Source organism: Elgaria multicarinata, chromosome 22, assembly GCF_023053635.1.
Source record: "Elgaria multicarinata webbii isolate HBS135686 ecotype San Diego chromosome 22, rElgMul1.1.pri, whole genome shotgun sequence".
In the NCBI taxonomy this organism is placed as follows: Eukaryota; Metazoa; Chordata; class Lepidosauria; order Squamata; family Anguidae; genus Elgaria; species Elgaria multicarinata.
In genome coordinates this window covers 10,750,545-10,860,030 of record NC_086192.1, presented here as the reverse complement: position 1 = coordinate 10,860,030, position 109,486 = coordinate 10,750,545, and the positions used below count along the sequence as shown (strand labels likewise).

The window sequence follows — 109,486 nt, the reverse complement described above, 5'->3', positions numbered from 1 at the left end:
AATTTTAAGAATCATGTATAAACAAATAAACAAACAAACATCAGGGCAATTTATGTTTCGTCAGTGATTGAAAGTAGATCAAGGTCATTCATCTACAAGAATCTTTCCTGAAGGTACCACAGATATCTTCTGCTGGTGTCTTTCTTTGGCTTCATCTCTTTACATCGTAGGAAACAGGGGCAGCCATTTTGTGAGAGCAACTTTCCTCACTCATGTTCTTCACGCCAGGTTACCCGGGCCAGGAGTCGCGAACCCAATTTAACAGCCTTGTACGCTATTTGCATTTTCTCCGACTACTCTCGGGCGGCCGGAGAGATAAACCCCCAGTTCAGAACAGAAGCCACCCACTTAAAAAACGCTCGCCTTATCAGCGCAACAGACGAGAGAAAGCAAGAAATTAAAAGCCGGCAGGTTTACCACCCACTCAACCCCTACTCAATCACCAATCTTGTATCGGAGGGGGGCGGGGAGACGGACGACCACATTGCCCTATTATTTTCTTTTTAGACATTATTTTTTAAATTACATGAAGTGGGTTTTTTTTTCCCGCTGTTGTTGCCTGGGGCAGGAGAGATGCGGAGCGAATTGAATAAATACGAAAACCAAAATGAATCGCTTTGTTCTGACCTTGAGGGCGCCGTAAAGAACTTGCATGGGTTAAACACCTTTACTGTTTAATGGGGAAATGTGTGGACATCTTTGTTAGTGGCATACACCCGAGGCCTAAGCCTGGCAGGGCTCTGGATATTTTGGGGACCTCTTAACATCAAGAGTTCTCATATCAACACGCAGCTAGGGTTGCCCTGTAACTATCTCAATGAACTGATCTATCTACTTAACCCTCCTGCGATTAATTGGCCAAGATTTCTGGATTCAGGCGAGCACCCTGAAACTTGCACTGTGATTCCAACTTGGCAAATTGTCTTGCAAGGCTTATGAACAGGCAAACTGATCCGCCGTCAAACAAAGCCCTATGAAGAGAGACTGAAAGAACTGGGCGTGTTTAGCCTGGAGAAGAGAGGGTTGAGGGGAGACATGAGAGCACTCTTCAAATACTTGAAAGTTTGTCACAAAGCGGAGGGCCAGGATCTCTTCTCCATCTTCCCAGAGTGCAGGACACCACGGAATAACGGGCTCAAGTGACAGGAAGCCAGATTCCGGCTGGACATCAGGAAAAACTTCCTGACTGTTAGAGCAGTACGACAGTAGAACCAGTTACCTAGGGAGGTTGTGGGCTCTCCCACACTAGAGGCATTCAAGAGGCAGCTGGACAACCATCTGTCAGGAATGCTTTAGGGTGGATTCCTGCAATGAGCACGGGGTTGGACTTGATGGCCTTATAGGCCCCTTACAACTCTACTATTCTATGATTCTCTTAACCTCCTCCCCAGCGTCACCTTTCTCTCTTTTGAATGTGCTTTTCATTCACATGCGTTTTCATTCACCTACAAAGTCATCCTTCAGCTTATTAAATAAAATCCAAGAGAATTAAAAAAAAAATGGCGAGGGAACTGTGCTGGCGACATCACGGGCACTAGCCAATTGGTCCCTTTGGCAGCTGGAATTTACTTGTTCACGTCGATCCGCTATGGAACGGCGCAGAAACAAGTTTCTTCAGAGGAAAACAACACGCAGCTGGGCTGAATACAGTGACGGCACTTCCGAATCACCAGTTAATCTATAGATGTTACGGTACCTGCGTCTCCCTCCATTCTCACTTCAAGGGGTGGGAAAATAGGAAGTTGGTGCGAAGGTTCACAAAGCGAATCTGCTCTTTAACTAATAAGTTGGGTTGTGGGAGGAACCTCACATCCAAGGGCCAATTCTGTCCTTCCAAGTTCCTCCCGGATGGCCACGCCTCCTTTTCCTGGCCACGCCTCCTCTTCCCTAACCACCAATTTCTGGATGCTTTATTATCTTTCGGGCGTTTCCCTCCATTCTAAAAAGTTGAAATGGTTTTCCTAAGGCGCACTTTCCAGCAGTTAGAGCTATAAACTAAAATACGGCTCGGGTCCAGGTTATCTGAAAGACCATATTCTCCTATATGAGACTGCCCATGCTCTGAGATCTTCTGAGGAGGCCTTTCTCTCAATCCCACTTACATCCCAGGCACACCTGATGGGTACACGGGAGAGGGCCTTCTTGGTGGCTGCTCCAAGGCTCTGGAACTCCCTTCCCAGGGCGGCTAAGCTGGCTCCCTCTGTGCTACACTTTCGGAGGCAGGCAAAAACTTTTTTTTTTCCCCGGCAGGCTTTCGGAACTACTCTAAACCAGTGTTAATGTATAGCATTATTTTTTAAAATCTGTTTTTTAACATTTTAACATGTTTTTAATTTTGCTGCAGGTAAAATGCTACTTTAACTTTTGTAAAAATTATATTTATATGTTTTAATTGTACATATTTTTAATAATAATAATAATAATAATAATAATAATAATAATAATAAATTTATTTCTTACCTGCCTCTCCATTCTGATCGAGGCGAGGAACAACAATAAATGATAAAATACATAATACTCAAATAAAGCATAATATACATGGTTAAAAACATTTTAAAAACATCTTAAAATCCCACTGGATAGGCCTGCCGGAAGAGATAAGTCTTTATAGCTTTCTTGAATGCTAGTAGACTGTTTTAATCTTGTAGACTGCCGTGAGTCCCAGTAGTGGGGAAAAGGCAGGATATAAATAATTGCTGAACTTTGCAACTAAGATTGTAGTGCCTGAATTTGCTTTCCTTTCCCCCCCCCTCCTCCTCCCTCCCAATCCCTTTTCCTTTTGTGTCATGTCTTTTAGATTGTAAGCCTGTGGCCAGGGACTGTCAAGAAATACTTTTGTAAGCCGCCGTGAGAGCCTTTTTTGGCTGAATGGCGGCATAAAAATCCTTAAATAAATAAATAAATAAACAATAATAATAATAATAATACGCCAGTATTGTTTTGTACTTTGGGCCACGTCCATTTTTAATCTGGCCCCGCCTTCTGCATTTATCTCCGCCTACCACTGGAACGTGGCCTGTGAGAACTTCTCCGGAATGGAGTACAACTTGTTGGGCTGAAAAAAGGCTAAACGCTGCTTTGATAAACGCTCAAGATCTAAGATGCCTCTGTCTGGTTTATGTGAACACCTGAACCCAAGTAGTTTGATATTAAGTGACAAGTGCGAGCTAATTGCACTGACAGGCCACGCTGCGCATAATTATTCAAAGAGGAGCTTGTTGCGAATCAATTAATTAAGAGCGGAGTTCCGCTTTTCACGCCACGGCGCCCGCGCGCCTTGTACCGCCCATCGTTTCGTTTTTCTCCCCATTAATACAATTCATCTGCTTTTTTTGCTTACAAGCATCAGGACTTAATCCAATTAATTAAATGTTAAGTGTTGCTCCGTTGACTATTGCTAGAGAGTAAAAAATAATAATAACGGGGGTGAGTTGAATTTGCAAAGAGCAACAAGTGGAGAATTTGTTATGAATGATTGGCACGGCTGAGGAAGAGGCACTGCCCGCTGGTCTCTCGGAGTGGAGGCGCGCTGGGTGTAAGTTGCGGCGACGGCATGGCCGCCTTGCTAAACTTCCTGGGTGCTGCTTGAGAGGATCTGCCTTGCCTTGTCTGTGAAATGGGTCTAAGGTTTCCTTTTAGAAGCACCTGCATCAAATGAATTAAACAGCCAATAATAATAATAATGAGAATAATAATTTATTTCTTACCCGCCTCTCCAATTGAATTGAGGCGGGGAACGACAGCAAGCATAAAATACATAAAATACTGATTAAAAACATAGTATACAATGAATAATAATAATAATAATAATGATGATGTTTACAAGATGATGTTCACAATTCATGCATGGGGTGGAGAATGTGGATAGAGAGACATTTTTCTCCTTCTCCCATAATACTAGAACCCAACGCGGTCATCCCATGAAGCTGATGGGTGGGAGATTTAGGACAGATGAAAGAAGGACTTCTTTACACAGTGCAGAGAATTCACTACCACAAGGTGATGGCCACCCATTTCGATGGCTTTAAAAGGGGGTTGGATCAATTCCTGGAGGAGAAGGCTATCCATGGCTACTAGCCCTGATGGCTAAGTGCTACCTCCAGTATCAGAGGCAATAAGTCTATATGCACCAGTTGCTGGGGAACATGGGTGGGAGAGTGCTGTTGCACCATGTCCTGCTTTGTTGGTCAACAGCTGGTTGGCCACTGTGCGAACAAACTCCTGGACTAGATGGACCCTTGGGCTCATCCAGCAGGGCCCTTCTTAGGTTCTCATGTTAATTCCACATTTATTTAGGCAAGACTTGCAGAGTTAAACTACGGAACTCACTACCACAAGATGTAGTAATGGCCACCCATTTGGATGGCTTTAAAAAGGGGTTGGATAAATTCCTGGAGGTGAAGGCTATCAGATGCTACTTGTCCTGATGGCTAGGTGCGACCTCCAGGATCTGGGGAACATGGGCGGGAGAGTGCTGTTGCACCATGTCCTGCTTGTTCATCCCTGGCCGATGGCTGTTTGGCCACTGTGTCAACAGAGTGCTGGACTACTAGATGGACCCTTGGTCTGATCCAGCATCAGGGCTCTTCTTATGTTCTTAACATTCGAACGCAAGCCCTTCCCTTTCTTGGGAGCACCTTAAGACATACGTCAGCAATTCATTGCCTGGAGACAGTTTTCCGCACAAGCAGGTTGGAAAACTAATTGGGGAAAGGACTTGCATATTCACTACCCACTTCATCCCAACTTTCTGGCAATTGATCCAGCACGGCTCTTCTTATGTTAAAATGAGCATGCAAACGTAGACGCACACCCCGGTGGCGGAAATAAAGTGTGTTTAAGAAAAGCAGCAGCGTCCTCAACATAGGAGGCAAGATAATGACTGTCTCTCTCTCCTTCTGTCGGCTGGGATTCCATATGCTCCCTGGCAAAAGGAGCAGCTGACATCAGCTTCAGAGATTTCCGCTTCCGTTGGCAAAAATCAGGAGTCATTTGGGCTTCTCTTCCACCACTGCCCACATCCCCAGGAAAAGACACAATATCCAAAGGAGCTCAGAGTCACAACCCCAAATCAGAGTTTCACATCTGCTGCTCTAGCATCACAACCAGGATGGTGTGCACCAATGTGCAAAAGTGAGCCTGCTGTTATGTGTGTCATTGTTTCAAGTATTTTTACCCTCCTCCTCAGCAAAAAAAAGGCTCGCGGGGCGGCCGACATGCGATGAAGAAAGTCCCTACCTGCCCCGCAGACTTACAATCTAAAAAGACGCGACACACAAGGAAAAAGTGACGAGGAGGGACGAGGAAAAAGTTAAGCATTCTTATTGGAATGGCTGCTGGTGATGATGGTTGACTAAAATCTCTTCGAAACTCATTTCAGCCTGCTCTCATTTTTGTTTTTGATCTGTTTTAGGCTCGTTCAAATGGAGAAAGGGCACAATTCGAATGGGAGAGGTGTTCATTTTTGTGCATATTTCAAAAGTGCAGTTTCTTCCCATTGAATAAAGTGTAAAAATGCTTTTTTTTCTTTTTTAAAAAAGAGCATTTTAAAGTGTGCATTTTTATTTTTATTTTTAAAAAAAGCGTTTTTCAAATGGATTGCAAATTCAGGAATTTCAGAACATTTCTCCAAAAAAAGCATTTAGGCTCACACTCACGAATGGGACATGATTTGAGAACAGAAAACTAATTTCAGAATTTGCAATCGTTTCTCAAAAAAAGAAAAAAAGAGCATTCCTGTTTACAAATGGGACATGTTCCAAAGAACATAAACAAAATTCTAGTACATCCCTACCCATGGAGATCCTAGGGCCAACAACTGGCCATCAAATTCAACCTCATCAAACAACCTACACAATACTATACATACTCACTTGAAACAATCTTGGAAAATGAAGATAATAAAATAAATTCGGACAGAACAATTCAAATGGACAAGACAATTCCTTGCAATTGATCAGACATAGCAGTTATAGACAAAAAAGAAAAACATACTTACCTCATCGACATAGCAATACCTAATGACAAAATGTTGTAGAAAAGGGAGAGGAAAATATACACCATGGGGTATGGAAGTTAAAGAACTATGGCAACAGAAAAAGATTACAATTATTCCATTAGTCACATCAGTCATTGGCATCGCATCAAAAAACTATATGGACAACCTTCAGAAACTGGGCCTATCGAAATACATCCACACCAACATCCAGAAAGCAGTCATTCTTAAAACACTGAAATTCCTGAATCAATAAAAGCATGACTTGGCAAAGCCCTCACGTCCGTCTAGAAAAACCACAATGAGCAAGAATAGATGATGATGATGGTAATAATAATAATAGTAATAATAATCTCAACAGCGCCCCTTCTCTGCTGCACTAGTATTAGCCTCCTATTGTTTGAAAACACTGCAGGAGCCAGCTGCTACTAACATACAAGTGTGTGTGTATTTTTCACACATCCTTGTATGAAATTAACAGTGTTGACTAAGTTATCTTTCTAACATATGGTTTGATTTTAACCTACAGGCTGTTGTGATTTCCTTTGGGGGGAGGGTTGAGGAGTGGGCGGACTTAAAAGCACTGTTTTCCGTAGGTAGCATCAATCCCTGCATCGATGTTCAGCTGAAGAAGAAACGGCTCTGAAGAAGAAACGCAGAAAAATGAGGTGGACGTTGTTACGCTGTCAGGACTTGAATGATAAGGAAGTGTCTCCTGTTCTGGAAAGCCTAGAATGAGAGCGTTATGCTCCGGAGAGCTCAGATAATACACGAGAGCCAAGGACGAATTGGTACAAAGGAATGGTAGCCAAGCTGGAGCGTGTTCAGAGGAGGGCAACCGGGATGATCAGGGGTCTGGAAACAAAGCCCTATGAAGAGAGACTGAAAGAACTGGGCATGTTTAGCCTGGAGAAGAGAAGATTGAGGGAAGACATGAGAGCACTCTTCACACAGAGGAGGGCCAGGATGAAAGGTTGTCACACAGAGGAGGGCCAGGATCTCTTCTCGATCCTCCCAGAGTGCAGGACACAGAATAAGGGGCTCAAGTGACAGGAAGCCCAATTCCGGCTGGGCAGCAGGAAAAATGCCTTGTTAGGGCAGTATGACAATGGAAGCAATGACCTAGGGAGGTGGTGGGCTCTCCCACACGAGAGGCCTTCAAGAGGCAGCTGGACAGCCGTCTGTTAGGGATGCTTTAAGGTGGATTCCTGCATTGAGCAGGGGGTTGGACTCGATAGAGGCCTCTTCCAACTCTACTATTCTATGATTCTATGAACACTGAAGGCTCGGGAACACATCCTCCTATCCCATCTGCCAGATCCACCTGTCCTGTGTCCAAGTACTGGGCACCACTTTTGCATAAAGTCAATGTGATTAGGATGGAAGTCCATCATTATTAACTTACATAAAACCCAGGAAGTGAGTGTTGTTGCAGCCTACATGCACACTTTCTATGCCAGGCACGGCCAGATTAAGACATGCTGAGGCCATACACCTTATCAAGATCCTGAGGCCCTGTACCATAAAAATTAAGAGGGAAAGGGGTATTACATTATAATGGGAAGGGTAATGAAAGGGTACCAACAAGCATTAGAGGGTGACTGTAATTAAAGAGGGCCTTTTCGGAGGTGGCCTCCCGACTGTGGAATGATCTCCCCGATGAGGCTCGCCTGGTGTCAACACTATTATCTTTCAGGCGCCAGGTCAAGACTTTTCTCTTCTCCCAGGCATTTAATAGCATTTAAAAACGCGAAGTTTGTTTTTTAATGGACCCCAGAATGGATACTGATGTTTTTATTCTGTTGTTTTTTATGGTTTTAAATTTTGTATATTTTTAATTTTTACTGTTTTTAACTTCTGTAAACCGCTCAGAGAGCTTCGGCTATGGGGCGGTATATAAATGTAATAAATAAATAAATAAGGTGTTAGATAACCTTCTCTGAAGATGGGTGTAAAAAGGCTAATAAAGTAAGTTGGTTTAAACTTCTTTTAAACTGGCTCTAGTTTGCCCTTATTGCCTGCAATACTAAATGCTCCATTGCCACGCTTTTTCTATCTAAGGCAATTCTGCTATAATTCACACCTGACTTTCCAACATATTGACGCCAAAGCAATTTCATCTCAGTTGACTTACATCTTCACTATCTCCAACGTATTTAGAGCCCCCCTCACAGTATGAGACCCTTAGTCGTGGCTAACTTTGCTTGTTCCGAAATCCTGCACTGAAGTCAGGTGTAGAAAGTCAGGCCTGGGGCCAAATTCTGCCTTCCTGGGCTCCCCAAAAGGCCTCACCCCCTTTTTCTTCTACCCCCAAATCATTGGGTAGTTTCTTTTGTGCAGTTTTTGCCCACATTAAAGGGTTGAAAAGTCTCTCCTAAGGTTTCATCACTGGCTAAAATATGCTGGTATTTTTTGTTTTGGCTCCGCCCTTTTGGACCCGCCCACCACTGAAACGTGGCCCCCGAGGGTTTCTGCATGGAATTCCACCCTCGGGCTGAAGGGGTCCCGCACCCTTGCTATATGCAAACCTTTTAAGTCCCCGAATGGATGTCTATTAGGCCCAGAGTGCTGGGGGCCCTGTTGATTGGAATCTTTCACCATCTTCCACTACTCTGAGGCTCTAGCCAAACAGAAGTCAAGTTGAACCGGCCCTAAGAGGAGCACCTGGCGAGATTTTCTCAATCTCCTTCCTCCCCTATACCACCATCCTAGTATTATAGAACAGAAGAGAAGAGAAAGTATGTTATTTTACAGATGTTTAGATATGTACTGGATGGGAGAAGCCGTGGGCGGCGAGCAAGCTTTAGCTGAACAATTGCATTTTGAAAAGCCACCCCATTCCGCAAAATAAATTAGGCATCCAGCTTTTCGTTTCTAAGCAGCTACTATATCAAGCAAATGTACCAGGCGCGTTTGAGCGGACGTGAAAAATAGCCCCCTTAGAACCAATGTTTCAGTCTCATAGCAGGTCTAATCCCTGCCAGGCAATCTTTCTGCAGGCGGCTGTAAATCCCACCTAACAAGGAGAGGAGACCAGGCACTGCATCAAAGGTTTCATCGCCAGCTTCTCCGGTTACTGTCGGGATCCGGGACGATCAGCCTGGGGGTAAACAGGTTTTAATTTTATATCCATTCTACCGGGAGAGCCGTTTCCAATCTCCAGGGATTGCTTGGGTCGTTTGCAAGATTACCAGGGGGTCTTTGACGAGTTCAGGACCGGTGGACAAAAATCGCTTGCTTCCTAGCTATTCCTAGATCCTGCAAAAGCTTATTAGTTTCCGGGCAAAGTATAAAGTGTTGGTTATCACCTTTAAAGCCCTACATGGTTTGGGTCCAGGTGACTTGCGGGATCGCCTTCTCCCATACAATCCGCCCCACACACTTAGGTCCTCTGGGAAGAATTTCCTTCAGCCAGCCCAAATTAGGCTGACAACCAAAACCCAGAGAACCTTCTCTTCCGCTGCTCCCAGACTGCGGAACGGCCTGCCGGAGGAGACTCGTCAGCTTGACAGTCCTTTAGCGTTCAAAAAAGCTATCAAGACTGATCTCTTTTAGCAGGCCTATCCAGTGGAATTTTAGGATGTTTTTACAATGTTTTTTTAGGATGTTTTAACAATGTGTATTATGTTTTGATTCAGTTTTATGTATTTTACCGTTTACTGTTGTCCCCCGCCTCGATCAAAATGGCGAGGCGGGTAAGAAATAAATTGATGATGATGATGGGTTAGCGTGTGGTTTTAGGATACTTTTAATATGCTTTTAGAATGTTTTTAAACACTGTATGCTATGTTTTTAATCAGTATTTTGTGTATTTTCTGCTTGTTGATGTTCCCTGCCTCGATCCAATCAGAGGCGGGTAAGAAACAAATTATCATCATCATCATCGTATTATCCTTTGCACCAAATTGCAGATGTCAACTTTCTCAATTCACAGAGGCCTTTCGCAGGGAACCTTCTCCGCCTGAGTGCACGCCTGCGCGATCATCTGTACTTGCTCCGAAAAGGGCTGTACCCTTTTGCTCCGGTACAGTCATCACTGTGGTGTCGGTAGAGAGTGCCCAGAAGGCCACTGCTGTCTAACGCGTTTGCACTGGGGTTGCTCCAGATGCTGGTTCCCCAAAGGCTGCAACTCCCATCATCCCCAGCTATGCTAACTGGGGATGATGGTGGTTGTACCTTGCCTACTCCAAGGGAAGCTGAGAAATAAAGGCGGCATCCTTGATAAAGTTGGCGCGACCGCACCAGCTTCACCTCTGTTAAATCCGAATAGGTGGGACGGGTTCCGGATATTTTGCACAGGGAGGCTTAGGAAAACAGGAGCAGGGATAACCCTCCTCCACCAGCAGAGGAAAGCAAAAATGAAATGTTTATTTAGATGTATGTCCCCACCCTTCCTCTCAAGTTGCATGTAACGGCCCACAGAAAAACGACACAAAACACGAACGGCCTTAAAACCAGAACTTTTAACGTTACAAAGATACAGCAAAAATACAAGTGACCCGCCACAACGGCGGAAAACAGACGCTCAACTGGCAACGTTTTCCGGGGACAGAACTTGGGATTGCAAGGATGCTGCATCTAGATCGTGGCCTAACGCTCCGCGGACGGAGAAAAAAACTCGCCACAAACCAGATTACGGTTGCATAGGCGGGGATTTCCCCAATCGTTGCTTACTGCGTTTTTTTTAAAGCCACTTTCGAACTCGACGCTCAAAAGAACACGGAACAATGAGCAGGAACAATTCGGTGTGTCGTTTACAGATCAAGACCTTCCACGTTCCTGGCAGAACCTTCAGATTCGCTGAATCTCTCTTCTGCTCCTGCCTTCATCTCGAGATTTCCTCGGTGCGGACGACCCGGCTCCCTTCAAGGACAGAGAGTTCTGTGTCAAATGCTGCGGTTACTTGGGAATGAAGCTCCGCGCAGACGCAGAAGCCCACGTGTGTGATGCACGGAGACCGCAAAGAACAGGTCTCTTCCCTCTTGACGAAAGGGAGGATCGGGGCCGCAAAGGGTAGCATACCCTCGCATTCGAGACATACGCGGAACAGGAGCCCCAACACTGGCTGGACTCTGGCAACCCTTTAAGAAGGCGCAGATGGTGTGCCGGCTAAAGCACCGGGTGAAACAAGGCGTGTTAAAACCAGTCAAAAACACATACATGGAGGCAGTTCACCAGGGCCGGCCCTACCCTGAGGCGGGGTGAAGCAACAGCCTCAGGCGGCAGCAAGGTGTTCAAAGAGAGAAGTCTGCCATGCTGCCCACTCTACAGCCCCTAAATTAGCTCTGCTGCCTTCAGGTTCAGTGGAGGACATTGTCCCCTCACTAGTGTTGAAGACAGGTTCATTTACCAGTCCAGCTTTTGTACAAGGAATGGGAGAAGGCGCCATCTTGTCCTTTACCTCAGCCAGCAAAACGTCTTGGGACAGCCCTGCGGCTCACACAGACACACACAAGCCTCACTTTTTTATTTATCGCTTTTCTATACCGCCCAACAGCCGAAGCTCTCTCTTGGTTCACAAAGACCTTTGTCCCACCATTTCTTTTTTCTGGGCAGCGGGCCAGGCTTCAAAATAAACCACTAGGCCCCAGAACCATTTTTATCTTCTAATGCCTCTGGGGACCACGTGGCCTTCTTGGGAGTAACTATGGTGCTGGAGGACAGAGTTTCGTTCTGCAGCATTACCAGCTAAAAAAAAGAAAGCGTGTTTAAAAAAAATTAAAACATCTAAAAAAAAACATGACAGGCAGGGAGCCTGCCAGGTGCCGAGGGAGGTCTTCACGGGCACCGCATTGAGGAGGATCCCAGCAATAAAACAACGAACAAACAAACAATAAATGATAAATTTATTGAATAGTAGACGGGTGCGAGTTAAGATGAAAGAAAAAGAAGGAAAATATGCTGAATTAAAGCCACGAAAAGGGCAAGGAGAAAAAAGGAGAGGAAGAAATTGAAAAAAATTAAAAGGAATAAAAAATAAAACCCTATGACGCGCCCAGCAGAAGGTTCGAATTCGCCGAAGATCTCTTTCACTCCTCCCGTTGTCTCGATATTTCTGTGAGCTGTACAGCTTGGGTCCCTTCAAGGACAGAGGTCGGTGTCAAACGCAGCTTTTAGAAGTTCCCTGAAGAAGTTCCCCTTGAGACGCAAGAGCGGGCTCTTGCGGACGGAAAGGATCCGTGTACATCGTTTACTAAAAGGTAAGAACGCGGGCAAGCCTCCTTTCCTTGGCTCCGTGAAGGAAGAATAGTATTTTCCGGACGGCCGCAGGCAGGAATAAGCAAGGGCAAACGCGGCACGGCGGCATTTCGTATCGGCAGCTTTGGGGCACATATGAAATAGTTTTGCCTCCTCAACCAAATTTGGGTTATGTATGAAAAGGCCCTAGGAAACCCGGAAATGGAAGTAACAATGGGGCGAAAAGGCGGGGGAATGAGATGCAGTCCGTGCGCACGGCTTCTGGGGCTTTCCTGGGAGGAAGGCCTGGTGCAGGCAGAAACCCTGACCTGCGCCCCTAGCTTCCCTGCGTTGCAGCATTCTGTTTGCACGGCTCCTGCGATAACCATCTTCCGTGCTGACCTTGGTTAGTTTTTAAATGAGGGACTGAAACCATCCCAATCAATGGCCTTATAGGCACCTTCCAACTCTACTATTCTATGATTCAACCCGGTGTTTGACTTGCAATACTAATTAGGAGCGGGGCATTTTTTCAGTAGATAATTGATCGCCCAAGGGGGAATACTTCACCCTCCCTGACCCACACCCCTATTCGCCTTAGAAATCTTTCCATTGGCAACACAGTCAACCTCTGAAACCAGAAAAAAAAAGCACCCAGCTGGAGAGAAATACATGAGGAGTGGGATTGAGGAAGATAGGAAGCTGCCTTATACTATTAGGGTGACCCTATGAAAAGGAGGACAGGGCTCCTGTATCTTTAACAGTTGCATAGAAAAGGGAATTTCAGCAGGTGTCATTTGTACATATGGAGAACCTGGTGAAACTGCCTCTTCATCACAACAGTTAAAGCTGCAGGAGCTATACTGCAGCTATACTGTGACCAGATTTAAAAGAGGGCAGCTTTAACTGTGGTGATGAAGAGGGAATTTGGCCTTTTTTTCCTCCACGGAAAAGGCTCTTTCCCATCTCAATCTGCCACCAATATGCTGGTGCAGAAATTCTGCCCGCTATGCCCCAATGGATCCCAGCCACCTCACTCACCTCTTGCTGGGATCCTGCAGTTCTTCATGAAGCTCGTGGCTGTCAGGGATTGGCCAGAGAACTCCTTCCAAAACATCGTCAAGGCTTGAGTGAGCCCTACAAAGAACACATGATGAGAAAAGGAATCATAGAATTGTAGAGTTGGAAGGGGCCTCTAAGGTCATCGAGTCCAACCCCCTGCTCAATGAAGGAATCCACCTTGAACCATGCCTGACAGGTAGCTGTCCAGCTGCCTCCTGAAGGCCTCTAGCGTGGGAGAGCCCACGACCTCCCTAGGTTATGGGTTCCATTGTCGCACTGCTCTAACAGTCTAGAAATTTTTCCTGATGTCCAGCCGGAATCTGGCTTCCTGTCACTTGAGCCCCTTATTCCGTGACCTGCACTCTGGGAGGATCGAAAAGAGATCCTGGCCCTCCTCTGTGGGACAACCTTTCAAGTATTTGAAGAGGTAGGGCTAGAGAAAACTCCCTGTTTGAAACCCCGAAGACTGGCAGGGTAACTAGTGATAGAGAAGAGATGATCAAGAAGAGACCCTGGCTCTCCTCTGGGTGACTACCTCTCAAATATTTGAAGAGTGCTCTCATGTCTCCCCTCAATCTTCTCTTCTCCAGGCTAAACAGGCCCAGTTCTTTCAGTCTCTCCTCATAGGGCTTTGTTTCCAGACCCCTCATCCTGGTTGCCCTCCTCTGAACACGCTCCAGCTTGTCTGCGTCCTTCTTGAAGTGTAGTGCCCAGAACTGGACGCTATACTCAAGACGAGGCCTAACCAGTGCCGAACAGAGGGGAACCAGAACCTCGCACGATTTGGAAGCTATGCTTCCATGAATGCAGCCCAAAATAGCATTTGTTTTTTTGCAGCCACATCACACTGTTGGCTAAGGACCCTAGCAGGTCATGGTCCTGGGGGCTGGAAGAGGTGAGCATAACGTTTTCTATCTCATTGTCTTCCACCATGACATACGAGCTCTTTAGCCCCGAAAGGGAGTTCCCAAAGAGCAGCAAATGGAATTTTTTCATGCCATTTTCACTGGCTGACTCAGGCCAGTAAAAACGGGGCTTAGCATCCTTCATTCATCGTTGTTTCTGGGTCAGTACACTCGAGTTTATTAAATTTTGGCTATTATGATTTCATTGTCGCTGTTTTATTTGTATTTCAGTAGCATCTACGCTGCTTTCAGGGCCCAGCAGCTCTGCCTAACCAACCAAGTCCTGCAAAAATGCTTCAAATGTTGCTGCTTTAAAAGAGGGGCTCCTACCTAAACTGAATGCGACACGCAGGTGTTGGAAAACACAGAACTCTAGAGTTAATTAAATGACGCTGGAGTGCCATGAAGTGCCAGGGATGTTTAGCAGGGAGAGGTAAAGCTTTATAGCAGAAGTATTTAGATCCTGCAAATGATCAGGTAATTGGGAGGGAGGAGGAGAGAACCCAACTTCTAAGCCAAATTAGAGTGCAATCCTATGCATGTTTAGACAGAAAGAAGTCCTACAATTCCCAGTATTCCACAGCCAGTGTGCTGGGAATTGTAGGACTTTTCCTGTCTAAACGTACATAAGATCATAGGACTTTTTTTCTGTCTAAACATGCATGGGATTGTAGGACTTCCTTATAACATGCATGGGATTGTAGGACTTCCTTCTGTCTACACATGCATAGGATTGTGCCCTTAATCGCTTTTCTTTCCCCCATTTCAGCAGCAGGCCTCGTACCTTTCTGTCTCATCTACTAGACATAAAGTCTCGTTGGTACAGAGGCTGCAATCAGCCCTGCACTTGTTCAGCGTTATTTCTTCCAGCTCTTGGTCTTCTGAATCTGCTGGCTCAGGAACGGCTGGCATAAACAGAGCAATTGTAAATGTCAAGGAGAGAGCAAGATATTCCAGAGCGTTCTTGTCAACAATTCCTTTAGCCAGTTTCAAAATCTGGCAGTGATCTGCCCCGCCTTCGTATTCCAACCTGCATCTCCCATCAAAATGGAAATGTGGCTTAGCATTTCTTAAAAGCAGACTTCCATACCCACACGGGCAACTGCAGCCATAGCTCAGATATGAAGTCAGAGAAGCATCCAAGATATGGTATAACACACCGAATGGGTTCACACAACACGCTAATCCATGATGGTTTATTTTCTGAAACAACCCATGGTAACTTCGAGGCTTGACTTCTGCAATGTGCTTTATATAGGGCTACCTTTGTGCCTAGTCCAGAAACTTCAACTAGTTCAAGTTGAAGGTGTACTGGTCACCGGTACACCTAGGGGGGACCACATTACACCACTTTTAAAATCTCTTCACTGGCTGCCAATTAGTTTCTGGGCGAAGTATAAAGTGTTGGTTATTACCTTTAAAGCCCTACATGGTTTGGGTCCAGGCTACCTGCGGGATCGCCTTCTCCCATACAATCTGCCCTGCACATTCAGGTCCTCTAGGAAGAATCTACTTCAGTCAGCAAAGTCTAGGCTGACAACTGTTACCCAGAGGACCTTCTCTTCTGCTGCTCCCAGACTGTGGAATAACCTGCCGGAAGAGACTCATCAGCTTGACAATCTTTTAGCATTCAAGAAAGCTATCAAGACTGATCTCTTCCGGCAGGCCTATCCAGTGGAATTTTAAGATGTTTTTTAGGATGTTTTAACAATGTATATTATGTTTTAATTCAGTTTTATGTATTTTACTGTTTACTGTTGTTCCCCACCTCAATCAAAATGGCGAGGCGGGTAAGAAATAAATTGATGATGATGATGATGATGATGGGGGAGGGGTTAGTGTGTAGTTTGTGGGATGTTTCAAACCTCGGCATCTCCCAGTAGGGGTATGAAAGAGCCCTAACTGAAATCCTGGGAAGCCCCTGGCAGTCAGATCGGCAACTAGATGAACACTTGGTCTGATCTGGCCAATGGACGGCCTCCTACATTCCTACGAATACGAATGGGAGGATTAAAAATTAAAATCAATATACAACATTTAAATCCACAAAAATACAACTTGCACAGAAACATGTATCTAAAAACAGCTTTATGAACAACTATAAAAACAGATCCAGGATCAACGAAGTCCATCACATATTACTAAATGCCTGGGAACAGCTCTCATCCTGCTGTAGCTTCCTGGGCAAAGTCTCCCTGGGCAAAGTTTTTGTCGATGGATTTGCCCAAAGAAAAGCACGTGAAGCATTCGTGAATGTGAAGAAGTGATGTCTTACATGCATCTTGAATAAAAGTGCTCGCCATTACCTCTTTTATAAATCGTTCTGGTTCATATGTATTTAGAGCGGATTAAAAAATACTTAATGAGCAGTTTGAAATGGGGCCTACATTTCCTATCTGGCCCGGGCGTATTACCAGCTTTGCCCAGCCCTGTGCTAACGTGTAAGAACTTGGGTGAGGGGTAAGGTCCTCCTCCGGGCGCCTACTCTGAGGGAGGCCCAGAAGAGGGCAACAACGAAGAGGGCCTTTTCAGTGGTGGCCCCCCAATTATGGAATGATCTCCCCGACGAGGCCCGCCTGGCTCCAACATTCCTGTCTTTTCAACGCCAGTTGGAAATTTTTCTCTTTTCTCCTTCGAGAACAGTTCGTAGTAATGTCTTTGTGATCCCTTTTGAAACACCCGAATGGTTTTGATGCCGATTATAGGTTTGCATTTATTCTGTTCCTTTGAAAACGTTTGAAAACATTTATATATATATATATCCCTGTTGCTAAAATACAGCACAGAGGTTACATCTAGTGACGCAAGGCTGGGAAAAGCCACTTGACTCCAACGCGGCACTTAACACATAGGAACACATCCGAGTTGTGGGCCGTTCACTGTACCTTCCTGGATTTCGCTCTGTTGAACAGGAGGTGTTTCCCCCGAGTCTTCCTGACCTCTCCTAAGGGTCAATTGAGCCTCAGGATCCGAGAAGGCAGCCTGCAAAGCACAAAATGCTCAACGTTACAACTGGAAGACCTGCAAAACGGTCCCATTACCCTTTCCTCAATCACGATTGTGGTTGGGGCAAAAATACAGACACCTGAAGAAGTAGATATTTGCGACACATACTGAAAATGGACTAATTGATGCAGTTTGGTAAATAAGTCCTGGGTTGTTTTTTTAACTCAGTGTCATGTCTAACCCTACTGCCCCTGTTTCAGGAGAAGGTGTTTCAGGTAATCAATCAGAATCAGATTCGGACCTAGAGGAGGAGGCACCAGACACCAGCCAGCCTGTACCAGTGGGGGAGGAAGCTCTCACAGGCGATTCCCCAGCTGGGAGTCAGCCCTCTCCATAGCTTATCTCCTCAAGGCCAAATCCTACACACTCAGTGGGAAGTGAGGTTTCTTCCGGAGGTGAGCGTCCCGACAAGCTAGCTGATGCTAGGGTCCGCCAGAAGCTCAAACACACGGAGCGGAAGGAAGGCTTGAGAAAGTCACTCCGACTAGGATTGCGCCAGAACCTGCCTCCGCACCAGGCTCTCTGAAGTTACGGGTGTTTGGGAAGGGGGCTTCCTGTTCTCCTTGGTCAGACAATTGTCTCACTTAATTTGCATAGTTTTGCCTAGGGGGAAATTTCCAAGAGATTAGACTCTCTTCAGGTAGAAGAGACGTTTGTTGCTTAATAAAAGCTTTGTGGATTACCTAGCAGACCTCATCATTTGCCTCTAATCGAAAGCAGGCGTTTCCTGAGAAACACAACACTCGCTTCCTGAGGGTAGGGAACTCGGAGGAATCTATCCAAGGGGTGAAGTTCACCGACCACTTGGACTCCGGCTTGCTAACCCATGAGCTGGCCTGACTAAATCCGTACGAGTCAGGCCAGTTCACAGATTTTCAACCCCCACCCTCCCTCTAAAATAGCCATTTAAGCAAAGTGCAGTCATAACGTGCCCAAATTGCGGCCATACTGTGCTTAATTTGCACAAATTGCGGCTGTAACATGCTCAATTTGCATAAAATTAAGGATATTACAGCCCGGATTTCTGCAAATTAAGTGAATTACAGCTGCAATTTGCGTAAATGACCATTTGCAGAGTGTGTGGGGGGGGGGGACTTAGACATTTCCCAGATACTGTGCACAAATGCAAGCCAAGTCAGGGGCTCCAGAGAAACCCAGCGAGCCCCAAAAGAGCTAGATTTCACAGCGGCGGCCATCCCTAGCTAGAGGCTGGCAGAAGAGGTAAAAGCGACGTTTCTCCTGCAGTAGCCTGGCTAGCTATGGAAGAAGTGACGGACCACGCCGCCCCTCGCTTGTCCACATATAATCCTTTCTCGGCTGTCGGCTAGTGCTTAAATACAAGGCTGGATTCATCCATCCCTAGTTGGGAGGATCGGAGTACCGAAAGGGACCTCCCAGGGGAGATCCAGTCTAAATGACTGAGGTGGAGGCGTGCCACACACTGAGGAAGGCCAAGCAACAGAGGGCTACGGAAGGCCGCTAGGGGGGGAGGGGGGGCAAAACGCCACCGCCATGGTAAGCGCTCTGCTCAGCCCCACAAGGAAGCTTCTGCACCTGCAGAACCCGTCCCTCAGCTCACCCGGCTACGTATTTCGCAGCGCCTTTACCTTCAGCACCTTCGTGTCCAAAAAGGCGCAAAAGGGAAGCCTCTTTATTTGAACGCAACGGAAGTCAGAGAGACCACTGGCTCCGTATTTGTCTACTCTGCCCTGAAGGGTGGCGGCTCTCCGAGGATTGCAGCAGGAGGCTTCCCCGCACCTGCCTGGAGAAGCCCGGATTTGAACCCGGGTCCTTTTCCGTGCAAAGCAAGGGCTCTGTCTCTTGAGCTTCGGCCTCTCCCCAAATCGGCGGGAAGCATCTGTTCCCCCTTCCCCGACCCATCGCCGGAGAACGTGCATTTTGCATCATCGTGACCGATACCGCGATTCCGGCTTGAGGCAAGTTGGTCATCTTTTGTCCACACCGGTTATTTGCCTAACGTGAAGGTGTTTTACTCCTTCTCTGGGAGGGACGAGGCAATTAAAGGAGAAACTCTCCTTAGCCATTCATCCGTCACGTTTTAACAGTCCCCCCCCCCCGTCTCCTTCGGCTGGAGTGCACCGCAGGGCACCTCCAGCCGAGATGAAACTGCGGCCCTTAACGACTTTAATAAGCATCAACAGGCTTCCTTGCCAATCAGAGGCGGAGGCGGCGGCTTGCAGATAGTTCGGGCGCTCGCCGTTGATTTGGCTCAGTGACCTCTAATTTCCGTCAAGCCGCGGCGGCCCTGCCAATGAATGACAACAGCAGAGGTACAAAGGAGGTGACAGTTCCTTAGAATTCTCTTGAACGGTAGTAAAAAAGAAAAAAAAATGCAGAAGAAGAGCTGCATCTACAGGAGGCAGATCAAGGGGACCGGCTAAGGTTGCCTTGGAAATGCGCCGCGCGAACAAAACAAGGTCTGTTTGACACCGCAGAACTGATAACGTCACCTCGAGCCGACTGCTTGTTGCAAAAGGGGCAAATTAAATCCTTTTGTGTCGTGCTGGTTCTCTCGATGATTCAAAGCCCACCCTGGCGTCCTCTCCGATCCGGGTTGTTCTGCTGTCATAGAGCTGGGCTACAAACTCCCAATCCTAGGGCCAGCTCCAGAGACTGACACTTTCCGATGTTTGCCGAGACGAGCAAAGAACCCACCGCCAGGAATGAATGGTTTCCCCCTGATTTCACTCCATCACTGTCCCACGGAGGGGGGGGGGGTGCCTCTGCCAACCTGCCTCGTGGTATAGCTTGGAGAATTTCTAAAACGGGTTTCCGACACAGTGCATGGGCAGCCTGCTGGTTTTTCATCCGCACGGTCCCTCTGGTTTTTCCTTAGTTTTATTAGGGCACATGCTTGAGCTCCCCCCCCCCCCCCACATCAACGAAAGCGCAGTATGGAAAGGAATCAGAGGTCTGGAAACAAAGCCCTAGGAGGAGAGACTGAAAGAACTGGGCAGGTTTAGCTTGGAGAAGAGAAGGTTGAGGGGAGACATGAGAGCACTCTTCAAATACTTAAAAGGTTGTCACATAGAGGGCCAGGATTTCTTCTCGATCCTCCCAGAGTGCAGGACACGAAATAACGGGCTCAAGTTATAAGGAAGCCAGATTCCAGCTGGACATCAGGAAAAACTTCCTGACTGTTAGAGCAGTACGACAATGGAACCAGTTCCCTAGGGAGGTGGTGGGCTCTCCCACACTGGAGGCCTTCAAGAGGCAGGTGGACAACCATCTGTCAGGGATGCTTTAAGATGGATTCCTGCACTGAGCAGGAGGTTAGGCCTTATATTGAGTCCTGCGTCCAGTTCTGGGCACCACACTTCAAGAAGGACGCAGACAAGCTGGAGCGTGTTCAGAGGAGGGCAACCAGGATGATCAGGGGTCTGACTTGTCTGTTAAATATAATTTACCTGCTACGGCAATGACAATACTTTGCAATTGCAACACTTGCTGGAATCTAGGTTTGGCCCAGAATACTTTAGAGTCTCTAGTATTGTCAGAAACACTTTTAACAGCTGAACTGACACATCGATCCACGACCCACATATATAAGTATTTAATAGCAGCAAGTAAATATGACACCCATAGTTTAAGACTAGATTGGAATAAAGAATTGGAGTGTCCTATCAATGGGCAGTTGCTCTAGCATCTGTATCTGAAGCTTCTATGGATCTCAGATTACGTCTTATTCAGCAAAAAAAAAATTGTTTCGGGTCTAATGGACTCCACAACACCTTTTCAATAAGGGTTTGTCTAACTTGCTCAATTGCTGGAGATGTAATGCATCAAATGCTTCTTTAACTCTTATGTTTTGGCAATGCCCGGTAGTTTCCCCCTTTGAGGGAAAGGTTATAATAAGGATGAATTTTGTAATGAAACAATCTATAATATGGAATAATGTGCACATCCTCCTAAATTTCCTACTGGCTTCTTGGAAGTTAACACATGGTCAGCACAGATGGATCTTCAGAGCCCTTTATGACAGCCAAAAGACTTATACTATCACATTAAAAGACAAATTCGCACCTTCCATAATGCAATGGATCAAGGACCTAATAACATTATCAACTTTTGAATGAGTGTTATACAGACGCAACTTGCAAGTGAATAAATATCTGGTTTGCTTTTCTTGAAACCTTTGTATAACTCTCTCTTTTTGGGGGGGGGACGGTACATACATTGGTGCGCCTGGTGGGAACACAGGAGAGGGCCTTCTCGGTGGCTGCTCCGGTGCTCTGGAACTCTCTTCCCGGGGAAGCTAGACTGGCTCCCTCCTTGATGGGCTTTCGGAAGCAGGCAAAAACTTCTTTGTTCCTGCAGGCCTTTGCCGAATAATATGGGCCTCCATCTATGTTAAGGACTTGTAAAATTGTCGTGTATTTTAAATATTTAATGTTTTAATAATGTAATATATTTAATTTTTAAAAAAACTTTTGTATATTTCTTTTCATAGGTTTTTAAATATGTATGTTTTAAAAAATTTAAGGCCGCCTTGAGGCCCAGTACGGGGCAAAAAGGCGGGATACAAATAATAATAATAATAATAATAATAATAATAATAATAATAATAATAATAATAGCATTTTTTGCATTGAACTTTCCAACTAAGATTGTAGTGCCTGAATTTGCTTTCCTTTTCCCCCTCCTCCTCCTCCCTCCCAGTCCCCTTTCCTTTTGTGTCATGTCTTTTAGATTGTAAGCCTGTGGGCAGGGACTGTCAAGAAATACTTTTGTAAGCCGCCGTGAGAGCCTCTTTTGGCTGAATGGCGGCATAAAAATCCTTGAATAAATAAATAAATAAATAAATTTTTTACCGCCCAACAGCCGAAGCTCACTCAGCGGTTCTCAAAAACTAAAACCATTCAATAATATAATAATAAATGATTATTTTATATACACAACGTATGGTTTTTTTTTCTTGTTTTCATGATGTACTTTCTGTTTTGTTTGTTGATCATAGAATCATAGAGTTGGAAGGGGCCTACAAGGCCATCGAGTCCAACCGCCTGCTCAATGCAGGAATCAATGTATATGGGGTTCCCTGGTAGTCGCCCTTCCAGAAACTGACCAGGCCTAGACCCGTTTAGCTTTATCAAGGTTGCAGCATCCCATGCCATCACACCAGATATATTCACAATTAAAAAAAAGTTTTAATTTTTTTAAAAAAAAACATAATTAAAAAAGATGAGGCCCAACCAGTGTCAAATAGAGGGGAACCGGTACCTCATGCATTGTTTCTGTTCCACCAAACCCCCCTCACGGCCTGCCCCCCAAGCCCGAGTAAACTTACAGGTTCAGAATGTCCCGCTGCTATGGGGGCAAGGGGGGCCTCCGCGGTCTTCCCTCTCGCACAGGCCATCATGAAGGCACTGAGCCCAAACAAGGAAGTCTCCTGGCTGTCCCAACGTGTCATATCCAGGGTCATCTGGGAGCAATCCTTGTATTTCGTGGCGGTCGAGGGAAACGCTGGCGGCGCTGCTGCTGAAAAGGGGCGGCGGCAAGGTGGGGAAATTAGGACACCTCCTTTTTTTAATCAGGTGGGGCAAAGGGTCAGGAAAACCTACGCAGGGTTCACATTAAGGGGATACACTTATCTTGGTAGGCTTTTAAACAGCCCCTTTTCTATTCGCCTATGGCAGGCAGAGAGTGCCTCCAGGTGACCAGATAGGGAGCTGTTATCCACTAAAAAAAAAAAAAGAAGAAGAACTTGGGTCTTTTCCCCTCTCCGACCACATAAATTTGGACCGACACTGAGAAGCAACAAAATGGATTGCTCGTTGACTACCGAATTAATTTTGTTTCTGGTGGCCCACGGGCCATTCCCTCCCGTGGCACGTGGCCTGGGGACTACTGCTCAAGATGGACCACCTCTTTCCTCCCTCACCCATTACCTGGGCTGCGCGGGGTGCTGGCATCAGTGGGTGAGTGAGTGCTTCCGGGAGTTTTATAAGCTGTTCGCTTCCACGAGTCCTCGCAAGAGATGCTGGACAAGTCCTGAATATCTGAAAGGGATCTAAACAAAACAAAGGCAAGTTGCAAACGAGCGACTACGCTGGGTCATTCCTTTTGCCAAGCAGAACACCGTTAAGCTGGGAATATCAGGATCTTCTCCTGGTGGAGTCCAGTTCGGCCGTAGGTCCATGTGGAACCACCAGGGGCATGTCCTCTGACGACATCAGTGCCCGGGCAGCAAAAGTTGTATTTAATTATAGTGGTATCACTTGCCGCAATTGATCAATAGTCCTCTACTGCTTAGAATCATAGAATAGTAGAGTTGGAAGGGGCCTCTAAGGCCATCGAGTCCAACCCCCTGCTCAATGCAGGAATCCACCCTAAAGCATCCCAGACAGAGGGTTGTCCAGCTGCCTCTTGAAGGCCTCTAGGGTGGGAGAGCCCACCACGTCCCTCGGTCGTTGGTTCCATTATCATACTGCTCTAACAGGACGTTTTTCCTGCTGTCCAGCCGGAATCTGGCTTCCTGTCACTTGAGCCCGTTATTCCGTGTCCTGCACTCTGGGAGGATCGAGAACAGATCCTGGCCCTCCTCTGTGGGACAACCTTTCAAGTATTTGAAGAGTGCTCTCATGTCTCCCCTCAATCTTCTCTTCTCCAGGCTAAACATGCCCAGTTCTTTCGGTCTCTTAAACTTGGTACGAGAATATTACCCACACTACCTCATATGTTTGCTTTAAAAAATTACTCATCAGATCGCAATCACCAAGTTGGAGCCTGGGCTGGTTTCATCTTTTGATCTGCTCTGCTGATCACAAAAGAAAGGTACCTCTCCTCCATTCTGTTCTGCTCCTCTCTATTTCCACCGTCCCCGCCCCGCTGTTGTCCAGTTGTGTTGGACTACAAGTCCCATCATCCCTACCCAGCATGGCCACAACCATGTGAAGCCCCGCAACATTCCTCTTGCTTGATGGGAACAGTGAGTAAAAAGCGCCGAAGCTGCAAAAAAGGGGGTCCTTACACATCTTTCTCTCTGAAAGCTCCCTGAGCCTCAACAGGTCTGGCGCCATGCGCAGGTCCGGTGCTAGAGAGAAAGAATAAACAAATAAGCGGCTGGTGTGGACTGATTCGCTTTAAAAGGCGTAAAACGTGCTTTCGGATGTATACTGCAAAGGAAGCAGCAGGAACCCTGGAGTGGATCTCCAAAGTAAACGAAGAAGCTTGTTAAAGAGAGAGAGGAGCCCCAACGGGTTTTATTCTGTATGCCTTTGCTTCTCAACCCAAGAAACAAAGCAATATCTGAAAGTAGGAGCTGCAGGCCCATTAACTCACTATCTGTAGAAGGAAAGCAGTTTCTATGTTCAGAGGCCCAGGATGAGCAAACCTGTTGCGCTCGTCTCCCAGGTTCAGGACACGGTGAGTTTTGTCCAACTTAGGCGCTGTGAACGAGCAGGCCAGGGACTTTAATATGACGTAAGGCACCAGGATGCGCTGAGTGGGTCTAGAACCAGGCTCCAGCACCTTCCTCTGGTGCCACCAAGGGCATCGGTCTAACAGGCAGGCAGACCTCTTTGGCTCAGGGTCGCCACCTAGGCTGCAGTACCAGCTTGCCCGAACATTCTGTCAGCTGACCCCCCCAAGGGCCAATCCTGGCGCACCAGGCCCTATAAAGCCCAGGTCTCGAACCTGGCTCCAGTCTAAACAGCCGCTCTGCGCCATGGCTCCTCCTGCCAAACCTTCTCATTCACCTGTCTCTGTCCCTTATCTTTGGTTTACCTGCCCTGGAAACCACCCCTGCGCCTTTGGACTCGGAGTGACGGCCATCTCCTCGCACCTGGGGCTCCCGGGCTTTTGTAAAACCTGTTCCGTTTGCATTTCATGGATTGTCAGGTGCATTTCGTTCCATCGTCCACTAGTTGACAGAATTGGACTTTTCCCCTTCCAATTCCCCAAATTTATGCAAATTCCCGTTTGCGCAAATTCGCAAATGTGCAGCTCCCGCCCCGAATGCGCATTTCCGGGCCTTCGCCTATGGTTTCTGTGACATCTTAAGAGGTGAGCTCAGGGAATATAATAATGCGTAAAGCAATATGAAGGCGAACGGTTAAAAGGAAAGAAAGGATACGATGTTTGGGATCAGGAGAGTGGGGTGAAAGTATTCATGGCAGATTTAGTAAACTGACTTTTTTTAAAAAAACAAAAAATGCTTCTAGACCTCATGGTGGCAGGAAACGTTTCTGTGGAGGGCTTGGATGTGGAGTTGTGCAGCTCATAAAAGCTTCCAAACTTACACACAACTGAGGCGGGTAAGAACCAGCCCTTGATAAAGTGGAACTCAACTGAGAAATGACTTTGTGGGGTGGGGTGGGGGCATAACCTCAATCCAGGGAGATGTGTGTGCAATTACGACGCTCAGCATTTTCTTCCCCCTGATTGAATTGCCACTCCTTCATTAAAGCAAAACCCAGAAGTGGTGACAAGAGCGTAAAACTAAGATCACTTAGGCTTATCGAGCGGATTGCAATGTGTATCTATGTGTGTGTGTTTTTTTCCTTTCCTAGGGAGTGCATAGAACTCCGTTTACATAAAACACACACATACACACACACACGCACGTCTCACAGCTTATTGGGCATTAATTACTTCGGTGGGATTATTAACAGGGGGAAAAACACACATACACGCACACAGCCAAATTTACATCTGAAGTAGCAGCCTGACCGGAGGATACTTTCTACCTGGCTGCAGGTGTAGACAGGTCGCCTCCTGGTGAATACTTGGGGTGTTTTGCCTCCATGCCGCAAGTTAATTGCTTTCCTCCTGAACACAAATAGCAAAACGTTTATTGAGGCTTTTTGTAAAGAAAAAAACAAAAATCAAATCACTCAGCTTCTCCCAGTCTGGTTTCCCTTCAGATGTATGGGACTATAAGTCCCATTATCCCTGTCCAGCATACCCACTGAACACTGGATATGAAGGAGATTATAACCTAACACAACTTCGCAGCAGGCTGCGAAAGGCTAGTAACAGGCAACTCTGAATTTTTTAAGTCTTTTAGAACCGACAACTGTTGCTTTCAGCCGTTTGCAAAGATAAATGTGGTTGTTTTTTTTAAAAAAGACCTTTTTTCCCTTTTCTTTTTAATAAACATATTCAGGAGTTCCCAGCGGCGGCTGAAGTATTTACAAATCTTCAGCGAATGCGAACCCAGCATCAGAGCAGATGTATGAGGCCACCTTTTCCCACTCCGAGGCGGAAGATGGAAATGGGGAGATTATGTGTGAAAATCTAATTCAGTCTCCAGCCGGCTCTGTAGTCAAATGCGCAGGGTTGCTGAATCAGCAACAGCTTGTCACGGATGCTGATAGCGATAATAAGATTTTCGAGCCATACGCTACAGGGGCAAGAAGCCGCGCCCGCCCAAATGCGAGAGAGATGCTTTTCCCTGCTCCGCCTCTGCTTCTCAGAGCGTGCACGATCAAAGTGCCTCTAACAGACTTGTTCTGATAAGCACCCGTGAGGGGAGGATTGCTAAATGGGCATCTTGCCTTCAGAGACACCCAGAGGGAGCATCTGTACTACGAACTTATGTATCGGTTTTATATCAGTTTAACAGCCATAGCTTCCTTCAAAGAATTCTGGGAACTGTAAGGGTTGAATCTAGCTGATTTTGCGGTGAATGCGGCAAAAATCAGGAAAGCCTTTTTGAATAAGGATGTATTCGAAGAACTATAATTCAAATGGCATCCTATCGGAAGCCATATGTGGAATAATACTATGTAATATATGTATTGATGTATTTGATTTTATATATGACTTGTAACTGGCTAAAACCCATTCAAGGTTGCCATAATAATAAATGGGAACTGTAAGAGCGTACGAACGTGAATAGAACCATGCTGGATCAGACCAAGGGTCCATCCAGTCCAGCGTTCTGTTCACACAGAGGCCAAACAGGGGCCCACAGGAAAACCCCAAGCAGGACAGGAGTGCAACGCTACCCTAAATCTTCAAGAATGAGACAAAAAAGACGGGGGACTAGGTACTTCCTCCTGTCTTCAAGAGGCTTGACTCCCAAGTAATACCTGGTTGCATAACTAATATTAGTTATATACTAATATACCCGACTTTTTTGTCACATTCTTGAAGATTTATGGGAGCCAACTTTGGGTCCTATAGGAACTCCCTATATCTGGGGCACAAGAAGTTGTTTTAAACATTTGTATAATAAGTTTTTTTTAAAATCCACGTATCATTTTCTTCCCACTTATGAAGACCTTTTATGGTTGAAACACGTCTGGGATTTTTCTTTGATGTTTGTCGTCTGTGGACCATTCTGTTTAAACTTTAAACGTACGTATTAAGATTAAAAATATTTCCTACTAACAATATGGTTTTATTGTAATACGCATAGTTATACCAAAATTTGATATGTTGCTTTTAATCAGTTTCCTTAAACTTATTTTGCTTTCAGGTTTGGTTTTGGTTTAAGAGAAGACTTTTTCACACTTCTGTGCAACACTACTCTCCTGCCCATGTTCCCCACATAAGCATCCTGCCTCTGATACTGGAGGTAGCCATCAGGACTAGTAGCCACAGTCAGCCTTCTCAGCCGTGACTCACAAGGAGGCTGTAGAAGGGCGTACGCTTCTAATGTTGCAGCAATTGCTTTTGTGACTGCCGTTTTGTACAAGATAAATATACCCAAAAGTCAGAGCATGGATCTTCTGAGAAAATGCTAGCTGACAGAGAGGAGCAGGCGGCAGGGCACTCCTGGACCCCGTGGGGCTGGACGACCGAGAGTGCCCAGTGGTTTGATGAGCAGGGTCTGGGTGCAGGGGAGTCCAAAGGACCCAGCTGGGCACCCGGCACTATCCCAAGTCAGGATGAGCCAATGTTAAAAGGACTTTAAAAAAAGAAGGACTTTTGCTGACCTGCCTCTATGGGGTGTTCTTTCTTTCCCAGGACATCCTGGGATATTCCCAAGCCTCGTTCTCCTCCTCCTTCTTCAGCAGTTGAGATCTGAAGAGATGGAAAAACTCAGGTTCTCAAGGACATACTGAAAACAGAAGCCTGCGTCCCTACCAAGGGCATATTAAAGAGAAAAGCCCACAGAAATCATTCGGGGAGGTCCAGATTGGAATGGAAGGAGGCACATTATCGTTTCATTTAGCCCGGTATCATTTTCTCAAGGGGGAGGGGACTACCCAAAATCTCCAGGACAGAGAGGGGTGTTGCGACGCCACCCCCTCACACACCAGGCTTTGACGCACACACCTCCCTCAGGCTAAGCACCACCACTTAAATACCTGAGGAAGGGGTAAAAAGAAAAGTATAACCTTTCCCTTATAGCAGAGGGAAAAGGTAAGGAGATTTGGAAAAGGCTTTCCTGTGAATACAGCAGGCTGAAGGTTTAATGGAAACTGTTTATTTATGAACCATTAGAGCAGGAGACACAGCCAAACTGACACGCGGTTTTAGGGTAGCAAAATAAAGAAATTTTTTTTTGTGGGTTACTGTTCTTAGTTCCTTCAAATTCTATTCAAATCCTGCCTATTCTTAAGAATACTGGTAGTAATAAATCTAATAATAACAATCCTTAGTCCTTATGATCTTATTTTCACTCACTCCTCACACAACTCCTGACAAGAAATCACTCAGCTAAAGACATCTACCCTCCAAACCCAGTCACCAACTGAACCCCTCAAACCACTCAGCTCCCCCATATATAGACTCCTCCCCCTTTCCACAGCATCACCAGCCACACCCACTCAGTCCAACATTCCGCACTCTCTAGACACACTCAACCAGACATACCTAAAGGAATAGAAATGTGGGCAACGCCACAGGCGTCTTCCTAGATTTGCTACCTGAGATCCTGGGGACTCAAGCGCAGACCTTCTGCCTGCCAAGCATGCGTTCTACCACCAGCTCACTTCGCAATTCCCTTCCAAATGGCCTTTTCCTAGTCTACGTCACACATTCGAAACACCAAAACTAGATTTCCATATCTGGCGTATACTAAGCAAGGGAGCACCACGAAAGCCAGGACAAGCAAGACCCACATTTTCTCATACGATGTCTCTCCTCCTCTCACCTCGGCTTCTGAGTGCTCATGAAGGCCTGGAGAGCAAGAAAAGAACGTGTCAGGAGTTAAAAACTCCTCCGAGGCGTCTGGAGAGGAAGATGGGGAGTGGGCCGGTTCCTCCAGCTGCCCCTGCAAAGGTGGCACATGGGAATTAAAATGGTGCTTCGTCCACAGGAATTATTGCTTGATTTAAAACATATTTATATTGCCCATCATCACACACACAAATCTGTATTTCCTCAATACTCATCTGAATTCCGCCCCCTTCTCTCTCAATTTCTCTCTCTCTCTCTCTCTCTCTCTCTCTCTCTATATATATATATATATATGGGGAAGAAGCATAGAGAGAAACACAGAAAGTTCCACCATCAATCCTCAAACCAGGGTGGACAAAAATCAATGATTTATTTTTTTAAAAAATGTTTTTTTTAATTTAAATTGGATTTTTTAAAATAAAATGCTTTTTGAGGAAAAATCTATCTAAGGATAGTTTTCTATTTAAGATACATTATAGTCCAAAGGTTATTCATCATGAAATAAGGATTCGTTTTTAATTATGTAGCATGAGGCTGTTTAAATTTTGGGGTAAATGAATTCCATTAATCCATTCACAATGTCAGGCTCTTCCAGAGGTTTCTGTAAGATTATTTTTCTCCTTCTAATAAAGTACAGCAGAAAAGTTGTCCAAATATGAATGATTAACCTATTAAACTGGAGATAGTTCACCTCGCAATAATTTCATAATTATCTATCTATGATGTTTTTCTAATAGTATAACCAAATCACTATTTTTTTGATATCACTGTAAAACTAATCTGAAAAGTTGCGATTCTAAAAATGAAACCTTCATCTGGTTGTAAATATTAAGATTATACCAGCAAGAATGAGTCTTTGGTAACCCTGAGCTGTGTAAAATATAGTGGGGAGAGTACACTTTTGGGGGGGGGAGTCACATGATTAAATCGAGTCTTTCTGAGTAGTGATTTAAATCGCGATTTAAATCCAATTGATTTAAATCAGTGGTTCTTAACCTTTTTTGAGTCACGGACCCCTTTGAAAATCTCGTGAAAGCTATGGATCCCCTCCCGAGAAAAATGCACATAAGCACATAAACACAACTTTGCATGCAATGAATATACTTTATTTTATTGAAAATTGATTGCCTCGTACAGTGTACGACATACACAAAGTATGAATACATTTATTTGACTTTCATGGACCCCCTGAAGCCCATCCATGGACCCCTTGGGGGTCCATAGACCCCAGGTTAAGAACCCCTGATTTAAATCAAATCCACCCTGCCTCAAACTGTTTCTGCTTCCTGCTTTCCAGCCTAAGAAAATTCCCAGCCTCCCAAGATGGCAGCATCAGAGGCAGGTCCGCCATTCTATTTGTTTCCCCATGGAAACAAGTTCACAAACACATTTAGTTCCCAGATGATGGACCAGAAAAAGGCAGATTATTGTAGCAGTTCTGAATCTCCAGACGCCAGAACTAGAAAGTGAAAGAGGTAGATTCATCCATCTCTAAATTTTAAGGGTGCTATCTGGTGTGTGTTTTTAAAGTTTTGCAGTAGGTGAAACCTCCTTTTAACTTTTCATTATAATGGTTTTATTACGCATAATAAACCATATCAGAAGCTGAATACATCCATATAACTAAATAAATAATTCAGCTAGCGAGCCGGCGAATAAAACGAACATAAATCTAAGCGCGTACCCTGCAAAGGTTCTCAGCGGTGACAGAAAGGGCCGCATTCTTGCGTGAAGTTACGCCCCACTCCACGAGTGCCTTCTTTCCTGGAAATTGGCTACTTCTGCCTAATAATCAATTACGCCACATGAAACGCAACAACGAAACAAAAAGACAAAAAATTAGCATGCAAAGGAAAGCACTGTGTCTGAACGGCTTGGCCAACTGACAGGATATAAAAACGAATAAGTCAGCGATTGGCGTCAAGAAGCTACATGGGGATAATAGCTAATAAATGTCCAATCCACAAAGCCAGGGACACTGGTCTTTTCGAGGGGGGATCCCCCAAAAATGATTTCGCTATAGAAGTGCCTAATGATTCACTTTTTTGAAGTTCGGATTTGCCACGTACCCACGCCAGTGCCTGAGAGGTACAAAGACGGGGATGTAATGACTGCAGCATCAAAGCCATTTGCAAGATGAACCGCGGCACACATTCTGAGTTGCTGCAAATCACCCCCTCCCCTGTTTCTCTGCCATTTTATGGGATCCCAATAGGGTTGTAGTTCTTTTACAATTCTGTTAAGCAGAACATTTCGTGTAGCAGGAGTAAGTAATGCAAAAGCTCCACCTCCTGGCAGCTGGGAAATCAGAGCTGTGTAATTAAATGCAGCAGTGCCCAGAGACTGGTTTGAAGGTGCATGAGACAGAGCTACCGTTGACACTAAACAGGGCTGATGCTAAAAGCTGCCTGGTTGGGAGGCCGCAGGTAAGCTGCTCCAAGCACTGTGCAAGAAGTGGGGGGCAAAGTGAAATATATAAAGGACCGAGCCTGCACTGCATCATAAACAAAGCAATCCGCTGACAACCAGCGTTGGGGCTTTGACACACACATCCTGTGAACACTACCCCAGAATGTTACTGCAAGATGGAGAACCAAGACAGTGGCTCAGTTCAGACCACACGTTTCTCAACAGTGGTTTTAGAACTCCACGATGGAGTTTTTACACCACCATTGAGAAATGTGTTGTCTGGTATCATGTCTAACTACTGCCCCTGTTTTGGGAGATGTTTCAGGTAATCAATCAGAAGCAGATTCAGAACTAGAGGAGGCGGCGCCGGACACCAGCCAGCCTGTACCAGTGGGGGAGGAAGCTCTCGCAGGCGATTCATCAGCAGGGAGTCAGCCCTCTCCAGAGCTTATCTCCTCAAGGTCAAATCCTACACACTCACTGGGAAGTGAGCTAGCTGATGTTAAGGTCCACCGGAAGCTGAAAGGCACGGCACAGAAGGAAGGCGTGAGAAAGTCGGTTAGATTACACCAGAACCTGCCTCCGCACCAGGCTCTCTGAAGTTACGGGCGTTTAGGAAGGGGCTTCCTATTCTTCTTGAATGGACAATTGTCTTGTTTAGTTTGCATAGTTTTGCCTAGGGGGGCGTTTCCAAGAGGTTAGACTTCAGGAAGAAGAAATGTTTGTTGCTTAATAAAAGCTTTGTAGATTACTTAGCAAGCCTTGTCATTTGCCTCCCATTGAAAGCAGGAGTGTTCTGAGAAACACGACATCTGGTGGGAAAACTCCACCCCCACGGTGGATTTTTGGGGGGGAAACACTCCATGCAGAATATCCATGCTGTGCAGAGGAGAGTTCCTGCACAACTGTTGTGTTGCGTGGCGGGCTCCGTGGAGTTTTCCGCTGCGTTGCATTGACTTTCCCCACTGGCTACAGAGTTCCCTGGCTAGAGTGGCGAAAGGAGCCAGTGCCATTCTAGGAGAGCTGCCGGGGTTGGTTTTTTTCCGCAGCCATGGCTGATGGGATACCATCGGGAGGACCAGGGGAGGAGAGAGGGTGCAAGAACTGTCAATCAAACTCCACGGTAGCCCACAGACACACAACAGTGGAGGTTGAACATGTTTTGTTGGGAGAACCCCCTAGGAACTCAACCGTTGAGTGGAGTTTTCACACTGCGTTGACTAGCGTGTTGTCTGGACTGAGGCACAGTTAAATCAAGAAAAAGCGACCTCCCGTGGTACACCTGCCAAACATTCCGCCGCCCGCCCCCCCCCGTGGTACGCCTGCCAAACTTTCCCCATGTGGTACGCCTGCCAAACTCCCCGCTCCATGGTACACCTGCCAAACTTTCCCCCCGTGGTACCCCTGCCAAACTTCCCGCCCCGTGGTACGCCTGCCAAACTTTCCCCCCGTGGTACCCCTGCCAAACTCCCCGCCCCGTGGTACGCCTGCCAAACTTTCCCCCCGTGGTACGCCTGCCAAACTTTTCCCCCCGTGGTACGCCTGCCAAACTCCCCGCCCCGTGGTACGCCTGCCAAACTTTCCCCCCCGTGGTACACCTGCCAAGCTTTTCTCCCCCGTGGTACGCCTGCCAAACTTTTCCCCCGTGGTACGCCTGCCAAACCTTTCCCCCGTGGTACTCCTGCCAAACTTTTTCCCCCGTGGTACGCCTGCCAAACTTTTCCCCAATGAAACCACAAACTGGAGGTGGAATTTCCACTCAGGCCTAGCTCCGGTCCACCAGCTCTTACTTTGGTTCTCAGATCCCTCAGATCTTTTTGACACAGTCTCTGGGTCGCTGCCTTCTTTGTAGTCACTGCCCAGTTTCTGGTCCCCGAGCCCCCTGACAGCATGCAGCCTTCCTGCCTCGGCGTTGCGCCGGTAGAATCGGATTTGCTCGTCATTGGTGCTCTGGAACTCATCCTTGGTGCTCTCGCCTTCGCTCTCCGATGTCCACCCACTGGGAGGGTACTGTTCCAGGAGACCAAGTTGCCCCGAAGCTGCTTTCTTCGCCATCTGCTTCACCTCCGCTGGGCAAAATCAAGAAAAGAAAAGCAATCAGAATTGACCTTTCCTTTTCGAGAAGACTTTGCGTGCTGGGAGGGAGAGCACACGGCCCAGTGGTCAAGTGTGTGCTCGGCCCGAACAGGTCCTAGGCCCAAGCTGTAATAGCAGAGGGGCGGACGCGTGTTTCCAAAGTCAAATGAGTCGCGCCATTCTGATATAGTTTACACAAACCGCTCAATGTTGAGCTGTCATTCCTGCAACGTAGGGGCGTTATAGTTCTCATTATGTATTATGGTTTTGGGGCAACTATAGTACTGAAATTGTCTCTTTTCTGTCACTCGCTCTGTGTCAGTTCCAGTTTTTTGGCTGGTCTTTAGCCAAGGTAGCTTAACTCCCACCCACTTGGTGATCTTACCCCCCTCGTTACCATTATCACCAGCGGTATGTTGGCTGAGGAATGCTGGGAGCTGGAGGACTTTTTACATGCATAAAATTGCATTAGGAATCTCCATGGCTGGGAAATCCGCCCCTTTTGGGGCATTTGCAAGCCAAGCAACAGGTTTCTTCCTAAAATCTGAGAATTCCTTTGGGCTTGTTTTTTTAAAAAATTGCATAAAAAGCAATTTGCAGATGCAAATTTCGCAAATTACAGCCACAATCTGTGCAAAACGCAGCTGGGAATTTCGCAAATTACAGCCGCAATCTGTGCAAAACACAGCTGCGAATTTCGCAAATTACAACTGCAATCTGTGCAAAACGCAGCTGCGAATTTCGCAAATTACAGTCACAATCTGTGCAAAACGCAGCTGCGAATTTCGCAAATTACAGCCGCAAATGGCTTTTTATCCAAGTTAAAGAAAAAAAAGAAAATCCAACTCATGGGAAAGCGAATAAAAGCCCAGGGGGTTGAGCTGATGAAAGTTCGCTGAGCCTCACACACACACACCGGATGGATTCCTCCAACATGCCTAGACTGCCCCCTAACTTCCCATTCTTTGTGTTACACTGCCACCCAGTGGCCAGCTACACACCTAACCAAGAATATGTCATAACAACAATTCCATGAGATGCAATTGATGCAACAGGGTTACAGAAGCAACCATAATGTCAGATCATTAGTCCGTCTACTTCGGTTTTGTCGGTTCTAGCTTAGACGCCGTTTCTCCCAGGTTCCAGGTGCAGAGACAGTTTTCCTGTCACTTGCTACCGGATTCTTTTTCAAGATGGGCTTGGGAGCATTCCTAGACAATCCACAATGCTGTGATGGGGATAAGATACAGGATCACACCACTCCGATGAAATAAAATCGGCACACAGTAATAAGACTCACTCGTCCATTCGGACTGCGCCATCCTTCTCTGCTCGCTTCTCAAACTCGCTTCACAAATTTTAGGCGTTGATTTTGAAGAAAGCCTGCAAGCACCCAGTGTACAAAGAGGGTTGGGGGCAGAATTTGTAAGCTTCGACACTGCTATAATTCGCTATGTTTCCATCCCACTTTGCCTCTAAGGAGCTCAAGGCAGCATATGTGGTTCTCCACCCATCATCCTTTTATCCACGCAACAGCCTTGTAAAGTAGGGCTGTGCACAGCCCTCCCCCAGATTTGATTCGGGGTGCCTCGGTCTTGGGGCACCTCGCTTCGGATTCAGTTCCGAATCCAAGGCAGGGGCGGTTGCTGCAGTTTCACAGGCATCCACAAGCGCCTGGAAAAACCAGGCAGGAGGCCAACCAGGAGTGCATTGGGATTCACTGACCCGTGGGAGTTCCCTGAAGCCTCCAAGCATGCTGGTGAGCCACCCAGCCTCCTCTTTGGGCTGCTGTAGATTTCATGTAAACTACAGCAGCCAGAAATGGCCATTTCTGGCTGTAGGGCGTTTACAACACTAAATCTATGGCAGCCCAGAGCGAAAGACGGACAGGTCGCCAGCACGCGCAGAGGCCTCATGGAAGTCCCGCGGGCGAGAGGCAGCAGCTGGCCATTGGGCCCAATCTGGTCCTGAAACAGATTCAGGCCGAGTCAAGCCGAATCGGCCACTTTGGCTCAGATTTGGGCTTCAGGACTGAAGCGAAGCACAGCCTTCTTGTAAAGTAGGTTAGGCTGAGAGATCATGGGCAGACAAAGGGAAGGACTTTGTCACATAGGACACCTCTAAACTGTGGAATTTGCTATGACAAAGTGTGGTGATGGGGGGATAATGGCTATCAATGGATACTGGTCATGATTTATTTATTTATTACATTTTTATACCGTCCAATAGCCGAAGCTCTCTGGGCAGCATGACGGCTATATACTACTTTCAAGACATGGGATAGTATGCCTCTAAATACCAACATCTGCAGAACAGCAGAAAGGGGCTAAACCAGCCAGACTAAAGTACCCAACCTAAGCAAATATACGTAAATGTCCTTGATTAGCATCCTTCCAATAGCAAACTCAGCTACTGAATGCCACCAGGAATGTAGACAAAATGAGTCCACTGAGAAACACGAGGAAAGCATCAGCAGGTCCTGGGTCCAAGCCCTCCCGAGCTCAAATTAAGCTCCGGTCCTTTCCTCTCCCGACTACAATTAAGACTCTCTCCTGCTGCGGCTGGGAATCAGGGAAAAGCACTCACCCGTCTGCAGCTTTGATTCCCTCCACCGTGGCGCTCCTTCGAGGTGGCTGTGGGCTCGTGTTCTTCCTCCTCCTGATGGACACGCCCGGGTGCAAGAGCTGAGAAAACCACTCCAGCGAATTATTACTCCGCAGAGACCAGTGGCGTATAATTTTTATGCAACTGGGTGGGTGTGAGGGCTGGACAGGTTCAACAGCCCATTGCTTCATCTTCCCATTTCTCCTGGCTGCACATTTGGCCATGTTCTTTTTGTTTGTTTTAAATCTTTGTGCCTCCTAAATTACTATCCTTTCTACGCCTTGACAGGTCCTCCAGGTAGCCCTGCAAATCTGCCACCGAACCCGTGGAGTACGTCGCAGGGGATTCCGGGGCATGTCGTGTGCGCGTGCGTTTAGTTCATATGGGGTACCCGTGTTATAGAGGGTGCTTCAAACTGCACACCCAGCTTTTCACTCTCTAACGATTTCCAGAGGGAAGCCACGGCAGTCTGTTGCAGCAAAAGCAACAGAGTTGTGCGGCACAGCAAGAGTTGTGTGGCACCACACTCAAGAAGGGCGCAGCAAAGCTGGAGGGGGTTCAGAGGAGGGCAACGAGGATGATCAGGGGTCTGGAAACAAAGCCCTATGAAGAGAGACTGAAAGAACTGGGCCTGTTTAGCCTGGAGAAGAGAAGACTGAAGGGAGACATGATAGCACTCTTTAAGTACTTGAAAGGTTGTCACACAGAGGAGAGCCAGCATCTCTTCTCGATCATCCCAGAGTGCAGGACACGGAATAAGGGGCTCAAGTTGCAGGAAGTCAGATTCCGGCTGGACAGCAGGAAAAGCGTCCAAACTGTTAGAGCAGTACGGCAATGGAACCAGTGACCTAGGGAGGTTGTGGGCTCTCCCACGTGAGAGGCCTTCAAGAGGCAGCTGGACAACCATCTGTCTGGGATGCTTTGAGGTTCCCGCACTGAGCAGAGGGTTGGGCTCAATGGCCTTATAGGCCCCTTCCAACTCTTACTATACTATTCTATTAGGGCATCAGCTTTGCCGGACTAGAGACCATTTTTCATCCACAAAAGCCTATGCCCCGATGAATTTGCTAGGCTTCAAGATGCCACAGGACTCTGAATTGCTTTCCCAATTTTTTTTTTAAAACCAATAATTTTAATTTTTTTTTATCGTTTTATCTGAGGTTCACCGCTCTGAAATCTGTTTAGATACGGAGCAGTAAGCAAATAACTAATAAATAAATACACTTTCCCCTTCATCTGCACTTTGCAGAAGGTCAATGGCCGTGTGCAATTTGCGTTTCAGGGAAATTCATCTAACGGAATAAGCTTCCAAGGAATGTTCGCTTTCCTAGGAAGCCAATTTGAAAACCACTGTGCAAGCGGAGAAAAAGGAAGCTTTCGTCCGGAAAAGTTCTAAACCATGCTCAAAGGGAGCTTTGTCTTTCTTCTATACAGATTCCTTCCTGCATTCACTGGTGGCCCATCACTGCTATATCACTACATACAAGTGATGTGGGGTGGACCCTTTCTCCAGGGCTTCGTTTTTCCGCAGAAAATTTCCCGCTTTCTGAGTTGGTTAGTAAAAATAAATGCTCGCCAATTGCAAAAAGTTTCAAGATTGTAATTCCCCACGTCCTACGTCCTGTCCTCCCCGATGGTGTCACCGTGTGCGCCTTGCAATGGGTCACCACTGTGCGGTCCCACGCAGAATTAAGAAAACGTCCCTTTCTCTTACCTGATAATTTGGTTCCGTTCCTTCTCCCCCGTCCTCAAGGCTTTGAGCCGCTTCTGATCCAAAATCGCTCCAGCAGGTGGTGTCCTGGCTCCTGCTTCCGCTCTTGACTCCGCTTCCCGGGGTTTGGACAGACGGCATGATCAGAGGCCTGTAGGCGCCCGGGTCGCGCAGTGGCGGAGGGATATAGTTCTTTGACGGAGGGCCGACTGCCTTCCAAAGGAAAGCCCTGTCTCCGAAGTAGGGCACCTTGATATTACTCAAGATGGTATCCACTTTCACCGAGTAGTTCTTAAGGGGATCCGTGACGCCCCACTGTTCCCCTGGATGTGACAGCTGCCGCTTTCTGCGGGCTTCCACCTCATCCAATTTCTCCTCCGTCCGGCAGAGGGAGGCGGTCGCTTCCTGCACCATTGTCTGACAGATCTTCAGGTCCAGGACACACTTTGCAAACTTTTGCTCGAACGGGGACTGGTTGAGCCTGGCTCTGCTACTGGCGCACATTACCGCCTGGTGCACTGGGGAAGACGCGGACACGTCGCTCAGCTCCTCTGTACTGCCGTCTGCGTTGGAGTCAGAGGAGACGCCTTCCTCGCTGCAGCTCGTCCGGTGGCTCTGGATTTCCTCAGGCGGCGGCGATGGGACTTCGGCCCTGTCCCCCGGAGCGGTTTCCGACTCCCTCCGGGCTTCTGTGTCCAACTCTGCTCCTTCCTCCTCCTCCAAACTCTCCCCACCCAGCTCCGAGTAGCACGTGTAGATCTCGTTGATTTCGAAGCTGCTAAGGCTCTCGTCAATGGCGGCGCCCTGGACACCGGGAGCCAGGTCCAAAATCGGACTCGACTGAGCCAATCGGACAAATGGCTCCGTCTCGTGGGCGGCAGCGGCTTCGGTTTCGGGAGCGGAAACGGCACATCTTGACACCGTGAAACTCCTGGCTGAGAAAGCAGGCGTGAGTCAGAACGGAAGGCTATTCCCTGCGGCGTGATCATTTTTGTCTCCAGAGGCAAAGATGCAGTCTAGAGCAGTGCATGGGGAAATCTGTGGCCCTCCAGATGATGTTGGGACTACAATTCCCATTCTGCCTGGCTTAGGCTGACGGGAGATGGAGCCATGACACCTGGAAGGCCACAACTTTCCCATTCCTGTTCTACAGTGGTGACCAAAATTGTGGACACTTTTTGAAATGTTCATGTTTTGCAACTTGGCATGCGTATAGAAAGTGTTCTGTTTCACAAAATTCAAATGTTTATATACCAACTGAAAGAGAATTTAATGCTGAATTCAACACAAAAAACAGAATGCAAATATCTGCAGTACAAAAAGGTTATGCTTACTTTAGTCTAAAAACAAACACAGGTGTGATTGAGTGAAGAAGCGGATTAGAACTGCAAACCCGACTGGCCAATCACAGTCCTTGTTCTGGGGACCAATCCCATGGCAGTAGCGGCGATACATCCTGTTTCAAGTTGGGGAAAGTCAGTTTTGCTGTTTGTTCTGTAACTGAAGCGCAGTTGGAGATGATGTGACTATTTGCAAGTATTTCTCAAATTAAAAGTGTACGTACGTCCATCCTAAATAGAACAATGGCACCGAAGAAAAGAGTGGATTGGACCCCCAGGAAAAGAAGAAGGCTGGTTGTATTCCGTGAATCAGGTCTTTCAATTGATATATAAACATTTGAATTTCGTGAAACAGAACATTTTCTATAAGCAGGCAAAGTTGCAAAACATGAAAATTTCAAAAAGTGGCCACAATTTGGGCCGCCGCTGTCCACCTTCCTGATCCTTCCAACACTGCTAGCTTTGAGAAAGCGCCGGAGGCAAGGCCTCACTCTATGGCCCATGGCAAGGACCGGCACTTGGGCAACTTTGGGCAGGTGCCCAGGGAGCCATGTCCCAGGAAGGCCCCGCGACTGAAGTCTGGTGCTCTTGTTGCACCACAATACTAAATTAACACTTAATTTTAACTTACATTTAAATGTTACTGTTCCAACTCTGTATTTTAATCGTATATCAATTTTGCTGCGTGGTTTTATCCTGGTTGTGCTTTTTATACTGTATTTTTTGTGTTTGTGTTTTTAACCTGTTGGTTGTTTTATTATGTTTTTAATTTTTGTGAACCGCCCAGAGAGCTTCGGCTATTGGGCGGTATAAAAATGTAATAAATAAATAAATAAATACACAGGGCCCTGCTGTCAGGTGTGGGATAACACTCATGGTAGCCTTTGTAAAGTCAGTCTGCTTTGGAGCAAAGGGTGTAGGCCTACCCAACTTTTGTTGGATAATTAATAATAATAATGATGATGATGATGATGATGGAAGTGAGGCAGGTGGCTACTAGGAGGAGGGCCTTCTCTGCTGTGGCACCCCGGCTGTGGAACCCCAGAGAGGTTTGCCTGGTGCGTACACTATACTCCTTTCGTCGCCAGCTGAAGACCTTCTTTATTTTCTCAGTATTGCAACACCTAATTTAACTTAAAATTTAAACTTTGCTGTTTTAATTCCGTATTTTAACCTATATCAATTTCCGCTGTGTGGTTTTAGCCTGGTTGTGCTTTTTATATTGTATTTTGCATTTGTGTTTTTAAATTGTTGGCTGTTTTATTATGCTCTTCATGGTTTTAATTTTTGTGAACCGCCCAGAGAGCTTCGGCTATTGGGCGGTATAAAAATGTAACAAATAAACAAAATAAATAAATAAATAAAATATTTCTTACCCGCCTCTCCGATTGGATCGAGGCGGGGAACAACATCAAGCATAAAATACATAAAATACTGATTAAAAACATAGTATACACTGTTAAAAAAATCCTTAAAAGCATCCTAAAATTCTACTGGATAGGCCTGGTGGAAGAGTTCAGCCTTTATAGCTTTCTTGAATGCTAAAAGACTGTCAAGCTGACGCGTCTCCTCCAGCAAGCCATTCCACAGTCTGGGAGCAGCAGAAGAGAAGGTCCTCTGGGTAATACCTGTCAGCCTGACTTTGACTGACTGAAGTAGATTCTTCCCAGAGGACCTGAGTGTGCGGGGCGGATTGTTCCAGGAGAAGGCTATCAATGGCTACTAGTCCTGACGGCTATGTACTCCCGTAGCAGAGGCAGTAAGCCTGTGTGCACCAGTTGCTGGGGAACATGGGTAGGAGGGTGTTGTTGCACTGTGTCCTGCCTGTGGTCCCCTGATCGACAGCTGGTTGGCCACTGTGTGAACAGAACACTGGACTAAATGGAACCCTCGGTCTGATCCAGCAGGGCTCTTCTTATGTTCTTATTACTTGGCTCCCATCATTTTTACCGAGGGCCCTGCTAGACGATACGTCAAACGCCTTTTGCGTATCTGGGAGGGTTTTTAGATGGATTGAAGACCAAAGCAGGGAAGGAATGGCGGGGTCAACGCTTTTCTGCCCACTGTTTTTTCCTGGGGGAAATGGTTCACTGACCCGCCTGCCCGCCCACAGTCAAAAGCTGGCATTCGCCTCAGCAGTGAAGCTGCCGCTGGTCCCAGAGATCTCCCAGCCTTTGCCTGGGGGCTTCCTTTTCCACACAGCAAGGCCCGGCTTACAATGTAGACACAGACCCGCTCGGGCGGCCTCTTCTTCTTGCAGCTCCGGCATCCTGCCCGAGATAGCCGAGGCGGACGGCAAACAGATGTTGATGTCGGGCCGGGTTTCCATCTTCGGCGGCCCACAATTTTCACCGGGGCGGTTCCTGCGAGACTCCATCAAATCCTATCAACAGGAAGAATGCTGTTATGGCATGGTGAGAGGAGACGGGCTTTGGCCCTAGCCCTCTTCCCTGCAACAGGACTGGCTGCCTGCTTGCTACCGAGCCACATACGAGGTTATGCTATTATCCTATAAAGCCCTAAACAACCTAGCAGGCCGCCTTCCCTTATATACCCCCAGACGAGTTACGATCTTCGGAGGTGCACTTTCTCATCACGAAGAACCTCGATGGCGAATGTGGACCGGGAGACATTTTTCTCCCTCTCTCATAGGACTAGAACCCAATGGGGTCATATCCCACAAAGCTGATGGGTGGGAGATTCAGGACAGTTCAAAAGAAGGACTTCTTCACACAGCGCAGAGTTAGAACTATGGGATTCACTACCACAAGATATGGTGCTGGCCACCCATTTCGATGGCTTTAAAAGGGGGTTGGATCAATTCCTGGAGGAGAAGGCTATCAATGGCTACTAGCCCTGATGGCTCAGTGCTACCTCTAGTATCGGAGGCAATAAGTCTATATGCACCAGTTGCTGGGGAACATGGGTGGGAGGGTGCTGTTGCAACATGCCCGGCTTTGTTGGTCCCTGGTCGACAGCTGGTTGGCCACTGTGTGAACAAAATCCTGGACTAGATGGCCCCTTGGTCTCATCCAGCAGGGCTCTTCTTAGGTTCTCATGTTAATTCCACATTTATTTAGACAAGACTTGCAGAGTTAAACTATGGAACTCACTACCACAAGATGTAGTGATGGCCATCCATATGGATGGCTTTAAAAGGGGGTTAGACTCATTCCTGGAGGAGAAGGCTATCAAACGCTACTTGTCCTGATGGCTAGGTGCGACCTCCAGTATTCGAGGCAATAAGCCTGTGTGCACCAGTTGCTGGGGAACATGGGTGGGAGGGTGCTGTTGCTGGTTGTTGGTCCCTGGTCGACAGTTGTTGGTCCCTGGTCAACAGCTGGTTGGCCACTGTGTGAACAAAATCCTGGACTAGATGGACCCTTGATCTCATCCAGCAGGGCTCTTCTTAGGTTCTCATGTTAATTCCACATTTATTTAGACAAGACTTGCAGAGTTAAACTATGGAACTCACTACCACAAGATGTAGTGATGGCCACCCATTTGGATGGCTTTAAAAGGGGGTTAGACTCATTCCTAGAGGAGAAGGCTATCAAACGCTACTTGTCCTGATGGCTAGGTGCGACCTCCAGGCAGTAAGCCTATATATGGCAGTTGCTGGGGAACATGGGTGGGAGGGTGCTGTTGCACCATGTCCTGCTTGTTCATCCCTAGCCAATGGCTGGTTGGCCACTGCATGAATGGAATGCTGAACTAGGTGGACCCTTGGTCTGATCCAGCAGGGCACTTCTGATGTTCTTAACATTCGAACACAAGCCCTTCCCTTTCTTGGGAGCAGCTTAAGGATACGAGACATACGTCAGCGATTCATTGCCTGGAGACAGTTTCCCGCACAAGCGGGCTGAAAAACTAATTGCGGAAAGGACTTGCGTATTCACTGCCCACTTCATCCCAACTTTCTGGCAATTGATCCAGCATGGCTCATCTTATGTTAAAATAAATATGCAAACGTAGACACACACCCCGGTGGCGGAGAGCTAAACTATGGAGTTCTCTACCACAAGATGGAGTGATGGCCACCCATTTGGGCAGCTTCGGTATTAGGGCGGGCACATGGCCCTCCCGTCAAACAGGGCTCTGAAGCCACTCCAGTTCACCTTTAAGTCGTTCTTCAGGATGTAGCGGATGTCCTGCAGGTTCAGGGTGCGCTGCTTCTGTCTGGATTCTAGGCCGGTCTTCACGACGTCGTAGTAGGGCTTGGGCACCCGGGCGTCCGCTTCCAGCCACTGCCCAGAAATGATGAGATCTTTGACGGCTGAGCCCTCAAGACCAGCCCAGGGAACGGTCTCTGGAAAGCAAACACACACACACACCAATTGCACACTCCGAGGTGGGAAGGCTCCCAAGTTAGGCAGGAAGGAAAGGATCTCACTGCAAGGACAAGGGTGTGCAAAATGATGCCTGGGGCGGAGAACGTGGAGAGGGAGACATTTTTCTCCCTCTCCCATAACACTAGAAACCTACGGGGTCATATCCCATGAAGCTGACGGGTAGGAGATTCAGGACAGATCAAAGGAAGGGCTTCTTCACATGGCCCAGAGTTAAATTATGAAACTTGCTTCCACAATTAAAATGATCCAGGGGCTGGAGCATCTCCCCCTAGGAGGGAAGGTTACAACAGCTGGGATTGTTCAGCTTGGAAAAAAGGAGGCTTAGCGGGGATAGGACAGAGGTGTACAAAATGATGCCTGGTGTGGAGAATGTGGAGAGACATTTTTTCTCCCTCTCTCAAAATACTAGAACACAGTGGGGTCATCCCATGAAGCTGATGGGTGGGAGGTTCAGGACAGAGCAAAGGAAGGACCTTCTTCGCACAGCACGTAGTTAATTCACTACCACAGGATAGTGGTGATGGCCACCCATTTGGATGGCTTTAAAAGGGGGTTGGATACATTCCTGGAGGCAAAGGCAGCCAACGGTTGTGTGCTATCTCCAGTATCAGAGGCAGTAAGCCTACATGCACCAGTTGCTGGGGAACATGGGTGGGATGGTGCTGTTGCTCTCGTGTCCTGCATGTGGGTCTCTAGTTGACAGCTGTTTGGCCATGGTGGGAACAGAGTGCTGAACTAGATGGACCCTTGGTCTGATCCAGCTTCTTCTGTTCTTATGGACACGCTGCATCTGCAGTAGATCAGGAAAAGTTCAGACTCTCTATCATTTAACAATATCAAGAACTTTTTTGGGGAGGAAAAACTTATTGAAAACATTAATTAGGCTGCACCTCTCCACCGTGCCTGGGTCCAGCTCCAGCTGAGAGCCCCCTCCCTCCTGCTACCAACTGTCACTGCAGAGGCCACCAGTGAGGGAGGAAGCAGCAGCCAGGCACCTCTCCACCGTGCCTGGGTCCAGCTTCAGCTGAGAGCCCCCTCCCTCCTGCTACCAACTGTAACTGCTGAACTTTCCAACTAAGATTGTAGTGCCTGAATTTGCTTTCCTTTTCCCCCTCCTCCTCCTCCCTCCCAATCCCCTTTCCTTTTCTGTCATGTCTTTTAGATTGTAAGCCTGTGGGCAGGGACTGTCAAGAAATACTTTTGTAAGCCGCCGTGAGAGCCTTTTTTGGCTGAAGGGCGGCATAAAAATCCTTAAATAAATAAAATAAATAAATAAAAAGATAGCACGAAGGAAAGCTAAGTATGGAGTTATATTTGAAAGCACTGGAAACAGTGATATGTTTTGGAGCAGTGCTACAGCATTTAGGGTTGTGTGTTTTTCTAATGGGAGAACACTGGAGACTTGCAGTGTCTTTGTATTATTGGCTTAGTTTACAACCCCACAGGCAGAGCGCAGTGGAAGCAATATCGCTCCCTCTGATAATGAACTCAAGCGCTGAGTGGCAAGAGCTACGTGCCAAAACAGGGCCACTGAGCTTTGCAAAAAGAAAACACTTTTAAAAACCTAAGGGGGTGAAAAATTCTCTGAAACAGCCCAATGATGACTGAGTATACTCAAAGGCTAAAGAAAGCCAAGTGTCTGTTCAGGGAATGAGAAAGAGAAATGAAGGGGAAGGAGCGGAATAGAGTATCTTGAAGGAGGTTATGACTGGCTAGAATTCTGAACATGAGCACGGTGCACTGCAACATTTTGTTGCAGGTCCCATTTGTACCGTCCTATCAGCTGATAGTGCAAAGCCTCTGCTACGTTCTGGGCAATCGCCTTGTACATCCTGCCTCCTACCATTTCCAGCCAACTCCAGCAAGTACACTTCCAGCCCTCAACCTCTCTCTGGGAGATTAATTTAAATGCAGGTACGCCCTCAACAAGCATTGTGGATGAGTGGAGATTCGAAACCGGGGCCTGCCAGTACTCTCTCTTCTACACTACATGAGTAATGGGAGGAGAGACTGGAAAAACAAAGGTCAAGCAGCTTGGACGTTCACACAGCATGCCGTTGAGTGTGGGTTGTTGTTGAACTGTGCGTTGTTTGTTGGAGCCGTGGGTTAGCGCGTTGACTGAACCCAAACAGTGTGGCTTTTTATCCAGCCTGAAAAACCCAACAACAAACCATGGGTTCCCAAGGTGGTTTGTTCGAGAAAAGTAAGCCACACTGCATGGTTAACAAGCGGGAAATGTCCTGGGTTCGGACAACACACTAACCCACGGTTCAAAAAAAACCCACGGTTCAACCACTGAGTGTGGGCTGGCGTGTTGTGCGAACCCAGTCACGATTCCAAGCACAATGGGCAGCCCTCAAGAAGAGCAGGAGGAATTCATAGGTGACGTAGGGATGAGATAGTCCACAAGCAGAGCCTTCCCAGATCCGCATACCTGCCTCCCTGGCTGTACATACCTGTGAGTGCCTCCTGCATCACTGTGCAGAAACTGTAGATGTCAGATTTGTCCGTTGCAGCCCGTTCGAGGATCACCTCCGGAGCGCACCACTTATACATCTGTGAAGGGATGGGCACCCGCGTCAGGTCGCTGTGCTCTCCCCCATCCTTGCTGCCCAAAAAGAGAAGACCAGAGTTCTCAGTGCGGGGGGAAGGAGGCACTTTTCACAGCCATGGGCAATCATTGGCCCGCCCAATGTTCCTGGACTATAACACACATCAGCCCTAGCCAGCAGAGCGAATGGCGAAGGATGAGAGGAACCGGAGTCCCACAATATCTGGAGGTTCACCCCTGCCTTAGCTGTACTCCTTGTTCTAAATCTAACAAGCATTCGAAAGCTAAGGTGCGTCCAATTCAAGGCAAGACTTTGGGGAAACAGAACGCAGAGAAGTTTTTTGGGGGATGTTTTAAATATTAGCAGCCAAATGATCTATCTAGACAGAAGTGCAAGTATCTTAACAATGTGTCCACCGCTAGTGTGAACAAGAGACACATCTAAACTAAAGAAGGGCAAGAGCAATGCAGAAAGAACATAAGAGGAGCCCGGCTGGATCAGACCAAGGGTTCGTCCAGTCCAGCACTTTGTTCACACAGTGGCCAATCAGCAGCTCACAGTAAACCCACAAGCAGGACATGAGAGCAACAGCACCTTCCTGCCCCTGTTCCCCAGCGACTGGTGTATATAGGCATCTTGCCTCTGATACTGGAGAAGGCACATAGCCATCAGGGCTAATAGCCATTGATAGCCTTTGCCCCCAGGAATTGATCCAACCCCCTTTTAAAGCCATCCAAATAGGTGGCACTCACTACACCTTCCAGTAGTGAATTCCATAGTTTAACTTCTGTAGAAGTTAAACCTGTAGGGGTTAGGGGTTAGGGTTACTAAAAAACCTGTAGGGTTTTAATATTATGGGAACCACCTTCTCCACACCAGACATCATTTTGTCCACCTCTATCCTGCCTCCTTTTTTCCCAAGCTAAACAATCCCAGTTGATGTAACCTTTCCTCCTAGGGGAGATGCTCCAGCCCCTTCATCACCTTTAGTTGCCCTTTTCTGCTCTTCTTCCAGCTCTACAATATATTTTCTTAGGTGCGGTGACCAAAACGGTACACGGTATTCTCAGTGTGGTCGCACCATAGATTTGTATAGAGACAGTATGATACCGGCAGCTATATTCTCAATTCCTTTTCTAATCATGCCTAACATGGAGTTTGCCTTCTTCACAGCGGCTGCACACAGGGGCCGACGCTTTCGTCAAGCTGTCCACCGCAACCCCGAGATCTCTCTTGGTCAGTCACCATCAGCTCAGATCTGAGGCGGGGGGGAAAAACTTCCAAGGCAGAGACGAAACAAAACGGAGCAATCGTACCCTACGCATATTGCATCCGCTGGGAGCCTTGCAACCTACAACCAGGGTGGATTTGATTTAAATCACGATTTAAATCACTACTCAGAAAGACTCGATTTAATCATGTGACTTCCCTCACCCCAAAAGTGCACTCTACTCATTGAATTTTTTGAAACTTAGCACTTAAGAGGTAAAGGGGTTGATTCTGTGTACATAGATTTGCAAAGGAACAATGGAATTGTGATCTCTGCAGACACAAATTCACAGTTTTGCGAACTGTAAAACCAAGCATCTGTGATACCGTATTCCTTCAATTCTAAGACACACTTTTTTTCCCCATATAAACATCTCTAAAAACAGGGTGCGTCTTAGAATCGCGGGTGTATCTTACAGTGTTTTTTTTCTGTTAGCGGTACTGAAATTAGTGTGCGTCTTACAATCGATGGCATCTTACAATCGAAGAAATACGGTAATACCTTCTAGATAGAAAAACTGCCCAGTAATCTTACAGAAACCTCTGGAAGAGCATGACGTCGTGAATGGATGAATGGAATTCGTTTACCAAAAAAATGTAAACATTGCATGAATATACAGCTTCATGCGACATAATTAAAAACTAATCCTTATTTCATAATGAATAAACTTTGGACTATAACGTATCTTAAATAGAAAACTATCTTTAGATAGATTTTTCCTCAAAAAGCATTTTATTAAAAAAAAATCCGATTTAAATTTAAAAAATGGTTTTTGTTTTTAATTAAAAAATCAAGGACTTTTATCTACCCTGCTACAAACCCTTCTTCCCTATACACACAGCTCTGCGATTGTAAGGGGGGGCGTTCTGTGAGATTCCCAACCCAAAGGGGAGGCGGGAGCTGGCGGGCTTTTTACCTTTCAATCATATATTCCAGGTTCGTGAGCTTGGCCTCTCCCGCCATAACGATCATCACCGCGTAGGAGCTGAACGTGCGGTGGACGTAGCCGCGTGAGTGGAGGAATCTCAGGCCGTCATTCACCTGGAGCAGCAGGTGCACGATCGTCTCCATATGCACGATGGGAAACTCCGAACGCTGGAAGGTCACAGGAGAGAGAGGCCAGGAAGCGCAGAGAGGAGGAGACTCAGTTATTATTATTGTTGTTGTTGTTTGTTTATTTATTTGTATCCTGCCTTTTGCCCAATACCGGGCCTCAAGGCGGCTTTACAAAATTTAAAACATATACATTTCAAAACCTAGGAAAAGAAATGTACAAAAATAAAAATAAAATATTAAAACATTCAATGTTTAAAATACACGGCAATTTTACAAGTCCGTAACATAGATGGAGGACCAGATAATTTTCCAAAGGCCTGCTTCCAAAAGCCCATCAAGGAGGGAGCCTGTCTAGCTCCCGTGGGAAGAGAGTTCCAGAGCACCGGAGCAGCCACTGAGAAGGCCCTCTCCCATTTTCCCACCAAGCACGCCTGTGAAGGTGGTGGGACTGAAAGAAGGGCTTCTCCAGATCTCAAAGCACAGGCAGGCTCATCAGGGAGAATACGGTCTTTCAGATAACCTGGACCCGAGCCATATAGGTTTTTCGTACAAGCGTTCAGTCTTGGGGTACTCCAAGAGACAGGACGGGAACCGCGCCTGGATCCTGCCCCTGAAGGAGGGAATGGAGTTCGGCCTAGCTATCCCAGCCCTCTGGGAGCACGTGGGAAGAGCTGATCCATGCAGACGCGTCTGACTCCACCTCTGCTGAGAGAGGACGGTAGGAAAATTGAGAAACGAATGGAACTCTCAACTGCCTTGGGACAAGAGAGGTGGTGGAGAATAAACTTATTTATTTATTGCATTTGTATCCCACCCTTTTCCCTCTAAGGAACCCAAGGCAGAGTACATAATCATCATCTTCTCCATTTTTATCCTCACAACAACTCTGTGAGGTAGGTTGGGCTGAGAGTCCATGACTGGCCCAAAATCACCCAGTGGGCTTCCATGGCTGAGTGGGGCCTAGAACCTGGACCTCCGGACTCCCAGTCTGACACTCTAGCCTCTACACCACACTGGCTATCAAGAAGAAAGGAAAGGAAAATAAGAAAAAAGGAAGAAAAGGAAGAAGAAGTAAGAAAAGAAACTGGCAGCAGCTAGGAAAAGGGATTTGGGCCTCTGGAAGGTGGTGGCAGTAGAGACTAGGAAAGCAGACCAAAGGCACTCCTTGGGCTTTCCTTACAGGGAAGACCTCACAAGCTGCCCTGAGCCCCTTCGAGGACGGGGCAAATATAAATGTCATACGTAGATAGATACTGGAAAGAAACGAGACGCTCGTTTTACCCTCTCGTGAAGGATGCTGTACAAAGTCCCAAAGGTGACCCTCTCAAACACAAGGCGTGTTTTCTCCAAGTTGGAGGACACGCAGACAGCCATCAGCTGCAGCAGATGAGGGTGGCGGAGTTTGCTGCAAAGGACATAAAAGCCCATCAGTACGAGGGGAACTTGGATTAGGACGGAAGAACGTTTCCCTCATCGCGGGGGTCTCAACCTGACGGAAGTACCAGATTTGTGTTCCTAGCTGGCTTAGCACCAGAACAAAACAATAAAAAGCCTACAGACGAGGCCTGACGCGACGGTTGCTACAGGGAGGAGGGCCTCATGTTCAGAGCCTCTCCCCTGGGGTAGGCAAACGCCCAAGGGAGCCCATGAGAGACCTGGCTCCTAGCATGATAAAGAAATGATCCCAGAGCTGGAGCGAAAGGGGAGATGTAATAAAAAAAACCCACATGGCTAAGCAGACAGACACTCGTACCTGCTGTATTCCTGTTCCGCGAGGAGGAGGTCGCAGAGGCGCAGTTTGCTGCAATGCTGGTGGGGTTTCATGTTTAGCTCCTTCACGGTGACACGGCTCCCTCCCCACATCAAGCTGCAAGAAGGAAGACGACGATGAGCAGCCCTTTCAGCAACGCCCAGGCACGCCTCGCCCAGTCCTTTTTGTAAAAATCCGTTTTAACACCGAAGCAGACCTGTTCTGTACCCTCCTCTTCCATTCATTTTATTCTCAGCCTCAAGGATTTTGCTCCCAGCCTTCCTGAAGGCTATGAAACTGAAGGGCAGCTGTCACGACCCAGGCCTCACACACCAGGCCTTGTCGCACACAAACCCTCCTCAAGCCAAGCCCCACCACTTGAACAACCTGAGGGTAGGGTAAAACACAAGCTTTCCCTCATATGAGAGGGTAAAGGCTAGAATCTGAAAAGGTTTTACGGTGTTTGTAATAAGGTGAAGGTTATATATAAGGCGTTTGTGACAGTAACTGCAGAGCAAGTGATAAAGCCAAGCAGACACGTGGTTTGAGGTAATAAAACAAAATAAAATGTTTATTTTTGTTTAACAGGTCTTAGTTACTTCAAATTTATTTATTTATTTATTAAACTTATATACCGCTCCCATAGCCAGGGCTCTCTGGGCGGTTTACAGAAATTCTAAAATTGAGTTAAAAACAAGTATACAAAATTTAAAACTCTAAAACACAGAACATACACACATAAAGCATTAAAAACCGTTAAAAAACTAAACATGTGGGTAATTAGGATGTGCCGCCGTATGCCTGGGCAAAGAGGAAAGTCTTAACCTGGCACCAAAAGGATAGCAGCGTTGGCGTTGGTTAAATTCAAGTTAACCTGCTTAATCTACTAGTTTTAATAAAAACAGTAATCTTAAGTCTCTTAAAATCTTATCTCCTTTCACTCTCTACACCACTGACAATCCTAACTGACACTCCCCACTCCCAATCAACTAACCAACCATTATATTCCTCCCCGCCCCTTTCACAGCATCATCAGCCCCACCCACTCAGTCCAACATTCCGCACTCACAAGACATACAAAACCAGACATACCTAAGGGAACAGAACTGTGGGGTAATGCCACAGCAGCCTACACAGAGTACCTTTCTTTTAAGGACATCAGAAAAGCCCTGCTGGATCACACCAAGGGTCCATCTAGACCAGCATTCTGCCCACAGGAAACCCACAAGCAGGACATGAATGCATCAGCACTCTCCCACCCATGTTCCCCAGGAACTGGTATACTTAGGCCTATTGCCTGGGATTACTGGAGATAGCACAGAGGGGCAGGTTGCATTGGAGGAACGGGCCGAGCTCATGAAAGCTTCCGCTTTCTCTTACGAACTGATCACAGATTCCCCAGTGCAGCCAAACCCAAAGAACTGTGGTTTGTTCTAACTGTGGTTAGTTACAGTATAAGAAGCTGCCTTATAAAGACCCTCTTCGGACAACACGCTAAGCCACAGTGGCTAAGCATTTGGATCTACACATGATGGCTGAGCATGTTGTGCAAACCAGGACTTAAGTGTGTCATGTGAACCTTTCCTAACCATGGTGGCTACATAACCACTTACTAACCATTAGCTGCAAAAGAGTTAGCATCGTAACTGTGGCTTAGCGTGTCGTCTGAACAGGGTCTATACTGTCAGGTCATCAGGCCATTTAGCCTAGTACTGACAACACTGACTGGCAGCAATGGCCCCCAGCCCTATTTGGATAGGCCGGAGACCCAACCTGGGATCTTGAATATGTAACGCTGGTGTTCCGCCACTGAACTCTGATCCTTCCCCTAAAAAATAAAATAACATTCTAGTCCTCGTGGTTCTGAATAGTTGCTTGGTTTAAATTATTAGAATGTAAGCCTATGCGGCAGGGTCTTGCTATTTACTGTTTTACTCTGTACAGCACCATGTACATTGATGGTGCTATATAAATAAATAAATAAATAATAATAATAAATAGGAACCTAATATTGGTCCATCTAGCCCAGTATTGTCGACACGGACTGGCAGCAGTTCTCCAAGGTTTCAGGCAGGAATTTTTCCTAGCGCTACCTGGAGATGCTGAGGACTGAACCGGAGGCCTTCTGCCTGCAAAGCAGAGACTCTTCCTGTTGCTAGTTAACAAATCAGAATGATTAAATAACCATTTGATCCTAACAAAGTGCCCTATTTTGATCCTAGGAGACTTATTTCATCCTAGCGAACTTATTTGATTCTAGGAAACTTCCTTATTTTATGAAGTTGCAGGAATTTAGGGCCGGGACGTTCTGGGGCGGAGGGATTCTGGTGCTGAGGTGTCTCCAGTAAAAGATAAAATTAGTGGCGCGACGTAGATTCTCCCTGAGATCTTAGGCAGAGGGATCTTCCTTTCCTGCACCCGGACTAGGATTCAGATGAAATACAAATTCATGAGAGACAGCTATCTATGATGAACTGCCTGCTCCCATATCGATTGGTAATGACTTGGCAGTAGACGAGGAAAAGATGAGAGTTATAAGTAAGAGCCCAGAGAGTCTGGTTGAAGCCTGTGCTATGCTCACCGGCAGGGACGTTGGGCAGGTGGGACAAAGCTCTTCAACGTGTGTACCAGAGGGTGCGGCTTGCCGTCATGGCGACTGGGGATATATGGACCTCAAGGGGACCCCTACATACCTTAAGAGACCAACATGTCCCTTGCAAGGACTTACTTTGTCATCATCATGTAGGGCCCGGTTGGAAACGAGAAGGTCGGTTCATCGTCAGCCTGGACCACTTCTTTATCCGCAATTATTGGGAGTGATGCTAGATAACCCAGCTGCCTGCTGCTTGTCAGATAAAACTGAGACAAAAACACACACGCACAGAGAGAGAGAGAGAGAGAATTATGGGGGTGCAGAACCTCAGGACTGGGGGCCAAATCTGGGCCTCCCAATCCATGGCCCCTAAACCCTAGCTGTTCATTCACTTTCTAGCTGTTGTGAAGTCCCCCCCCCCATTCTAATGGTAGAAACACGTCTCCTAACACTTATTTATTTATTACACTTACATCCCACCGTTTTTCTTCCAAGGAACCCAAGGTGGTGTGCATAATCCTCTTCCTCCTCTCCATTTTATCCTCACAACAACCCTGTGAAGTAGGTTGGGCTGAGAGTCAGTCACTGGCCCAAAGTCACCCAGTGGGTTTCCATGGCTGAGTGGGGACTAGAACCAGGATCTCCCGAGTCCCAGTCCGACGCTCTAACTAGGCCACACTGACAACTTAGGTGTTGTCAGTAAGACGTTAAGCTAAAATAGGGGTTTCCTTGCAAGAGGAAAAAAGGCAGGAAATAAATGTAACAAACACAATACAATAAATACATTAACCAGTGGCGGTTTTCCAAGGGAGCAGTGTCCTGTCCTGATTGTGAGCAGGAGTTAATGGGCAAAGTACCAAGAGGGTCCGAGAGAGAGAGACACCACTGCAGTGAGCCAGGGTTGAAGGTTGAGCTGGAGTTTCAGGACCCTGGATAGCTCTAAGCAACGAGGATGATCAGGGGTCTGGAAACAAAGCCCTATGAAGAGAGACTGAAAGAACCAGGCTTGTTTAGCCTGGAGAAGAGAAGACTGAAGGGAGACATGATAGCACTCTTCAAGTCCTTGAAAGGTTGTCACACAGAGGAGGGCCAGGATCTCATCTTGATCCTCCCAGAGTGCAGGACACGGAATAACGGGCTCAAGTTACAGAAAGCCAGATTCCGGCTGGACAGCAGGAAAAATATTCTAACTGCTAGAGCAGTACAACAAAACATCAGGAAAAACGTTCTGACTGTTAGACCTGTACAACAATGGAACCAATGACCTAGGGAGCTTGTGGGCTCTCCCACACTAAAGGCCTTCAAGAGGCGGCTAGACAGCCATCTGTCAGGGATGCTTTTAGGCGGATTCTGGCATTGAGCCACAGGTTGGACTCAATGGCCTTAGAGGCTCCTTCCAACTCTACTATTCTATGATTCTATGAAGCAGGCAGCTTGCTCTGATGAGGCTTGGCACTCAATGAAGGCCTTTAATCCCTCTTGGGCCAGGCTACGACTGGATTCACACGTGCACAGGTGGTTAATAACACACACACACACACACACACACACGCATGATGCCTGATTTTCCCAATTACCTTTGCAGGTGCCTCTTTTTGTTACACGCGAACCCAGAAAGGGTGGGTGGCCGGGGTGGCTAACATGTAACAACAAGCCATGTCCTGCAAGGATATTTAGGCAAATCGGGTGGCACGTGCAACGGTGGCGAATAAGCTGTCTCACCTTGCCGAAGCCAAAGCTGAAAATGTTTTGGGACACGTTGCCTCTACGTTTCAGGAACCTTCCAAGTGGGCTGTCAGTCGTCCTGTAGGGCGAAATGGAGAACAAAGGAAAAGTGGGTCTGACTCACAGAGAGCCTGACGTGGGGCGGGGGGGGGGGGGGGAGGCAGGAATGCATAAATATTCCACTGCAACCGTCCGAAACTCTTCTCAGAAAGAAGAACCAAGGAACTAGTCATATGTTTCTATTAAAAATGAATATTCTGTTATTATGGAAGAGGAAGAAATATTTCTCTCTGTCGTCCTCCTCAACCAAAGCACTTATTATATTATTATTTTTATCAATATTTATATAGTGCTCAATTATCTAACACAGATTCTAGAGTGGTGAACATAGGTATAAACAGTAAAAGAAAGAAGATTAAATAAGCAAATTAAAATTGTTCAATTTAAAAACAAATGAGTCAGAAAAACAGTGGCGTCAGTTGAAAAAGGCTTCTCGAAACAGAGTTGTTTAAAGGAGGCATCGAAAGCAGCCTAGTGTTAGTGCCTGCCTGACCTCCAGGGGCAGGGAGTTCCACAGAGAAGGGGCCACCACACGAAAGGCTACGCTTACCCTTGCGTAATGCCTCCAAACGTGGAGGGATGACAGACCAGATCTTTGGCTGAGCCCACCTTCCTGAGTTGGTCTAAGGAGTAGCTCTGAAGAGCAGCTTGCATATGCATTGTACAGCGCTGGATAAATTCTAGCATCTGAAACGGGAAAAAGCAGCCAGGAATGGTGGACCAATGAACACTTTCGAGTTTGAAAGGAGGAGACCTCAAAGGCAAGAGAGGTGAAATGGGAAAACAACCTTATAAAAAGTAGTAAGAGGAGTAGTGACCGGACCGGGGTAAGGCGGGAGCCGCTTTGTCGTTAATCCCAATAATGGGCCCAATTACATCATAGCATTATTGGGCAGAAAAGCGTCTGTGAATGTGGCAAAATTAATTTCCCATGGAATCTCATCCACATACACCATCTTCCGGGAGGCAACCTTTTGGAGAAAGGCACACAGCACACACCTGAGTGCTGCTTTCCGTCCCGGCTGTCAGAGCCCAGCTTTGTGGGTTTTTCCCGTTCCTATCGTGGACTCGCAGGTCTCCACCTGCATCCAGCAATTTACTGAGAATCAACTGGTTGCCTGAGAAGGCTGCAGCATGGACCGGAGTGCTCCCATCATAACAGCGGCTGAGAAAATAAAGAAGACAAGAAGAGAAAATATACAGTGTAGCTCAGGAAGAGGCCCTTGTGTGTTTACTTACATCCTGCTTTGCAGCCAAGGCTGGCTGCTAAAACGGCTGACAACAATTAAGATCCATCACAGAGATACAAGAAAAGACAGCAGGAATAAATAACTGTGTATAGAATCATAGAATAGTAGAGTTGGAAGGGGCCTCTAAGGCCATCGAGTCCAACCCCCTGCTCAATGCAGGAATCCACCCTAAAGCATACCTAACAGATGGTTGTCCAGCTGCCTCATGAAGGCCTCTAGTGTGGGAGAGCCCACAACCTCCATAGGGAACTGGTTCCATTGTCATACTGCTCTAATGGTGAGGAAGTTTTTCCTGATGCCCAGTCAGAATGTGGCTTCCTGTAGCTTGAGCTCATTATTCCGTGTCCTGCACTCTAGGATGATCGAGAAGAGATCCTGGCCCTCCTCTGTGTGACCAGACACAAAAGAGGGCAGGGCTCCCGCAGCTTTATCTGTTGTGATGAAGAGGGAATTTCACCAGGTGCTACATGCATACAAATGACACCTGCTGAAATTCCCTTTTCTATACAACTGTTAAAGACACAAAAGCCCTGTCCTCCATTTTATATGGTCACCTCACTTTAGAAGAAACACCGCAACTTGATCTCGTAGGAAATCTTAGGCAAATAAAATCATAAGATAAGGAAGCCCCTGATAAAAAAGGGACAGTTTCCCACTACCTCTTTTTTCTTCATCTGAAAACTTCAGGATACTCTTCAGAGGTACCTCTATTTCTCAAAGACCGCTATTGTTATTGATCTAGAATGCATGCAATCCGGGCTAAAAATCATTCAAAAGACCAAGCCACGGTAATCCAAAATCTGTGCAAAAATATCCAGATTCTGTAACTTGTGTGAATTATGCAAACTAGGCAGAATCATTTTGCATATTTTATTTGGCTTCTTAACAAAGTACACAGTACCGTCTGCCTCTTCCTACCTCAAGCCTCAGGGAATTCAGGGATCTTTTGGCCTTGAGGCATTTCCTACAAACATTCGAGCTTAGCTTGAAAAACACTCGTTTTTAAAAAGAAAAGAAAAAATATGGACGTTGACATTCCCAGAAAACTTTGTTTAGTACCATACTCTGTAGTTTTTTTTACCACCTCTGCAGAATTGTGGAAAACACACACACACAGAGCTCTGGCTATCGCCCATAAATTTGGAAGCCTAGAACAAGCAATCAAAATTGTACTTACTGATTCGGATCCGAACCGTAATCCAGAAGAATATCAACAAGTTTGCCATTACCAAGCAAGGCAGCTGTGAATAAGGGAGTCTGTCCTAAAGAGTTGACAGTGTGAACAGAGGTCCCTGAAAAAGACAATAAAAATGTGAAAAAACACTGTCATACTCTGTCCAATTCTCTCAGTTGAAACTCCCTTTCAATGAGTGGGGTCCCTCAAGAATGTGGAGAAACTCCCTTTAAATCAGTAGAATCCCCCCTCAAAAGTGGGGCTCCCCAGTTTTTGTTCTGCTGCAATTAAGAAGAGGGGTCCTGTCAGTCACAGACACACCATGAGTGATAGGTCAGAGATTAAAGTCCACAGATATTAAGCAAAAAAGGCCGGCTAAACAGAAAAGAAAAAGAGAATTATAAACTTTTAAAGACCTCAGCTGTTCTCCCAATCTTAGAAAAAGGAACTGAGAACAGACATCATAAATGCAGCACTGCCTACAAGCTTCGTGCTCGGGAGAGAACACTTTGGCTTGGTACAAACATGATAGCCCAGAGCATGGGTTGTTGTTGAATCGTGGCTTGTTCTTGAATCATGGGTTGTCGTTACGTGTATTATGGTTTAACTATGGGTTGTTAACCGTGGACAACCATGGAAGAGAACCCATGGTTTGTTGTTGGGTTGTAGACTCTGGCCTGTTTGTGGTTTGTAGACTCTGGCCTGTTTGTGGTTTAAGGCTGACATTTCATGCATCTGATGAAGGGGGCAGTTTCCACGAAAGCTTATACCAGAATATATTTGTTAGTCTTTAAGGTGCCATAAGATTCTTTGCAAAAGACTAACACGCTTCAAAAGAACACACCCACCTTTCCCCACTATTGCATCCCTTTGCAGGAGCAAATGAGGGTCAATATTTTCCCTACAGCACCCAAAACATTTTCCAATTATTAAAAAGCTGGTTCTTCGTGCTTCCCTGGCAACGAAAGGTGGGAAGGAATCCACCATCCAATACAGTCCCCCTTACCCTTTTTAAGAAGTTTCTTCACTTTGATAAAGTTGCCTTCTTTGACCTGTTGATGGAGCTGAGCTTCTGGAGATTCGTTTCTCAAATTACCCAGCTTCACTGGGCAGGGAACCGGGGGCGCATGAGCCATTTTCCCTGGTTTAAAAGATAATTTTAGGACTCACCTCTCTTTCGAAGGGTGGGGAGTCAATATTTCACCCACCCCATCTCTCTCTCTCTCTCTCAGAGAAACACACACACACAGAGAGAGTCCTGGGAATAAGCCCTATCAACATCAATGTAATTGACTTCTGCATGAACCTGCACAGGATCAGGCCCCAGGTGTCCACCCCACGCAAACATAAACATGTTTAGACAGAAATAGTTCCTACAAAAGTCCTACAAGACTAGCTGAGGAATACTGGGAGTTGGACAGGATTTTTTTTTTTTTTTTGCCCAAACATGCATAGAAGTGCACTCTAAAAGCCTAACTTTGAATTCAAAAGACTGAATTCAACCAAACGCTTTCTGGTTTTCTCTTTACTGCGCATCAATCCCGCGTGGCATCCATCGCCTACTACGGATTAAATCCAAATTGGACCATGCTTTTGTGGTTTTAAAATTTTGTGTATTGTTTTTAAGTGTTTTTATCTTACCTGAACCGCCCAGAGAGCTTTGGCTGTGGGGCAGTATACAGATGCAATAAATAAATAAACAAGCAATGGAAAAAGGTGTGTTTGGGGGCAGGACGGGCAGAAATTCTTCTCTTCCAAAACACGCTTATACACGCACGCACACCACCCAACAACCCCAAGTATAATTACTTCGTAGTAAGTTCAGTGTAACTTACTCTCTAGGCCTAAGTGTATTTACTAGGGGAAGATGGAGAGGAGAGGAGAATCCCCTTTTCCAAAACCTTGCACACACAGCAAGCATGTTTATGGGATGAACGTTAATTCTCTCTCTCTCTCTCTCTCTCTCTCTCTCTCTCTCTCTCTCTCTCTCACACACACACACACACACACACACACACACACACACACACACACACTCCAGTACTACGTGGGTTGTTTTCCCTTAATCCATTTTGTCCCCAGGTATATATCCGCCTCTGTTCTTGACCCCAACGCTGCTAACCTCTCCCTAGATCCAGACTGCGCCCCAAACTACCCCCCCAAAAAAACTCCTCACCTGCTATAACCACGGCTGCTTCCCCTATATAACCCTCTCTCGCCCCTAAACACTCACCCCTTCCTTTGCCAAACTGTGGTACCAACGTGGCCACCGGTTTTTGTCGGAATAACGTTTCTTTGAAGGCTAGAACGCACGTGTGCGTGTGCGAGAAAGGCGTATCCAGTTGGGTTCTTGCAATAAAGATTGCACGAAGCTTTGTGCGTAATGCGGTGCACCCTAAATTGGGCTACAGCGAAGCTTGCACGGAGGTTTGGGGTGTGATGTTTTTACACCCTCAGTTGCAAGGCATGAGGGTTGTTTTGTGTGTGCGTTTACAGTAAAAGTTGCACGGAGGTTTGGGGGGCAATATTTCTGCACCCCGAACTGCAAGAGCGGTTGCATGAGGGTGTTTGCGTGCGTGTGTGTATTCACAATAAACTTTACGCGGAAGTTTGCGTGCATTATTTCTGCACTCTTGACCTGCAAAGCAGATTGCACGAGGCCGGTTTGTGGGGGGAGAGAGAGAGGTAGACCCCTCCTGCAATTTCTGCAACCCGATATTGGTTGCAACTTAAATTTTAAAAAGCCATTGTTTTGTGAAAGCAGAATTGTAAGGGACAGGACACGATGAGGTCTTCCCGACGTTGCTAAATATCCCCAACTCCCATCCCCCTGGCCAGCGTGGGCAACTCGGGGATGATGGGTATTGCAATCCAACACCTGGAGAGCCACAGATTAGGAGGATGTGCCCAGACATTTTGCAGCCTGAGGGTGGGATTAACATTTAATAAAGACACAATCCCATTCATACTTAAGGGGGGAGTTGTAGGACTCCCCCCCCCCAAATTTGAATGGGATTGCATCCTAATTTCCCATTCTTTGCTTTTTATACATTTAGGGGGTAATACAATGCATGTTTATAAATCCTGCAACTCCCAGCATGCCCCAGTCAGCCTTTTTCCTTGCTTCCCCCATTTTGACATCTTAAACTAGCCGTCTTAATTACTATCAGAATCATTCCCCTCATTAATAATACTTCACAATCATGAAAAAAAATCTTCCTGTGTTATCAGACAAGCAATTAAAATGATCCAAGGTTGGGAAGGTTACAACTGCTAGGATTGTTTAGGTTGGGGAAAACGGGGAGACGTGATAGAGTAAAAATTATGCCTGGTGTGGCGAATGTGGATAGGGAAACATTTTTCTCCCTTTCTCATAATACTAGAACCTGGTGCGTTTCTCCCATGAAGGAGATCAGTGGGCGATTCAGGACAGGCAAAAGGAAGGACTTCTTCACACAGCGCAACTGTGGAACTCACTTCCACAAGATGCAGAGACGGCCATCAAGATCCCCCCCTCCATCCTGAACTCCTGTTCCTTGTGTGTCATGTCTTTATTAGACTGTAAGCCTGAGGGCAGGGACTGTCTTTTTTGCTATGTGTAAGCCGCTCTGAGAGCCTTTTTTGGCTGAGGAACAGGGTATAAATATGATAAATAAATAAATAAAATAAATGGGGGGTTGACAAATTCCAGGGGAAGGGCATCGATGGCTACTAGTCCTCATGGCTGCATGCTACCTCCAGGATCAGTGGCACGATGCCTATGTATCATCAGGTGCTGGGGAACACCGGCAAGAGCACTCATGTTCCACTTGTGAGTTTCTCCTGAGCAGCTGGTTTTTAACATAATCCTGGCCTAGATGGGCTCTCGATCTGACCTGCATGGGTCTTCTTATGTTCTTAAGGATTTTATCTGTTGTAATATTCTGCCCTGTGAAGTCTTTTATATTCCCAGTTGTAAAATCCTTTCATGTACTGAGTTTTGGTGGAGATATTTCCAAAAACTTTGAAAAGGTGGCTACTGTTGGCTCTTTAACTTACCTGGGAGTAATCCCCATTGAAGGAAGTGGGATTTGTATCTAAGGATTTGTATCTAATGTATAGTAGTAGCTGCAGACAGGCTATTTTTAAAAAAAATATGAAGGAGCTAGTGGGCTGATATATAAATAGAAATACCTTCACACACTGTGTTTTTGGGGCATTGGGCAGCCAGCTTCTAGATGCTAAACTGAGAGAAAGCCCCATTGAACTCAATGGAGCTTGCTTCTGGTGTAGGGCACATTCCAGTGCATGTTTCAACAGGGCGGAAAGGTCCTACAATTCCCAGAAGGCTCAGAAATCAGGTGTTAATGTGTAAGAACCTGGATAGGGATGAACATTTTGAATCCATGTCAAAATGCTCATCCATTCATAGGAACAGCGGGTGTCTGACACGGCATTTGTGCAGTTGGAAAACTTGCTTTTTAAAAAACCCTGAGTTGGGGGTGGATCACAGCCAAATTCTGAAACCAGCTGCAGGAATTCTTGACAAGAACACTTTGGAATCTTTTTAGCTGCTTCGAGTCTCTTCCTTGACATTTACATTTTCACTATTTTTTTGCCAGCAGTTCCTACGCAAGAAAAATTAGTTTCTCTGGGACTAGTTTCTCCGGGAAGAGGGTTCCAAAGCACTGGAGCAGCCACCAAGAAGGCCCTCTCCCGCGTTCCCACCAAGTGCACCTGTGAAGATGGTGGGACTGAAAGAAGGGTTTCTCCAGAAGATCTTAAAGCACAGGCAGCCTCATAAGGGAGAATACGGTCTTTCAAACCATATGCCCAACCATGCCTACCCTTGTCACTGGTCGTGCCACTGAACTACCTTCCACCTGGTGTTTTCTGTTCCGTAACCACTGGGCCTAACATAAGAGGCCATGTTTTCCATAATTAAATGTAAGGAAAATCTTCCTGACTGTAAGATCTGTGCAACAGCGGAACTGTATCTACAGAGGTTCTGGGTTCTCCATCTCTGGAGGTTTTTAAGAAGAGGCTGGACAGCCACCTCTCATGGATGGTTTAACTGGCTTTCCTGCATGTTGCAGGGGGTTAGAATAAATGATCCTTGTGGTCCCTTCCAATGCCACAATTCTATGATAATGTTTATTCTATTTGAAAGAGGCAAAAATGGACAGGGACTAGATTACCATTTTCATTGGACATGCACACTGTGTGAGGCAGGAAAGAAGGCAACCAATATCCTTACATGAACGCGTCGTGACTTAAACAAGCTTAAGTTCTTCTCTGTCATCAGCAGCTGAAGATTTATTTATCTTATAAACAAAACCCAAGGTGCTGTTAGCGAAAGGAACGGATGTTCATATAAAGAGCCCCGGATTTGGGTGGACTCATGTTTTTAGTCTGAGATCGGCTTAAGGGGAGCGAGTTCAGGAACTCGCATGTGCCAAAATGCATCATCAGTCCCAGTCAAGTGGCTCACGTCTGTCTGTCTGTCTGTGTGTGTACTCTGAAATCCAGTCTCTTTATCTCAGGTGTGAGAGGAACAACTTTCTCCAAAGCTGACTCATATCTTTACCATCAGTGTATGCAGTGACGGGTATTCAGCAGCAGACCACACCTCCAAACCTAAACCAGAAAGAGGCTATTACCTTACAAAAATACATTACGAACAGTTCAAAGTACACTTTTGCAGCTGCAGGGCCTTAGATGTGGCATGCCCCCCCCCACCTTGTATCCTGACTCCCCTCCTACCACGAAATTCACACACACACACACGGTATCCTGAGGCCCCTGCTGACAATTTCCCATCTATTGTGATCACTTTCCCTGATCCTGCTAGTAGTGAGATAAAAGCAACCTGTCTCAGCATCATTGCAGGGATGGAAGGGATTGTGTAGCTCTCTCTTCCTCCAAGATCAGGACAACATATAAACCTAGTGGTTTATTCTTGCGTGTGGTTTTTGTTTTTACCTTTTGGGTTAATTCATGGCAAAACCTAGAGAGCTTCAATTATTGGGCGGCATAGAAATGAAATAAATAAAATAAAAATAATATATATGTCGTTACATGTTCTTTGTCAGTTCTGTAACTGCCCACTAGATAGCAGTGTAAGGCAAAGAATCCTAAAATAGGGTGCATAGGTGGTTGGCAAATGCTGAAAGTTGTATGACTTTTTTCTCTCTAAACATTCCTAGGATTGCACCTTAAATCTTGGTTTTGCTGCTGAAAAGCCTTCACTTTTATATTTATAATTATGCGAACTGGAAAAAAGTGACTAAATACGGGGAATATAAAGCATTAAAGAAATGCTGGTGCCCTCCATTTCTAAACATGCATAAGATTGCACCTTAAATCTTGGTTTTGCTGTTGAAAATACGTTTATATTTATAAATATGCCAACTAGAAAAAAGTGACTACATACTGGGAATGTAAAGCATTAAAGAAATGCTGATGCCCTCCATTTCTAAACAAGCACCTTAAATCTTGGTTTTGCTGGTAAATATACTTCATTTTTTATATTTATTAATATGCTAACTGGGAAAAAGTAATTAAATACTGGGCATAAAGCATTAAAGAAATACCAGTGGCCTCCAGGTATTTCAAAGAACAAGCCTGAAACCGCCCAGCATTCTTGGCTGGTTGCCAAGCTAGGTGGGGATGATGGGAATTGTACTGTTAATATTTGAGGGGAAAGTAGGTTAGGAGCCCTTTGCATTATCAAAGCTGGGCACATAAAAGAGCTAAAACAAGTTTTTTTTTCTATTTTTAAACCAGTATAAAAAAAGTGTGAACAAACCACTCAGTCTGTGTTCTCTCCCTCCAACCTCCTTGAAATAAGGAAGCCAGAACGGTCATCAATAGCAGGCAGCAGCCACAGAAATGCAGCACTGCCCACTCGCTTCGCGCTCAGAAGAGAACACTTTGACTCCTCCTCGTGGCTTGCTCAACCGACCACTTTCGAGTGCACTTCTCTAGTTTGATACTATAGAAATGATCCCTGAAAGTATAGTCTTAACGGTAAGGTGCTCGGCTCGCCAGCCTGGGTCTCCCGCCCTGCTCTGTAAGTCACAGCAACCGGCTTCCTAGCCCACGCGACCCCTTCGCGGGATTCATTCACACGGCCGAAAAACTATCGGCTTCAAGTCCGCCGTGGAGAATTTCTTTGGAGAAACGCTTTAAAACTTTGCATTTGCTTTGGAACCGGCAAATGACCATAAGCCCCTCTGTCTTTCGATTTGCATAGGAGACCCAAGCAGCCAATCACGTTCCCACCCGATCCTTCCTAGAACAGACTTCTCTTCTGCTCGTTTACTGGCTCTTTAAATCCACGTGGAGTCCTGACGTCGCTTCCGCCGGCTGATACAGGCAAAAGCTTCCCGGATCTTTGCAGCCCGAGGCTTACTCCTAAGTAAACACGGAAAGGCTCTTGCTACAATCCTGTACACTTAACAGGAAATCCTATGGACCTCAATAGATCTTTCTTCTAAGCGAACATACATAGAACTACCCTGTAAAACAGCCTTCCTCAACCTGGGGCGCTCCAGATGTGTTGGACTACAACTCCCAGAATGCCCCAGCCAGCTGTGTGCAATCCTATACATGTCTACTCAGAAGTAAGCCTCATGGCATTCTACAGGGCTTGCTCACGAGTAAAGATTGCAGCATCACAATATAAATACTTTAATATTCATAAGCCCAATTTCACGGACAGAAAGTAAAATAGAAATTAATCAAACATAATAAACACTAACAATATGAAACACTGAAAAATAAAAGAAATACGTGGAAAGTATTGAACAAGGGACACAAAATGGATCCAGAGGAGCAATTACTTTGCTGCAGCAGGAGCCACAAAGAGTCTTGTGTCGGCTTAAAAACTAATATGCACATGCTTTCATAAACACTGGCTACTTCATCAGAAGAAAAACATACAAAACAGGAAACATGGGACACAAAAGAAATTAGTTATATGGGGGGGAGGGGGAAATCTGGAAATTGGGAGATCCTGGTTCTAATCCCCCACTCAGCAGGTCACTTTGGGTCAGTCACTGACTCACAGCCTATCCTACTTCACAGGGTTGTTGTGAGAGAAAAAATGGAGAGAAGGAGCAGCATACAAGTCCCCGTGGGTCCTTTGCAAGAGAGAAAAAAGGATAGATATGTATGGAAGAAATAAAAAGTCCTATGACACTGCAGCAAGAGCCACAAAGCATGTTTAGACAAAGAAAGAAAATACACCCTTCATGAAGGTAGTAATTAGACACTGTTTTTTAAACCAGTATAAAAAATTGTGAACAAACCACTCAGTCTGTGTTCTCTCCCTCCAACCTCCTTAAAATAAGGAAGCCAGAACGGTCATCAATAGCAGGCAGGAGCCACAGAAATGCAGCACTGCCCACCCGCTTCGCGCTCAGAAGAGAACACTTTGACTCCTCCTCGTGGCTTGCTCAACCGACCACTTTCAAGTGCACTTCTCTAGTTTGATACTATAGAAATGATCCCTGAAAGTATAGTCTTAACCCCAGATGCCGCGCCTCAAACACCAGCCGGGAGCTCTTAGCTTTCCAAATTACAGTGGGCTGCAGGAATGACAGGAACTCTAGTCAGTTTCTTTCTCCTCGCCGCCCTCCCCAATATTTTCCGCACAGAGCCAGCGCACCACCTGTTATCACGGCTTCTGCCTGCCGCAGATTCTGCGTGCCAGGTGAAATTAATAAGAAACTAATAATCCACGGCAAAGCTACTCCCCAGCCAAGCTACAAGACCATGCCTTCTCATTAGCATAGTCAACGCCCCCTATGACGCCCACGACGCTGCTTTATTTATTTCTTCCATGCTCGTAAGGTTTATTCTAACATTTTTTTAAATGTTATTATTCAGAAGCAACGCAATTAATGAAATAACTCAATGCAATGGCAACACACAAGGAAAGAAAGTAAACTTCTTGATGTTATTGAAGCGGGCTCTCTACTGCATGGAAGTTTAGGCCAGGGATGAAGAACACGTGGCTGCAACTCCCATCCTTTCTCACTATTAATTATGCTGGCTGGGGCTGATGGGTGGTGTTGTCTGACACCACCTGGAAGACCAAATGTTTCCCAAACCTTAATAGTGAAATGAGTTGAGCTGCCATCCTATGCACCTCTTGATTGGTATGGGGCTCACTTCTGAGAACATTCAGGACTTGTACTGACAATTTTTAAGGTGTTAGACAACTCTGTTGGTTATGGTGCAGTAGGCTTAAGAGCGCAATCCTATACATGTCTACTCAGAAGTAAGCCTTGTGGCATTCTACAGGGCTTGCTCAAGAGTAAAGATTGCAGCCTCACAATAGAAATACTTTAATATTCATAAGCCCAATTTCACTCGCAGAAAGTAAAATAGAAATTAATCAAAGATAATAAACACTAAGAATATGAAACACTGAAAACTAAGAGAAATATATGGAAAATATTGAATAAGGGACACAAAATGGATCAGAGATATGGGGAAGAAATAACTTCCAGAAGATCAATTACTTTGCTGCAGCAGCAGCCACAAAGAGTCTTGTGTCTGCTTAATAACTAATATTCACACACTTTCATAAGCAGTGTCTACTTCATCAGAAGAAAAACACACAAAAGAGCTGGCATTAACATTCAAAGCCCTAAACAGTTTGGGGCCAGGTTATTTGAAGGAACACCTCCTCCCATATGTACCTGCCCGGACCTTAAGATCATCTACAGGGGCCCTTCTCCGTGAGCCCCTGCCAAAGGAAGTGAGGCAGATGGCTACTAGGAGGAGGGCCTTCTCCGCTGTGGCACCCCGGTTGTGGAATGAGCTCCCCAGAGAGGTCCGCCTGGCGCCTACACTGTACTCTTTTCGTCGCCAACTGAAGACCTTTTTATTCTCAGTATTTTAACACTTAATTTTAACTTAAATTTAAATTTTACTGTTCTAACTCTGTATTTTAATCTTATATCAATTTTTCTGCGTGGTTTTATCCTGATTGTGCTTTTTATACTGTATTTTTTATTCGTGCTTTTAACCTGTTGGTTGTTTTATTATGGTTTTAATTTTTATGAACCGCCCAGAGAGCTTCCGCTATTGGGCGGTATAAAAATGTAATAAATAAATAAATAAAAGAGGAAACACAGGACACAAAAGATATTAGTTATATGGAAAAAATAATTTCTGGAATTTGGTAGATCCTGGTTCTAATCCCCCACTCAGCCATGAATCTCAGCAGGTCACTTTGGGTCAGTCGCTGAGTCACAGCCTATCCTACTTCACAGGGTTGTTGTGAGAGAGAAAATGGAGAGAAGGAGCAGCATACAAGTCCCCATGGGTCCTTTACAAGAGGATAGCCTACCTCACAGAGTTGTTGTGAGAGGGGGGAAAAGGAGAGGAGGAGGAGCATACAAGTCCCCTTAGATCCTTTGCAAGAGAGAAAAAAGGAGGATAGATATGTAAGGAAGCAAGAAAAAATCCTATGACATTGCAGCAAAAGCAACAAAGCATGTTTAGACAGAAAAAGAAAATGTAGAACTCCTGTTTTTGGGTGGAGATAGAATTACACCCTTCATGATGGTAATACTTAGACTCTGTTTTTTTAAACCAGTATAAAAAATTGGGAACAAACCACTCAGTCTGTGTTCTCTCCCTCCAACCTCCTTAAAATAAGGAAGCCAGAACGGTCATCAATAGCAGGCAGCAGCCACAGAAATGCAGCACTGCCCACCCGCTTCGCGCTCAGAAGAGAACACTTTGACTCCTCCTCGTGGCTTGCTCAACCGACCACTTTCGAGTGCACTTCTCTAGTTTGATACTATAGAAATGATCCCTGAAAGTATAGTCTTAACCCCAAGTGCCGCGCCTCAAACACCAGCCGGGAGCTCTTAGCTTTCCAAATTACGGTGGGCTGCAAGAATGACAGGAACTCTAGTCAATTTCTTTCTCCTCCCCGCCCTCCCCAATATTGTTCGCGCAGAGCCAGCGCGCCACGTGTTATCACGGCTTCTGCCGCAGATTCTGCATTCCAGGTGCAATTAATAAGAACATTTAAATTCCTCCACGGCAAAGCTATTCTCCAGCAAAGCTACAAGCCACGCCTTCTTATTAGCATAGTCAACGCCCCCTATGACGCCCGTGACGCTGCTTTCTTTCTTCCATGCTCGTAAGGTTCATTCTAACATTTTTAAAAATATTATTCAGAAGCAACGCAATTAATGAAATAACTCAATGCAATGGCATCACACAAGAAAGTAAACTTCTTGCTGTTATTGCAGCGGGCTCTCTACTGCATGGAAGTTTAGGCCAGGGACAAGAACATGTGACTGCAACTCCCATCCTCCCTCACTATTAATTATGCTGGCTAGGGCTGATGGGTGGTGTAGTCTGACACTACCTGGAAGACCAAACGTTCCCCAAACCTTAATAGTAAAATGAGTTGAGCTGCCAACCTATGTTTTCATAAAGAATGCTTTCAAAAACACTGTCTACTTCATCAGAAGAAAAATACACAAAAGAGGAAACATGAGACACAAAAGAGATTAGATATATGGGAAAAGATAATTTCTAGAAATTGGGAGATCCTGGTTCTAATCCCCCACTCAGCCATGAATCTCAGCAGGTCACTTTGGGTCAGTCGCTGAGTCACAGCCTATCCTACTTCACAGGGTTGTTGTGAGAAAAAAAATGGAGGGAAGGAGCAGCATACAAGTCCCCGTGGGTCCTTTGCAAAAGAGAGAAAAAAAGGAGGATAGATATGTAAGGAAGGAAGAAAAATCCTATGACATTGCAGCAAGAGCAACAAAGCATGTTTAGACAAAGAAAGAAAATGTAGAACTCCTGTTTTTGGGTGCAGATAGAATTACACTCTTCATGATGGTAATAATTAGACTCTGTTTTTCAAACCAGCATAAAAAATTGTGAACAAACCACTCAGTCTGTGTTCTCTCCCTCCAACCTCCTTAACATAAGGAAGCCAGAACGGTCATCAATAGCAGGCAGCAGCCACAGAAATGCAGCACTGCCCACTCGCTTCGCGCTCAGAAGAGAACACTTTGACTCCTCCTCGTGGCTTGCTCAACCGACCACTTTCGAGTGCACTTCTCTAGTTTGATACTATAGAAATGATCCCTGAAAGTATAGTCTTAACCCCAAGTGCCGCGCCTCAAACACCAGCCGGGCGCTCTTAGCTTTCCAAATTACGGTGGGCTGCAAGAATGACAGGAACTCTAGTCAGTTTCTTTCTCCTCGCCGCCCTCCCCAATATTTTCCGCCGCAGAGCCAGCGTGCCACCTGTTATCACGGCTTCTGCCCGCCGCTGATTCTGCATGCCAGGTGAAATTAATAAGAACTTTTAATTTCCTCCACAGCCAAGCTACAAGACCACGCCTTCTCATTAGCATAGTCAACGCCCCCTATGACGCCCGCGATGCGGTTTTATTCCTTTCTTCCACGCTCGTAAAGTTTATTCTAACATTTTAAAAAATGTTATTATTCAGAAGCAACGCTATTAATGAAATAACTCAATACAATGGCATCACACAAGGAAAGAAAGTAAACTTCTGCATCCAACCTTTCTACAAGACAAAAACGCTCTCGAAAACAAATCTTTTTTAAATTAACATTATTTTTTTATCTTCTATAAAAGCATCCTTTTTTCTTTCTTTATGCCTTTGCAAATTGGGGAGAGGGCGGTCCTATTAATTCTACATAGGCACGCTTACTTGGGAGTAAGACCCATATCTAGCGCCTCCAGCAGCAAGTAAGGTAAGATCCTTGCCAAGCGCACGCTTATCGCCATGTAAAACTGCACCGCATCCCAGTTTTAATCCAGTACGCCAGTTTCGTACAGGGAGCTTGTCTTTTGTCAGAGGCCTACCGCCACCCTACACAGAGGCTGGATTTGGGGACCGTGACCGCCACCTCCTAAAAAGCGCACCAACGTTTACATTTGTCTAATCCTCCAGGTGCAAAACTTGTCTTCATTGCATGCCCGAGAGAGCAACGGGGTGGCAGATTTATCCTTCAGTTTGCAAAATTTGCTGTTGGGGATCAATGCAAAGGACAAACCGGATGCGCGTCCTGCATCTCTTTGCAGGAGCAAATGAAGAGGCAATTTCTTACGGCACCAAAAATGGTTTCCAATTATTATTATCATTAAAAGAAGTGCTTCTTTTTGCATTCCAAAACCCCAAGTTGCAAAGATCTCCGCACTCTAATGCGGCCCTTACCCTTTTTAAGAATGATCTTCGTGGGATCCTTTTCAGAGGACACAGCTTCACTGGACAAGGACACGGAGTGCGTAGACCATTCACCCTGGTTTAAAGATAATCCAGATTTAGGACTGGCCTCTCTACATTTATTCCGTGACCACCAGCACCACCACGTTTTAAATAGACCTACTTACTGCATATTGTCTGGGGGATAAGTTTCATTGACCGCAATAGGCCTTTATTTCCAGGGAACCGAATTCCTGGTTTCCTATTTACGATTATTCCCGCTTTGAGCCCTTCTCCATCAACGCTAAAACCGGTTTGGACCATAAACAAGCAACGGGAATTAAATCAGAAAAATTGGCGAGGTGGTGGGAGAAATGCTATCTTCCAAAACGTGTTTTACACCCACACACAACTGAACAATTCCAGATATATCATTTAGTAGCAAGTTCAGTGTAACTTAAGGGACGCCCAGGCAGGTTTCCTTAGTGGAATTTGGGCCTAGTAAGTGTGTTTACCCGTTTCTACTATAAGTATATAATTAGGGGTAGAAACTTTCGACCTTAATTATCCCTCCACTCCGCGTTGCACAGGTTCAGTTCTCCCCTACTCTGTTTTGTCCCCGAGTATATTCAAGACTGCGCCCCCAAATTACCCCTCACCTGCTAATACCAGGGCTGTTTCCCGTAAATAAACTTCTCTCGCCCCTAAACACCTACCCCTTCCTTTGCCAAACCGTCGTAGGAACGCGGTCACCCCGTTTCCTAACCGCGGAGGAATTCATCCTTTAGTGACCGAATGTCAGAATAATGGTCTTTTTCCAGCACAGAACACGTGTCCGTGCGCGCCTGCGTGCGAGAGAGAAAACGGATTCAGCTGGGTTATGACAGTACAGATTGCAGGAAGGACTATGTGTAATATTATTAGTTTATTAGAATGTAAGCCTATGCGGCAGGGTTTTGCGATGGTATTGTTTTACTCTGTACAGCACCGTTTACACTGATGGTGCTATATAAATAATAAATAAATAAATAAATAAAAAATTATGCACCTTTAATTGGGCCACAATCAAGGTTACACGAAGGTTTGTGGGTCTGTGTAAGAGAGCTTCGGCTATGGGCCGGTATATAAATGTAATAAATAAATAACATAAATGTACAGGATCACAGCCTTTACAGCGCAATGTCTGCTCTGAAGCCAGCCCCGTTGAAGTCAATGGGGCTTACTCTTAAGTAAAGAGTGTACAGAATCGCAGCCTTATAGCGCAGTGCCTACTCTGAAGCAAGCCCCATTGAAATCAATGGGGCTTACTCTTAAGTAAAGCGTGTACAGAATCGCAGCCTTATGCAATGCCTACTCAGAAGCAAACCCCGTTGAAATCAATGGGGCTTACTCTTAAGTAAAGCATATACAGAATCACAGCCTTATAGTGCCTCCTCAGAAGCAAGCCCCGTTGAAATCAATGGGGCTTACTCTTAAGTAAAGTGTGTACAGAATCGCAGCCTTATAGCGCAGTGCCTACTCTGAAGCAAGCCCCGTTGAAATCAATGGGACTTACTCTTAAGTAAAGCGTGTACAGAATCGCAGCCTTATGCAATGCCTACTCAGAAGCAAACCCTGTTGAAATCAATGGGGCTTACTCTTAAGTAAAGCATATACAGAATCACAGCCTTATAGTGCCTCCTCAGAAGCAAGCCCCGTTGAAATCAATGGGGCTTACTCTTAAGTAAAGTGTGTACAGAATCGCAGCTTTATAGCGCAGTGCCTACTCTGAAGCAAGCCCCGTTGAAATCAATGGGACTTACTCTTAAGTAAAGTATATACAGAATCGCAGCCTTATAGTGCCTCCTCAGAAGGAAGCCCCGCTGAAGTCAATGGGGCTTACTCTTAAGTAAAGAGTGTACAGAATCACAGCCTTATAGCGCAGTGCCTACTCTGAAGCAAGCCCCGTTGAAGTCAATAGGGCTTACTCTTAAGTAAACCGTGTACAGAATCGCAGCCTTATGCAATGCCTACTCAGAAGCAAACCCCGTTGAAATCAATGGGGCTTACTTTTAAGTAAAGCATATACAGAATCGCAGCCTTATAGTGCCTCCTCAGAAGCAAGCCCCGCTGAAGTCAATGGGGCTTACTCTGAAGTAAAGAGTGTACAGCGCCTACTCAGAAGCAAACCCCGCTGAAGTCAATGGGGCTTACTCCCAGGTAAATGCGGAGCGTGGCCCCCTTCACGAAAGAAGCGGGAGGGCAAAGAGCCGCCCGAAGGGGGCCGGGCCGGGGCGGAGCAGGACGGAGAGCCGCCTCCTTCCTTCCCCTTCTCGCCGCCTCCGCCTCCATCATGGAGCCGAGGGACGTGGGCAGCTTCCCCTTGGCGCCCGGTCTCCGGGCCAAGCTCGTCGCCGCCGGTTTCCAGACGGCCCAAGACGTGCTCGAGGTCGGACCCTGTCAGCTCAGCAAAGGTACCGGCGGCCAACGCTGAGGAGAAAAACCGCTTCCCGCCAAAACGCTTCCCGCCAAAAAAAAATTACCTCAGCCAAACTGACTTTTCCTTTCCCTCCCCACCATGACAGGGGCCTCAGGACTTCTATTATTTATTATTATTATTATTATTATTATTATTATTATTATTATTATTATTATTATTATTATTATTATTATTATTATTATTAATTATGTATAGCTTGCGGGCCTTGTACATAAACAGAAATTTCTGTGTATATTTTGTGCATAGGGTCTTGCCTGGAAGTCAGTCCCATTGAACTGAATGGGGTTTGCTGCTGACTAGAAACGGGTAGGCCTAATGAAATGGGCCTGGAGTCCACAGAAGTTCGTGTCAGAATAACATTCGGTTCGTTTTTTAAGGTGGCGCAAGATTCTTCGATGTTTTTATGGTTGGCCATTTGGCATTTGCAACCGCTAGATGTCACTCTCCTATCGCGCTTCCAAAGATGTCAATTTTCCAACATCCACCTACTATTAATTTTATCTTTTTAATGTATTATATTTATAGGGTGACCCTATGGAAAGGAGGACTGGGCTCCTGTATCTTTAACAGTTGTATTGAAAAGGAAATGTCAGCAGGTGTCATTTGTATATATGGAGCACCTGGTGAAATTCCCTCTTCATCACAACAGTTAAAGCTGCAGGTGCCCTGCCCTCTTGACCAGATACAAAAGAAGGTAGGGCTCCTTCAGCTTTAACTGTTGTGATGAAGAGGGAATTTCACCAGGTGCTGCATGCACACAAGTGACACCTCCTTAGGGTGACCATATGAAAAGGAGGACAGGGCTCCTGTATCTTTAACAGTTGTATTGAAAAGGGAATTTCAGCAGGTGTCATTTGTATATATGGAGAACCTGATGAAATTTCCTCTTCATCACAACAGTTAAAGCTGCAGGAGCCCTTCCCTCTTTAAAAATGGTCATTCCGGTACAGCTCCTGCAGCTCTCTTCTCCCAGGCATTTTAACAGCATTTAACAACGTTAAGTTTGTTTTTAATGGACCCCAGAATTGTTGTTTTAAATGGATACTGTTGTTTTTATACTGTTTTTATGTTTTTAAATTTTTTGTATACTTTTAATGTTTACTATTTTTAATTGTTGTAAACCGCCCAGAGAGCTTCGGCTGTGGGGCGGTACATAAATGTAAATAAATAAATAAAATAAAATATATACAAAATGACACCTGCTGAAATTTCCTTTTCAATACAACTGTTAAAGATACAGGAGCCCTGTCCTCCTTTTCATAGGGTCACCCTAATATTTATTTTAAATAGTGCAAATAAACAAGATTATAAACAGGTATTAAGACAAAGTAAATACACATATAATCCCAACCCTGACCAAAATGACCAAAGAGAAAGCCATATTGTTATGGTTTCATTTTTCCCCTCTTAGTAATAATTTACTAATATTCTGTGCTTCTACTATGTTGTGTCAAATATAATCCTAAAAAATTCAATACAGTCATAAAATACAGTTTGAAATGATATCATTAAACACTTGGGCTGCAGTCTTCTACGCACTTGAAAGTAGGTCCAATTGAACTCAAAAGGATGTACTTCCAAGTAGATATTATAGGATTGCATAGTAAGAACATCAATTACGAATAAAGCATTTTTAAAACTTCAGATGAAACTCTAGCAGCTGGGGGAAAACATTTTTAAAATAAAAGTCAGACGTTAAAACATTTCTCTGAGATGTTTCCAGATATGAAAAGAAAGAAAACCATTTTAGGCTGCAATTCTATGAAAACTTACCTAAGTCTCATTGAACTTAGCGGGATTTACTTCTGAATAGAAATGTGTAGGATAGTTTAACTTACCTAACATTTGCAGGAGATGTCAATCCTGCAAGTAAAGTTAATTAGGAGTCTGTTTCTTTTTTTCAAAATAATTTAACATGTACTTTATATTTTGATTTTTCAGAAACTGGAATTTCTAAGCAGGAGGCATTAGAAATTTTGCAAGTGGTCAGACGGGAACGACATGGGGACGGAGCAAAGCCTGCCGGGGAACCAGCCGCTGTCAGGAAATACACAGCTCTTGAACTCTTTGAAGAGGAGCAAGTTCAAGGCTTCATCATCACCTTCTGCTCTGCGTTGGATGGTATCCTAGGAGGGGGTATGCAGCTGACGAAACTAACGGAGATCTGTGGAGCACCAGGTGTCGGCAAAACACAGTTGTGGTAAAAGCAACACCTGCCAAAACTAAGATTTGAAGTTCTTTCTGCATCTCCTCTTGTTTACCATCACTCCTGGGGGTGTCTTCTGAGTCAGACAAGTTGAGCTCAGTACTTGGAAAACTTGCCCAGGAGTTCCATTCCGCTGTGGAGATTATCCCCCGTGTCCCTTTATCGTCTGGGGTGTATACAAGAGAGAGGAACTTAAGCTTTCAAAACATGTACCTAGTGAATTGTGGCCTGTTTCTATTGTGATCTCTGAATGCAGCCATTGACTATGGCTTCTTGTGACGGGAACAAGCCTAGCATCCCCCAGGGACTCACATGCTCATCCCTCCTTATCTGCATTTGGAAGCTTTCAGTTCAATTTTTTGATTAAATACAGCTTATCTTATTGTCCAAATATGTCAAACTACGGTTAACCTTAATCATGGTTTGTTTGAAACAGTCCAGCTTCAAACTATGGTTTATGAAGCTGGCTTATTTCAACAAGCCGTAATTAAGAGTAACCACTGTTTAAGGTTCAGATGGATTGCTGAAATGTGGTTAATTGAAATTGAGAACAAAAGCTTCTGATCTTCTTGCAGTTCTGTTGAAGAAGAGAATCTAGAAACCTGGGGGAAATCTACGTTTATCCTCATCGCAACAAACCAGTGTTTATTAAGAAATCCAAACACAGCCTATATATGGGCTACATAAAGTGTTAAGTTGCAATATTCTGAATGGCGAGGTTACTCTGGAGAGGAGTAAACAAAATCATGTGCCATATATCCTGTTGTAAGTCCATATAACAGATCAGGGGTAGGTAAGCAACCTTTGACAATTTGAGAAACTCTCCTGGGTTCCACTACAAAATAGGTGCACTGCAGATGGCAAAATTGGTCTGCAGCCAGCTGCCATCTTCATTTCCTAGGAATGTCTCTGAGCCCCACATGTGGCCCGGAGCATTCATGGGAAAAGAAAATGGGAGTAGCTTTGCTGAATGCATAGTGTTGATTACAAGTCTGTAGCCACTACAAGATTGAGCAGCTGTCCATTCAAGACCCAACAATGTAATCCAGTATCCACTTGCTCAGGAGGAGAAACATTCAGCTCAAGGGGCTTCTGAGTAAATATACACTGGATCAGGGTGTTAGTTCCAATTTCAATGGAACTTCTTCCCTATTAAGTAAGCAAGTGTGTTAGTACTTTCTGCCTGAATGTCTTGCTGTAGATGAGCTTTACAGTGGTGTTTTTCAAATCTCTGCAGACTTATAAATTGCCCTGTGACCATAACAATAAGATCAAGGTCATTTGCCCATTCCATACTGCAGGGATCTCTTTGCTGTGTGCTTTCCTGCCTGATTTGGCAGAAGAAGAACCAGTTTCTCCAGAGATAAGCCAGAAGTTGGCTTTTAATAACCTTTCTTTATTGGTGTTCAATGATTTCTTTGCCTGTGTCCCTCTCTCTGTCTCCTTTCCCAGCATGCAACTGGTGGTGGATGTGCAGATTCCAGAATGCTTTGGAGGTCTTGCTGGAGAAGCTGTTTTCATAGATACAGAGGGGAGTTTCATGGTAGACCGAGTAGTGGATATGGCAGCAGCCTGTGTCCAGCATTGCCAGCTAATTGCTGAAATGCACCCAGAAGAAGGTTTGTTACCAAGCTGTGTTCACTTCTGAGCAAAGGGCAACCTTCCCCATGTTATTTGTATAGAACATAGGAAACTGCTTTATTTAAAGTGGTGCAAAACCTCTTTCATCCCGAGGACTGAATTCCATTTTGGAGAAGCCCTGAGGGTCTGTGTTCTAGTGGTGGGCGCACCGAAAGCAAAAGAGGTGGAGCGAAAAAGAATTGAATCAGATATTTTCCCAGGTCGTGTTCTTATTTATTTATTTTTATTTATAGCATTTTGATCCCGCCCTTTAGCCAAAAAGATTCCCAAGGCAGCTTACGAAGATATTTCTTAAGACAGTCCCTACCCACAGGCTTACAGTTTAAAAAAAACATGACACGAAAGGAAAGGGGATTGGGAGGGAGGAGGAAAAAAGCAAATTCAGGCTCTAGATTCTTAGTTGCAAAGTTCAGCAGGTCATGGACACAGTGGAAGGCCTGCTGCTTCCTCTCCCTGTCATAGCCTACAGATCCAGGCACAATGGAGGGATGCCTGATGGCTGCATATTTTCCCTCTGATATCCACAGTAGTGAGAGTTGTTAGCGGGAGGGAGGGGGGCTCTGAGCTGGAGCTGGACCCAGGCATGATGGAGGGATACCTGGCTGAATTCACTTCACCACCCTACATTAGGTCTGGATTCTTTTTCAGTTTCTGTGAGAACTCTTTGCAGATAGTTGTATTTCAAGCCTTGAAGCAGCCTTTTAAGTGTCGTTTAGGGAGGTTGATGCTTTGTCCTCTGCCTAGAAATCTTGTACCACTGGGCTAGGCATTGCCAGTTCTGTTATCTTCACAGCCAGGAATTTAAATGGTTCCTCATTCCATGCTCTGCCTTGCTGACTGTGTGCATAAAAGACAAGTTGGGGAAGAGATGGGGCAGGATGGTAGTAAATGCTATGTTCAGCATAGATTCCCCCCTCCATTCTTCCTTCAGATCATCAAACAGCCCTGGAGACTTTCTCCCTTGAAAATATTCTTTCGCATATCTATTACTTCCGTTGCCATGACTATGTGGAGCTGCTGGCACAGGTGTACCTCCTCCCAGACTTCCTCTCTGGGCACTCAAAGGTAGGTGTTAGGGAGTGATGTTCTCTGCGTGTGAGACAGAAAAGGCAAGACTGGGTGTTTGCTCGTTATTTAAAGAATACTTGGCTCCTTTGATCCGAGTTGCATTGTTAGCTTGATTGGACTGAGGTCTGCTTGGATCGAGGCGGGGAGCAACATTAGTACAACAAATCAACACATCTTAAAAATTCTTGATTTAACATTCACCTGAGTAGGCCTGCTGGAAAAGGCTAGTCTTAAATTAATCATACTGCTGTCTTTTTGCTCCTTGTATTGCTTTTGTTGTAATTGTTTTCGATGTTATGTTTTTAATGTTGTATTTTAAATGTTGCTTCAGAAGTTTGGCATGGTCTGTTGTCCCTGATATCCTCACTGCTCCCCCTATTTGCCTCAGGAACTTTCATGCCTTGCTACCTTCTGGAATGGACTTTGGGGACAGCAGTTGTGCTAAGTTGGGATGGTCTACATTGTACAGCAGTGGAACACGCTCTTTCACTCAGCGAACAGCAGCTAGAAAAGGACATGTCCGTCCTTGTGTTATTGACTCTACTCATCAGTGGAAAATAGCTCAAGGGTTGAAACGTGTGAAGGCTGCAGCACATGCCGCTTTGGGTAACAGTGAAGCCATCCCAAGAGAAGTGGTGTTCGAATGTGCCCCAAGTGCCGGAGTTATAAACACTGCCATACTTTTCGCTTTCTCTTTTTTGCAAGGAACCCTTCTCCCTAAAAGGCCACGTGTGTGTGTCGGGCATATTTGTTTAACCTTTTGAAATCATTGGCCCTGTTCAGAAGACACCTTAAACCCTGCTGGTTAAGGCTTTTGGTTAAGCAGCAGGGTTTAAGGCGTCTTGTGCGATGCGTTTTGCTAAAGTCGACGCTTCCCAGGCGGCTGAAACGGTGCAGGCAGAGCGAGGTTTACTTGTGACAGGCTGCGGCGAAGGAATCTTAATAATAAATCATAACTAAGCACAGTGATGGGAATGAGCCTTGAGCAACCTAGTTGACTTCCTTCTGAATTATGAATGAAATAGTTAGGAAAAGCAAATACCCGGAGGAAGAATGATAAACAGTCTCTGTAGAATCGAGTACATATTTCTCTCTGTGTGTGTTTTATTGGCATGTCTATAGGCTCAAACTCCACAAGTGTGTGGGAGATTCTTATATCTAGAGAAATGCATATCATTCGGGAATCTCGCTTTCATTTGAAAGAGAGGGAGCTTCTAGCCTGCAAGATTGCAGAGAAGCTTTTGAACCCACAGGAACGGCCTGGAGAAGCCTTTAAAAACACGCGCAGGCACAAGAGAGAGGGGTTATAAAACTGCCAAGGCAGCTTCCGATTAATGTATCTGTACGATCAGCACGTGTGTTGCATTCATACGTTACATTTTTAAAACTCGACTTAACATGCCTTCAGCGTACACCTAAAAAATGTAATGTGTGAACTGACCCTTAAAACACCAAATGTGATTGCACTTGCAGGTGTCCTATATGCTTTTCTGACATTGATTTTTATTTATTTATTTATAAATGTTTACGTGCCACTTCCCATTTAAAAAATAAATAAATCCCAGAGCAGTTTACAACAAGTTATAAAATAATGTATTATTATAAAAGCACAGCAGCATGGAGAGAGTAAACCGGGGACAACAGAACAGCAAGGGAAACCCCTCCGAGGTCGGAGACCCCAGACCCTTCCCCCTCGCAGTGGGTGGAGAAAGAAAGTCATGGGCTACTCCGTGATCAAAAAAGTGACCTTGGAGGAGGAGGAAAGGGGTGTTCCGGTGGGCAGGGAGGGGAAGAAATTGGAGAGGCCAGCATACACGTTATCCTAAGCCTCCTCCAGCCTCTTTACCTCCCCCTCCGAAACAGCCTTGCTAGAGGGCCTGAAAACCCAATCTAGCTAAAATACTGGAGATCGGAGCTCAGGGAAGTGAAGATCACCTCCGCTGCTCCTCCCGCTCTGTCGGCTTCAGCCCGGCAAGCCATAGGAAACTTGGAAGCCTCTAGGCTTGGGGGCTTCTAAGCGGTGAGGGTGCAGTCCATAGCACTGCACCCTTAAACAAGTGAATGGTTGGGGAAAGCCGGGGTAAACAAGTTCGTTTTTAATAATTGTTGACAGCACATGATTGTCAGTTCCAAACGTTTCGCAGTGGGGAGGTCATTCCTGATGCAGAGGTGCCAGCACAGAGTGCTGCTGCCAGATGGGATTGTGTAGGTTGTGGCACAGACAACAAGGCCTCCCCTGAAGATCATAGTGGTCTGTATAGGGGAGACAATCTTTCAGGAATATTTTTTTCCATCATTGCAGCTCTGCGTTCTATATCCTGTCAATAGGTACGGTTGGTTGTGATCGATGGCGTCGCCTTTCCCTTCCGCCACGGCTTCGAGGATCTCTCCCTGCGGACACGGCTGTTGAACGGCCTGGCCCAGCAGCTGATCACAATCGCAAACGATCACACGTTAGCGGTGAGTTCTTTCGAGGGGGAACGGATGAGGTGGGCAGAGGTCAAAGGGGATGATGCAGCTCTGCCACACACCCCCACAAAATTACGGTGCACTAAACAAACTGGTTAAGTTGCCACTGCAGAACAAAACTGCAGAAACTTGCTGTTTTGAGATGAATTGTGAGAGTCTTATTTATTTATTTATTTATTTATTTATTTATTATTTAAAACATTTGTATCCCGCTCTATATCATTAAGATCTCAAGGCGGTGTACAGATTAAAGGATACAGTATAAAGCAATAAATATACACAGCTAAAAACAAATTAAACCATGAACTAAGTTAAAATTTAGTCTTGAAATGCTAAATTTTAAACCTAGTACTAGATTCTGTACTTGAAATTGAAATCACTCGTGATGAACAGAGCACGAAGTTTAGCTTTCTGAGAATATCTTTTCATTTCACATATCTAAACTTCCTCCTTTTCTTCTTCCCTCCACTCTGGGAAGAAGCTGCAGTTTGAAGGGGGCACTAGTTTTGCTGGTAGATGGGGGACTTGGCCTGCCTACTCTCCTCAAAGTAGCACGGCTCTTAGAATCATAGAGTCATAGAATAGCAGAGTTTGAAGAGGCCTGCAAGGCCATCGTGTCCAACCCCCTGCTCAATGCAGGAATCCACGCTAAAGCATTGTCCAGCTGCCTCCTGAAGGTCTCTAGTGTGGGAGAGCCCACAACAATGATTCTTGCGTTAGAATCATAGGATAGTAGACTTGGAAGGGCCTCTTAAGGCCATCAAGTCCAATTTCCCCTCTCAGTGCAGGAATCCACCCTAAAGCATTGTCCAGCTGCCTCTTGAAGGCCTCTAGTGTGGGAGAGCCCACAACAATGATTCTTGTGTTAGAATCATGGGATAGTAGACTTGGAAGGGGCATCTTAAGGTCATCAAATCCAATTTCCCCTCTCAGTGCTGGAATCCACACTAAAGTATTGTATAGCTGCCTCTTGAAGGCCTCTAGTGTGGGAGAGCCAACAACCTCCTTAGGTCATGGGTTCCATTGTGGCACTGCTCTAACAGTCAGGAAGTTTTTCCTGATGTCCAGCCGGAATCTGGCTTCCTTTAACTTGAGCCTGTTATTCTGTGTCCTGCACTCTGGGATGATCAAGATCTTATGCCCCACCACGAAGAAGGCTCTGGATCTCATAGCCACTCGCTGTGCCTCAGTCAGCCATCACTGATCTCAAAGCACAAGAAAGGAAGTGTGGGAGGTTTGTCTTCCTTCCCTTTCACAAACACCCACACAGTTTATTTTTTAATGGGTTAAGAGGTCCTGCCTTCAACTGGTCATTGTATTCCTAAAAAAAATAGCCCCTTGCCCTTCACAAAAGGAGCCAGCAGGTCATGGAAAGAAAAGCCACTTTGCAGGCGGAGGCATCCGTGGGAGAAAATCCGTAGCATCCTGCCTTCCTGATTCTCTGTGGCACCCTTTGACCTCGGCTTTGGAGGTGCTGCAGGCACAGCTAGCTTCACGCCAGCGGAGGGTGTGCTTGAGCTGCAGCTATTTATAGGTGGGCTTTTTTCAGCCCTTCCAAGTAGAAAAGGATTTGTTCAGGGATGAAGCTTACCCAAGTTCTGGAATGGTACTTGTCTGTCTGTCTGTCTCGTTCTCTCCTGTTTCCAGGTAACCTGGCTCCTCCTTAAGCCATAATTCTGTGAGCACGCTCGGGATTTCTTTTTTTATTGCTGTGCTGCTAAAAATAAAAGCCATCCGTGACTTTTTACTCAGGTAGTGTTGGGAAGGGAACATAAGAAGAGACTTCTGGATTGGGCTAAAGATCCATCTAGTTTCCTAGGGGTGTGCTTTTCCCCAGAGTGGCCAAATGGATGCTCCTGGGAAGCCCACAAGCAGAACACAAGCCTTTTCCGCCATCGTGTTCCAGCAACTAGTATTCAGAGGTAGTCTTCTTCCGATCCTGGAAGTAGTATATGGCCATCACGACTAGCTGCCATTGATAGCTTTATCCTCTGTCTGCCTGTCATCGCATCCTGTGGAAACAAATTCTGTCCTTTAAACTATGCACTGTGTGAACAGCTCCTGCCCCTGAATCTCCCACCATTCAACTTCATTGTATGAACGTAAGAGATGTGTTGGATCAGACCAAGGGTCCATCTAGTCCAGTACTCCGTTCCCACAGTGGCCAACCAGCTGTCGACCAGGAACCCACACAGGTGCAACAGCACCCTACTGCCCATGTTCCCCAGCAAATGGTGTACATAGGCTTACTGCCTCGGATACTGGAGGACTAGTAGCCATTGATCAGCTTCTCCTCCAGGAATTTATCCACCCCCCTTTTAAAACTGTCCAAATTGGTGGTCAGTACTAGAACCTTGATTCTAGTATTGTGAGAGAGGGATAAAAGCTTCTCACTGGCGTGGTTCAGACAACACGCTAAACCGTGCTGCTTAACCACAAAATGGTTAACAGAATGCATTGACCTTAATGCATTGCATTAACCATTTTAGTGTGTTGTCTGAACCAGTCCTCCTCTACCTGTTTTCTCCACATCATGCATAATTGTTTATAATTCTCTTCTCATGTCTCCCCTTACACCAACCTTCCCCAATCTGGTGCCCTCCAGATGTGTCAGGATTAGAACTCCCATTATTCATTCTGGCTGGGAATTATGGGTGTTGTAGTGCCGCCACATCTTGAAGACACCAGGTTGAGGAAGTCTGCCTGACATTCTTTTTCCTCAACTAAAAGGCTCCAAACCTTTCCTTTATTTATTTATTTATTTATTACATTTCTGTACCGCCCAATAGCCGGAGCTCTCTGGGCGGTTCACAAAAATTAAAAACGTTCAAAGTATAAAACAACAGTATAAAACCATAATATAAAATACAATATAAAAGCTCAACCAGATAAAAACAGCAGCAATGCAAAATTACAAATTTAAAACACCAAGTTAAAATTTATTTATAGACTGTTAAAATGCTGGGAGAATAAAAAGGTCTTCACCTGGCATCTAAAAGCATATAATGTAGGTGCCAAGCGAACCTCCTTTCCTTGCAGGGTTGTTCCTCCAACCTCCTGATATTTATTTATTTATTAAATTTATATACCGCCCCACAGCCGAAGCTCTCTGGGCGGTTTACAAAAGTTAAAAACAGTGGACATTAAAAAGGTATACAAAATTTGGATACTTTTTTGGATACTATTTGGATACTATTTTGTCCAGAGTGAAACTATGTTTTGTCTTGTAACACCATTGTGGCATTCACAAATTGCCTTTTGGCTGCTAAATCTGACAGACCGACGCCACTCATTGCAACAGGCTTTGCTTCAAAGATGGGCAGAGAGCTAGTCATAGAGCTATGAGCAATGGGTAGATTTTGCTTAAGGCTTTTTTGCCGTGGAACACCAACACCTCCGCTGCCATAACTCATTCCCAGGCATTTGACAGCATATGATGGAGCTTCTTAATTGAGTTATCATGACTTGGCATTTTTAACTGTTATAAATTGTTTTAAATTTTGCATGTTTTAATCCCTGCAGAAAAATGCCTTGTTTTTAAGGTGTCTATAAATAACAATGAATTAAACTTTTTAGTGAGTAAGCGATAGGGTTTGAACGGTATCCCAAAGAAATCTAGTCTGGGAACAAAGAGAGGGTGGATCAGGATCTACCAGTAGATCTCTGGGTGATTTGCAGTGGATTATCGAGGGTTTCAGATTCCCGGTTGATTGAACAATAGCCACAACAACAAAGGCTCCATTCTTATACACCTTTGCCTGATCCATGTTGTATATCTCGATGCTTCAGTGTTCCAAAGCTGTAAAATGAAGCTTTATGCTTAAGAATAATGGCACCACTTGCTCTTCCTTAAGACTGCAAGCAAAAGCACCTTCTCTGCCCCCCACTGGCTTTGCACTGTTCATTTTATCCTTTGCCCTCAATGTTCCTCACCTGCAAAATATCAGTATTCATTGTTTGCCTTTGACCAGGTCTTTGTGCTGCTCTGCTGTCTAGTCTTAGAGTTTTGTGTAAGAATCTCTGATCTTTAATCGCGTCAGATGTAGTTTTTCACAGATTAGCCCCAGTCTGTGACTTCCATTTTAGATCTAGTTCCATTCCTTGTCCATTTATTGGATCTCGAGTTTCTAGTAAAAATCAAAGTGAAGAAGTCTATCAGTGCCTGACCTAGGCTGACTGAATGCCCTAGAACTTCCCTCAAGGGTGCCTTGCTCAGCTTCTTCATGAAAACTTCCTCCTTGACCATTCAGACCTAGAGCTGCCAGGAACAATTCCACCCCTCTCTTCTTCTGAAGCAGAAATAGAAAAGAAACTCCCATCAATCCAAATTCTCTTCATATGCCAACACTGCTTTTTTTCTTTTCTTTTTTCCTGCCTCTCTTCTTCCCACACAACAGCAGTGTGAATTTGCGTAAATCCCACTCAGGTGATAATGTGATTTATTTCCCCCCTGCAAACAGTCCCTGGTCACTTTGGTATAGTTCATCTATCTGTGGCAGGATTGAGGAACCTTTAGCCTACCAGATGTTATTGGACATAACATACAGTGGGACCAACTCTCCTTTTTTCCACATGTGCTTCCTGTATTTGATGCAAATTCCTTCCCCTGTCTCTCCCCCCACTCCCCGGAGGAGAAGGCTATCAATGGCTACTAGCCCTGATGGCTATGTGCTGCCTCCAGTATCTGAGGCACTAAGCCTATATGCAGCAGTTGCTGGGGAACATGGGCAGGAGAGTGCTGCTGCACCGTGTCCTGCTTCGTTGGTCCCTGGCCAACAGCTGGTTGGCCACCGTGTGAACCGAGTGCTGGACTAGTTGGTCCCTCGTTCTGATCCAGCAGGGCTCTTCTTATGTTCTTGTGCTTCTTTCAGGTAGTGTTGACCAATCAAATGACAACAAGAATTGGACAAGGGCAATCCTCTTTGGTACCTGCTTTAGGTAAGTGTTTAGATTGCAAGATGAATGATATTGTTGTTTTTCTGGCTTGATGGCCCAGCTTTTTCTCTCAAGCACTATCAACCACCGTTACCACGACACTCTGTGCTGTTTCCCACCTGATTCCTTCTGAAGACACATGTGCGATGTCCTATAGGAACTGGGAGATCCATGGTTATTGCTGTTGGTTCACAGGACTGACACCTGTGATCGCACTAGCTGCCATGATTATAGAAATGGGTACCAAGAAGGGGTAGGATTACCTGTGGAGTTCCTAGTTCGTATAGCACATTCTTGGTGTGAAGGTATCCCTGAGGATACTGAGGCCAAATTCACTGGCTATGAGGCATGCCGAAGAAAGTGAAAGAGTGGTTGGAAGTGAGGACAAGTTACACCCGTTCTCAACTTTGATTCCACTCCATCAAATACAGCCAGCATGGCCAATGATTATAGTTTATGTGAGTTGAAGTCCAGCAACATCTTCGGGACTGAGATTGGGAAAAGTTGGGGTACTGTCAAGGGACAAACCTATAGCCCCTACTTTACATGCAGAAGATCCAACTTCAGTCACCAGGATCTCCAGTTAAAAACTATCCAGTAGCAAGTGATGGAGAGCTGTTGTCTGTCAGATATCAGGACAAACTTCCTGACTGTTAGAGCAGTACGACAATGGAACCAATGACCTAGGGAGGTGGTGGGCTCTCCCACCCTAGAGGCCTTCAGGAGGCAGCTGGACAGCCATCTGTCAGGGATGCTTTAGGGTGGATTCCTGCATTGAGCAGGGGGTTGGACTTGATGGCCTTTGAGGCCCATTACAACTCTACTATTCTATGAGAGTACATGATATTGAACTAGACAGATAAATCTGACTTGGTACAAAGCAGCTTCCTATGTTCCTATGCAGAGCTTCAGGGGAACAATCCACAGCCAACCAGTTCATCTCAGTGTGAACATCATAGCTCTCAAGTGTGCCTTAAGAAAATCACTGTAAAATGAAATAACGGCGTTCAAAACCCTCCCCAGATGAAAATTCTCTTTAATTGACACCATTTATAGAGATGGTAGGTAACGTTTTCATCAGAAGGAAATATAGTTAGCCTAGCCATCTCGCGTGTGCATTTTTAAAAAAAAAAATAAATCATGTTCAATGTTAAGAACCTTAAACCTGGCCTGGATGCATGCATGGGCATTTTTGAGATTGGGGCAGGATAATGGAATGCATTCTTTCATTATGTTCTGGTCCTCTGTACAAACATTGAGAATGCAGAAACCCTGAAGTTGCGAAGAATGAGATTCTTCATTGTAATATTTGGGATCTGTTATTATTTATTTACAATATTTCTATACCGCTCCGTATCCAAGGATTTTGGAGCAGTGAACAAATGAGGGGAAAGAATAAAAACATCATTAGAAATTACATCAAAAACCAACAACCAGGCACAGATTTAACCATGGCCGGTTATTCTGGGAAAGCTTCTTGAAACAATGTTTTCAGGAGGCACCAGAAGCAATGCAGTGTTTGTGCCTCCACAGACCTTCACCACCTAGGAATAGGGTGGGCAGAAAGTAAATCTCCAGATGTGTTGGTCTTCCAACTTCCCACATGCCTGACCATTGGCCATGCTGGATGGGGCTGCTGGAAGTGGGTCACAAACATTTGAAGAGCTACTTTCTGCCCATCCTATCCAACAAGAAGCCAGAGGCTGCAGGAAAGGGCCCTGGCCCTTTATAAAAACAGTGAGGGTTGGGGGTGCTGGCTATAAACCCTTGTCAGTTGCTCTAAGCCGGTGCTGGGGTAACTTGTGTACTGGAGCTGCGGGACTGCTCTCCATGGTACTGAAGTCACTTATAAGCCCTTGGTGGGTAGGTGCTGGCCATGGTACCAAAACAGCCTGTTCTAGTTGACTATCTCATGTCGTACCTCCTTACCTGAGCTCCCTAGGGGTCCTTCTCCGTGAGCCCCTGCCAAAGGAAGTGAGGCAGGTGGCTACTAGGAGGAGGGCTTTCTCTGCTGTGGCACCCCAGCTGTGGAACTAGCTCCCCAGAGAGGTTCACTTGGCACCTACAGTGTACTCCTTCCATCGCCAGCTGAAGACCTTTTTATTTTCTCAGTATTTTAACACCTAATTTAACTTAAATTTAAACTTTGCTGTTTTAGTTCCTTATTTTAACCTATATCAATTTTTGCTGCGTGGTTTTACCCTGGTTGTGCTTTTTATATCGTATTTTGTATTTATGTTTTTAGATTGTTGGTTGTTTTTATGCTCTTCATGGTTTTGATTTTTGTGAACCGCTCAGAGAGCTTCGGCTATTGGGCGGTATAAAAATGTAATAAATAAATGGGCAATGGGATCTCTCATTGAGCAGGACAGGTAAAACAGGTTGCAGTGCCCGTTTTTCCTCATGAGGGGAATTGCAAACAGGTTGAAATCTCAAGCTGCTAGATCCTAATGAGTAGGATTTCCCCTCTTTTTCCCTAACCCATTTCCCTTACTGCTGATACAAAGTATTTACTCAGGCTGCCGCTACCAACAAGGCTGAAAATGTTCCTGGACATCTAGCCTTTTTATATGAGATTGTAGGTTACTCTCCTGGGATATGTCCCCTAAATCAACTGGACCAAAGATCCAACACTTAGTTGTCATTCTGGTCTAAAATGATTACAACACAGAAGAGTTTTCTAGAGATGCACGCATACCCTTATTCTCCATAGGAGTGTAGTTTTTAGGCATCTGTACGTAACAGGAACCAAAAATGTGAACCACAGATGCTGAATTTGTCTTTTAAAAACAATAACAATTCCCTGAGTACGTGCTTCTATCAAAAGCCAGAAAGCCAGTAAATAAAAGAATACTATTCCATAATCGCATAACCAAAGATGCAAAATAAAAGATGGATGAATGCTCCTTGGTCCCTACAACTCACCGTTCCAAAGAGTTGCAGTAACTTCTTTTCCTTAATTCGTATTAGGCTTCCGGATGCTTTTTAAGTGCGTCGTGTGGATCCTCTGAACTGTCACCGTCTTTCTCACTCACTACTTCTTATTGAAGTGTCTTTCCCCTGCTATATATCTTTTATCTCAACCCCACCTATTTTGCATTGAAAATCTCTAGCAAATTCTCTTGCGGAAAGTTTTGGCCTAGAGACCGCCGTCGCTTACATCAGGGGTGGGCAAATTCTGGCGTTCCAGATGTTTTGATATAAATTCCCACCATTGACTCTCTGTTGGCTACGATTGATCGGACTTGTAGGCTAAACCATTTGGAGGGTCACAATTTGCCCGTGTTCTCGGTCAGATCCACACCTAGGAAAGATATTTACGTAAGAAATGTCTTCCTATCTGAGCTTTTGAAGTTCCCAGAATCAAAGCAGTTAGACGTTGTGTTAGCTAGCGCTAGAGCACAGGCAGAGTTCCACCCCCGCATTTACAAAGAACAATAAGGAAAAAATAATCCCCGAATTACTGTAGGTTGAAATACATCTTACCACAGACAGAGCCATATTTTTTATTTGCACGGCTTGGGACCATCATACCTGATGGAACACCTCTCCCGACATGAACCTACCCGTACACTGCGCTCAACATCTAAGGTCCTCCTTCGAGTGCCTACTCCGAGGGAAGCTCAGAGGATGGCAACAAGGGAGAGGGCCTTTTCAGTGGTGGCCCCCCAACGAGGCTCGCCTGGCGCCAACATTGTTATCTTTTCGGCACCAGGTCAAGACTTTTCTCTTCTCCCAGGTATTTAACAGCATTTAACAACATATGCTAAGTTTGTTTGTTTGTTAGTTAATGGACCCCAGAACTGTCATTCTTTAAATGGATACTGTTGTTTTTATATTTTTGATGGTTTTAAATTTTGTATACTTTTTTTTTTAATGTTCACTGTTTTTAACTTTTGTAAAAGTTAAAACCTTCCTCCTCACCTCCCACCCCTCAACGGTATGCTTGTTCATTGCGGAAGATCACCCCCATTACAGATTCTGTGCTGGTCTCAGCCAGGAAAACATGTTGTATTTACTGTGGGATGAGTTTTCGGTGACAGCAGCCATCTTCCTCAGATGTCAGATTTCCTTGGTGATGTTAAAATGAATCCCCTTCTTTGGTTAGAGTGGATCTAAATCCATTTTCCAAAGGGGGAAAGATCTGACTTAAAAGTGATTTATGCTGACAACTGAATTGCAGTGTGTGTGTGTGTTTTTAAAAAAATGCTTCTTGTAATGGGAAGCAGAGGCATTCCTTCAGTTTCCATGAATCACGTAATGATTCCCTTGATTATTGGGGCGCAGGGAGCCGTATAAAGGCAACGGTGTCCTTAATGTGTGTGTTCAGCAGTTCAGCCGCTTGGCAGAGATGTAAGATAAATTGAACAAAATAGGAAGCATGTCCTTGGAGGATGTCGGATTTGAAATGTGCATGCAGATAAAAGCCTTTGCTTTCAAATGCTGACCTTTTGTCTTCTGTGCCGCCTTCCCTCCGCTGTGTACATGATTTTTGGCAGACAATCAGGCTACGCAGCAAATTAAAGCTAATAGATTTAAGGGTGGCGGACAGTGGGCTGGCTCTGGCTCCCTGAGGGATGCCATCTGGTCCCTGAGCTGCTAGTCGTCTTTTTCCTCCATGTACTTGGAACAACCAGAGGGACGGAGAACAGACTTGAATGAGAAAGGGAAGGTTTTTCTCTGGTTGCTGTGTTCCTGGCTCTTTCTCCATTCTGGGGAATCCGGGTGGGTGGGAGATTAAGACCAGGCTGCAAGAGAGAGAGAGGAAACCGTGTTCTCCCTTATCTTCCTCCCCAGTCTTCCCAGAACCACAGGGAGGGGGAGTGATGGTTAGGGCGGGAAGGGATTATCCCAGTGATAGAGCACATGCAAAAGGTCCCATGTTCGATCTCCAGATAGGGCAGGGGGGGAAATCCTGTCTCAAAGCCAAGAAGCTCAGGATGGGTGCTGGAGTTTCCTTAGTTTGTTGTGCAGGGGGGGAATTCAATATATATGCTGAAACCATGTTGGGAGTAGCTCAGGACTTCTTGGCCTCCATAGCAACCATGGCTCTGTCCCAATTAGTATCTGGTTGCACTCATTCAGCAGGGTGCACTTTGGATCTGGCTTTTTGCATAGGGTGAGGTGGTGGTGATCTGGGAGTGGAGGAACTTTCTATAGTTCCATTGTCACAAACAGATCGCCGCCTGGTGGGGTTTAGACTTCCTGGGACTCAGATTCTCTGGTTTTCTGATGGCTCTTGGGGATTTTCCTGTCACCTCCGTAGGCGATACTGTTAAAGCCCTGGTTTACCTCTGGAATGGTAGTTGACACAATCACTCCTGAGTGTCCTCTCCCATGGAGTGGAGCCAAATGAGCCCCCTGGTTTTCCGAGGCTCTGCGAACAATGAAATGAGTGGGTGTCAGCCAGAGCAAAAGCTGAAAACTCAGAACACTGGATTGAACACTGGAGCTCATTTTAAAGCCTACTCTTGGCAGTGAGGGCGGTAAAGAAGTTGTAGTTCCCCGCCACTGTTGCTTCTGCACAGAGTCGCCCCGCAGAGTTTTTTCAGGCGGCCAGAGGCCTGTGGCAAAGTGCTAGAGCATGAAGTAGCATCTCAGCTCCAGGGATTTCTGGATGAGATGGATTATCTAGATCCATTTCAGTCTGGCTTCTAGCTTAGTTATGGGACGGAGATTGCTTTGGTCACCTTGGTGGACAAACTGGATGGGTGGTGGTGGATTGAGTTCCTGTTGATTCTGTTGGACCTCTCGGTGGTTTTTTTATATCATCAACCACAGTATCCTTCTGGGTCATTTCTCTGAGAGGGGACTGGGAGGCGCTGTCATACGGTAGCTTCAGTCCTTGTTGGAGGGGCGATTTCAGAAGCTGGTGTTGGAGGATTCTTGTTCAAAGCTGTGGCCATAGGCCTGTGATGTCCTTCAAGGTTCCATCTTATCCCACAAGCTACTTAACATGCACAGGATACCGCTGGGGGAGATTGTCCAGAGTTTGGAGGTTTGCTGATGAACAGTATGCTGATGACACCCAACTCTCTCCTTTCTGTCCAAATCCCAGGAAGCTGTTCTAGTTCTAAATTGGTGCCTGATGTTGATAATGGACAGGATGAGGGCAAACAAATTGAAGCTTAATCCAGGCCAGGCAGAGGTGCTCCCAGTCAGATGAAAGACAGGTCAGGAAATAGGGACTCCTGGGGTTACACTCCCCCTGAATACTCAATCTTGCTGTTCGGATGCGCTTTGGGACTCTGCCCTGAATCTAGATGCCCAGGTCTTAGCAGTACATTTGTGCAGCTGAGTCTGGTCCTAGAGATGTCTCATCTGGCCCCAGTCACAGATGCATCAGTTACACCTTATTTGGACTACTGTAACATGCTCTATGTGAGGCTACCTCTGAAAGCTATTCAGAAACTTCAGCTGGTCCAGACCAGGGCTGGTTACAAGAGGCACGTGACTCCCTTGTGACAACAGCTGCTTACCCATCTGTTTACAGGCAGAATTTACAGGGCTGGTTATGACCTATAAAGCCCTAAATGGCTTGGGAATAGGCTACGTGAAACATCAGCTTCTCCCATATGGGCCTGCCCTGGTCTTCAGATCCTCAAGGCCTTTCTTTGAAGACCACCGCCTTCAGGGGCATGTTTGGTGGCAATGCGAGCAGGGCCTTCTCGGTGACCGCTCCCAGGCTGTGGAACTCCCTGCCAAGTGAGGCTCGGTTCACTTCCTCTCTGCTATCCTTCCTCCGGTTTATTCCAGAAGGCTTTTGGCATGTAAGCAGGTCTATTGGGTTGAGTGCAGTTTTTATTCTGTTGTTACTGAATAAATGCATTGCTTCATTTAGCATTTTAATCAAGTTTTATTTAGGATTGTAAGGTACCTTGAGTGCCATTTTTCTTAGTAGAAAGGCGGGGTACAAATAGATAAATACATTACAGTGCAATCCGATGTATGTTTACTTAGAAGTAAGCCCCACTGAGTTCAGTGGGACTTACTCCCAGGTAAGTGTTTGTAGGACTGCAGGCTGAGTTATTATAAAGACCGGGAACCTACTAAACATTGCAAGAATTAAGTTAGGGGCTTTGTTGAGAGATATGTCTTTCCCAAACCCGAGCTTCAAGCCAGATGATGCTAGAGACAGTTTCTTCTTGGTATACTTAGTAATGAGGTCAAATATTAATCTCCCGCCAGTTTAATTTAGACGCAATGCTGCTGCTTTTTTGCTTTTTTTTGCCTTGTAGTATAAAACAGTTCCTCCACTCACACCCCCCCCCCAGATATAGGAAAATACATTTCGAAATGGAAATAGCTTTCGTTTGTATAATTCATACTCTAATCTCCACTTCCAAATGTTAAATCTCAAGTTAGCACAGCGATGAGGACTGGCAAGGTGCCTTAGGGTCTAGACATTTTAATTTTGAGGATCCTTCCATCGCAGTGATATTGCTTCTCCCTCTGTGTGTGATAATGAAGCGGCGAGTGGGTGGAGCTGGGGGGGCGCATCTGCTGAAGGCCGACAGATGCACCAATTTTGCGATTCTGGAGCTGCCTGAAAACACATTGGGGCCCTGCTCACACCATTTCCCTTAAAGGACTGCTTTAAAATCCAATCCATCTTCTGTCTTGCAGAGCTAGTGTCTAGAACGGGTTGAGAGCCGGGCTCGATAAATCTGTCTGGAAATCAAACGACACGGTCAGGCATGAGCTAAAATAATTAGATTGCTTTCCTTACAAAGCCACACCGGTTCCTCAAGTTTTTAAGAAAACCTGAAGTCTGCTGGAGCTGTTCAGCATTTTGTTTTGTACCTTCGTTGCTCCTCTTAGGGCTCCCTCTGACAACAGGAGGCGCCGTAGTTCAGTGGAAAAGCACCTAGTTTGCCTTGCAGAAGGTCCCAAGTTTGATCCCCGGCATCTCCAGGTAGAGTCGGAAATTTATTTATGTATTTATTTAAAAATTTGTCGGCCACCTTTCAGGGCAGAAGCCCTCACAAGGCAGCTTACAACAATAAAATACAGTTTAAAAAACAGTTTAAAGCGTTAAAAGCCATAAAAACATACACAATAAAATAGCAGTTAAAACAATAAAATCTAACAACAAAATCATCAAGAACCACAACGGCAACAGCAGCAAAACAGTACTTATCATGAGAAGGCCAGGGTGAGATAAGACATTTTTAAGGCCTTCTTAAAAACTTGCAAGAGTGGTGCATGGCAGACCACCGGTGCGAGTTTGTTCCCAAGGTGTGGAGCCAGTGCAGAGAAGGCCCTCTCCTTTGTGAACATCCACCTAATTTCTCTCACAGGTGGGCAAATAAGAAGGGCCTCTCTTTCTGATCTTAAAATCTCTTCACTGGCTGCCAATTAGTTTCCGGGAGAAGTATAAAGTGTTGGTTATTACCTTTAAAGCCCTACATGGTTTGGGTCCAGGCTACCTGCGGGATCGCCTTCTCCCGTACAATCCGCCCTGCACACTCAGGTCCTCTGGGAAGAATCTACTTCAGTCAGCAAAGACTAGGCTGACAACCATTACCCAAAGGAGCTTCTCTTCTGCTGCTCCCAGACTGTGGAATGGCCTGCCAGAGGAGACTCGACAGTCTTTTAGCATTCAAGAAAGCTATCAAGACTGATCTCTTCCGGCAGGCCTATCCAGTAGAATTTCAGGATGCTTTTAGGATGTTTTTAACAGTGTATACTATGTTTTTAATCAGGATTTTGTGTATTTTTTGCTTGCTATTGTTTCCTGCCTCAATCCAATCGGAGAGGCGGGTAAGAAATATATTGTTGTTGTTGTTGTTGTTGTTGTTGTGCCTCTGCCTAAAACCCTGGAGACCTGTTGCTGCCAGTCAGTGTAGACAGTACTGGGCTAGATGGACCAAAAGTCTGACTCAGTATAAGGCAAGGATAATGACTGCCAAATTACAAATGGCATGAAAGGCGGCTTGTCTAGACTTTCCTTAAAGTTAGTGGGGAGGAAATTACAGCTGCGTCTTCCCCTTCCAGCATATGCTTATGTGCTCAATTTGGATCCAAGATTCAACCCTATCTGACAGGTTTGATGTTGATGAATTAGAGTCAGTGGCAGGAATCACATGGTGTAGTCTTCCTAGGAGTGTACCGCTTAGAGCAGAGGGGTTGTACAGTTTTAATGCTCGCCCACTTTAAAAGTTTTCTTTCCAGTGCAAAAGTTACACAGCAGGGAGAAAACTAGGCTGGGAACTTTCCCCCTGATGTTTTGTGTTCTGCGGTCAGGGAGTATTCAAACACAATATTCCATCTGCAGTCTAGAGCAGGGTTGGGCAGAAGGGATCTACTGGTAGATCACTGGATTATTTGCAGTGGATCTCTGAGGGGTTCTGACTCCCAATACCTAAACGAGAGTGGGTAAAATTTCAAGGGGAAACCATTTCTGGCACAACTTGCCTTGTGCTGATTGCTTTTCTCTCAGATTCATTGTTCCTCCCCTGTAAAATAAATTCATGGAGGAGAAGGCTATCAATGGCTACTAGGCTTTCTGGCTATATGCTACCACCAGAATCAGAAACTGGGTGGGAACCACGGTTCGGAGGATGCTGTTGCACTCATGTGGGTTTTCTACAGGCAGCTGGTCGGCCACTGTGTGAACAGAATGCTGGTCTAGATGGACCCTTGGTCTGATCTACCAGGGCTCTTAAGTTCCTAAGAGATCCATGATAGGGTTGCAGCCCACTCTAAGGTGGGTTGCACCAGCAACACTTCCATCATATTAAGTGGTTTCCCCTAAATGTATGTTTGGGGTAAAAGGTAGGTCTTCGGTTGGAGGAGGCTGGAGACCAATGGTCTAAAAGGCAGCATTCGAGGAAAAGCTATATTGCATTCTGTTCGTGAATGTATAGGTCAGCCCTAAAAATTATTATGACAATTGGAAAAGGGAGCCTTGTATGTATCCTCCATGACACAGAACATGGTGTTGGGTTTTTTTAGGAGGAAGCAATTAACCATGCAGCTTGGTTCCTAAAGACGCCTTTGCTTGCAGAGAAGCCCATTTGCCAGGAAAAGGCTTTATCCTGTGTTGCTTCCAAACTGGGGTCAAGACGTGTCTTTTTAACTTGGCTTTTATGGCTTTTAATGTTCCCAATTTTCTTTTATTTCTTGATTTTGTTTTTCGTGTCCTGAACTCTTTGTGAACTGCCTTGGTTGGTTTCAGGAAGGCAGCATAGAAATACAAAAAAGAAATAGGAGGAACTACCCTGGAGGCACGCTTTACTTGCCATCAATGACCAGTTGAAGGGCTATTTGCAAGCCTAGCTTAAGTAGAATAAGCATCCTATTAAGAGATACTATTTCTGTGAGGAAAATGGCACACTTGGTGGAGATCTGCTAATTAGTAAGCATTTTCTTACGCAGACATCATTACATTGATCCTTCCTTCTGCACAGTTTCCAGGACCCGTCTATTCAGATTCCCGGATCTCAGCGAAGAAATTCACAGCAGGAAAATGCTCTAATATTGTATTAATACCTTTTCATTACTCACTTCCCTTTTCCACAGGGAAGTTCCACAAGTCGGTTGTCTGACTTTTTGGTTTTGAGGGTTTGAAGCTTCTTGTTGAAAACGGATTAAAAATATTGACATTAAGGCATTTAAACAAGACAACAAATCTCTGTGATATTTTGTTTTGTGTGTCTCTAGGAGAAAGCTGGGGACATGCAGCTACGGTCCGTTTAATTCTGCACTGGGATAACAACCAGAGGTAAGGAAATATAGATGAAACACATCAATGAATGTCTGCTATTTGGGATTTGTCTGAGTCCTGTGATTAAGTTCAAAGCTACACGTGATGCTAGCAGACATATGTTTGAAACTCAGCTTTGCTCCTCAGTGGACTTTTCTGTCAAGGCTTGGTTTTAGAGGCTTTAAGATCATTTGTTATGGACAACCCCACCCACCAAATGAAAGCTGTTAAAAGTCTTGCAAAACCTGAAACATTTTGTGCAATTTAGTACTCATTTTTGTCATACATTAATTCATACATCCCAGGCCCAAAACCCTCCGGATTGTTATCATATTTTGCTAACCTACGGAGGGAAAATAATTTCCGCTTGAAAGGTTTTGCAGTTCTGAACTCTCTGCATCCTAACCAAACTGGGTTGCATTTGACTGTTTTCTTTAACTTTTTCGGGCTATGTTTAGCCAGTTCATTATACTGAAAGAAATGATATAAAAATAACATGCTTTTTTTTAAAAAAAAACCCCAACAACCTCAGGTTTGCTCAAAGGTTTGCATGTAAAGTGGGAGGTGAAGGTATGCCAAAAGGGCAGAGCTAAAAATAGTCCAAATACCAGCATATTTTATCTTTAACGCTCTTACTTCCAAAAGATAAGTCTTCAGAGAGGCATTTCAAACTTCTGAAATGGGGAAAACAACTAGGGAAAGGGTCAGGCCGTGGGAAAGAGGGGTAGTTTAGAAGGAATTGTAAACTTATAGCTTCATCCCATGTACCTGTTTCCCTCGAATTATCCCTACAGCGCAAAGCTGTCAGCGTTGTTGTTGCTACCAGGCAGCAAGATCCTTTGATACCAGGAAGTGGGTTTAAGGGGGGAAATGTAAAAAAATCAGAGAAAATCAACGGATGACCCAATCTGATTCAAATTTGGTATGCTTAAAGCTCTCCTTAATATCTATTACTGTGCCAATTTTGATGTCTTTATCTTTAAAGCTGACGCAGATGTAAGCATTTGTTTAATTTTTTCTTCAAATCCTGCTCCTGCGCCCCAGTGGCCGCTCGGATGATACGCTCGAAAACTAGTATCAAAATACGGCGAGTCTTTTGCTTTTATAGCACCATTAAAGCAGGATGCATGGGAGTACTTCACAATAAAAGCAGATTATAAGCTGGAAAACTTCGGAGTGCTTTGCATGTGATTGCACAGTATAACGCTGGTGTGATAAAGCTCTTATCTTCCCTGCTACTCATATCGCCTGCAGTTCTTCGTCCCACCAAATACCAATAGTAGAAATACACCCAGCTGAGAAATGAACTCAGGGCATTTTTATTTATCGAAAACATTTGATCACCCTCTCTTGACACACAGAGTTTCTGGCACTGCTTCCAGTACAAAAGCAAACAAGATGCTGCTATCAATTAGAAATTCACGACAACTACAACGAGCTGGAGCAGCAGCGTTATCAGCTCAATAAGCTCCAAGTTAAAAGCACAGCTCTCTAAAAGTCCTGGGGAAATAAAAAAAAGGGCTTTACCCAGTGTGCCGCCTATGTTACAGTTGTGCTGTTTTCGATAGATTGGGGATGAGCAACGTGTGGCGTTCTCCAGAGAGGTTTTAAAAAGGAAACAGGAAAACGGCGTGCTTGGAGGCAGTTAGGAGTAGCAGATCCTGCCCACCTGTCCCCAGAGACGAGCCAGCAAAACACTGAGGTGTGCAGACACCGTGGAAAAACGAAAATGTAGGTCAGATTTAGGAGCAGCATGGGGGAATAGATCGCTTAAAGTAAATGAGAACTAGAACTGCACTAGGATGAAGTGGGTGGAATGTAATCCTCAGGAATGAAGCTTCACGAGCCCGCCTGCCTCTCCTAGCTAAGCTAGTAATATTAGGCTTTTAATAAGTAAAATTGTTTAGCAACCCATCTGATCTTTCCAGTTGTAAAGGCACATGGGGGAGAGAGAGAAATTAGAGAAGAGAGAGGGGGCAATATTGATCAAGGCAGTAGTCTTTATTCGTGTCATTGAGAGACCAGATGGAAGAACAGCGTACTCTAATCCAAGACTATAAACATAGAATCAAAGAATAGTAGAGTTGAAAGGGGCCTTTAAGGCCATTGAGTCCAACCCCCTGCTCAATGCAGGAATCCACCCTAAAGCATTCCTGACAGGTGGTTGTCCAGCTGCCTCTTGAAGGCCTCTAGTGTGGGAGAGCCCACAACCTCCCTAGGTAACTGGTTCCATAGTCATACCGCTCCAACAGTCAGGACGTTTTTCCTGATGTCCAGGCGGAATCTGGCTTCCTGTCCCTTGAGGCCATTAGTCCGTGTCCTGCACTCTGGGATGATCAAGAAGAGATCCTGGCCCTCCTCTGTGTGACAACCTTTCAAGCCTTTGAAGACTGCTATCATGTCTCCCCTCCATCTTCTCTTCTCCAGGCTAAACATGCCCAGTTCTTTCAGTCTCTCCTCAGAGGGCTTTGTTTCCAGACCCCTGATCATCCCAGTTGCCCTTCTCTGAACACGCTCCAGCTTGTCTGCGTCCTTCTTGAATTGTGGAGCCCAGAACTGGACGCAATACTCTAGTTGAGGCCTAACCAGGGCCGAATAGAGAGGAACCAGTACCTCACGCGATTTGGAAGCTATACTTCTATTAATGCAGCCCAAAATAGCATTTGCCTTTCTTGCAGCCATATCGCGCTGTTGACAATATAGTGAGATTGTCCTCTGTAAGTAGTGCAGGCCATGCTGTAGCTCACACTCCTGTGTGCACTCTTGCTGTGTACCTTGTGTGACAGCTGGAATATTAGGTAACTTAGCTCGTTATTTCTTTAATTTTTATTTTCTTTACCTGATGCCTGCCCTTTCCCCCTGTTCCCCCTCCTGCGCTGGAAATGTGTCACCACTTAATGATGAAGGGGGGTGTCCGTTGCCGTGAGAACAGGCCCCCATTTAGTCGGAAGCACCCAGTGGAACTCCAGTCGAGAGCCTCTTTAAAAACATGGCTTAGGGTGTCTCACGATGAAGGCTATTCTGTAAAGTACAACCCACCAATTTAAATGTTCTAAGGAATTCCCTGTGCAGCTAATGTGAAGTGGTAATCTTCCTCGGGCGGTAATTACTTGCTTTCTAATAGAATGGCACCAAGGGGAAGGAGAAAGAGAGCCAAAGCCCTAAAAATAATTAACAGGAATCTTGGCAGGTTATCTTGAAGCAAGGCAGGATATTTTCCCGGGGATGTGCAAAGGGCTCCTCTCTGCTGCAGGTTTCAACAGACAGTTCTTGACTTCACACTCAGAATCGAAACCAATGAACGCAGCTACTTATTTTAAAATATTTGCATCACACCGTTTCACTAAGAAGCGCCCAAGGCAGCTAACAAAATACTGGTTTCTCTCTCCCTCTTCCTTCCTGCCCACTGGGGCAGACTAATTTCAATTCAGAAATTAGTCTGAATTGATCGCAGGCCAGGGGCTTTTGAAATTAGTCCGAGAGCCGCGTTTGGCCCACCTCTAACGTATCCCTTTCATCTCTCCCCCCATCTTTTTATTTGTATGTTGCTTTCCCACAAAATTGCACCCAAAGCGGCTCACAACGTAACATGAACAGCAATAAATACAATTGACAAGGTATCAAACAGCAATAAATATAACAGTATTCGAAAAATACAATAACCATAGCGTTGGCAGATAAATACATAGTAGAAATCTATCTATCTATATAAGAAAATACTACAAATAAACCTCACTAAACAGAAGAGAGAATAAAACACAGTATAAAAATATTAACACATCTAAATAAGCCTCCATTCCGCACGAGGGTTCTTCACAATTAGCCTACAATTACCCCTCTCACTTCTGGCAGCCTTCATCTCTCCCAGCTCTGAGCTGTAAACAAATGTGTTTTCAGCCTGTCTTGCTGTTCGTGTGTGACCCACCTATCACAGACTGCAAAATAACTGCTATTAACTGTATAGATTTGTTTCCCCCCCCCCCCATTGCCTCTGTAATCTAAGGGCTCATCTACACCAAGCAGGATATTCCACTATGAAAGTGGTATGAAAGCAGTATATAAAAGGCAGGAGCCACACGACTGCTTGATAGGGGTATTGAAGTGCACTGACCACTGTTGGGCCCCATTGACACAGACCATACACCGCTTTCATAGTGTTATAGCCTGCTTGGTGTAGAGCTGTCATGGGCCCCAACAGTGGTCAGTGCACTACAGTACCACTATCTCAATCCTTTATTTACAGTCAATAGACCAGAAAAAGAAAGGTACAGTTATTCCAAGCAAAAGGTCAATAAGATAACCTAAGCATATAAAACATATAATTAGTAATACATTTTAATACATACAAATCAAGGGTAAAAGGGAGTAAGATCAGAGCAAGGATGGGACATATGTTAACATTAGATCTTGAACAGAACATAGGAAAATTCAAGCAGTCATATGTGGTCTGATGAGAATGGCCAGATTCAGAAACTTGGCAACCTGTATAGTGATTGATTGATTTTGGCCCTGGAGGAGGCTAACCATCAGGGTCTCTGTAGTAGTGTAGATCATAGAATCATAGAATAGCAGAGTTGGAAGGGGACTACAAGGCCATCGAGTCCAACCCCCTGCTCAATGCAGGAATCCACCCTAAAGCATCCCTGACAGATGGTTGTCCAGCTGCCTCTTGAATGCCTCTAGTGTGGGAGAGCCCACAACCTCCCTAGGTAGCTGATTCCACCGTCGCACTGCTCTAACAGTCAGGAAGTTTTTCCTGCTGTCCAGCCGGAATCTGGCTTCCTTTAACTTGAGCCCGTTATTCCGTGTCCTGCACTCTGGGAGGATCGAGAAGAGATCCTGGCCCTCCTCTGTGTGACAACTTTTTAAGTATTTGAATAGTGCTATCATGTCTCCCCTCAATCTTCTCTTCTCCAGGCTAAACATGCCCAGTTCTTTCAGTCTCTCTTCATAGGGCTTTGTTTCTAGACCTCTGATCATCCTGGTTGCCCTCCTCTGAACCCACTCCAGCTTGTCTGCGTCCTTCTTGAATCGTGGAGCCCAGAACTGGACGCAATACTCTAGATGAGGCCTGACCAGGGTCAAATAGAGAGGAACCAGTACCTCACGGGATTTGGAAGCTATACTTCTATTAATGCAGCCCAAAATAGCATTGGCCTTTAGTGCAGCCATAGATCCTACAGTGCACTTCAATACTGCTACAAAGCAGTAGTGTGGCTCCTGCCTTTTATATACAGCTTTTATATTGGAATATCCTGCTTGGTGTAGATGAGCCCTAAGACTGAATTGATCTCTCGGTTTCATTTCTCACACTTTGGGCACAATCCACTGGGAAGTTCTTCTGCGTAGGCTGGAACCAATGGGGGCTCTGCAAACCACCCCGAGTGGTGATGGACAGAAAGGCCGGATATAAAAGGAAATGATATAATCGACGGATCATAATATTGCTTTTGTGCTGCTCCTCATTGTCTTGGGACTTCACACAGGAGAACCTCCCACACGGATTGTGCCCCTTGGACTGACTGATCAGGAAACTTAGCCATAAAGTTACCCTCCGGTATGTGACATTGTCATCCAATTACAGTAAAATGTTTGTAAAGGTGTCATCTAAACAAGAGCCGTGTCACTGAAATGTAGTCGTTTTCTTTCGTTCCAGGTTGGCCATGTTGTACAAGTCGCCAAGTCAAAAGGAGTCAACTGTGTCATTTAGCATTACAGTAAGCATAATTGGAGGGTGGGGAGCAAGATGTGGAATGTAAATGGGAGAGGTGGTTGCTAATACCGAGAACAGTATGACCAAGCGTCTTCAAGATGAGTCGGTGATGCTGGCTCAATAAAGATATCGCACTATACTTGTGCTGACTACACTTTAGAGTAGGGTGACCATATGAAAAGGCGGACAGGGCTCCTGTATCTTTAACAGTTGTGTAGAAAAGGGAATTTCAGTAGGTGGTATTTGTATGCATGCAGCACCTGGTGAAATTCCCTCTTCATCACATCAGTTAAAGCTGCAGGAGCTATACTAGAGTGACCAGATACAAAAGAGAGCAGGGCTCCTGCTGCTTTAACTGTTGTGATGAAGAGGGAATTTCACCAGGTGCTGCATGTATACAGATGACACCTGCTGAAATCCCCTTTTCTACACAACTGTTAAAGATGCAGGAGCCCTGTTAAAGATACAGGAGCCCTGTCCTCCTTTTCATAGGGTCACCCTACTTTAGAACTATGCCATCTTCCATTGTTTGTTGTCTCTCAGTAAACCATGGTTTAGAGCTGTTTGTCTGCTTTCTTTTACTATCTGCTCTGCTCTCCTTTTTCTACTGTAGCTGCTTCCAAGGGCCAGAGCAGATAGTTTTCTTCTGGAGTTTTAAATGCCCTAGAATAATCCTGGGGTAAATATTGTGGTAGCTGTACTTTATGGACAGCTTCTGCTGAAGATGGAGCCAAGCAAAGTCAATTTTAAACCGCTCTTCAAATGTCAGGCGCATGGCTTAGCAAATCGTAACTGTTAGCTTCCATGTGTGCTCCTGGTAACACGTTGCCATAGCATTTATTAAGGATTTTTAAAGCTGCATTTTGAGTACTGAAGGAGGGTTGTTGTTTTTTGAGTTGAAAGTTCACACTTTGGATTCTTGGAATAGAAGCATTCATATGTGTTGGTTATCAGTCTTCATGGTACCCCTGAGCCATCCACAAAATAGATCCATGAATACTACATCATCATCATCATCAGTTTATTGTGCTAGCCGAAGGCCATGACAAATACATCCATAGAAAAGCGTACAACTATAAAAGTACACAATAATTTCAAATAACAAGAGAACCATACCGACAACCTTAAATTTACTGTGACTAAAGCTCTCATTTCGCTCAGCACTCTGAGTCTCCGTGGCAGATTATAACAATTTTAGTCGAGAAAACATCGACTTTGCAAACCAATTGGATTTGGTGGAAGTTGCAAGTTCCTAAACGTCCAGGTCCTTGCGATGTTTACAGATTCACTAGCACAGGGCTCCCTGACTAGGGTGACCATATGGAAAGGAGGACAGGGCTCTTGTATCTTTAACAGTTGTATAGAAAATGGAATTTGAGCAGGTGCAGTTTGTACGCATGCAGCACCTGGTGAAATTCCCTTTTCATCACAACATTTAAAGCTGCAGGAACCCTGCCCTCTTGACCATATACAGAAGCTTTAATTCTTGTGATGAAGAGGGGATTTCACCAGGTGCTGCGTGCATACAAACGACACCTCAAATTCCGTATTATTATTATTATTTATTGCATTTGCATACTGCCCCATAGCCAAAGCTCTGTGGGCAGTTCACATAAGATAAAAACACTTAAAAACAATATACAAAGATTAAAAACCACCAAAAAAGAGCAAAATACACATACATTTAAAACTACTATAACAACTTTAAAAACAATGAGCCAAAAAACCAGATCCATGGTCATTCCATATTGCTAAATGCCTGGGAGAAGAGAAAAGTCTTGACCTGGCGCCGAAAAGATGATAATGTTGGCTCCAGGCGAGCCTCGTCAGGGAGGTTGTTCCACAGTTGGGGGGCCACCACAAGAGAAGGCCCTCTCTCTTGTCGCCACCCTCCGAGCTTCCCTCGGAGTAGGCACCCGGAGGAGGACCTTAGATGTTGAATGTAGTGTTTGGGTAGGTTCATGTTGGGAAAGGCATTCCATCAGGTATTGTGGTCCCAAGCCGTGTAAGGCTTTGTAAGGCTCTATACAACTGTTAAAGATACAGGAGCCCTATCCTCCTTTCCATATGGTCATCCAACCCTAAGCTTTCTGTGGGCACATTTAGAATTTTGAGGGTGTTTCGTGAGCACACCAACAAAATGGCTGCCATGGGGCAGGGCTTGCCCATTCATAAAATGGCTGCCATAGTGGGCAGGGCTGGCCAGAAAACAGCCATTTCCCAGAAAGCAAACTGGTGAGACCAAAAGAAAAGTAATTTGCCCAAGAACCTAAGTACAAGGCAGAGGTGGGGTCTGAGCTTCAAAATGCAAAAACACACTTTTAAACCCAAATAAAAATGGTGCTGGAGGGCATCGCCTTGCTTTGCAGCATGCTTTCCTCCCAGTTGTTGTTGTTGTTTTAAAAATCTGTAAGAAATAAAAAATCAGGAGGGTAAGGAGGCTGGCAGATGCCAAGAGCCGTGTCTGTGGGCACCATGTTGGAGACCCCAGTACTAATGGAACCTTAGCAGATGGTTATCTAACTCTCCTGGAAAACTGCCCAAAAAGGAGATTCCCAAGGCTCTCTGGGCATCTCCTTGTTTGATCAGTAGCTCTTACATTTCTTCCTTTTGGGGGTTGTTCCTTGCCCTGCTTGATTTGTATGACAGAGTGTACGATTCAGTGAACACATCCATAGAAATCAGCATGTACTTCATTCGCCACAGAGATTTGAACAGAGCCGTGAAGACTCCGAACTCCGAGGTTGTGATGGCTGTTTTTTATAGCAGGAGCTGCTTCCCACGTGTTTCTTGGCAAACCAGCTGCTCACATCTTTAGTTTAGGGGTGGCGTTGTCGGCGTCATGGTTACGCAGAGCGAGGGCAAAATGATAGCTTTTAGTGAAACAATAGCTGTTGGTGGAAATGATAGATTTCAAACTCCTCTTCAGAGCTCTTCTTGACACAGGAACCGGTCACCGTAAACTTTCTGTTTTGTTCATGAGAATCAAAAAAAGTGTCTGCCCTGTCCCCCCACCCCACCATGAGAAAATGTTGGCGCAATAAAATACGTTATTTATTTACTGCATTTTCGTCCTGCATTTCAGACAATTATTGTCTCCCAAAGCAGCTTGTATCAGTAAAAGGAGAGACTGGCCATGCAATAAGGCTTCCAAACTAAAATGACAAGACACTCAAGGGAAAAGGGGGTGGAGGGAAAAGGAAGAGGAGGGCCTTTTCTGCTGTGGCACCCTGGCAGTGGAATGAGCTCCCTAGAGAGGTTCACCTGGGACCTACATTATACTCCTTTCAGCACCGGGTGAAGTCCTCCTTATTTCCCCGACATTTCAGCATCCTAGTCGTTTAGCTCTGCTGTTTTAAATCTGTATTTTAAATTTCTGCGTTTCTGCTCAGTTTTATTCTGGTTGTACTTTTATAGTGTGGTTTTAAGCTTCCACAATGTAAATGCTATACCTTGTGGTTTTAATTTCTGCGAACCGCCCAGAGAGCTTCGGCTATTGAGCGGTATAGAAATAAAATGAAATAAATAAAGGGATGAGTTTTTCAAGCTGGAACAAGGTGGTGAGCTATGAGCAGGCATTGAAATGCTCTTTGGCCCAGGCTAGTCTTTTCCTGCCTGCGTTCTTGCTTGAATGTGACTCCTATTACTTTGGCCAGTGGATGAGGACACAGCATTCTTTCCCCTTCCTTCTGCAGTCCCAGGGAAACTGTCAGTTCGAGCAGCGTATTCTTTCTGGTAGGGATGGGAGAAACGTGCTCCCTGCAGTGGCTCCTTCTCTGGCCAATGGATGAGCCAAATTGGTCTCCCCCTTGGCTTGATGTTATTCCTGGAATACAGTGGGTGCAGCCTCCCGGTCGGCCAGCGTCGCCTGGTGTCATGTCTAACCCTACTGCCCCTGTTTTGGGAGATGTTTCAGGTAATCAATCAGAATCAGATTCCGAACTAGAAGACGCAGCGCCGGACACCAGCCAGCCTGGACCAGTGGGGGAGGAAGCTCTCACAGGCGATTCCCCAGCTGGGAGTCAGCCCTCTCCAGAGCTTATCTCCTCAAGGCCAAATCCTACACACTCGGTGGGAAGTGAGGTTTCTTCCGGAGGTGAGCATCCCGACTAGCTAGCTGATGCTAGGGTCCGTTGGAAGCTGAAACGCACGGGGCCGAAGGAAGGCGTGAGGAAGTTGGTTCGGCCGCACCAGGCGCTCTGAAGTTAGAGGCGTTCGCAAAATGGCTTCCTATTCTTCTTGAATGGACAATTGTCTTGCTTAGTTTGCATAATTTTGCCTAGGGGGACGTTTCCAACATGTTAGACTCTGGAAAGCAGGAGTTTTCTGAGAAACACGACATCTGGCTGACGGCAGAAGCCAGAGGATGCTTCTTGTAATGACGCTGCTTCTTCACTTGTAATACAGAGATCATAAGATTGACCTTGCCATACTTTGCTTGAACAACAGAGTGTGATTACTTCCTGCTGAACCATTTAAAAACCAGGTTAAGTGCTAAGTTCTGTACTCGGAATTCCAGGATAAGATGTTTAAGCAGGTGGATACTTCTCCCTGTCTTGACACAACTAAGCAACAAGATCACGAAACCCATCGATGGCCAGTAAATTTTTACATCTTCTGACTGTTGGGCTGTTGAGGATCTAGCGTTTTTAATTGATTCTTTCCCCCCACCCCCAAGTCAATAGGGGTTTATAGTTTATAAATGTGTATTGAGAATTAGGTTTGAGGTGGCAACTCTCCTGTCGGACATGAAATAATGGGCTTAAATTACGGGAAGGCTGATTTCGGTTGAAGTTCAGGAATTTAGACCACTGAGTCTATCTGCCTATGGAGGTGTTGAGCTCTCCATCATTAGAAGTATGCAAGCCGAGACTGGACAGCCATGTGTCGGGGTGCTTTATACTGGATTTCTGCACTGAGTAGGGGGTTGGACTCAGTGGTCTAAATGGCCCCTTCCAACTCTTATGATTATAATTCTCCCCTTGCCAACTTCTGTGCTGTTAGGAACACTGGGCTGATGATTGTACTTTTTTAGGCCAAAGATTACTAATGGCTGCTTCAAATTCCTTAATGTTAACAAAAGGCCAAGCATGCTGGCCATGTAGTTGATTAGCCCCCATGACTAGGAGATTGCTGAAGGCGCCTCTGGAAAGTGAGAGCCATTTTGGAAATGCATACCTTTCTTCATCCCCCCTCCCCCGCTCCTCCAGCAAAGGACAATGTGATTAAAATCTGTGTGTGCATGCCTACACAAGAGAAGTGACTGAGAAAGACAGAGAGAGACCTGGAGCTGTAAGCTTTAAAACATTTGGAAATACAAGGTTACTTCTCTCTCTCTCCCTTTCTCTCTCTGGGAATGTAATGTGGGAGCACTGGATTTTGCTCCTACGTGTAGGTGTGTTAAGCTGTGCCTATGTATCAAGTGGCTGAAATCGAAGCGACATTGGTATTCTTGTCTTGCAGGGCTTTTTAGCACTTCTGCTTATATAACAGCTGGAATGCTTTTGCTGTACTGTTTTGGCTTCAGGAAAAAGGTTTGGGGACAGTCTTGGGATTTGCCGTGAGGGGACACTGCGGCAGTGGTGAAGCATTAAACTTTACATTTACCCAGTTCAAAGACTAACACCTAAGGACTCCAAATAACAGAGGCAACTTGTTTCGAACTCACCCTTCTGGCCTCTCTCTTTGCCCGTCCTTTTAAAAAGATTGGGTTGCTTTGCCACATCCAGCAAGGCATCTCGTAATGCGGCATAAAAGAAGTCCCAGAGATCAACAGAAAAAATGTGTTTTCTGTTTTTGTTATGGATCAAGTTGGTCTTGCTCATAGGACCTACTGGCATTTAGTAAAAGTCACATTCATGATAGTAATTCTTCCTGATTTTTCACACTCGGCCAGCTCGAAATGTCATCTCTTCTGAAACAGCTTTGCTGCTTCCTTGAGCAACTGGTAGCCACCTGCAGTTTGCCTTTTCCAGAGCAGGCTGGGCAATAGAATTATATTCTGGGAACAATTCTGAGAAGAGGGAGAGAAAGGAAGCAGGGCTGCTCCATTGACTCTTCTGAGAGGCTAGCTGTAGCTGTTTCTCACGGCTGCAGCACAGGGAGAGGTGGAAACCAGGCTGCTCTCTTCGCTCTGCTGAGACACCATCTCCTGGCTCCTTCTCTCCCCGAACTGTTTCCATCCCAGCTATTCGTAAGAATTTTGTAAATTTAAGAACTGATGCCTAAGTTTGCTTTATTCCTCCATCCTCACTATCCCTTTTTCCTTTTGTGTCTTTTTATTATTATTGTGAGCTTGAGAGCAGAGACTGTCTTGTTTTCTTGTTCATCTGTTTGAGCAGAGGTCACAGGAAGGAGAGAGAACAGGGAGGGAGGCTATGGAAAGGTAAAGGCAGGAAGCTTGGGCAGGACCTGGGAGCCAACAGGAAGCCAGTACAGGGATTTAAGGAGAGGCATCGTGTTGCAATGTGACGGGAGAGGTGGATAATTTTGGCAACAGAATGTTGGATGGACATGAGCAGAATGTGATCGTAGCATATAATAACTGCCTTGGGTTGCCATGATAAAGTCTCTTCTAGAGCCAGTGTGGTGTAGCAGCTAGAGTGTTGGACTGGGAACTGGGAGATCTGAGTTCTAGCCCCCACTCAGCCATGGAAGCTTGCTGGGTGACTTTGGGCCAGTCACAAACTCTCAGCCCCAACCTACCTCAAAGGGTTGTTGTTGTGAGGATAAAATGGAGAGGAGGAGGGTTATGTACGCCACCTTGGGTTCCTTAGAGGGAAAAAGGCAGGATATAAATGTAATAAATAAATAAGTTTATTGCAGGTTTGAAACCATTTTGTTACTTGTATTTTACAGCCTCATGGATTCAGAGATGTTCAACTTCCACATCCAGATCTGACCCCATCAGAAAATGAACCCAATCCTCGTAAACGGCCACGCATAGAACCGGTGGAGGGACAGTGATTCAGAAGAATGCCTGTTCACTGCGGCTCCATTCGAAAAACATTCGCACTACAGATGAACGTCAGGCTGCTCAAGAGACTATTTAACTTGGATTCAAAAGTATGTTTAATCTTAATTCATGCCACGGTAATTTTACATTCCTCACCTCTAGGTTATTTCTTCCACCACCCCTTCCTCCAGTATGATTTTTCTTTTTCAAATAAAAGTTGAAAAACTATATGTTTCTCGGGACAGAGAACAGGAAATTACTTATCTATGCGAGTCCAGATGAGCCACTTGCTAAGGGGCCAAAAGTACTGTGAGATTAAGGCACCAAGGCCTCCCTAGGTCAGGAATGCGAGGAAGCTTTTACTCCAGCCACAGTGGGGTCCCCTAAGCAGTAGTTTCACTTTCTCACTTTGAATGACAGCAAATATTGATGTGGACAAAGGAGGTTTCGATGTGCCCTCACCTCCTGTTCCTGGCACTGGCAGATTAAAAATGTAATAAATAAAATGCATAGAAATAAATAACTAGCAATTAAAGGCACAGTTTTTTTTAAAAAAGTCCTACAATTCCCAGCATGGCTGGCTGGGGCATGCTGGGAGTTGTAGGATTTTTTTCCTGTCGAAACCTACATAGGATTGCGCCCTGGGGCTATTCCAGTACGCGTAGCCTGCCCTAGGATTCTGTTTCTTTAAGGTGGTACAACACTAAGCTGCCTACTCCTCTGAAAATGTTGCTGTTCTCATTCTGGCGTGACCAAGAGACAGAACCCAGAAACTGGCATGCACACACATATAGGTACACACATAAATGTACATATAGTCAGAGTTAAATATACTTATACATGAATCATAGAATAGTAGAGTTGGAAGGGGCCTATAAGGCCATCGAGTCCAACCCCCTGCTCAATGCATACCTGACAGATAGTTGCCCAGCTGTCTCTTGAATGCCTCTAGT

The 109,486-nt window shown here is 45.5% G+C and overlaps 2 protein-coding genes and 4 non-coding genes across 6 annotated transcripts; 1 reads left to right on the top strand and 5 right to left on the bottom strand.

The window, feature by feature from the left end:
- Positions 1–10,658: 10,658 nt before the first annotated feature.
- TEX14 (testis expressed 14, intercellular bridge forming factor) lies at positions 10,659–58,296 on the bottom strand. The gene is made up of 28 exons (XM_063146795.1): positions 58,167–58,296; positions 57,164–57,278; positions 55,736–55,901; positions 55,287–55,423; positions 54,674–54,755; positions 53,087–53,217; positions 50,362–50,475; positions 49,890–50,013; positions 48,469–48,647; positions 46,187–46,338; positions 43,497–43,687; positions 41,624–41,761; positions 39,813–39,822; positions 38,042–38,973; positions 36,310–36,407; positions 35,024–35,106; positions 33,438–33,716; positions 30,923–31,023; positions 29,213–29,332; positions 28,050–28,137; positions 25,854–25,935; positions 23,055–23,176; positions 22,454–22,644; positions 17,025–17,121; positions 16,125–16,128; positions 14,924–15,169; positions 13,214–13,309; positions 10,659–10,858 (listed from the first exon to the last, which is right to left on the bottom strand). Exons 1-28 carry the CDS (start codon positions 58,294–58,296, stop codon positions 10,750–10,752), a joined length of 4,317 nt encoding a protein of 1,438 aa, XP_063002865.1. The 3' UTR covers positions 10,659–10,749.
- Positions 58,297–63,945: 5,649 nt separating this feature from the next.
- Positions 63,946–64,164, bottom strand: LOC134412865 (small nucleolar RNA U3). Its single transcript, XR_010026442.1, has one exon. It is a non-coding gene; the product is annotated as a small nucleolar RNA U3 (small nucleolar RNA).
- Positions 64,165–65,449: 1,285 nt separating this feature from the next.
- On the bottom strand, positions 65,450–65,668 carry LOC134412834 (small nucleolar RNA U3). The gene has a single exon (XR_010026435.1). It is a non-coding gene; the product is annotated as a small nucleolar RNA U3 (small nucleolar RNA).
- A 2,102-nt stretch (positions 65,669–67,770) lies between these two features.
- On the bottom strand, positions 67,771–67,989 carry LOC134412876 (small nucleolar RNA U3). Its single transcript, XR_010026443.1, has one exon. It is a non-coding gene; the product is annotated as a small nucleolar RNA U3 (small nucleolar RNA).
- Positions 67,990–69,068: 1,079 nt separating this feature from the next.
- LOC134412887 (small nucleolar RNA U3) lies at positions 69,069–69,287 on the bottom strand. The gene has a single exon (XR_010026444.1). It is a non-coding gene; the product is annotated as a small nucleolar RNA U3 (small nucleolar RNA).
- Positions 69,288–72,691: 3,404 nt separating this feature from the next.
- Positions 72,692–108,761, top strand: RAD51C (RAD51 paralog C). Its single transcript, XM_063146488.1, has 9 exons — positions 72,692–72,812; positions 74,780–75,038; positions 76,497–76,663; positions 77,617–77,750; positions 80,082–80,213; positions 85,094–85,160; positions 95,823–95,883; positions 101,522–101,582; positions 108,437–108,761. The coding sequence occupies exons 1-9, from the start codon at positions 72,692–72,694 to the stop codon at positions 108,542–108,544; spliced, it is 1,110 nt and encodes a 369-aa protein (XP_063002558.1). The 3' UTR covers positions 108,545–108,761.
- The last annotated feature ends 725 nt before the right edge of the window (positions 108,762–109,486 follow it).

Bases quoted from the DNA above. Each gene is read 5' to 3' on its own strand.
- RAD51C (XM_063146488.1), top strand. From the start codon at position 72,692: ATGGAGCCGAGGGACGTGGGCAGCTTCCCCTTGGCGCCCGGTCTCCGG. The intron at 76,664-77,616 runs GTTTGTTACCAA...TTCTTCCTTCAG, and splicing joins TGAAATGCACCCAGAAGAAG to ATCATCAAACAGCCCTGGAG. The intron at 85,161-95,822 runs GTAAGTGTTTAG...GTGTGTCTCTAG, and splicing joins CTCTTTGGTACCTGCTTTAG to GAGAAAGCTGGGGACATGCA.
- TEX14 (XM_063146795.1), bottom strand. From the start codon at position 58,296: ATGGCTCATGCGCCCCCGGTTCCCTGCCCAGTGAAGCTGGGTAATTTG. The intron at 46,339-48,468 runs GTAAAAAGCCCG...CTTTTTGGGCAG, and splicing joins CTGGAATATATGATTGAAAG to CAAGGATGGGGGAGAGCACA. The intron at 23,177-25,853 runs GTAGAAAGTATC...TGTTTTGTTTAG, and splicing joins CTGTCTACACCTGCAGCCAG to ATCCCTTTCAGATATTCAGG.